We start from the raw sequence: 142,248 nt of genomic DNA, 5'->3' as shown, positions 1-142,248 counted from the left end.
GGTCATAATACTATCTTTGAATACACATATTGAAAAGCCACTTAAATATTAACCTTTGATTCTGAACTAGGATGAGCTTAACGGTGGGGATCTGCAGGGCGTGGCTGGCTGGAGCCCGGGGCTGGCAGCCATGGCTGAGGGCATGTACTTCAAAAGGGGCGTTTCTGTCCCACTAATACTGTGTAAATATGTACGCCATCCAATTTTTAATCAAATAAAATGTTCTGTCTGATGGATCCCTTCATCTGTATGACAAACAGTTTTAAGTAAAGAGGATCTCAGCTTGCAGAATAAGTAAAATTGTTTAAATTCTAGATGAATGTGTTCAGTGCTTGATGGGCTAATGCTGGCTGGATTTGTGAAGGTCGGTCATATACATGGAAATTCTTCTGCATTCACCTTAGGAGAGCGATATTTTTAGGCAAATAGAGCTTGCGATGTTTTCTTTCCATGCCACCTGCCCTCTTGGTGTCTGGCCCTGCATCCTCAGAGGACTGTGGTGGGCTGGTGTCCTTGGAGAGGAGGCCTCTCCAGGACCACCAAGAGGGGGCTGTGGCCTAGGGTGAGCTCTTCTAGTGGCATGAGGGCCACCCTTTATTCATGTAAGCATTGTGAGGTGGGAAGGGAGGCCAGGCAGGGGAAGGGTAGAAGAACGCCTGTTGCTTGGGTTGGACACTCGATGAACTTTCACCGCTGGACATAGTGTGAACATCGGAGAGGCACGTTCAGCTATCACGTTCCACTCTCCCATTCCCCGGATCTCGAATTCAAGCCTGTGTAAGCAAAGGTTCTGTGCTGCCAGGCTGGGCCTTTGCCCAGGGAAGGCACAAGAGAGTGAACGCAGGGCCAGCCGCTGGGCCTGGTGACTGGGCTGCTCAGCAGTGCCCACAGGGCGTTCCTTGGGGTGTGGCCTGGGCTGGGGCAGTAGGCTCCCTTGGACAGGGCTGTGTCTGGCTCACAAGAAGCTGCCCTCATGGAACGGAGTGCAGTGGGGTGTTTGTGGTCCTGTTGCTGTTGGCTGGGCGCAGCCATCCCTGCCAGCTCCCCCGACCTGTGCCCTGGGCCCTGCTGCACCTGGATGGGTGGGGCTCTGGGGCTGGCGGGGGAGTGAGGCCACCAGTCTCCTCTGCTGTGGCTGGTGTGGGGGCCAGTGGGGTGCAGAGCTGCTCACCCGGCTGACTCCCCCTTGTGCCCTGCTGGCCTCTAAGCCGCTTCTCTGGGGCCTCTGTGAGCGCCGTGGCCATGAGGACCAAGTCTCTGCCCAGCCGGGGGGCGCCCCTGCCCCTGCCCTGCTGCAGCCTGGGCCACCAGGAATCCTAACGGATGCGGGGATGCAGCCACTGACACCCAAACACCGGGGCGTTTCACTCAAGTGTAAAAGTCTACACTTCCGGGCTTCTCAAACAAAAGAAAACAAAGGAAAACTTCAGATGCCCTGTCGATGGGCGTGTGTGGCCGCGCTGAGCTGCTCTTCAAAGCCGGCAGCATCTGTCTGGCCTGTGCTCTGCCCGCTGCCCACAGGTCCTGTCCTCTAGCTTGCCCTGTCCTCCCTGGCCGGCTGCGCTGGTGTCTGTGACGCTCGGTCCTCTCTGTGGAAGTGCAGGGCAGCACCTTAAAGGCTGAGCGCATCCCACACGGTGGGGCTGGAGCTCGGCACCTGCGGTTCACCCCAAACACCGCCCTCCCGGTGTGCACAGCCGCTGCTGCCCCTGCTGCACCCCGACACGTGGGGAGCTGGTCTGAGCCTGCCGCACCTGCTCCCCTGTGATCTCCCTCTGCCACCCCCATCTCGGGCTCCATGCCCCTTCCTCAGTCCTCCCTGCCCGGGGCTGCTCTCCCGAACTCAGCAGAGCAAGGCTGGCCAGGAGTAAGGACAGGGGCGACCACAGGTCCCAGAAATCCTGAATCCAGGAAACCCCTCAGTCCGGGCAGACTGGAATGGCCGACCACCCTGCCTAGGGGAGGGCCCTCCAAAGTCTTTGACCCTGAGCTAAGCTCTCTGCTTCTCTGAGTCTCTTTCTGTCTCTCTCCCCTCTCTCTGTCTGAATATCTGCCTGCCTCTCCCACACACACCTGAGACACAGGTCTCACAGAACAGCCCTTGGCCCTCTCTGCCAGGAGGGTGGTTCTCGGAGGTTCCTGTCCTCTGTGGGGATGCTGACAACTGTGGGTCATGGCTGGTGCCACGGTTCTCACTCTTGGCTGCACAGAGCAGCTATGGGCTGCAGGTCAGGCCCTGCCTAGCTCCGCATGGCCCTGGTTCACTTAAGTGACAGGCTGGGGTGAGGGGAGGAGAAGGCCAGGGTGTGACCATCGGTTTCATTTCTGCTTTCCCCCAGCTCCCTGAGTCAGGCACTGGCAGAGTGGCAGCTGGTTTGTAGGACACCCATCTGTCGGTAGGGCATGAGTATCCTCGGCTCTGTCCTGCTGGGAATCATGGGTCCTGGCCGTGGCACCGGGGCCGGCTGTTTGTGACCTGGTGCATCCTCAGGAGAAGGAGAGCAGGCGAGGCACCAGGGAACGTAGGATTTGCTAATGAATTGTGTTTCAAAAAAGGTGGTTTTTTTTCTGTTGTCAGACACCAGGAAACAGGTAGAGGCTGTGACCTTTGAGCCAGTCAAATGAATCTACAGAGATTAAAGGAGGATTGTGGAGTGAAAACCAAAACAAGCCAAACATAGAGGAATCCGTTTACCCTTTCAGCCGCCTATTTCACTGTTGCCGAACCTTTATTAAAATGCTTCTCTCAAAGGAAACATTGTATAGTTTTTTCCGGCTTTAAAAACCCAGGCCGTGTGTCTAAAGGTCACTTGACGAAGAGCACAAATCCGATGGTAAAGTGCAGGGTGTGGAGGGTGGGCCTCCCGTCCAGCACCAAAGCGGGCTCTGGCGGGCTCATCCCTCCCGGGGAACTTGGGTTCCGCATGGACTTAGTGTGAGAAGAAAAGACTTCTTCAGACATTTTGAAGTTAACATATTTCATTTGTACTAAAGAGCTCAACCCTCCTTGGAGAACAAGTGCTAAATGCGGCATTCACACAGCCAGCCCTGTAGGGGAATTTGAGATTGGACCAGAATGGTAGATTTGTACATGTCATCCAGGACCTTCCACCCATCCATCTGCAAATCTATCTATCCCTCCACCCACCCATCCACTCATCCATTCCTCCATCCATCATCCATCCGTCTGTCCATCCATGCATCCATCCATCCATCCATCCACACCTCCATCTATCCATCCACCCAAGCATCCATCTATCCATCCATCCATCCGTCCATCCATCCACACCTCCATCTATCCATCCACCCAAGCATCCATCTATCCATCCGCTCATCCATTCATCTATCTATCCATCCATCCATCCATCCATAACCTACCCACACATCCATTCACCCATCTACCCATCCATCCATCCATCCATCCATCCATCCATCCATCCATCCATCCATGCATCCATCTATCCATCCACCCATGCATCCATGCATCCATCCATCCACACCTCCATCTATCCATCCATCCCTCCATCCATCCATAACCTGCCCACACATCCATTCACCCATCTACCCATCCATCCATCCAACCATCCATCCATCCACAAATCCACTGGTCCATCCATCCATTCATCCATCTATCCATCCATCCATAACCTACTCACCCCCCGCATCAACCCATCCACCCACACACCACCTATTCATTCATCCATCCATCACATACCCACCCACCCATCTGTCTATCCATCCGTCCATCATCAACCCATCCGCTCATCCATCCATTCACCTACCCATTCATCTGTCCACCCCTCCATCCATCTATTCATCTAGCCATCATCTGCCTGCCCATCCATCCAACTATCCATTTATCCATCCACCCAACTGTAATCAACCATCCATCCACCCAGCCATCTACTCCCTCCCTTTCTCCCTTTCTTCTTTCTTTTGTCCATCCATACATCCAAGTGCCCCTCCCTCACCTGCTCCCTCAGCATCCATACATCCATTAATTTACCCATCCATCCATCCAACTATCGACTCATCCATTTATTCATCCAACCATCCACCACTCATCCATTAACCCACCTGTGCATTCATCAATCTGCTTATCCCTTTCTCTCTCCCACCCTTTTCTCTCTCTCCTTTCATCCATCCAGCCTTCCATCTATCCATTCATCCCTTATCTATCCACCCGTCTATCCATCCACCTGCCCCTTCACCCACCCATTCATTCATCCATCTGTAAACATATATTAAATGCCACTGTCTTCCATGGACCGGGCCTGTTCAAAACACTGGCTGAAGTGAGTGAGACTAACACAGTTCCTGCTGGGAAAAGAGACAATGAGTCATCTGCCTTCAATATGACACCTGCTGGAGAAGACCTGGGGAGAATGGGGGTTTCAAGGAACACTGGCCAAGGGCCAGAACCCGGAAGCTGGAGTGGGAGCAGACTTCCAGTGGTGATGTCTAGGGGAAGCTGACATGGCATAGGAGCTAGTGGGTTAAGGTTGGAAAGTTCATGGTGAGAACAAAAAGAAGGTAGTTCCAGATGAGGGAACAAGAGGAAGTACAGGATAGGAAGGAGAGTGAAGCCTGGGAAGGCGTCCTAAGGGCTGGTAGTGTCTCAGATACCCAAACGCCCAGGCAGGATGGACGTGCTTTCTCTAGTGCCCTGGGAACGTCCACCACAAACTGGGTGCTTGAAACAGCAGAAGTTTGTCATCTCACAGCTCTGGAGGCCAGAAGTTTGAAATCACGGTGTTGGCAGTGTTGGTTCCTGTTGAGGCTCTGGGGCAGCATCTGTTCTGTGTGTGTGTCTTCAGCCCCTGGTGACGGCTGGCAGCCCTCAGTGAGCCTTGGTTTGCAGGCGCATCTCTTGATGTCTGCCTCCGTTGTCACACGGCGGTCCTGTCCTGGTCTCTGTTTCACTGTCTGTCCTCCCCTTCCAAGGATACCAGTTGTGTTGGATTTAGGGTCTCAGTGTCTCTCCTCTCCTCTTATAGGGTCCCTGTCATATTGGATTTAGGGCCCACCCTACTCAGATATGACCTCGTCTTGTCTAATTGCATCTGCAACGACCTTATTTTCACATAAGAAGTCAGGACTTCAGCCTTCTCAGGGGATACAATTCAGCTTTTCCCACCACCCCACTAGCCAGTGCTGCAGCTCACGGACCCTTCCTGCCATGAGCGCCCACTCAGTGCTGGCCCTTCCTGTTGTTCCTAGTCTCGGCTTTTATGGCCACTGCACATGCCTCTCCATGTGTCTCTGTCAGGCATGCAGAGAGAACTGTGGGGCTTGTGATTGTCTCCCTTAGGTTGGAATCCTGCAGACTCTTGAGTGGAGATTGTTGTACTCCTGACTCACTGGGACTCGCAGGAGAAAACCAGAAGGAGAGAGCGGGAAACAGGCCAAGGGAAGGGAGAGGCCGGAGCAGACGTGGTTTCAGTTGGGGTCCAGTGGTCCTGACGGGGACTCTGGACATACATCAGACTGCAGGTCTGGATGGGGGCTTTGACCTCAAGGTGGTCAGGGTCTGGCCCTGGGCCACCCTGGCACAGGCTTCAATTCCAGGAGCCCCTGAACGAGGGCCCAGCTGCCCAAGGCAGGCCCTGGGGGCTCCAGGTGTGAGCTGTTGGCATGGCACCTGCAGCAGGGGGGCGTGGCCACCCCCGAGGGTAAGGGGCACCCTATGTGACAACAGGGAGGGTGGGGAGCAGCAGTAAGACTGCAGGCAGGTTCAGCCCTCGTGGTTCTCCTGCCACGGAGTTCACTCACCCATCTGAAAGGTGCGAGTGTCCTTCCTGTCCACACGCAGCCACACGGGGGCTCAGACTTCCCAAAGCCTGGCTGCTGTGATTGTGCTGCCGCGTCATGTGGCGGCTGACTGCATTTCCAGGACAACCAGTGAGGTTGGGCCTCTTTTCATAGGTTTGTTGGCCACGTGGGCATTTTCCCTTGCTGGCAGTCATTCAAGGTTTCTGTCCACTTTTCTGATGGAGTGTCTGCCTCTTCCTTATGGACTTGTGGAGTTCTTTCTACATTCAGGGTGTAAGTGCCCCTCCCTCACCTGCTCCCTCAGCCACTCCCTGAGTAAATCACTCAGCGCGAGGACCCCGTGTGCACCTGCAGTATGTTATTCTGGTTGCCTGCAGAGCCTGCAAGCTTGCCAGCAGCCAGCGGGCATGGGGCTGGCACCGGATGCCATCCACAGCTCACACGCCAGAGAGGCAGGATCCCACATGCGGGTCCTCACTCCTCCCTGCTCGGGGACTGCTGTGCCTTTGTTTTGGGACTGGGGGAGGTCCTCAGCTGGTTCTTCCCCTGGTGCCCTGATCCTGGGTCCACCTGTGACCAGTCCCTGCAGACCCCACACCTCTGAGAAAGGCTTCAGTGGCATGGGCCTAGGCTGGACCATGACCCACTCAGCAAAGCCCAGCTGTCTCTGTGACCAATGGCCATCTGGGCCGGCCCCTGCTGCTGAGCTGCTGGGACCACAGGCAGAGGAGACCCACCCAGCCCCGGAGCCCACCTCTCCAATTGCTGGGGCTTAATACAGTTGCCCATGATGCTGTCACAGTCCTTCAAGTCTCAGCCCACGTAGTGACTTATGGCCACCCACATAGTATCTACCTGGACCCCAGACCTGAGTGGTCAGCAGGGATCACACCTCGGGGCTCCGGGTGTGAGCTGTTAGGGCGGCACCTGCAGCAGGGGGGTGTAGCCGCCCCGACGGTAAGGGGCATCATATGTGACAACGGGGAGGGTGGGGAGCACCAGTAAGGCTGCAGGCAGGTTCAGCCCTCGTAGGCAGCACAGCACTTGTCCTGCCACAGAGTTCACACACCCACCTGAAAGGCGCGAGCGTCCTTCCTGTCCACATGCAGCCACGTGCGTGTGGCACCTGCTACAATGCAGCAGTAGCAGTGCCCCACGTGCTGCCGGGCACAGAGCCCTCGGTGTGGGGTGTGCCTTCAGGCAGCTCGGGGCAGGGCTGCAGGTGGGGCTGGCAGGAGTGGCACGTCTTATCACAGGTCACTGCCTGGAGGGGGTGGCTGCCATCCTATCACAGGTCATGCTGAGGGCACTGGCATTTACTCCAAGCACCAGGATAACTCTGGGGTTTCCTTGGGATGTGGCCTGATCTGTTGGTATCTAGAAGAATCCTTTAGGCCACAGAGCAAGGAAAGACACTTGGACTGAGGGCCAGGAGCCACTAAGATCTGGGACGGGGCTTGGAAGGGGCTCTTGGGGTGGGCAGCGGCAGTGGCCAGGCAGTATGGTTGGAGTCTGGACACGTGGGGAGCCCACAAGAATGTTGACAGGCAGGTGAGGGGCTGGGGGAGAGTGGTGCAGGATGGCACGGAGGTCCAGCCTGAGCAAGTGGGCACAACATAAAGCAGGTGCCACGACCTGCCACAGGGGACCCTGCAGGAATGCGGACCTGGGTGAGGTTCACCACTGCACCCAACACTGTATGGGAGCCCAGGGAAGGGGAAACAGGTCACACCCAGCACACCTGCATGGGAGCCCGGGGAGGGGGGCAGATCACACCCAGCACACCTGTGTGGGAGCCTGGGGCGGGGGGCAGGTCACAGCCAGCACACCTGCGTGGGAGCGTAGTGGACGTGTTACCTCTAACATCTAGGCTTTAGGGGAGGCCAGAAGGAGAGATGGGCAAGAGGCATCAGGTGAGGAAGGGCTTGCTTGGGTGGGCTGGGGTGGGGCGGAAGCTGACCTCAGGGTGTGAGCAGGTGAGCTCGGCCCGTGTAAATGGATGGCGCCCAGAGGAAACGAGGCAAGGAGGCTGAGGCAGTTTTTCCATTGTGGACGTCTTTTATTGTGCTTAGGGACCCACACGATGCTGACTAGAGAGAGGTCGACAGACACGGACAACACCTGGGTCGCTACACGGAGCCCCTCCCCAGGAGGCGATGGGGAAGCCGCCGTCTGTGTCCCTCCCCAGAAGGCGATGGGGAAGCCGCCGTCTGTGCTAAATGCAGCCGCCTGGCACTTCACAGGCTGACGGCTCCCACTGAGCATCACACTCCAGCCCCTGGAGCCCACGTCCACTTGCAGAGAACAGCCATGACTGGCCCTGCACGGACCCTGCCCTTGGGCAACACGCAGGCAGGCCCACCGACTCGAGGCACGAATTCAAACTATGGCATCCACCTTCCTGTCAGTGGCAGAGGGCAGCGTGCCGTGGAAAGCAGCTTTTGGCCAACATCCTTCACTCAGTATTGCTAATTATTCTTGTAAACAAAAACTGCAGTATCAGCAGGCAGGTTTGCAGATACTGCATTCTTGAATTTGTTTTGATTCACAGGTAAATATGATTTTAAAAAGCCATTCCCAAACATAGAAACTGTTGTTACTGATGTGACATGCACCTGAGAGAAATAAAATTCCAGTGGGGTCTCTTCCTGGAGGTCATGGCTCAAGGCCAGGCAGAGTGTGGTCTGCAGGCTGCCTGCATGGGGGCTCTGCATGCATCCTGGGGTAGTATACGCTCCTGTGGGGCCCTGCATGCGTCCGGGGATAGGACACTCTTCTGTGGGGTCCTGCATGCGTCCTGGGGTAGTACACGCTCCTGTGGGGCCCTGCATGCGTCCGGGGATAGGACACTCTCCTGTGGGGTCCTGCATGCGTCCGGGAATAGGACACACTCCTGTGGGGCCCTGCATGCATCTGGGGATAGGACACACAGCTGTGGGGCCCTGCATGCATCTGGGGGTAGGACATGCTCCTGTGGGGTCCTGCATGTGTCCGGGAATAGGACACGCTCCTGTGGGGCCCTGCATGCATCCGGGAATAGGACACACAGCTGTGGGGCCCTGCATGCATCCGGGGGTAGTACACGCTCCTGCGGGGGCCCCGCATGCATCTGGGAATAGGACACACTCCTGTGGGGTCCTGCATGCGTCCGGGAATAGGACATGCTCCTGCCAGGGCTTTCCCTACACCGAAAGGACCCACAGGCTGCCCGAGTGGCAGTAGCCTGAGCTGGTTTCAAGGAGTTTTATTTCTCTCTGCTACAAGAACATAAACAGAATTTCCTGGTGAGACGTACCAGGACCCCTGTCCTCCAATGCCTCTGAACAGACTGCGACGTATCAACTGAACGCTCAGTTTCCAGCCTCTGCTGGGAGCCACGCGCCAGGAAAGGACTTGGTGTGAATCCGTGGTTTCCTCCATTTCACCTTCTGCACAGCTAAACCAAGCGGAACACTTGGCTTTTTAATATGGGCAAAGTAAATGGTCTAGGAAGCTACTGTGAGCACAGGGATTCTCGGATTCTCAGCACAGGTGCGTCTACAAGGATCGTGATCCCCGCCTGAGAACACAGTGCCCCTGGGGCAGCCTCGGAGCCGGGAGCCGGGAGCAGAGAGGGAGGGAGGGAGCCAGCCTCACACAGACGGCATGAAGTTAGACATTTTTCTGCCCTGCAGGGACAGGAATGGGGTGGACCTCACTGCACGGATCTACGTCTTTATTACAGCAACACAAGACACGGCGAGGTGCTCCCGGCGCGGAAAGGTGTAAACAGTCAGAAGCGTCTTCTGCTTGGTTGTGTGTTTTCAGTAGAGGTTGAAGAGTAGAAGTTGCCCTCCTTTCTCTTGAAGCTCAGATTTCCTTGGTTTGTTCGTGTCTCTCCCACTGCGGGATGACTTCCCGGGTCTTCGCCTCTGCTCCCTCTACACCTTGAGCCAGTGGCGGAGCTGGAAAGAAAACAGGTTTATTCCGAAATGGAGAGTGTGGCTGCTGGGAGAAGGGCAGCCCTGGGGCGATGCCCCGTCTTGTGGCTAAGAGCAGCTGAAGGCAGTGAGCAGCATGCAGCCTCCCGGCCACGTGCCCTGGGAGACGGGGAGGCTCGTCGGGGGCCTGGACCAACACGCCCCTGACGGGTGCCAGGGACCCGATGCCTCACTCAAACTTCTATAAATCAATTAGTACTCGATTTTTTAAAAAGCTGTGAGACTGTGGTTGCCATGGTGGCCATGGTGGCCTCTGGGGCATATTGATCAGCTGCTGAGCCTGAGAGATGCCGGGCACCCTCAATCCGAGGCTAGTTCCAGATTGTACCCCAGTGACTTGGGTGTGACGTGGTGATGTCACCTCTCCCCCAGGTCGCCCCACCTTCCTGGGGGCCTCAGATGCTCCGTCCAAGTGACACGCTACCTCTGCAGCTCCGTCTTGCTCTCTGCGACCCAGGCGGGCGCAGGAGCAGGGTGTCCTGACTGCTGAGGGACTGATGACATAGACAAGAGCAGTTATTCAGACCGCCAGCAAATGTCACTGCCTGCTATTATGCAGCCGTTAGTTCAGCCTGTTTGTGATCACAAGCCCCTCGATAGCACTCAATGGCAAGAAGTGTGCTTCATAAACATTTCCAAACAGGGGCACGCAGGGCTGCTTCTGACAAAACTTTGCCAGCCATGGAAAGCCACTGAAGCTACCACTGGCCACATCACAGGTTCCTCCGGCCCCTCCACCGAAAGCCTGCAGGGACCTCCTCAGCCTGGGTGGGATCACACTGCAGGCCAGGGGTCTACCAGGGGACTGGAGCAGCCACAGTTGACGCCAGCACAGGCAGCATCCAGGTGCAGCTCGGGGCTCAGTGAAGAAAGCTGGGGCAGGGAGCCCGGCCGGGACCCACAGCCAGGGGTGGCCCAGCGGCCGGAGCCCTAGAGCAGAGGTTCTGGGTGGCAGCCCCACTTCAGGCCAGCGATGAAGGAGCCATGCTTGGGACTCCGGCTGTGAGCCCCGTAGCCCTGGGGTGAAGCAGTTCTCTGTCCTGCCCTCTGACAGAAGCAGAAGGTCCCCCTCTGGAGGGAGGTGTGCTTGGGGGCTCCCAGATTCCCACAGATTAAGATCAAGCCATAAATGTAAAATAAAGACTAGAAACAGAAGACAGCAGCCCACTCTACGTGAGTCCCCAGAAACCAGACCTCAGTTTGATCCCAAAGGACCGGAGCTGTTGCAACAGATTACAGGACGGCCACACAGGGGACCCTCGAAAAAGTGACACACGCACATCACAGTGATGAGAATTTCACAAGAAACAGCAGAGCACACGCGGCTTCCAGAGATGAAGTAGGAAAGAGAATGGCCCGGATGCTGAACCGGGCAGGGCAGTGGGAAGCGGAGCATCCATAGCTGAGCTACGGTTTGTTTACATGACGGACGGTCAGAGACCAGTCACAGCAGGCGAAGCGTAGCTATGGACACAGACATTTCTGACCTAGACAGAATAACAGGGACCGAACAACCCCCAAATAAACAAAACACATACACCAATGGCCTTCCAGACTGTGGACACCAGACCATAAGGGTCAGTGGTCCCTGAGGGACATCAACAAGGAGCCCCCACTGCCAGCCTGCTCGCTGCCTCGAGGGAGTTTCCAGATTGCAGCACAGCGAGGGTGCAGCATGGTGCACTTCCTGGGTTGAGAGGCTGGAAAGGAGAGCGAGGGAAATGGAGGTGGCTGCAGTTTGCAGGCCAGAGCACCAGAGAGGAGGTGGCCACACAGAGAGAAGAGCCGGGACGATGGCCCAGGACCCTCACTGAGGGTTCAGTTGAGCACACCCGCTGTGTATGAGGAGGCTGGGGAAAGAATTGCGGACAGGACCAGAGGGAACCACCTCTGATGCCCACACAGGGCTGGGCACAGTGCCTGCTCCCCCAGCCAGGAACAATCACGATTCTCGGGGATTTGCATGGCGTGTACACAGGGTCTTGCTTCAGTAGGGCCTGGTTAGGGCTACACCAAATGCTGAAGCCAAATAATACACTTTTTAGGAACCTAGGAATATCTAGAGATGTAACAAATGAAATTGTAAGAATGGCAAGGGAAAGATCAAGCTAGACTCAGAGAAAGATGGGTGCAGGGCAGGCCGTTTCCACAGTGTCTACTTTTCCTGCTGTGGGCTCACAAGTGTCTGTTTGTTATGTAGACAAATTGATAATTTAAAAATGGCCACACGTGGATTAATGATAAGAGTGTGCTACTCAACTGTGCACCTAAGATTCGAATGAAAACAAAATCTAAGTGAGGTAAGAGACCTGGAGGACCCAGGGCAAAGTGGATACACCAGAGCCTCATAACGGAAAACACAGAAAGGCAGAAGGCAATCTTTCAACGTGTGGCTGCAAAATTAACAGAATGACAAGATTTGTGAATCTGCAGATCTGGCTACACAACATATCCAGAGAGGATAAATAAAAAGAAACCCAGGTCCCAACACTCCACAGTGAACCCACAACACGGAAATTACAGGAAACTTGGCCGTGTGCAGGGGTGAGGACAGAGCCCACCACAGGGCAGGCTCACAGGTCCACACATCTCAGCACAGCCATGGAACACTGCTGCCGCCAAAACGCAGAGAGAGTCACCGTCAGCCTGGACCCCTGAGCCCACGCCAGTGCTTTCGTGAATGAGAGCAGCATAAAGATGTTCCCAGACACCAATAGCGAGGGAGGTTAGCAAGAGACCTCCTCAAAGGAATGTCCGAAGGATGCTTTTTGAAAAGCAAGAAAATGGTCCTAGAAGAAAAGAAGTCTATAACAAAAGTATGGAAACCAATAAACACCAAGCATGCACATTAGTCCAAGGAACAGGATGAGTCCATACAAAATAATAACAGCAACGAGAACAGTAACGGTGTCTAATAACAGTGGGTTAAAAAGACAGAAATAGATCTCAGCAATCATGGCATATTCATCAGTAGGAGGAAGATTTAAGTCCTCGTAATGGGATGGGGTTAAAATACGGTTTAACTGTAGAGTTTAAGTGAAATATGTATGGTACAACCTCAAGAGTAGCTATTAAAAGAATAGAATAAGGCCAGGCACAGTGGCTCACGGCTATAAACCCAGCATTCTGGGAGGCAGAGGTGGGCAGATCACTTGAGGTCAGGAGTTCGAGACCAGTCTGGCCAACATGGTCAAACCCTGTCTCTACTAAAAACACAAAAATTATCCAGGTATGGTGGTGGGCGCCTGTAATCCCAGCCATTGAGAGGCCGAGGCAGGAAAATCACTTGAACCCGGGAGGTGGAGGTTGCAGTGAGCAGAGATCACACCACTGCACTCCAGCCTGGGTGACTCCATCTCAAAAAAAAAAAAAAAAAAAAAGGATAAAGTATATAAGTTCTAAGCAAGTAGAGAGAAATAAATGGAATAATAAAAATGAGTGAACCAAGAAAGAAAAATCAATCTATAAAAAGGCAATAAGGGAGAAAAATAAACACTAAAAATGGGACAAATAGACTAGAAAGATAGTAGAATCAAGTTCAAATATATCAATAATCACAACAAATGTAAATGGATTAACCTGCCCAATTGTGAGAGTAGAAGATTCTAGGTGTATGCTGGGTTTGCAAAAGACACTTAAATCTTAAGATCACTGCAAAGGTGAAAGTTAACAGATTGCAAAAGATATCTCAGACAAACTCAAAAGACACCTGGTGCAACTGTATTCATCCCAGACAATCAGACTTTAAGACCAAAAGCATCATTAGGGGGTGAAGATGCCTTCATGTCAGCAGGAAGAGATGGTCATTCCAGACACGGATCAACCTCAGAAAACAGCCTCAGACTACAGAGAGCAAAACCGGATAGAACTGAGGGGAACAGCAGACAAATATACTATCGAGGAAGAATATGCCACAGGCATCTCTCAATTACTCACGGTCAAGCACCCCTAAAATTGAGAAAGTGTAGACAACGTGGGTAACACGATATACAAGCCTACTCAAATGGACAGAAGCAGAACTGTGTATTGACAATTAGAGAATAGCACATTAGTCTAAAAGATGTGCAACGTTTATCAAAGTTGATTAGGTGCAAGGCCCTAAAGAAGTCTCAATACATTTTATTTATTTATTTGTTTGTTTGTTTATTTTTTTTGAGACGGAGTCTTGCTCTGTCGCCCAGGCTGGAGTGCAGTGGCGTGATCTCAGCTCACTGCAAGCTCCACCTCCCGGGTTCCCACCATTCTCCTGCCTCAGCCTCCCAAGTAGCTGGGACTACAGGTGCTTGCCACCTCGCGGCTAGTTTTTTTTTTTTTTTTTGTATTTTTAGTAGAGACGGGGTTTCAGGGTGTCAGCCAGGATGGTCTCGATTTCCTGACCTTGTGATCCGCTCGCCTAGGCCTCCCAAAGTGCTGGAATTACAGGTGTAAACCACCATGCCCGACCAATACATCTTAAATAATAGGTATCATATGTGTTTGAGAACAATGAAATTAATTTGGAAATTAAAAACAAAAAGATGAGTAAAACATCCCCATATATTTGGCAATTTAAAAACAGACTTTTAAGCAAGTTATGAGTTGACAAAGTCACGATGGAAATTAAAATATATTTAGAACTAAAATATAAAGAAAAATGCTATGTAAAAAAAATGTGGAATGCAGCACATGGAGTATTTTGAGGGAAATTCATAGCTTTGAGTGCTTACATTAGAAAAGAACAAAGGATGAAAATTAATAATCTAAAGTCCAAATTAAAAAGTTAGCAAAACTACAACAGAGTAGATCCAAGAAAAGCAGAGGAAGAAATGACAAAAACAGTAGCTGAGATTAATGCGACAGGACGCACAGCAAGAATCCCACATGAAGTCAAATTTGGATATCTGAGAAGACTAGCAAGATCCTATACAAAGTGTAAGACCCCGAGGTGTAGGACTCTCAGCGGAGAGAGGCTCTGGTGGAGCTGGACCGGAGGCCAGTGGAGAGGGGCTGGCATCCCCTGGACGGATGGCGTGGGATGCCTGGACACTCCTCCTGTGTTTGGAGCAGGCAAGTCACTGAGAGGACAGAGGAAAGGGTGCCAAGGGAGGGAGGCAGAGCCCACACCAGAACCTGACTTGCTGGGAGGAGGAACAAGCTGGGCAGATGTGTGCCTAGAGGAGGCTTCTCCCCACTGCCTCCTGGCCTGTTCCCTGCTCAGCGTCTTGTTCTGCCTGACATCACCCCCCACCTCCCAGGCACACGGTGCCCCCTCCCTCTGCCTGCATCCTTGCTCTTGCCCCATGCTGGGCTCCTCAGGCAGGTCCATGCTGGGCTCCTCAGGCGTGAGCTCATGAGACCCCTGCTGGGAGAACTGTTTACGAGGATGAGGTGCAGAGAGGTGGCCAGAGGGAAGAGGCAGGTCCGAGGTGGGGCCGCGGTACCCTCCACACTATGACCTTCCTCCCCTTTGCTGTGCATTGGACTCTGCTGTCAGCATCAGGCTGACTTTAGTGTCTGGAATCAGGTCGGAGCTGAGGCCGCTCTGGGGAGGAGGACACTGCCACAGGCCCAGGGCACAGCCCAGGCTCCTCTCCTGCTGGCCAGCTCTGTGATCTCGGGCACATTCCGGGGCCTCTCTGGGTCTCAGGGACCCTTGTGTAGAGAGAGTGGTGGGCTGCCTCTTAGGGTTGTGGGAGTAAAAACACATCAAGTGTTTACTCTGTGCCCTGGGAATGCACCTGCTCCACGGCATGCCATGAAAGTGTGCGCACACACCTGGATGGCTCCCAGGGTGCAGGAAACACCTGGTGTGACCATCCTCTCACGTGAAGCCCACCCCAGGCTCCCAGACCTCTCCCAGCCCCTTTAGGGCTCCCTGTGGCTCCCCATGGTCAGGCCCAAGCCTCCCCTCCACTGTCCCTCGTGCCCCCATGAGGCGGGCGGGTCCCTTGCTGGTCCTTCAGCTGGCTCAGCCAGCCCCACAGGGCGCTGCTCCCATGGTCTGGGACATGCCCAGGTCTTTGCAAGAACCACGCTTTCCTCAGGTGTGCGTGCAGACGGACCTCCCAGGGCCCCCGCGTCATGCACCCCCCGTCCCAGGTGCACGTCTCCATTGTCACCTGCCACCGCTGGCGGCCTGTCCTCATAGAGTGCATGCTGGCTGAGTAAATGAATACCATCTACACCAGCCTCGTCTACACCAGCCTCAGAGCCCTCTGGGGGCTAAGTACACCGAGCTTGGGATCATTCTGAATTCCCCTGAGAGAGGCCCAGCGGGGACCGCGACCTCACCGTGAACTGGCGCACCTCCCCTCTGTCCACCAGCTCGCGGTCCTTCTCGGGCGCGATGGCGTAGGCCAGTTTCTGAAAGAGAAGGAGAGTGTGGGGGCCAGTGCAGACCAGCACCCACTGCCAGCACCCATCACTGACTCACACTGCCAGGACCCTCACCTGCCAGCACCCTCACCACCAGCCCTCCTCACCTGCCAACGCCCACCTGCCGGCGTCCACACCACCAGCGCCCACCACTGACTTAACACTGCCAGTGCCCACACCGACCGGATAGTGGTCAGGCCCAAAGCCGACATTCTGACAGTCCCCTTAAAGTCTAGTGCAGAGCAGGACATCAGCATTTGAGCCCTCGCTTGAAATAAAACATGATCCTGGAGATGGCCCTTGTCTCTAAGTCATCACATGTGCTGGGCTCTGAGTAAGAAAGTGCTCACACCCAGGTGGGCTGCCTCGGGGCCACCTGCAGCTGACATGTTCCAGGAGCACTTGCTTTTTGTCACCTGCAGCTCCTGGGGAGTGAGTGCGGAACCTGCCTTTCTTTCACAGCCTGCTGCAGCAGCTCCTGGGCCTGGATGGCGCCAAGTCCTCCCAGAGCAGGCGGCATCTTCAGGAGCTCACACTCAGAGACCTGGATGCCTGTGTCTGGATCTCTGAGGCCAGGTGACCTCTCCCAGGGACCCCTGTGTGTGGCTCCACCCCACGTCATCACCACAATTCCACTTGCACCTGGCTCAACTGCTGAGGTTTTACTTGGCTTATGTTCAGAGTTTGGCTGTGCGAGGGGTAAGGGCACTGGGTATTCAGGCCCACCGGGCTGCAGGCGTCCTCCAGCTCTGTGCTGACCTGGGCCCCGCCTCCCGAGTCCATCCAGCCTCCCAGAGGAGCTCCTCCCTGCAGGGACTGCCTGGCTGCCTGCTCTTCCCCTGCGCTGGGTCCTGGCAGGTCAGCGCGTGGGGGTCTGAGAAGGACTGTCCACAGCAGGGTGTCATCAGCTTTCCTAGGGCCATGGCAGCCCCAGAGCCCCTCCCACTCCACAGAAGGCCCCAGCCACACACTGTGCTTTGCCTGCACTGGGCCCTGGCCTGGCCGGGCTGCTGAAGAGACAGGCTCAGTGCCAGCCTGGGAGCACCTGCACATGTCTGAGCCCAGGGGACACCGTGTGGCCCTAAGGTGGATCCTTGAACACAGCAGGTGCCACTCCAGGGTTTTGCTGCCCAGGGCCAAGCCAGTTCTTTCTGAAAAAGGCTAGGATTTAAGGAAGCAGCTTCCGGGAGCTCCCAGTGGTGGGCTCTCAGGTGAGGGCAACCCTCTTCCAAGCAAGGCGTGTCTTTGTATCTTCCGGGAACCACAGAGCAGGGTGTTAAAGGAGGACCGCGTGACTGGTCCACCTGCCTTTCCTCCACACAAAGGTGGCAAAACCAAGCGAGGAAAGGAGGTGCGCATCAGGGACTCCACAGAGCTTCCTCCACTGCCTGGGGCTCCAGCTGCCCCTGTTCAGCCAAAGTGGGGCTCGGCCTTGGGGGGAACTAGGTCGCCCCTGATTCTACCGCCCTCAGATGGCTGCTGTGTCCGCCCCACCACACACCATAGTGTGTAGGCATGCATGCACTCAGTACACACAGACACTCAGATACGCATGTGAGCACAGACCCAGGCACACACACACGTGCACATGGAGACAGCACATACAGACACGGAGATACAGTGGACATACATACAGGTACATGCACACACAGACCCATACACACATAGACACACACATGTGGACACACATAAAGACACACACATGAATACACATACATATACACACCCATGGACACAGGCGTGCAGGTGGACACACACACACACTGTTGTGGTGGCCACCTCCAGTCTCCTTCTCTTGGTCACAGATGACCCAGGCAGGTGAGGACTGGGGCCACGGACAGCCACGGAGCCTTTCTAGTGGCCTCGCACTCAGGTGAAGGCGCCGCGTCCAAATACCCACCTCTCGAAAGGACCCAGGCAGGCTGCAGAACTTGTAGGCCGCATAGATGGGCACCATGGCCATGGAGGACGTGGCGATGACCCAGCCCAGCGCGTTGGCCCAGTCGGGGAAGATGTAGGCTCCGTAGTGGGGGGGCCTGAAGGTCACGATGCTGACCACGACCACGAACTGAAACCAGCAGACACAGGTCAGGCAGCTCTCAGCCGGCGGTGCCAGGACAAAGCAGGGATGGGGCAGGCACTTCATGGCAGAGGGTCTCTCAGCCCCTACAGCTGTGCACATGCAGAACCCGGCCAGGCCTGCAGACATGGCAGCAGGGCATCCCAGGCAATCCATGTCCTCCTGAGGCATGATCTAGCCTGTCCTGTCCTATCCTGTTCCCTCCCCTCCCCTCCCCTCCCCTCCTGTTTTGTCCCCTCTCCTCCCCTCCCATCCTATCGTGTTCTATCCCATCCCATCCTGTTCTATTACACCAGATCCTGTCCTACCCCGTCCCATCCCATCCCATTCCTTCCTGCTCTATCCCACCTTGTTCTATTCCTTGCTTGAAATCACAACAAACACAAAACTGGCCACCAGCCCGTCCACTGAATCTATGATCCATGGCCTGAAGACACAACTGTGACCCATGCAGGACCACCCTAGGGCCATCCGGGCTCCATATCTCTACTCTTTCTAGAAGCAAATCTGATGAAGTCACAGACCTGTCTCAGAACCACCACCACAAAGGCAACACAGAGGGTGGGATGGATGCCACTTGGAGGGGCAGCTTCCCCCTCTCCGGAGGCTTCTCCTGAGGCAGCTCGTGCATTTGTTCCTCCACTCCACAAACATGCACCACCATCTAAAAAGATCCTCCACGTGCCTCCACATGCACCTCACACCTGAATGTGTTCTGTGCACCCACGTGTGTACTGCGTGCCTACATGTGTGTTCTGTGTACCTGAGTCCTTCCCAAGGAGACAAGGGAAGTTCTGATAGATACGGTTTATGATGTAGCTCAAAATGCATTTTTTTTCCAAATTGTCCATTTTTCCTCAATTTCAGAAAAGTTAAAACATCCAAGCCTTGCACCCGAAAAGCATGTTGGATGCATGTCTCATGCCAGTCTCAGCATCTTCTTCACACGCTGCTTTGAGCCACCTGCAGGTTTGGAGCTGGGTAGCGAAGGACTGGGATGGGGGTTAGGGTTGTGTCTGTCACGTGACCAAGGCCAGGGTGGGCAGCAATTTGGCGAGCAAAGCCAGCGTCCTGGGGCATCTGGGATTGGGGGCCGGCCTCCACTGCACACAGAGCCCTGAGCATGCTTTAAAGAGCCACGCGTGCATCCCTGGACATGTCGGTCTTGCATATCTGACAGGTAGGTACGGCTGTAACGTGCTTTCTTGTACTGTTCAACTTCTTGCTAGATACTGCTTTTCTTAGAAAGAACTATGCCTCCGCAGGCCACAGTCTGCCCATGTGAGTTGCCTTTGCTCCGGCATAATTTCCATTTAGCAGTGCTGTGGCGTCATCTGCCACAGAGTCATCTGAACAAGTCTGGAGCATGTACACCCCTTACAACCAGAGGCCAGCACACGCCAGAGGGCAGGGGACGACGCCACAGCCTGAAGAAATAGATGATAATACAGACATTGTGTTTCTGCTAAAATCAAAACTTCATAGGAATTGCACTGTAATACTAAATATAAAATGACATAGAGCAATGAAATGGTCATGTTTCTCTCAAGTTGGCAAAATGAAGTCCTGTTTCGTGTAGTTTGTAGGTTTATCTAAAAGTGTACGACATGTGTTTCTGTATGAAGTTCGAAGATTTAGTCTAAGATCAGTAGAACATTTTATCTCCTAAGATCGAGGTCAGCCCTCTGGGTGTTAAGAGGAGACACCCCCTCAAGGGGAGCCGACGTTCTCATGCAAAAAGGCTGTTTCAACTAAAGGCGGGCGGGGGAGAGTGGGAGGTGGGCGGGAGGCTGACTCTCCGGGAGGGCTTCCTCACTTTCCCCTCTGAACAGCCGTGTAGTCTGTGTCCTGTTAAAAGGCTGCCCCGTGCATCCAGGAGCCTTCAATGGGAGCCTCACAAGCACAGTTAACTGGGCTTGGAACACTTACGTGCAGTCATGCCACGTGGCCTGGAGCTCAGATATGGTGGAATTTCTACAAGATGCCGGGCGGCTTCTGTCACACTATGTCGAGCTTTTCCGGGATAGGGCCTGTCTCTCCTCTCTTTCCTGTACCCTGGAACCTCTCTGCTTGCAACTACGGGGCTGTCCCACCTGCTGTGTGCTGGTGACGAGGGATCTCCACGCACGCAGGCCCTGCTGACCCCGGGACCAGCCTTGGTCCATGAGCGGGTGCGGCCTGAGTCCCCCGCCCTGTTCCAGGCCCCACCTCGTGCCTGCTGGACTCGGGAGGTGCTTCTCTCTGTGAACAGCTCACGGACGCTCTGCTTAGACCTGGGCAGTTCTTAGGTCTCCTGCCCAGACCAGGTGGCACAGCTTTGCTTTGTGAGCCTCTGGGCCTCTGTGGTTCAGCCGGGGAAGCACTGCAGGCAATCCCTAACGGGTGGGCGTGGCCACGTGCCAACAAAACTCTATTTACAAACTCCCATGGCCTTGCCCGGTGGGCCCTGACTCAGCGGCCCAGCCCAGATGATAGAAGTGCCTACTGGACGCAGTGATGCCGCTGAGTCAGAGGGAGGCAACGGGACAGGGCCGAGGCCCCTGCTGAGCCAGAGGGAGGCCTGCGTGAGCAACGGGACAGGGCCAAGGTCCCTTTTACTCTCAGGGTCTCCAGCACTCGGCATCCTCTGTCCCCGCCAGCCCGGAAGCTCTAACTTCAACCTTGATCCTCACGGGTAGAGGTGAGTGGATGGCCAGACTCACTTCCAGCTTCCCCTCCCAACACAGCGGCACAGCCCAAGCGCAGGCCTCACACGGGCTGTGGCAGGGGTCCGAGGCCACCTGGGGCCACACCTGAAGTTTTCTTGGTGGGTCTAGAGGGGAGGGCGGAAGGCACCTTCAGGAGACTAGAGATGAGTTCGGGGACCAGCCTGCCCTTTCGGGCCGAGTCCTGAGGCCCCTGACTCCAGCCACGGTGAGCTCAGTCTCAAAGCAGCCTTTAGGGGCCCACCCCGGGTCCTGCCCGCAGCCTCCTGTGCACACAGTTTGCTCAAGCAACAACCCACATGCGGGCGCTGGACCTCAGGGCAGGTGCCAGAGTGGGGGCAGTGGGCAGGGGGAGGGGCAGGCGACCGGAGGTCCCTTACCAGGAGGAAGCAGGGGCTGACCAGCTTCCAGCACAGCCTCCAGTACAGGCTGGGCCGCTGCCCGGTCATCTGCTGGATGTCATCGCTGAACTGCCCGACGCCTGAGGGGAGATGAGGCAGCGTCAGTGCCCATCAGGGCAGTGCATTCCCCGATGCTAGACACACGTGGGGTCCTCGCTGACCCCCAAGGGTCTCACCTACTGGCCCCAGGCTCCGGCTGCACCCAGCCTCCTGTGGAGGGGGCCGGGCCACACCCCAGCCCACTGGGTGCCTCGCTGACGGGTGGGAGCCCACATGTCCGCTCCACCCTGGAGACCCACCAGGAAGAGCCGCACCCCGGCAGGAGCTCCCCGCACCCCAGCAACAGCCCCTCAGCTCCTCCTCCTCATCCCACGGCTCTCCCTGCCTCCCTCTGCCACCGGTACTCCTCGTTCACTTAAAAAGATTGTGGTAAAAGACATACAACATAAAACTTCCCATTTTAGCCATTTTTATGTGTAGAGTTCATAATGTATTAATACATTCACGTACTGTGTAACCATCACCACCACCATCTTCAGAACTCCATCTTCCAAAACGAAATTCTGCCCCCATGAAACGCCAACTCCTCCCGACCCCCAACCCCCGCCAGGCCCCGGCACCATCTGCTTTTTGTCTGAATGAATGTGACTCCTGTGGGCACCTCCCATCAGTGGAGTCACGCGGCACGGGGCCTCTGCGACTGGCTTACTCCCTGGAGAGTGTCCCTGAGGCCACCCAAGCTGCAGCCACCTCAGCATTCCCTTTCGTTTTAGGGCTGAACCATATTCCGTTGTGTAAGTATACTGTTACTGTGTCTTCAGAAAAGCTATTTCGAGAAACATAATAAACATTTTTTTCTCCCCAAAAGCAAGTACCAGCAGTCTGCTTTAGAAAGGCCTATTTTTCTTTCACTGGTATCATCTAACTTCTAGGAACTGACCATAAGACCTTAAGAGTGAGCTCTCCCCCCACATCTGGCCTGGTCTGTGATTCGTGTGCCCACGGCTGATCTGCTGAGATCTGGGGCAAGTCTGGCAGTCGTCCCGTGTCCCCTCAGAAAGAAGCCTCCACACGGAATCCCCTCTGCACACCCCACCCCGGCATCCGAGCCCTGGACATGAGAGATGGACGTGGGAGGCAGCGGGGATGCAGAGAGGTGAGGCCAGAAGAAGCCAAGGGGGGCGTCTCCAAGGCCCCTCAGCCCCCAGACCCTTCCTCCCAGGCCCCTGCCGGAGCAGGAGTCATCAGCTCCAAGACCTACAGGACCGCGGCGCACTGGAAGCCCGGTGTATTCCGCAGCTTATTAGAGCACAGATTTTGTTTCATTTAGATGAGAGGGGCGTGGATTTCTCTTTGGAAAAATAACACAGATCTCAGTCTTCGGAGGCTCAGTTCACCAGGGCCAGCTTCTCCCCGACTCCCGTGGTTCCAGAGGCCATGGCGCTGGTGAATTCGAGGCACTTTCTCCCTTCCTCTGTGAAGGTCTATGTTTTGTTCAGGGAACATGACAATGAAAGCGATAGACAAAGTATTGATTCCAGGCACCCGTGAAAGTACAACGACGTTGATATTTCCCTTTTCTGTAGAGCAACACTGAAAACCAACACTGAAAACAACGTTCTCAGAATAGGAGCTATTTCTCTGATTTGTCTGAAAGCCAGGGCATTTATCTGGCTATAAATTCCATGGCTCTGAGGCATGACCCCCTTGTTTGCAGGTGAGCTGGGCGTCCTCCAAAACCAGGGCTCACGCAGCACCACAGACGTTCAGCCAGATCCCCACATTTTTTTTTTTATTTTTTGAAATGGAGCCTCACTCTGTCGCCCAGGCTGGAGTGCAGTGGCACAGTCTCGGGTCACTGTAACCTCCGCCTTCCGGGTTCAAGCTGAATCATACTCTGTCGTAAGTACACCATTGCTGTGTCTTCAGAAAAGCTGCAGCCTCCCGAGTGGCTGGGATTATAGCCGTGCGCCACCACGCCCAGATAATTTTTTTTTTTCAGTAGAGATGGGGTTTCACCATGATGGTCAGGATGGTCTCGATCTCTTGACCTCGTGATCTGCCCACCTCGGCCTCCCAAAGTGCTGGGTCACAGGTCACCGTGCCCAGCCTGCACGTTCATGGTGAGATGCCCGGGTTCAGCCTTGCCACCTCCCTGGAAGCGACCTGGCCAGGTGAGTGGAGCTGGCACTCCAGCCCGTCTTACAGAAGAGAGAACTGAGGGGAGTCGAGGTGACTTGTCCAGGTCAGCACACAGGGAAGGGGCAGCCCTGGCTCCAGGCTGGGTTTTCTGTTGCTGTTTAAACCCCTGGTGGACATCCCAGGACCCAGCTGGGGCAGACCAATGGGCCAGGAGCTGCACCCGTTGGGGCATCCGTTGGAGAGCCGCCCGCTGGCCATCACGCCCCGACTGCTCTGGGGCTCTGGTCAGCAGGCAAGGCCATGACGGCACCTTTGAAATGCAGCATGTCACATCCCTGCTGAAACCCCCAGCATGGATCTGATTGTGTGGGATGGGCTCGCCAGTGCCTCCAGCGTGGAGGAGGTGGAAGACGCCCGGCCACTGTGAACACCTCTGACCACAGTGTGCATCTTCCAGCCGCCATCCAAGCTAAGCACCTCACTGATCCCATCGAAAGGACCAGGGCCAAGCCTCTCCCCTGTGCGGAGCTGTGATGATCACAACCCAGGCTTCCGGCAGCTGAAAGGTGTGTCCTCACAGCGGCTTTGTCAGAAGGGGAGCGGCACAGCCACCAAACAAGAGGGCGTGGGTCTGGCTCCCTCTCCCCAGACTCACCGTAGAACCAGGCCACTCCGATGGCTTCGATGAGCACTCCAAAGAGGATGGACGTGCCGGCTGCAAAATGGTCCAGGAGCGTGAAGACGTAGATGCCACCCTGGAAGAGAGGGGAGCCTGTGGAGCTGCAGAAGGGCTTTCCCCAAAGGTCAACCTGGCCCGGGACTCACTGTGCACACAAATGGTTTCACTCAGTGCAAACTCTGCTTTGAGTCCCTAAAATTCTATCCACATGCAGCTACTTAGGGCCACGTCTATCACAAAAAAATAAAAATAAAAATGACCTCTCCTTTCCCTTCCCAGGGCTCTGTGTGCAATTAGAAATAGAAGCAACCAAACGTGGAACTTGGCAGTGCCTCCCTTGGAGAGCACGTGGCCTGGGCTCCCCCTCCCATGTAGATAGGCTCTGCCACCCCCTCCCACGTAGATGGGCTCTGTCACCACACCCCCAGTGTCCCCCAGTCCCCAAACCCTAGAGGGAGGCAGCTTCAGCCTCGGGCGCTTCTGGGGGAGCTGTCCCGGTGCTGAAGTGACTCTGGGACTAAGCTCCCATATGCAGTTACCCTGTGCACTGCTGTGAGTCATTCTCTGGGGTGGGTGGGGACGCAGCTTCCTGAAAGTGCTGTGGTTCTGTCTGGCCTGACAGTCCCAGCCAGGGCACCCCATGCCACATGCTAAGGAGACATGACCAGGAGAAGGCGAAGCCGGCAAATGGTACGTACATTGGTGACACAGAACAGGGAGAGAAGGAAGGTCGCCAGGACGATGAAGAGCGTGAAGAGCTCACGGTGTCTATGCAGCAGCTGGAACTCGTCGATGAGCCCGGTGATCACCGACTCCATACCGCCCATCTGCACACAGAGCACAGGGTCGGGCTGCAGGCTGGCAGCGCTCCTGTCCGCAGCCTGGGCCAAGATCTACTTGTCACCCAGGGGACGCACACCCAGAGAAGGACATGGAACAGGGGCCATGCGGCTGTCCAGGGTGCAGGACGCCTGGTAGTGAGGACAGCTATTGGTGAGGGCTTCTATGGCGGCACGACCACAGGAGAGAGGACCCAGAGGGACCACTCTATCCACGGTAGGGGGTTTGCAGTGTCTTCGATGTCTCTGGGTGGGTAAGATGTGGTATGGCTAAAACAACACCACCCCGTCCACTGCTGCTGCACAGGCTCGGCTCAGCCAGATTTTCCTGAGCAAGATGCGCCCCCCACGCAAAGCTTTTGGGTGCACCTGGCCCGGCCATTGGCTACACCTTCTCGATGGAGCCTCCCAACTCCAGGCATCCTCCTGTGAGATGCCATCCAGGCACCTGACTCCTACGTAGTGACCTTCTTCATCTTGCTCGGTCTCGGTCCAGGCCCCCCCTTCATGCTCCCATGTCAGGAACACGAGGCCTGTGGTCAACCCAAGAGCTGTGGCCGAGCTGGATAGGATATGAGTGGGGGTCAGGTGCATGACCCGTGTTTATAAGGAAAGGGATTCTGGGTACTTAGGTCCCCTGCAGCTGACAGGAAAGAAGGAGCCTGAGAAAGTCTAGCAGGCCCAGGGCTGATCGAGGGCTCCACCTGCCACCCCCAGCAGCTGGAGGTGCAGGGGCCACACACAAAGCATTCAGGGCCAGGCCTGGGGTTGGTGGGTGCCAGGAACTGCTGTTGCCCTCCTCATTCCTCGTGGGGTCGCCGAGGGTTCCAGGGAAAGCCATGAGATATGAAGGACCTGCTGTGTGCCCTCCAAGGCCCCACCACTCTGGTGTCCTGAGCCAAGTCTTTGGTGGCTGGGGCCCTGCTGCACGTGCGTGCATGTGTGTGCGCATGTGTGTGTGCATGTGTGCGCGCTCATGTGTGTGTGCGCTTGCGCGTGCGCATGTGTGTGTGCATGCGTGAGTGCATGCATCATGCATGTGCGTGTGTGCATGTGTGTGCGTGTGTGTGTGTTCGTGTGTGTGTGTTCATGTATGTGTGTGCATGCATTTGTGTATGTGTGTGTGCATGCGTTCGTGTATGTGTGTGTGCATGCATTCGTGTATGTGTGTGTACATGTATGTGCACATGTCCAGGATCTGTAGGTGGCTCAGGGCAGGGCACACGGGTACCCCAGAGTAGAGGGATAAAGGAAAAGTTAAACTCCAGTCACCACTCACCCCAGCCCCAAGAAAGGTCTCCCAAATAATCGCAGGGCTCGCCCAAGTGCACAGGTCTGGGGGCCGTCCGTGAGCCCAGGGATCTTGCCTGGCCCTGGGAGGGCGGGGCCCCCTTGGGTGGAAGGAACCCAAGTGCCGAGCACAGGGCGGGTTACTCACAGCGCTGTCGATACCCAGGGTGAGCAGCATGATGAAGAAGACCACGGCCCAGGCCGAGGACAGCGGGAGCGTGGCGATGGCCTCCGGGTAGATGATGAAAATCAGCCCCGGCCCTGAAACAGAACCCGCCCTGCTTGCCACAGAGCCCAGGCTGTGCTCTCCCACCCATCCTGCCCCACCCCGCCCCGAGAGGCCAACACGGCCTGTCACAGGCCTGTAGAGACTAGGGCTGGTGCGGCCCTGCTGAACAGCCTCCCTCCTGTGCATCCAGCAGACCCTGGCCTGGGACTCAGGAAAACGGAAACCCAGAACCGATGGGAGGGCTTTGGTTCATGCCCGCCACCCAGCAATGGAGCTCCTGCAAATTACCTGTGTCCTCGAGGGTTATGGGGGCGCGGGGAGAAGGAGGGGCAGAAACAAGGGGAGGGCAGGAGGGATTTCCAGGCTGGTCCTGCCCTTCATCCCAGGGACACCTGCTAACGTCCTTCTAGTTAGTTTTTCCTGCACATATTATGTGATACACACGCAGGCACGTGCACGCACATATTTGTGCATTCAAACTCATCCATGCAAAAACACATCCACGTGTACACACACAAATAGATGCACGCATGGGCATGCACACACACACACACAAGAACACACACATCACACACAACCACACTATTCAGTAGCCTAATTTCTAAATTTAGCAAAACATTAGGGATACGTTCCTGACCTCTGCCTTCCAGGCACACGAGGAAGCTGAGGTCCTCCCACCCTCCCATGAGGTTAGACATGGCTGCACTTGGCCAATGCGCTGTGAACCCACGATGAGTGGGTCCCTGTGAGTGAAGCTTGGTAGAGGAGTGTGTGGTTCCTTTACCACTGCCCCTGCCACGGCATCCCGGAGGCCACATCGAGACGGGCTCCTATCAGCTGGGGCCCTGAGGGCTCAGAGGAGCAGCACATCCTGACGGATACAGGGGCCCAGATGGTGGCTTCAAAGATAAGAGATAAACCTGCAACCTTGCTATCCCTGCAAGCTAGGGGCACGCCAGGGTGAGGGGTGGCATGGCCAAGGTAGAGAAGGTGTCCCCGCACAGCTCTCTGGGGAGCTGACGCGTGCTTCCTGCTACGAGCAGGCAGACCTGGATGGAGGTGGAGGGGATAAGAGCGTGGCAGGCACGCGACCAAAGTCAACGCAATTTGGTCTCCGATGACCCCAAAGTAAAAACCAGTCCCATAGGCAATTGACCATTGACCATTTCAGAAGCCTTGCGTCCTCCACTGGCTGGCACTGTCTCCAGAGCCCAATCTGCCTGCAACAGAGTCCCCTGTCCTCAGCAGGCACGTGTCTGGCCCTAGCCTGCGGGAATAGGCCTGGGCCTGACCTTTTAAATAATCAAAGGCCAGAGCCAGGGGCCGTTCCTAAAGGTCTTTCAGGGGCCTTACTGTCAGCCAAGCAGCGGGGTCAGACCTGGGCTCTCACAGCTCCCGGATACCCTGGTGGACAGGGACAGTGTCCACGTGGGGTGGGGAGGCAGGCTTGCCTGAGACGTTCCGGGGCTTGGATGGTACCAGCCAGGAGCCTGGGAAGATATTCATCAGCTCGGGGAACGTAATGTCAACACCCTTGCCTGAGTTTCTGTACCTGAGTTAACATTTCACCCTGTTTTCTTGAGAATTACGCCTGTAAATGACATTTACTTTGCTTGTTATGCAATGCACAGAACATTCAACTTTATTTTCAGGGGTTAATAGAGGTTTCTGCAAACTATGCTAATTTATCATAATAAAGGGCAAAAAGAATGGAGAAAATGCATAAATGCGGCACCGAGTAAATTTCACTGCCCTGCATTTATATGCATGATGTTCCCTTCCTCTCGCTTTGACTGAATTTTTTTTTCCTAAAGGAAAGAACACGGCTTTGGAGGCCCGCCTCTGAGCTGCGGCTCCAGCCCCGACCCAGGCTTCCTGTTGCAAGCACGGAGGCGCTTTCAGGTCTCTGAGCCTGTTCCTACCTGCGGTGCGAGGGTCCTAGTGCCCCCCTCTGTGAGACTCAGATGGGGTCAAGGCTGCCCCCGCTTGGTGCTTGTCGCTCCCTGCCCTCACTGAGCCCCAACACCCAGGCAGAGCTCAGTCAGCGACAACACCCACACCAGATGGGCTTTTCTGAGCACAATCATTCCTCGCAAATGTAGCCTCCCCACTACCCCCCACCCCCACCGCCAGAGAAGACAGTCCAGAGGAAGCAAGGATGGGGACGCAGGATGGGAGCCCACCCAACCCAGGGGCCCGTGTCTGGAGGGAAAGGGCCTCCTCCACATCCGTGTGGCAGGGCAGACCTGGAGGCAGGCGGGGTTTCTGCTGGCTGACAGAGACCGAGAAGCCTCGGGACTCCCTGGAGCCCTCGGTTGCCCCAAGTTAGGGCTGCCAACGCCACAGCTTTCCACTGCAAGCACCAGAGCCAGGCAAGTGGCCCCGAGTGCCTGGACCCGCCCTCAGCCCCTGCATCTGTGCCCGTCCTGCCGGCTTCATCCTGCCTGGCTCACTTCTTGCTGCGGCTGAGGCCTCCCCGCCCTCAGCCCCCTCGCCCTCAGCCCCTGCACCTGTGCCCGTCCTGCCGGCTTCATCCTGCCTGGCTCACTTCTTGCTGCGGCTGAGGCCTCCCTGCAACTCACCTGCGCCTGCCCAAGACCTGGACCCCTCCCCACCCTCTCGGAGACAACTCCAGGCGTGCAGGGACACTCAGCGTCATGCGTCGGCCTGGGCAGCAGGCAGGGCCACCCTGTGCTGGAGGCCTCAGGGATCTCCCGGCTGCTCTGTGGCCAAGCTGACGTTCGCGCCACCCCAGCCTGCCTCCAGGTGTTGCTGGAGCGGCTCATTTCTCCCCTTCCCTGAGCTGCACGTTCCCACACCACGTGGCAAGCAAACGTCTAGAGGGCCTCAGTGACAACATCCACGCCAGACCCTGGTGGCTCAGCCCCATGTGGCATCCGCAGGGAGCAGCCGAGGGACCAAGGCACCAACCGTGCTGCTCAGTTGCATTTGGGCTTGAGGCTCCGCAGCCCAGGGTGGAGGGCCCGCGAGGGGCAGGGCAGGGAAGGTGCTGGGTTGGGGGCAGGTCCGTACTGGGTTGTGCCTCCTTCAAGAGTGAGGCAGCAACTCTCACTGACGTCGCTCAGGGCCCGTGCGTCTCCTTCCTCTTTCACAAGGAAAAAGGCTTTGCTCAGAGCTCAGCACTGGGGGCTACGTGGAGCAGGCCCAGGCATGGCAGGAGGGGCTCACCGTCCTTGGCCACGTCCCCGATGGGCACGCTGTGCTTCTGCGCCATGTACCCCAGGAAGGAGAAGACGACGAAGCCGGAGGAGAAGCTCGTCAGGGAGTTGATGGAGGTGGTGACTATCGCGTCCCTGGAAGAACAAGACAAGCCGTCTCAGGAACCAGCTGAGCTGCAGCAGCTGCAATTTTCCAGTCATTATTCTTAATTTACTGTGTCTGGGGAAGGGGGCGGGAGGTCTTTGGAGGGGCCGCTTTTCCCAGTGAGTACGGCCTTAGCAGCCTGGCAGAGCTGTCCTTGGACCACCTTGGCCCCCCGGCTGAGCTGCTCAAGGCTCAGCCATCAAGGCTCAGGGTGGGCAGAACAGACGACTGCCTCTGTGCCCCGTGAGTCCTGCTGTGGGCGCCTCACCCAGGGCAGAGCTTCCAGAACCTCCAGGAGCACACACCTCCTGGGGACCTTGCTAAGATGCAGATCCTGACTGGGGGGGTCTCATGGGGTCTCAGGGCCTGCGTTTCCCGTAAACTCCCAAGGGTGCTGGTGCTGCGGGCCTGGGGGCCCCACTCTGAGGGCTGAGAAACCAGAGGGCTGGAGGCAAGCAAGGGAGGAACAGGGAGGGTCCTGGGGTCGGACAGAGCACCAGCGTCCTCCTCCTGGGTTCCTGTGTGGCCTGTCGCCGGGGTGGAAGGGCCCCACACACTTCATCTGCAGAGCACCTGGACCCAGGTGGACGCAGGTGGGCTGCAGGCAGGGGCTGCCTCGGGACCTGCCCTCCAGCGCCCACTCTCGGTGGAGCCTGTCTGTGGTCTCTCTGACCATTCTGCTGCACACACTGTCCTTGTATTTTTACTGCGTTTCTATCCTCATGATGTGGAAGAAAGTAAGCACATGTCCATAAAGGTCAAAGAAAGCAGGTCCCAGATAAAATTCTGTTTCTGTTTTTAGGAGGATTTGGGGCCCAGCACAGGGCTTCAGGTGCCTGCTGGTAACACAGGGTGCACATGGGATGGGGGGACACACTCAGGGAGTTGTGAAGCTGGACCCTGAGCGAGGGAGGACAGAAACCCCGCTGGGGCTGGTGCGAGGGAGGAGGGTGTGTCCTTGTGCCGGGAGGGGCTGGCCTTGCTGCTCGGGGTCCTCAGTGGGGAATCTGGCCGCAGGTCAAACCTTGGCAGGTCCCTCCCAGGAGGCGACACACCCACGTGCTTCAGTGCCTTCTTTAAAGCTGAAATCAAAATCGTGTTGGGGGCTCCCTCGCTGGCGCTTCTGTCTGAAAGGCCACGCACCTCCCACGCTTGCGGGTTCCGTTGATCCGCCCTGTCCTCACCCAGGAACGCGCTATTTCTGGAGGTCAGCAACCCCTCCCCAGTATCGACGAGGCCCCTGCCTGGCCCTGCTAGGGGCTCACCTGTAGCAGTTGTTGGTGAACTTGTTGTAGCTGGAGAAGGCGATCAGGACCCCAAACCCCACGCCCAGGGAGAAGCACACCTGGGTGGCCGCGTCGATCCAAACCTGCAGAGCCAGAGGGCAGTGAGAGGCTGTCCCAGGAGAACGCAGGACCCGAGCACCCTCCCCATCCCAGCCCCACGCTAAGGCCTCTAAACTCAACACCATCCTTAAGAGGCAAATGGCAGCAGCGCGACTGGTGGAAAACACAGCCTCAGGAAGTGAACCCTCCCGGGTCAGCAGCCTGGAAGAGCCTGAGAAGCAGGGCGCTGTCCGTGTTCACTGGTCTGGGATTCCCCATGGAGTGTCAGGGCAGCGATTCCACAGAACCAGAGATGCCCTGCTCCATAGCCCTCAGAACAGCATGGACCCATCCACACAGGACAACCGCAGCGTCCTAAAACCCTCAGAACAGCACGGACCCATCCACACAGGACAACCGCAGTGTCCTAAAAACCCTCAGAACAGCACGGACCCATCCACACAGGACATGATTGTGGAGCCATGGTATCCCTCAGACCAGCACGGACCCATCCACATGCTGCATAATGACGGCACCCTGATAGCTCTCGGAAAGTCATGAACTTATCCACACACGACATGCTGACGGCGTCCTGATAGCCCTCAGAACAGCATGGACTCATCCACACTCACACCAGCCCTAGCGGGGTCTCCATCCTCCCTTGATCAGGGTCGGGCTTCACAACCCCCTGAGTGTGTCCCCCTGTCCCATGTGTGCCCTGCTGCACGATGGCAGTGCTCCGAAACCCCCAGAACAGCATAAACTCATCCACACGCTGCATGACGGCGGCTTCCTGACAACCCTCAGAAAGGCATGGACTCATCCACATCCATATCCACGCTACATGATGATGGTGTCCTGATTGGACGCACACCAGCAATACCTGCTTTGTATTTTTCCCGAAACACGAGCAGTATAGGTGCACAGTAGCACCCGGGCATGGCCAGGAGCCCACCTGCAGCTTAGACGCTGGTGCTGTGCCTGCCCAACTTGGTGGATGGCACCCACGACTCTGGATGTGAAAGGAAAGGTGGGTGGGTCCATGTTTGGACCATTGTGTATTTTAAAAAGTCAGCCACAACCTGCTAAGGTGAGGGCACTGTGGAGACCATTCAGTGACTCACATGCCCACCTTGCCCCTGCCTGGGCCTCGGATGGGGGAGAAGGAGCAGCCAAACCCCCTTGGAGGCATTTGAGGGACTAGTCAGCCAGGGCTGTTCCTGCAAGTCCATGAAGCCCATGGTACAGGCCTGTGGGCCAGGATGCTGAGACAGAGGCACCAGATGCTCCTGCTGGGGGGGTCAGGTGGGTCTCAGGGCATCCCAGGTCCCAGGTCAAGCTTGCCTGAGCTTGACTGAACGGGGGAACTGGGTGCTGCAGAGGGGGCGGGGCCCTCTGTCCATCGGGCAGCATGTCATAGCCTCAAGGCCACCCCAGGTCCTGGAACAGTGGGTTTGGGGGCAGATGGCCAGGCCCTGCAGTCAGGGCTGTGCAGATGGCCAGTGTCTCACCATGAGGGGAGGAGCCAAGCCAAGAGTGGCTGGGTGGGCAGTGGGTGGAGAGGTTCATACCCTAATGTGGCTCCCATGCTAGTCATCAGTCACCTGCCTGGCCAAGTGACTGCAGGCTGGATCAGGTGTCACAGGGGAGCACCTGCCTCCTCCTCACCCTGAGCTGTGTGTGCAGCTCAGGCCTCTGCCCAGTGCCACCCCAGAGCCAGTGCCCACGGCTGCCTCCCTGGGCCTCACCTCATGCACTTACACTCCAGGACCTGGAATTGTCTTTTCCTTCCATTTCTTTCCTGATTTCTCTTCACTATACATCAATCCATCATCTAGTATCTATCAATCACTCATCCATCTGTCATCTATCACCGTCATCTATCAATCCATCACCAGTCTATCATCTATCTGTCATCTCTATAATCTATCAACCATATATCATCTATGAATATATGAAGTACATGTGTGTGTACATATCTATCGCCATCCATCCTGTTGTATATCCATCCTATCTACCTACCTACCTATCATCCATCCATCCACCCATCCATCATCCATCCATCCACCCATCCATCATCCATCCATGCTGTCCAGCTACCTACCTATCATTCATCCATCCACCCATCCATCCATCATCCAGCAATCCACCCATCATCCATCCACCCATCCATCATCCATCCATCCATCCTATCCAGCTACCCACCTATCATTCATCCACCCATTCCCCCATTCATCCATCCACCCATCCATCCATCATCCAGCAATCCACCCATCATCCATCCACCCATCCATCATCCATCCACCCATCCATCATCCATCCATCCATCCTATCCAGCTACCCACCTATCATTCATCCATACACCCATCCATCCATCATCCACCAATCCACCCATCATCCATCCATCCATTCATCCACCCATCCATCATCCATCCATTATCCATCCGTCCATCCTATCCAGCTACCTACCTACCATTCATCCACTTATTCACCCATCCATCATCCATTCATCATCCATCCATCCATCCATTCTATCCACCTACTTACCTATCAGTCATCCATTCGTCCATCCTATCTATCCATTTTATCCACCTACTTAACTGTCATCCATACATCCATCCTATCCACCTACCTACCTACTCATCCATCCATCCATCCATCCATCCATCCATCTGTCCATCTGTCCATCCACCCGTCCATCCATGCATCCATCCACTCTGTCCACCTACCTGCCTATCATCCAGCCAGCCAGCCAGCCAGCCAGCCAGCCTTCCATCCACCCATCCATCCATCCAATCTATTCACTCTCTCCACCTAATTTTTGACATCTCATCTGTGTAATTTGTTCTCCAATGGACATCTTTTCACATGCACTGGTGTTTGTTTTGCCTTCTCATGGGGCTGCTTATTTTTCCTGGCTGGAGCATTGTATTTGTGACATTTTTGTTTGATTCTATAACACGTCCTGCTCCTGCAAATGCACCCCTTGACTTCACTTTGGCCTTTCTGGGGTCCTGACACACTGCTGGCTTCACGGTTTGTCCGGCTCCAGCTCTGCACTTGTGGGTCCCTGGCCACGACTGATTTTGCTGCCCTGGTTGTGCTCCTCTCTCTTCTGTGGCTCCCATGGACCACATGCCTGCTGCACCCATGGCTCCTGTCTCCACAGGGGCTTCCCCTTCAGTGCTGCAGACACACTTCCACCCCCACCCCCACCCAGCTGCTTTGCAGGCTCATAGGTGCCATGTCCAGGTGCCTTCTCCCACTGCACCTGTCAGCTGCTACCTCCCTGGGGCTTCCTGGGAGGCTTGCAGCCATGCCTGCCTATCCTGTCTCCCTTCCTTCCCACTTCTGCCTTGGGTTTACACTTGCCTCATGACCCCAGACCTGGCACCACTGGCCCACCCACATAGGGCAGCACCTCTCAACTGCCTCCTGCCTCACACTCCAGCTGAGATGGCCCCACACCTCTTGCTGCATCGTCCTCTCACAGCAACATGGACGCCCCTGGGTGGCTTTGGGGCCTGCCACCTCCTCCACCTAGTCCACCTGATTTCCAACAATGCCCCAAGTGAGCTGCCATTTTTGTCATGCCAGCCTTCCTCCAACGGCTGCTTCTGTTTCTGGGCCTGTTTGTCAGAAATGGTGCAGCCCCTTCTCTTCCCTTTCTTGACAAGGGGCCCATCCCCCATGGCCCAGCCAAGTCTCTCTCCAGGAGGCCTTCTCCAAACATTTTAACCCCGAATTATTTCTTCTTTTGCTGACCCAATCTGCAGCCTGACTCTAGATGGAGTTTTCGATGTAATCTGATTTAGATGACTCATACTGTATCATGGGTATTTGAGATTTGGCTTCCTGAGGAAAGAACCCTGGTTTCCACAACTCTGATACATCTCAGCCCTGGCAGGCAATGAATATGGAAACCCGGGAACGTCAGAGCCCCTGTGGACTGTGAAGCAGTGAGCGGGTTGTACTCACAGACGCCTCGCAGAGCCGGTAGAAGTCGACGCTCAGGTACGCTCTGATGCCGTCTATAGCCCCAGGGAGGGTGACCCCACGCAGGAGCAGGGCAGTGAGGACCACGTATGGCATGGTGGCTGTGATCCACACCACCTGCAGGAGAGGACAGTGTCACCAGGCTGCACAGGTAGGGCCCTCGGTGGGAGCAGACACCAGCACATGGGCACTAGGTTGCCCTGACAGCTTGTCCTCTGACTGGGAGGCCCAGTTCCCAAACATCTCCCGGGACGCCAGCTCAGCAAATGCTCATTGGAGTGAGAAGGTCAAACGCTTTCCGTCCCGCACACCCTCCCCAGGGATGGAATGGGAAGAACAGCTTGGCAGGGAAAGCACATTCCTTTTCTGCATTCGGTCCGCCAGAGTAGCTGGGAGTGGCTGATGGGGGTTTTCTGATGCGTGGGATGAGTGGATTGACACTGGTGAATGGCACTGTGGGACGATGAAAGGTAGCCCTGGGCTGTGTCCCTGCAGGAGGCTCCCTGCAGGAGGCTGGTGCCACACTACACACACTATTCCAAGGGAGGGGCATACCTTGGTCAAAACTGGTTTTAAAAAAAGTATTTATTTTATTTATTTATTTTTTTGAGATGGAGTTTCGCTCTTTTTGCCCAGGCTGGAGTGCAATGGCATGATCTCAGCTCACTGCAACCTCCGCCTCCTGGGTTCAAGCAATTCTCCTGCCTCAGCTTCCCATGTAGCTGGGATTACAGGCATATGCTACCACGCCCGGCTAATTTTGTACTTTTAGTAGAGACAGGGTTTCATCATGTTGGCCAGGCTGGTCTTGAACTCCTGACCTCAGGTGATCTGCCCGCCTCAGCCTCCCAAAGTATTTTTATCAACAAAAAAAACCACGTTGTGTGTGCCTTCCTGCCAGAAACACTGCCGTGGGTGCTTCTCTCCTGAGGCCCTTCCCCAAACACGGCCACATATGGACCCAAAACCCGACGGTGCCCTGTGTCCACCCAGCCCAGCCACGGCCACGTGTCCACCTTCCCCCCACCCAGCCATGGCCATGTGTCTACCCAAGCCAACCCAGCACAGCCACAGATGTACCCCCAACCATGGCCACGTGTACACTCCCAAGCTGATCATGGCCATATGTGTCCCCCAAACTCAACCATGGCCATGTGTCCACCCCAACCTGGCCATGGCCACATTTGTAGCACAAAACCCAACTGAGGCCACATGTGCACCTCCTGCCCAGCCACGGCCACATGTCCACTTGGTGGCCCCATGTCTACAGGCCCAGTTGGTGACCCTGAGCCTCACCTTCCCCGAGGTCTTCACACCCTTCCAGAGGCTGAAGTAGAGCAGCACGATGACCAGCACCAGGCAGGCTGTGAGCTGCCACCGTGGAGGCCCCAGGTCGTCGATGCCATGGCTCTGGTGGAGGTGCAGCACGCCACGCCTGCAGAGGGGAGTCAGCGGGGGCCTCTGTGGGTGGCTGTTAACCCCCCTGGCACTGGACGGCTGAGCTTGCCCAGGGACCGGCCCTCCCCATCTCAGCAGGGCAGAAAGCATCCAGTCTGATGGACAAGAGATGCCCTCCAGGGAGGTCTGGCCCACAGGCCCTGGCAGAGGTGTCAGGGCTGCCCTTGAAACCCGCGGAGCACATGGGAGGCCCAGGAAGCCCCACCTCACCCTCTGCCCTTGGCACCTCTGCTCATTGGAGCTGGGGAGAGAAAGGGCACCTTGCGTCTTTGAAGAAAAGGAGCCACAGAAACCAAAAGAAAGTTGCTGAGCAATGCTGGGTACCCACTGCTGCCCACAGGATGGCCCCAGGGTCCCTCTCCAGGGATGAGGCTGGGCAAACTCTAGCAGTAATACCAGGCACACAGGCTCCAGCCAGCACTGTTTTCTGAGGGGACGGCTCACGACACCTGCTCACAGCCCTTGCTGCTATGAGGATTCCATGAGGAACAGGTTTAGTGGATGACTCTGCTCCAGCAGGAATCACTCGCAGTTCCACTGTTTTTTGCAGGATCCCTCACAAAGGGCAGAGCAGAGGGTGAGGGATGGAGCTGACCATCGGCCGTGCTCCTTGCTCCAGGCACAGACCCTGGGCCCCCTTTCTGTGGGAACTCATTCCATCCCGGTGACACTCTCTGCGGGAGAACATGCACCAGGCTACGTGCAGCGGGCTGTGTCACCATTGCAGACGGTGGCTTGAGGCCAAGGCGACTGTAACAGCCGTGCCGCTGCCACCGTCGAGTCAGGAGCCGCGACACCCAGGAGCCGCGACACCCAGGAGCCACGTTATGAGAGGAGCTCCCACTGCCCAGGTTTGCTTCTGTTGTGGGTCCACTGAGGTCCCCGGGAGATAACACAGGACACCCATGAGGGAGCCCGGCCGACTGCAGCCTCCGGAGCTTTCCACCAGCTGTGAGGCATTCCAGGGCCATGTCCCAGGAATTCGGCTCTTCAAACTCCAGAATCATACCAGACACCCTGGCTGCTGCCAACAGGAAAGGCCCCATGAGCCCTGAAAGGGATGGACAGTGCTTCCATCCTATCCTGGAGGGCGCCCAGGAACAGGCCCCAGGTTGGCCGGGTAGACAGATGGCTGCACCACTGAAACCATCACCACCATTCTCTGCTCTTCTCCGAGGGCAAGTCGCTCAGTCAGGAGGCTGTCTGTCACCCACACTGTGCAGGGGAAGTCGCCTGAGCCGGTGGAGGTCACACCTGCCCTTCCTGGGGCAGTGGAGACTCCCAGGGCCTTCTTCTCACTCCGGCCACACACCAGGCTCTGCCCCTGCTGGCCGAGTCCCCATCGCTCTGCTCCCCCAGCAAGGCCTTACCACGGACAGCCTCTGAGGCCTCACAGCAACTTCATGCAGCCCGGACCACTCCTCACTCACTGCCCATGGTATCACTGACCCCAGCATGCCACCCGCCCATGCCTTGGCAGCCTCGGTGCCTCGCACACACACGTGCATGGATTACACACTCAGACCAAACAGCACACCCTCTCCCCTTTCCCATGTGCCTGGAGAAAAGGCAAACTCAGCCAATGCCCCTACGTGGCACAGGCCCTCCTGAACCTGAGGCGGAGGCCCAGGGAAAGTGCGCTGCCACTCTCGGGGCCTTCTCACAAGGTTGCGTCCACAGCACACACAGCTGGCTCAGCATCAAACATGAAAGCAACTTCAGAAGCAGCACCTCAACACACTGGGTCGAGCCCCTTCTCGAGATTAGAAAGTCACTGTGCTTTGAGGTTATTTGAAATCCCACAGACAATTTAGAGAACTGGACACTCCTGAGTGCTGTCAACCTGAGAAGAGGGGTCCCCACAGCTGACCACAGCATGGGAACCAGCCATGCCAGGAGCCGGGGAAAGCTGTGTGGCTCCCAGCATGTCCATGCTTCTGAGGGCAGGGTGGGCGAGACAATCAAAGGACGTCCGGGAAGGGGCATGGGGCTCACGTGCAGGCGTTTCATAAGCCATAAATAGTTGGGAGGACCAGAAAAGCGTTGGCCCAAGGATGTTCACTGGGAGTGGAAAAGGCACAGCACCTCCCAATTTCTGCTGGGCTCTTTTTCCTGGTGAATTCGTGGCCATGATTCTTCAATTGGGTGACAGTGGAGCCACTGGTGGTGATCCAGGCATGCTCGGGCCTCCCACGCATCATTGTGATGACCTCACAGCAGCCCTCTCACCCCGTTTTACCAAGAGGGAGCCAAGGCAGTGAGGGGGTGAAACAAGCTTCCAAAGGATAAAATTGTGCCAAAGCACATTAACTTCCCATTAGAACAAATCTAACACTCTCTAAACAAGCACAACAACCACCAAGTACCCATTAGTATAAAACTCACCAAGTCTAGCATCTAATAAATTACTAGACATGACAAGAAGCAAGAAATGTGATCTACAACCAGAGGAAAATCAGTCAACAGCCACTTCACATGATATACAAAAATTAAACCAAAATGGATCAAAGAGCCAAATATAAGGGCTAAAACCATAAAACTCTTGGAAGAGAACATAGGGTAAATTTTCATAATCTTGGACTTGGCAATGGTTTCTTAGATATGACACAAAAGATGAATTGGACTTCATCAAAATTTAAAACTTTTGTGCATTGAAGGGTGCTATCAACAGAGTGAAAAGGAAAACTACAGAATGAGAGAAAGTATTTGCAAATCATCTATTAATCTGATAAGAGAATAATATCTAAAATATGTAAAGAACTCCAAAAACTCAACAACAAAAAAAACTGACAGCCCAATTCAAAAATAGGCAAAGGACTTGAATAGATATTGCTCCAAAGAAGGTATACAAATGGCCAATAAACACATGAAGAGATGCCCAATAGTCTCTAATCATTATGGAAATAGAAATCAAAAACACAGTGAGAGGCCACTTCACACCCATTAGGATGGCTATTATCAAAATAAACAAGCAGGAAGTTCTAAGTGTTGTCAAGGATGTGGGGAAATTGGAACCCTTGTTCTGATTTGCATCCACAGTGGGAAACAGTGTGGTGGTTCCTCAAAAAATTAAACACAGAATCATCACATGGCTCCAGCAATTCAACTTCTGGGTATCCACTCAAAAGCAGTGAAAGCAGGTACTCAATACTGAAGTTCACAGCAGCATGTTTTCACAGTAGCCAAAAGGTGGAAACAACCCAAATGTCCATCAAGAGACAAATAGATCTGGCCAGGTGTGGTGTTCACATTTGTAATCGCAGTGCTCTGGGAGGCTGAGGCGGGAGGATTACTTGAGCCCAGGAGTTTAAGACAGGCCTGGGCAACATGGCAAGACCCCACTTTATACAAAATTTTAAAAAATTAGCTGGATGTGGTGTCACATACCTGTAGTCCCAGCTACATGGGAATCTGAGGCAGGAGGATTGCTTGAGCCCAGAAGGTCAAGGCTGCAGTGAGCAGTGATCATACCACTGCACACTCCAGCCTGGACAACAGAGTGAGATCCTGTCTCTAAAAAGGAAAAAGATAAGGCCGGGCGCGGTTGCTCAAGCCTGTAATCCCAGCACTTTGGGAGGCCGAGACGGGCGGATCACAAGGTCAGGAGATCGAGACCATCCTGGCTAACACGGTGAAACCCCGTCTCTACTAAAAATACAAAAAAAAAAAAAAACTAGCCGGGCGAGGTGGCGGGCGCCTGTAGTCCCAGCTACTCAGGAGGCTGAGGCAGGAGAATGGCGTAAACCTGGGAGGTGGAGCTTGCAGTGAGCTGAGATCCGGCCACTGCACTCCAACCTGGGCGACAAAGCGAGACTCCGTCTCAAAAAAAAAAAAAAAAAAAAGGAAAAAGATAAATGGATAAATAAAACATTATATATCCATACGATGGAATTGGAATATTATTTGGCCTTAAAAAGGAATGAAATTCTTGTTCTGAAATTCTTCAATAAACCTTGAAGACATATACTAAGTAAAATAAGCCAGTCACAAAAAAATAAGTGATTCTACTCAGAGGAGGGACCTAGAGTAGACAAATTCACAGAGATGGAAAGTAGAATGGTAGCTGCCAGGGGCTGTGGTGAGGGAGGATAGGGACTTAGTGTTTAATGGGGACAAAATTTCAGCTTTGGAGAAGGGGAAAGTTCCAATGGATGATGGTCATGGTTGCACAACATGTGAATGTACCTAATGCCACTGAACTGTGCACTTAAAAATGGCTAAGATGGTAAGCAATGCTATGTATAGTTTATCACAATAACCCCTCAAGAAGGCAAAATATTTTTGTGTAAAGTCCAAGCTGAATCATGGCCAGCAAGTCTACACTACAAGAAATGTTAAAGGAAATGCTTTAGATGGAAGGAAGATGGTCTTAAATGGAAACCCTGATCTACATACAGGATCGGACAGCACTAAAGATTGTGACTATGCAGGTAAATATAAAAATATATATAAAAAAAACCTTCTTTTCTGTGTTAGATTTGTTTAAAATGTAAATGCTTAAAGCAGAAGTAGCAGCAAGGTGTCATGGAGTTGATACATACTGTAGAAATAAAATCTATGGCGACAATTGCACAAAGGACGTGAGGGAAACAGAAGTCTACTGTTGTAGGCCCTTCTGTTCTGTGAAACAGTATCACGTCACTTGAAGACAGACTGTGATAAGTTAAACGTCAATGTTGTAAATCCTATAAAATCCACGAAAAAAGGAAAACAGAAAGCTATAGTTTATTAGCTAATAATGTTGATAAAATGAAAGCCTAAAAAATTAATTCAAAACAGGGAATAAACAGAGGAAACAAGAAACAAAGAAGAGATGGGGCAAAAAATTAGCACAATGAAAGACTTAAAGCCAGCCATGCTGACAATTATTGAATGGAAATTCTAATTTAAAAACAGAGATTGCCATATTGGATAAAAAGCACAACCAACTCGATGGTGTCTACAATAAATCCATTTTATATATAATGCCCATATAGTTTAAAAATAAAAGGCTGGAAAAGATAATACCAGACAAACAGCAATCATAAGAAAGTTGGGGTGGCCATATTACTGTCAGACAAAGTAGACTTCAGAATGAGAAATCTAACCTGCAAGGATAGTTCAAATGGTAAAGTGGTCAATTCAAAGACTAATAATAATAAACATGTATGCACTTCATAGCAGAGTTTCAAAATACATGAATGAAGCAAATACTGATAGAAGTGAAAAAAATAGACAAATCTACAATTATAGTTGAGATTTCAGTACCCCTTTCTCAGTAACTGATAGAGTAAGTAGACAGAAAACCAGTAAGGATGTAGAAAACCTGAATAATACAATGACCTAACATGACCTCTCTGACATTTATGCAACTCTCCAACCAGACAGCATAATACATATTCTTCTAGGCGCACGTGGAACATTCACCAATGTAAACCATCTAGTAGGTCATAAACAAGTCTCAATATATTTTAAAATATTAAAGATGTATAAGCACATCATCTTGCCAAAACAGAATTAAATTAGAAATCAATAACAAAAATATCTAGCAAACCTCCATACATTTCAAATTAAAAAACAAACTTCTAAAAATGCCCCATTAGTCAAATAGAAATCAAAAGAAGGATTAGGGAATACTTTGAACTGAATGAAATGAAAACACAGCATATCAAACTTTGTAGGATGCAGCTAATGCAGTCCCTTTGAGACAAATTAATAGCTTTAATTTATAACTTTATAATTTATATCAGGCAGTGTTGATAAGTATTTATAGAAGTAGGGAAACTGTAAACTGGTCAGAGTTATGTGGTCCTGTGTTGGGGTTTTGAAATGAAAACACAGCATATCAAATTTGTGGGATGCAGCTAATCAGTAATCTCCAGGTTCCTACAGGGAAGGGTTCCTTTCACTTCTCTGCAGGAACCATTTCTGCCACCTCCCTCTGGTGGGTGGGCTGCTGCCCAAGAAGGAAGTGGCAATGCAGGAAGGCTGGCTGGGACCCCTGGGGGCCAGGGGGCCAGCAACTCCCAAGGATACATTTCATTTGCCAACCCTGAGGAACACTGGGTGCAGGAGCCAGCACCGCACATGGCATTCGTGGCATGTGGAGGAAGTGCTGTCATTGGGGTAGCTCAGCAGCCTTTTCTGACTTAGGGCCCAGAAGACATGGCCAGCATCTCACCCAGGCCTCACGGTTACTTCCTGAGGACCTGTAGTAAAAACGCACGATAAAGCCCTTTCAGATCTACTCCTGCTAACATCTTAGTTGTCAAATTTATGATACGGCATGTTTGGTACATTGTGTAGGAAACTCAGTCCCTTTTGTGGTTACCGACAAAGTCAGGCATACCCATTATCTAGGACAAAGAGCCGCACCACCATGCATCACAACCACTCTGGCCTTTGTGGCCTTTCATGGTGGAACATCCACTCCCCGACTACATGCGCCAGCAGGAACCTGACATCCTTTGTCCAGTTATCTGCTTTATAAAGTGGGTTCGAAATCCAGAAAACCCCCAGCAGACCTGAGCATGTTACGACTGTCCCCCTTGCTTCCTAAGAGTCACTGGGGCCTGTTTCAGGGGAACCTGAGTCCCACTGTTGGGAAAATCACCTTCGGAAGGCGTGGGAGGAGCGCCAAGCGCCTCAGTGCGCTGGGTCATTAATCATTTGTGAATTGATCTTAAACCTTCTCCAACTCCCCACGTCTGCTCTTGGGCTGCCGCCAGCTAGAGTATACCACGTGCCAGTGCGGACAGGGCTTCTGAGTGAAGGACTGGGCACCTTTCCGTTTCCTTCCTTCCTTCCAGACTGAGAACTTCCAAATAGACTTCACTAGTCTGATCGTTTAAAATAATAACACATGTTCTTTCCTTCTAGCATTCTTAACAACGGATCACTGGACTAATCATTACACTAAATTTTCCTCTCTGATTTTCTTACCTGAACATCACTTAGGTGAGTCAACATTTCCCACACTGCCCAAACAAAAGGAAAGCAGTCCCCATGTGGTGGTACTTGGCAGCTTTAACAGGGCATTGGGTACTGGGAACTCTCAGGCTCTCACCTCGGTGGCGCCTCTGCGGCCTCCGCCCCTGGCTCTGTGCGCCCCCCGCTCTCTCCTGCTGGCCCCTCTCTTTGATCACACGCTAACCCTGAGATCTGGCCACACAGCAAGGGCACATGCAGCCCGGGCTTGGGGTGTCTGTGGGGTGTTTAATTAGGGAAATGTAGGTGTGAACAGGCCATCCACACGCAATGGGAATTTTCTCCCTCAAGAATGTTAAAATCTACTTGGACAAATGGTGTGACTGCGTTATTTGGACGATTTCATCATTTCCTGCTTGCCTGTCACCACGAGAGTCCTGTCAGACGCTCCCACGACCTTGCCTGATGCTGTGCTTCCTATGGCGATGCTCAGGTGTCTTCAGGCAAACCAACCGGGACTCATCCCGGGTGCATCTTCTCTCCCGCCTGCCCACTTCTGAAACCAGCCCTCCTCCCACGAACGCCTTCCTGGCGCCCCGGCCTGGACTCTCTCTCCTTCTGGCGGGAAACAGTGGATGTAGTGAGAATCGCACAAACGTTCTCTCCTCCTCTCCTCCTCTCCTCCTCTCCTCCTCTCCTCCTCTCCTCCTCTCCGAAATGGCGGCTGAGTTTAAGAGTCCGCCTGTCAGAATGTGACCCAGCACAAGGCCCCAGGCCCAGCTGGAGGGGGCAGGGGAATGTGGATGGCACCTGCCAGGTTCAGATTCCGGGAGGGGTCCAGGGGAAACAGGGGACCCATGGGGGGCAGTCACAGCCCTTCTAGGCTGGACCAGGCCACGTGATGATGAGGGAGGGCCAGCAGGACCTGGCACGGGGCCCAAAAAGACTTCATTGCAGACATCGGGGTCCAGGAAAGCAGGTGCTGCAGGTGGATGGTGAGGGGCAGACCTGGCTGGGGTGGACAGTGAGGGATGGGCCTAGATGGGGTGGACTGTGTGGGTTGGGGCTGGCCGGGGTGGACGGTGAGGGGCAGGCTTGGCTGGGGAGGACTGTGCAGGTCAGGCCTGGCCGGCGCAAAGAGAGAAGGAGGCAGAGACCAAGGAGGCTGCTGGACATGGGACTCACCAGTGTGGGAGGTGGAAGGAGGCCCAGAGACAGAAGTAAAGCCATGCATATAAACAACAAAACAAAGTCTCACGAAAAGTGGACGGCTGGAGCACCCTGGAGACAGGGGCTTTCTACTGAAGCCATAGACTTCTTGCCCAGTGAAGCCAAGAAAGGTATCTTTTCTGGAGAGGGCAAGGGCCCAAGTGAGGCAGTTTGGCCCCAGGCTATGCACAGAGGAAGGGCAGGGAGGAAGGGAACCCAGACACCGGGCTGACTCACTCCAGAGACGCCGCTGCAGCTCCCAGAGACCGGAGCTTGCCAACCTTCCGCACAGGGCTGCTGTGTTCCCCACCAGCCCCCTCCCACCCCGAGCCGCTGCTGGGGGCAGGATCGCAGCCAGCGGAGCTGCTCAGTGCCCCATCCCTGCTGAGGGCTTGCCCTGTAGGAGCTTTGCTGAGTCCCTGGAGACCATCACAATGATTCAGAAATGTGCCCCTCCACAGCACTAAAGGGATGGAGTGCAGGAACAGGTTCCCCCTCCCCGCACCCTGGGAGTCAGCAAGGGCTGGTGGCCAACGAAGGAGCGACCATGGGGACCCAGCTGCACCATCTCTCCCATTCCCGAGGACCTGACTCTCACTTACTCGAAGTACTCGGCAGCAGGTGTGGTCCCAAAAGTGTCGTTGAGGCCCGGGCCGTTGCCACCGGAGTCGCCAGAGTGGGCATCCGAGCAGTTGGGGCTGTTCCAGGAGTTGTTGCAGTGAATCCAGGGGAGCTCCGTGGTGAAGGAGGAGAAGAGGTAGTGCAGTGCCCAGGCGATGATAACGTTGTAGAAGAAGCCGACATACAGCGAGATGAGGATGACCGTGAAGCCCACACCTAGCGGGAAGGGGGTGGCCGTGGAGCCCACGTGGGCAGAGCACGTAGCCACCATCAGCAACGCGTCCCTTCGCCTCCCCTCACAGGAGACATTACCCTGAGTACAGACCCTGAGGACTTTGAGGGTGTCTCGGAGGGACATCCAGGGCCAGCAAGGTCACCCAGAGCTATGGCGAGTATCCAGGGCCACCCTGATGCACCCAGAGACCCCCAGGGACACCAAGGTCATCCCCAGCCACACATGGTCATCCATCCCCACCACAACCACTCAGGATCCATCAGGGTCATCCAGGATCATTGAGGCCATCTAGGGGCTACTCTGGGTGATCCAGGGCAACCCAACCCATGGTTAACCAGGGCTGTCAGGTCCATGTGAAACCATCAGAATCATCCACAACCACCCAGAAGCACCCAGGGCTACCTAGGGAACCCATGCAAATAGGGCCATCAAAGATTGTCTAGGGTTACCCAGGAACACCCAGTGTCTCCCAGAACCATCAAGACTGCCAATAGTCACTAAGGGACACCTGGGGTCCTTGACAGACATCCGCAGCCACCCACAGCCACCAGGCTCATTCAGGACTATGGAGGGCACCCAGGACCACACATAATCAGCCAGGCTAATCCAAGGCCACTTTGAGTCACAAAGGGCCATCCACGGCCATCCATGGCCATCCACAGCCATCTCCATTCATCCACAACTATCCACGGTCATCTATAGCCATCCACAACCATTCATGGCCATCCATGACCATCCACATCCATCCACAGCCATCCACAGCCATCCACAACCATCCATCCATCCATAGCCATCCACAGTCATCCATGGCCGTCCACAACCACCCACATCCACCCCTGGCCATCCACGATAATCCACTGCCATTCACAACCATCCACAGCCATCTACAGATATCCACAACTATCCACAGTCATCCATAGCCATCCACAACCATTCATGGCCATCCATGGCCATCCACATCCATCCACAGCCATCCACAACCATCCATCCATCCACAACCATCCACAACCATCCACAGCCAACCACAACCATCCACATCCATTCGTAGCCATCCACAGTCATCCATGGCCATCCAAAACCACCCACATCCACCCCTGGCCATCCACAACAATCCACTGCCATTCACAACCATCCACAGCCATCTACAGACATCCATAGACATCCACAGCCATCTGCATTTACCCACAACTATCTATGGCCACCTATGGCCATCCACAGCCATCCATGGCCATCCAGAGCCATCCATAGCCATCTATGGCCATCGGTAGCCATCTATAGCTGCTCATGTCTCTCCCACAAGACTACTCAGAAGAGTCATCTGGGCTTATTTACAGCCATGTGGAGCCATCCAAGGTCACACTACCCATGCATGACCATCCAGGGTTTCCTAGAAACACCCAGGGCCACATAAGACCACCCAGGGCAAGTAAGATCATCCAGGGCTTTCTTGGGCTACCCAGAGTCTTGCATGACTATCAAGGACTACTCAGAGCCATGTTAGACCTTCCAAGGCCTCCCAGGGCCATGCAAGACCATCAAGGACCAGTCAGGGCCATCCATAGCCATCTAATGCCATTCAGGGTCTTTTAGAGTGTCCTTTCCAGGATCACAGACCTGGAATTTGGGATCCATACTTTATGGGGGCTCCTGGGAAACTGGAACAGAACTCAGTGGTCAGCAGTCTTTGGAGCAGTATCAGCCTGACTGGTGGGCAGATGGGCCTGGTGGTCAGACGGCTTCCTCCTTGTTCACTGCTGGATGGGCACCATCACGTTCTCGCTACTGGGGTTCACTTTACTAAGCTCCAGGAAGAATTTTTCTCATTTCCACATTTCTTCTCAGTTTGCTGGCATGATTAGTTTGGGTACAACTTTGATTTACTTTGTTAAAACCCAGTAGGCACCATGCCCTGTCTTGCCTGCTCATGGCCAGGGTAGGAGCATACCTTCAAGGTGACTTTTGCAGGGAGTGGCCTGGGTTGCTTTTTATGGTCTCAATCCTTAGGAGAAGCTGTTCTCATGCTCAGGGCACCTCAGTAAAGTTCTCTTCCTATCCTGAAAGCAAAGAGAAGGCTCAAAACTTTGTTTTAAACAGATCCAGGATCAGGAGTGCAGGTAATCCTTCTTGGAAAGCATGCTCAGTGGTGGTGATGATGAAAGTCAAGCTGTTGCTGTTGGAAGGCCTTCTCCCACGTGGATCTGGTCCACATTAAATAATTCTGTATTACAGTCGGTCACGGATTGCCTTTGGAAGGCCTTCTCCCACATGGCTCCGGTCCATATTAAATAATTCTATATTACCATCTGTCACGGAGTCCCTTAAGAGAGAGGCTGGGTTGTGATCTACAGTGAACTCACCCAGGCAGCCACGTTGGGAGCCACGCTTTGGGAAGCCACACTGTTTCCAGAGAGCACTGTGGAGGGTTTTCCATGGTGGTGACTGACAGCGGGTGCCCAATTTGAAAATTTTTCAAGGTTAAAACTTTCTGTACCAAGTCCTTAGCTTGAAACCCTGGGAAGTCTTTGATCAAACAACACCAGAGTGGATCCCAATCCAGAGTCTGAAGGAAGGGCTGACTGTGCCCTGGGTCCTTCCAGAGCCACCGCTGTTGTTTCCTGCCCTGCACCACAGATCGGCAGGGCTGCCATGGGATCATGACGTCACCATGGCCACTGTGCATGACATCACCATTGGCCACGCTGGCTGACACGGCTCCCAGAGCAAATGGGTCTGCTCTGATCCATGGGACAGTGCAGCCCCCACACCAGAGTCCCCCTTACCAAGAGGACTCCTCCTGGATGCTTCCCTGGGCACCTGGGTGAGGAAATGGCTCCCTTGAAAGGTGGTGGCCAGTGCCAGTACTGGCCAGTCATTTGGTTGCTCCAAGCCCTGCCCTTTGGGAAGGCAGAGCCCCTGACCTGGGTCACTGACGTGTAGCCCCTCACCAACTAGCCAACTTCACCATGAGCTCCTCAAGCTCACCGAAGGCCCAGACACGCGAAACCCACTACCCTGTTTGCTACAGAACCTTCTAGTGGCCTCTGCTCATGACATCACTGTGGGCTCTAGATGAAGCTTCACCTGACACATTTCTTAAACACCATTTAGTGACACGGGAGGCTGTCTCTCCAAGGAGGTGGCAGGCAAAGTCCCTGCTCGCGTTTCCAGGGAAAACGTTCATGGGAACGTGAAGCCTCCCTTCCCTCCTGTCTGACTCCCAGGAAGCTCAGCGCTAAGCGTGAATTTCAAGCATAGCTCTTAAGGTCTATTTCCTTAAATTTATTTTTGCTTTGTACCTTTTTTTTATATTAACCTTGTGTGTAGTTTGTTTTGGGTTTGAGAAATCACACTAAAATATGATTGACTATAAAACATTTTATATTCAATACAATTGAATGGTGGGGTTTCCAGGGCGTCTGTAAAACGGGGTTGCCCTTGGCAATGAAACTGAAACCTGACAAACAGAAGCCGGCTGAGGCTCCTGCCTGCAAATGGTGCTTCGCCCACCAGAGCACGGCCACCCTGCACCATCCCTGAACACCAGTACACCCCAGGGCACCCAGGAGAGCTGGCTTCAGGAGAGGGTGTTGTCAACGCATGCATGGATCCCGCTGGAGGAAGCCTCTGCTGGGGCAGCCCCGCCCCACCTCACAGGAGGCATCAGCAGGTCTTCGGAAGAAAGATGGGAGAGGGCCGGGCGCGGTGGCTCACGCCTGTAATCTTAGCACTTTGGGAGGCCAAGGCAGGCGGATCACGAAGTCAGGTGATTGAGACCATCCTGGCTAACATGATAAAATGCTGTCTCTACTAAAAGTACAAAAAATTAGCTGGGCGTGGTGGTACGCACCTGTAGCCCAAGCTACTCGGGAGGCTGAGAGGGGAGAATCCCTTGAACCCGGGACGCGGAGGTTACAGTGAGCCAAGATCACGCCATTGCACTCTAGCCTGGCAACAGAGCAAAACTCTGTCTTACCAAAAAAAAAAAAAAAAAAAAAGTCGGGAGAGGACGCCTCTCTGTGTCAGTCTGGGTGTCTTTAGTATGTGCTTGTGTGCATGTACCAGAGAGACAGAGAGAAGAAGACAGAACAAGAGAGACACAGAGAGGAAAGGAGGGAGAGAGACAGAAACAGACACAGGGAGAGGGAAAGAGAGAGCGAGGGGAAGGGAGGAGAGGGAGAGTTTTAAAGACCCACCTCTCAGGACCCTGGGGTGTACCGTGGGCCCTGAAGGCCCCAGAGGCCCCTCTGGCTGTGGTGCCCACCCCAAGCTGCCCTGGCGAGACTATGGGAGACGCAGGTGAGTCACGGCCTCTGAGCAGCTGGGCCTCACCATGAACTCCACCCTCTGGCTTTCGAGTTATGAGCAGGAAGCAGCTCGCAGGTCTGCTGGAGGGGAAGCGCCAGGGACAACCAGGCTCCCTGGAGAGCTGGGCATCGTTTTCCCATGGAATTGCCACCTGCTCAGGGCTGGATGGCCTTTCAGCTCCATAATGATTGTTTTGGGCACTTTAGCTGGTGTCTTAATTTACCATGTGGCACTTCTATTCGATGAGACATGAAAATGCATGCATTTTATTAACTAGATTTTTTAAAAGGACAAAGGAAAGAGAAGGAACAGTATCAGGGCATGGGAAGCATGGTGCACATCTAATTTCATGGGCACTGTCAATCTTCTCTAAACTGGCATCCTGCAGTTGACGGGCAGGCAGAACGAACGGGACGCTGGCACTGGGACCTGCAGCGTTACTGAGATTCAACAACTCAAGGTGTCTCATCTCTAAAAAGAAGTCCAGCTTTCTTGCACCAATTCGTCTATCCCTTTGTGGGTCGAACACTTCACTTTCTGTGATTTGCAATTTTCCTTCCTCACCAGGACTAGGTGGGTGTGAACAAGCTCTTCCCAAGATCTGCCCACGGGGCCACGAGCCTTCCTTCCTGTGGCCACGCTTTGCAGCCCACCTCTGGGACTAGTGTTCAGAACAAAGCCGGTGTGGGATGCGGGATTGTGGGCACAGGGGCTGTGACACAGAGGAGACGACTGCCCAGCTTCCCCCGGCTGCGCATTGCGGGGAACACAATGAGATGCCCGCATCCGCCGGCTGCATTTCTTCAGAACGAGGTGCCACTGCTCATGCTGATGGAAGTCAGAGGTTCTCTACTAGCCCAAGTCAAGTTGGTGCTCTGAAATTCTCAGAAATCACTTCTTGGCGTTTTATGGACTGCATCATGAAGACCCACACCAGCAGCTTTGTTGGTGAACATCCTTTCCGTGTGACAGACAGAAGGAAATAAGCTCTTATCCGCAGACCCACAGGTCCTGCCCTCCTCACCTGAATCCTGCATGTGAAGAGGTGATTTAACTTGCTCCAACACCAGGCTCACTGGCGGGAGTGGGGCACGGGGCTGTGCCACGTAAGACACTTGTGACAGGCTCCAGGATGGCTCTTGAAAATCCAGCAAAGCACAGTTTGACGTCGCTGCAGCCTGTGCCAGAGCACGATGTCATCTTTCCTCAGTTTCCCCACCCCAATGGGCCGGCACCATCTCTGACTCAGCATCCCAAGGCTCTGAGCACTCAGATGCTCTCCAACACAGACCACGCTGCAAGCTCAGCGTCGCTTACAACTGCAGGCTCAGAGGCAGCATCTCCTCCCCGAAACATGTCCATGCCGCTGGCCAGGGCCGGGAAGGACGCAGGTAACGTGTGTGTGTCTTGAACTGTTAGCCTGGGTTCACTGCACCTCCCGATTTGACACCTGTCTGTCTGTAAGGACACGCCTGGGTCTTCCATTAGCTGCTGCATTCCTCCACTGGGGACCTGACGATGGGGACGGAGGCATGTTCTGAGCAATCCTTGTTCGGTTTGACTTGGACCTGCAGATCCCGCCAAGGGGTCGTCTGGCACCGGTGCGTGCCCAAGGCATCTGTCTCTCACTCTGAAGATGTGTGTGGGGTGGGGGTGGGGAGGGGGCCCCTTTTTGTAGCTCCATTTCAGTGCAGTTCAGTGAATATGGAGCCTAGGAAGAAATGACTGAAGTCATAAGATTCACTAAGTAGCCCATTAAGAATGAAAGAGTCTCGTGTCTGGGAAGAACCATCACACCTGTGTCCAGTCTCAGCATTTCCACGGCTGCGAGAGTGACTTCTCCTCCTGGAGCCTGACCTCGGCAGCTCCCTCTCCTAAGGGAGGTCAGCGGCTCGCCTCCGAAGGCCCAGCCCTGACCCACTGGTAAAGCGTCCTGGGGCTGTGCTGGGCTCGGTTGTCTTCTAAACACACAGCTTTTCCGGAACTTCTACGAGTATCCAGAGGCTGACCTTCTAGTAGTCATTTTCTTAATGCCAATTGTCTGAGTGGTGCCTCTGAGTAAACGCCTGAATCCTCCCTGAACCACCAGCTTCTGAGAGGTGGCTCTGGCCCACTGGGCAAGCGTGACCTGTGTGCATGGACTGGGGAGTCAGAAACATCTGGGATCAAATCCCACTCTGCTCTGATGGTGACACCAGGGGGAACGACCCCAGCCCTCTGGTCCTCAGCATCTGCATCTCCAACACAGAGACATGGTGTGTGCCCCTCCCAGGGTCGCATGAGGATGGAGTCAGAAATGCCAGGAGAGGCCCTGGTGCTGGGCAGACCACCTGCACTCAACACGAGGTGCGTCTACTTCATGGTGCCAGAGCAGGACACCAGCAGCCAGAAAGGTTCAGTGACAGCTAGATGGATCAATAGCTAATAGATAGGTGGATAGGTCTATAGGTGGATGGATGGATGGATCCATACATAGATGAATGGATGGATGGATGGATGGAACAATGGATAACAGATGGATGAATGGATAGATCAATAGATAGAAGATGGATGGATGGATGGATCCATAGATAGATGAATGGATGGATGAATGGATGGATGAATGGATAGATGGATCGATAGGTAGATGGATGGATCAATAGATAATGGATGGATGGATGGATGAATGGATTGATAAGTGGATGGATCAACAGATAATAGATGGATGGATGGGTAGATGATAGACAGGTGAATAAATGATTGATAGATAATAGATAAACACAGTTGGCCGGGCGCGGTGGCTCAAGCCTGTAATCCCAGTACTTTGGGAGGCCGAGGCGGGTGGATCACGAAGTCAGGAGATCGAGACCATCCTGGCTAACATGGTGAAACCCCGTCTCTACTAAAAATACAAAAAAAAACTAGCCGGGCGTGGTGGCGGGCGCCTGTAGTCCCAGCTACTCGGAGGCTGAGGCAGGAGAATGGCGTAAACCCGGGAGGCGGAGCTTGCAGTGAGCCGAGATCGGGCCACTGCACTCCAGCCTGGGTGACACAGCGAGACTCCGTCTCAAAAAAAAAAAAAAAAAAAAAATAGATAAACACAGTTGTGGGTTGTGTCCCTCCCCCAAGTTCATCTGTTGAAGTTCTAACCCCCCAAACCTCAGAATGTGACTTTATTTAGAGACAAGGTCTTTAGAAAGGTGATCAAGTTAAAGTGAGGTCATTAGGGTGTCCTTAATCCAACAGGACTTGTGACCTCATAAAAAGGGGGAATTTGGTTACAGAGACATGCATAGAAACAAGCAGTATGAAGAGGCACAGGGAGAAGACAGTCTCTGAGCCAAGGAGAGAGGCTAGAACAGATGCTTCCTCACAGCCTCAGAAGAAATCAACCCTGCTGACACCTTGATCTTGGACTTCCAGCCTCCAGAGCTGTGAGACAATAAACGTGTGCCTTTTAAGCCTCTCAGTTTGTGTCATTTGTTACAACAGCCACAGGAAATAGATACAGATAGATGATGATAGATGGATGGATTAGGTAGATAGGTAGATAGATGGGTGAATGATTGATACAAAGATCAATAATAAAGATAGATATAGATAAATAATGGATAGATAGATAACAGATGATTGATGGGTGGATGAATGGAAGATGGATAGATGGCAGATCCACAGATAGACATGTGTTTTATCTTAACTACATTTTAACATCTTGACAAAGTAATAACACAAATGAACTGCAAGACCCTCACCTAGAGCAAGGGAATTAACTATCAAGTCCTTGTCATCACAGATCTTTAAGGTAGGACCCAAGTTCAAGTGGCGTGTGCCGTGCCTGTGTCTTAGCAAAGCGGGTCTGGATGCCCATGATGCAGCTGGCTTGCTTTGAAAGCTCCAGCATCACCAACATGGTCTGCGCTACGCCAGGGTGAAGGGAGGCACCCGCACATTACCTTTCAGTACAGGGCAGATCTTCCAGACGCCAGCGGCCCCTTCCCTGTTGAACTGGCCGAGGGCCAGCTCCATGTAGAAAAGTGGCATCCCAGCAATGACCATGAAGAGCAGGTAGGGGACCAGGAAGGCACCTATGGGGCAGAACAGCACCTCGAGTTTGGGGCCGTGGAAGGACCCATCTCTCCTCAAGGGAGCTTGGGCTGCTACCCCAGTCGACCGCCTATGTCTTGGCCTGACCCCTTCACCCCACTCTCCAACGGGAAGTCCCAGGCTGGGGTAGATGAGTCCCGAAGCCCGCCCTCCACGGCTGTGAGTGCCCGACACGTCCCTCCTGGATCCCCTTGTCATTGCACACCCTGAGCCGTGAAGTCAAACCCAAGAACAGCACAGGGAGGCCCTGCCCATGCTCGGCGGTGCTCTAGGTACTGTCCTTCCCTGTGGTGGTTCGGGGTGCCCTTCCCTGGCCTGCATCCCCCCACTTTGCCCTGATCCTCTTTGCCTCTTGAGTTGTGAATCTGTGACCCTCCAACTCTGCACCTGAGCTGAGTGGGCCCTGCCGTCCTGTCCCCAGCTTCCGGGCTTCAGGGACTGCCCCCATCGACAGTGGCCCCCAGCTTCCGGGCTCTCAGGGGACTGCCCCTATCGACAGCAGCTGAGGGTCTTTGCTGCCCCAGGTGCTGGGAGCCCCTCCAGGGTAGGGCCTAGTTCCTCTGAAACCTGCACCTCCCCCACCCCTGGCACAAAGCCCAGGGCCCCTGGTCTCAACCTCCTGAATCCCCTCTGCTCCCCTGGTCTGACTGGAGTGGGGGAGAGCTTTGCCACTCTCTCTCCTGGGGAAGGGGAGGGGGAGGCATGGGGCCCCGCAGCTCTGTCTTTGGGCAACTTCCTGTACCTGCTGAGGCCTCTGTCTTCCCCTCTTCAAGACAGGCATAAAAATGCCAACCTCCTCACAGGCATCCTGTGAGGCTTCCCCCGAAATTCTTCCCCAGGCCTCCCTTCCCAGACTAGCATAGAGGCCGATGAGGGAGGCCAGGCAGGGAGGCTGGGAGGCCAAAAGAGGCTCCTGGGAAGGCATCACCAATGTTCTTGGATGTCCCTGGTGGCTCTGCCTCAAACTTTGTTTTCTGGCTCTGTGGCTGGGTTCTGGAGGGTGCAGGGGACACAGGCACTTTCCAGGGGCCTCCTCTGCCATTCCAGGCTCTAGGACCTCCACATGCTTTGCAAAGGCTGCCAAAGTCAGTCAGAGGCTGTTCTTTGGGCCTTTGAGAACTTTCTTTCCAAAATGAAAACAGCCTCTGGAAACAGGAGGCAGAGCCAAGCTGCTCCATCCCCCACTCCCACCCCCCAGCTTCTTCGCTGGCCCCCCTTTCCTGAACTCTGAAATGCAGGCATGGGACCAGGCAGCTCTGAGCCCTGCTCTGTGGTTTTGTGACGTCCTCTGGGAAGATCTGCACTGGCCGTGAGCTCTCACAGGGAGCTCCATCCTCATGCATGGGAACAGCTTTATCTTGTTCGGGTGCACGCCTTTCCTAAAAGGCCTAGCCCCAGCTGCCCCCATGACCCCCGCCTGGCCATTGTGCTCAGAAAGGCTGACATGGGACTTACCCCCGCCGTTTTTGTAGCACAGGTAGGGGAACCGCCAGACGTTGGCCAGGTCCACAGCAAAGCCAATGACGGACAGGAGAAAGTCGATCTTCTTGCCCCAGGTCTCCCGATCCTGGGCCTCCACGGGGCTCTGCCGTGGGTTGGTGAGGGTGGAGCTGGTGAGCTGCACTCCGTTCTGCTCCTTGACAAGGATGAGCTCCACCTCCTTTGGGCCCATGGCGTTGGGTTCCTTAGCCGGGGCCACCACGGAAGACATGAGTCCCACAGAGCATTTGCTCTTACTCATGGGCACGCCGGGAATTGAGGAATTCTGTGCTTCTTCCCTCTTGGTCTTCAGCCAATATGAAAAATAAACACACAACAGGAATGCAACAATTCAGCAGCCAGGGCTAGGGACGCGCCTGGTATGGAGGGCAGAGCCCCGAGGCATTCATGGGCATTCCTCTGGGAAGGGATGGGTGCATTCCCAGGGCCTGAGATGGCACAGCTGGGGTGCAGGAGCTAGGAAGTGCCAGCCCTCACCACAGGGCTGGGACACTGGCCCATGGAGGCATCAAGACAGACACTCTGGTGTGCCCCTCCTTCCCCTGCACCCCTCCTCACTTTTATCAATGTGGAATGCTATGTGAGCTCTAGCTTGGCTTTCTAATAACAGTGCATGGATATTACCTCCACCTTCCCCCACACTGCCAGAGAGCAATTTTGCAATCTTCAAAGAGCATTCAATAATGTCTTTGTGCCTGTTCATCTGTATTCTTTTTTCTTTTTCTTTCTTTTTTTTTAAGATGAGGTCTCGCTCTGTCGCCCAGGATGGAATACAGTTGTGTGCTTACAACTCACTGCAACCTCAAACTCCTGGGTTCAAGTGCTCCTTGCACTCCAGCCTCTTGAGTAGCTGGGACTACAGGTGCGCACCACAGCACTGGCTAAGTTATTTGTGTGTGTGTGTGTGTGTGTGTGTGTGTTTTGTTTGTTTGTTTTTTGTTTTTTTTTTGTAGAGTCAGGGTCTGACTATTGTTGCCAAGGCTGGTTTTGAACTCCTGGTCTCAAGCGATCCTCCTGCCTCAGGCTCCCAAAGTGCTGAGATGACAGGCATGAGCCACCAAGCCTGGCCGTGTATTGTTTATACTCAGTAATAAAGAGCAAAATTTATATAAGCAAAGTCAGCCACTGTAAAGGAGAGTTTAGACATAACCATCACAATCGTTTCCTCAAAGAGTGTACAAGCCACATCCACCTAGGGCAGGTGGCACCACCCCACCTGAGAGAGCTGGGCAGAGGATGGACAGGGCTTCATCGCGGGAACCACCTCCTGGGCCAGCAGGGCAACCCAGGAAATCCTGTCCAAAACCCCATAAACCCCCTGCAACGCAGCGCAGGAGAGCAGGAGCGTCTACACCTCCCCAACCAGGGCGACTTCTGGCATTTGGATCCAACAGCAGCATGTTTCAGTCGCGCGCGCGCGCGCACACAGACACACAGACACACACAGACTCACAAACACACACACACACACAGGCGCGCACACACAATGACTGAAGCAGGTCACAGGTAGAGGCTCTAACAGGCAACTTTCCCTGCATCCAAGTTTGCACAAAACCTCACCCACGAGCTATCACGAGCTACGCCACGCACCGTTGCTGGGCGGCTTCTGTACCTCCCGGTGACAACCCCAACCCTCACGACCCGTCCTATGGGTAAAACGCCCGCCGAAGGGGTTCCGCGGCGCGAGCAGGAGGCCGCGTTGGGAGAGGGCGCCAGGTGCGGAGCTCGAGAGTCTCCGGGAAGCCGCCGCCGGGAAGCCGCCGCCGCCCTGGGCCATCTGACCCGGCTCCTGAACGCGGGGCCTCAGAGGCGAGTTTTGGGTCTACACAGCCAAACGTGGCCCATTAGAAAGCGCCCTTCCTCGCCGCGCCCAGAACAAGAAGCGGCCCTGCCTGGTGAGCCCTCGCCCTGCCTCCCCGCCCTGCCCAGAGCACCAGCCAGCGCGCAGCCGGCGCCCGCCACTACCCCCAAATCAAAGCCCCCGCGAGACGGAGCGGCGGTGTAGAAAACCCACTTCGATAGGATCTGGGGTGCGCCGCACCCCTAGTAGGGTTAAGTTCCACGAGAAGAAACCAGGACCCCCGAGTCACAGCCATAGATACCCATGCGTCCCCTAAGCTGGTGACGGTACCAGGTGCCCACGCGATCCTGAGCCTGGGGCGGGCCAGGGGGCAGCCCTGCACCCTCCTCGCGCCTCGGACGGCCTCAGGGTCCCTTGCGGCGCTATCAGGGGGCGCTCGGCACCTGCGACTGTTGGCGACTTTGGAGACGGCGCGGTCTGCGGGACGCGGGGGCCCCAGAGTGTGCCCGGCCCCCGTGTCCTGCCCCTGCGCCCCACTTCGGGGTCTGTGGAGGGAGCGGCGCGCCCCGATGCCGGGAGCGACCCTGGCCTCACCTGGCCGCCCGGGCCTGGGCTTTGCACGCGAGTCCTGGTGCCGAGCGCGGTTCACGAAGCCTCCCCTCCTGCTCCGCCGCGCTGGGCGGTCTCGGCCTCGGCCTCGGGCTCTTATCCAGTCGCCAGGGTCCGCCCCGCTCCGCCCTCCCGCCGTCGGGGTCGCCCGGGCGTCCTGGCTCCGCCTCCTCACCTCCCCGGGCCGCGCCCCCGCCCCCGCCCCCTGGACGCAGATAGCTTGGAGCAAGCGGCGGCCACCGCTCCGCTGTCCTGCGCGTCCCGGAGCCTCGGACACGGGATGCGGGGACCTGTGGGTCCTAGGCGTCGCGGATCTAGACGGGCGCCTTCCGCGCGAGAACTGTCTGGGCCGCCCTGCGCCCTCGCTCGCACCCCTCGGGGCTGCCCTGGGCACCCGCTATCTTCGGACGCCCAGGGCTGGAGGCTCCTAGCTGGACGGGGAGGGAGCCGAGCGGCGGCGCGAGGGGAACTGCTGGGACCCCGTTGGACCGACCCTTCCCTCCCTCCCCGTCCGGGGCCCCTGCGGTGGCCCCGCGCTCCAGGGACCACGTCCCTCCCAACCCGCCGCTCCACGCCCTGACCAGCGGGCTCGGGACCCCGCTGAGGACTCCCCACGCTTCCCGGCGTGCGGGCTGCGGAGACGCGGGTCCTTCCGTGGCTTTGGGGTCTCCACGACCTCGAGGCGACCGGCCGAGCCTAGTCCTCCCCTTGCCGGCATCTAGTGCGCCTACATCGGAACCGAGGGGCTCGCCTCGCGGTCGCATGAGAAAACCATTTCCCAGGACTGGCCTGAAAGCACTGGCGATTGGTATCTGGCTCCAGGGCCGAATGGACTCCGAGGCTTTCCCTCCGAGATGTCCGGGCGGGATTTCTTCCATTCAGCTCGCAGAGGAATGAAGCCCCCGGGCCGCCAAGGCCCAGGATGTCCAGTTCCTTAGAAGGCAGGGAGGTGAGTGGCCGCATCCAGCTCTGCGTGTCGCCCCTAGGGTCACCCAAACCCCGGCGTTCCTCCCCGTGTACCCTCCGTGCTCCCGTGAGCACCCTGCCCTGGGCGTCCAGGCGAGCCCTGGGGCTCTCCAGCCATTCCAGCCTGCAGCCCGCGCTCAGCCGTGAGGGAGGCAGGGCCCCTTGGTGCCTGACCCCGCAGTACCCGCCGGCAGCGCAGTGCCCCGCACTCCCCGCACCCCTCACCCCGGGGCTGGCACTCAGGCAGAAGGCATTCAGGGTTGTGCCTCCATGCTGAGTTGGAATCAAGTGGGAACCTGGTGATCCCCTGGGGCTGCTATGACAAACACTCCACAGCCTGGGGGCTCACACAGAAGCCTTTAGTTCTAACAGTTCTGGTGTCCCCAGGCCAAGGCCAAGGCCAAGTCCTGGCCGACAGGGCCGCTTCTGGGTTGCAGACAGTTCTCTCCCTGTATCTCCCCATAGTGGGGACTGTGGAGAGCTCTCTGGAGTCTGTTTTATGTGGGCACTGGCCCCATTCCTCAGGGTGGAGCCCTCCTGGCCTGACCACCTGAAGGCCTCCTGACACCACCTCCCATCAGGGGTGGGACTTCATCACCAGGGAGGTGAGGGGACTTCAGGAGAGGGGGATGTGCCACCTCGAAGCTGTAGTGTGGCGGTGGCCCCCACAGAAGGAATCTCTCTACCCTATAAGCTCCATGGCACAAGTTTCAATAAAAAGGAGGGAGCAGGGGCTTGGCCCCGGAGCAGCAGGGTTGAGGAAACAGTCTCCCAAGGAAAAGCCTTTGCAGGTGACTAAGGGAGGCCATTAAATAAAACACACAGAGAGAATGGATGTTCAGATATATTAAAAATACACAGGCCGGGCATGAGGGCTCATGCTTGTAATCCCAGCACTGTGGGAGGCCGAGAAAGGAGGATCTCTTGAGGCCAGGAGTTTGAGACCAGACTGGGCCACATGGCGAAACCCTGACTTTGAAAAAAATATTAGCCAGGCATGGTGGCCCACACCTGTAGTCCCAGCTACTCGGGAGGCAGAGGTGGGAGAATCGCTTGAACCTGGGAGGTGGAGGTTGTAGTGAGCCAGGATTGCACCGTGGGCCACAGGATGAGACCCTGTCTCAAAACAAAACAATACACAGAGAAACAACATTTCGGAAGGGATTGCAAGCACTGCAGGAGTGCAGAATTGTGACCCAAAGCTAACAGCATACAGGGCAGGAAGGAGCAGGGACCAGAGGTCACACAGACCCAGGCGGCCACATCCTTACTCACCTGTAGCACATAGAGAATGCACCTGCCACGCTCAGGAGGGACCACTGAGTGATCACACGCATGCAACCTGCACTCTGTCAAGACAAAAAGCATTCCTTCACCCCTGCCTCAACCCCGACCTCCAACCACATGAATTAGGATAAAGGAGCTTTGGGTGTTCTAAGAACAAACCAACTGTGGGAGTTGGGCTCGTGGATGACACAGACAAAGCGCAGCTGCCAGACCCATGGGTCTCCATCCTCCCCCAACAGGAATGCTCTTTGAACTGCACTGGTGGAAGCAGTGTGATTATGAGCTGATCAGACCTGATCAAACGGCCGACCTTTGCATGCTTGGAACTTTGCCCTAAACGCCAAATCGGCTTTATTATCGTTGCGGTCGCTGCTGTGGCTGCTGTGGGCTCAGGGCGTTGGGTGCAGGCAGGTGGAGCCCCTCTGCCTCTGCACTTCCTGCCCATGCTCTGTGCCTCTCCCCACTGGCTGAGACCACAGCTGCAGAGACCACAGGGAGCCCCCGCTGCTGACTGATGTCTCCAAAGCAGCCTTGCCCCACGGGTCTCCCCCTTCTTGGGTGCTGCCTCCTGGGAGGCCCTCAGTGCTGGACGTTGCCCCGTGTCCCCCCTGATTTGGAAGACAGCGTTGGTGCTCCCCCCATGAGTGCTCTGAGAGGGGACAAGGACAGTGGGCCAGTGCGCTCTCAGACAAATGGCAGTGAGGTGACAGTCATTTACCTGCCCACGTGTTTACTCCATCGAGGGTGTCCTGTGTGCTTTCAGAGGAAGTTCCAGGGAGCCCAGCTCAGACTTGAAAGACCCTGACCTCTCACTGGTGCTGGGAAGGCCCTGGGGGCGGGGGGCTCGGGGAGGGCAAGGGTGAGGGGCCAGTAGGCAGGAGTGGCTTTTGTCCAGGGGTGAGGGAGGTCAGATCCCAGACCTTGTATGTCCAGGTTCTGAGAATGATGGAAGGCTCTGGCCCAGGCAGGAGGCCCTGCTCACTGCTGCACCCCTGTGCCCTCCCGGGGGCCACCTCAGGAGGAAGACAGTGTCCTCTCACACAGCAGGGACAGCAGTACACTTCCAATGTCTTCTCTCAGAGCCGTATCATTTTCCAGCTCACTGCTGGTTTTAATCACAGACATCATGATGGTCTTGCTACTGCACAGTATGTCACAGTGGTCTGCCACACTGATGACATCAGGCTGGGGAGCAAAAAAATGAAAAATGCCAAGATGCTTTGGTAAGACACATGCTTGCTAAAAATTGAAAGAAAAAATAGCACATTTTCAAAGCCTGCCACCTTGGTGAAGTTTCTGTGGGTCCATTGGTCTGACTGGTCAAAATATATATCCAAAATGAAAGAAAGCATGCTGCCTCTGGCAAGCCTACCCCTAAGAAAGAAGTGTCGTACCTGGTGAGGCTCTTCGGATTTTCGAGGCGAGGTACAAGACACTCAGGGATGCTTCTCTGGCCCGTTTTGTGTGTTATTCATAAAGCGTTTGGTTTCGAGTAGGGCCCAGAGTAAGAAAGGTTCTGCTGCTGTACAGGGAGGCCACCCAATCTGGTGTTGTTCTCAGACTTTAGCTGGCATCAGAGTCACCTACATAAACCTTTCCATGCACAGGAGGCACAGATCACCTGCTCCATCCTCCGAGTCTCAGGTTCAGTAGGTCTGAGGCGGGACCTGAGGACTTGCGTTTCTAGAAAGTTCTCAGGCGATACTGATGCTGCTGGCCCAGGAACCACACTTTGAGAAACACTGATCTGCAGAACCAGTGGGGCTTGGAGGGTCCGTGGCAGACGGAGATGTTGTAGGCAGTTGAGTAAGAGCTGAACCCTTTCCTGAAAATACGTCTTCTCCTTTGGAATAAGAGTGCCCCTGAGCCACAGCAGAAACTCAGGGAGCTCTGTCACCATAGCAGCGGAGTGGCCCCACAGAAGCTATTTGTTATCGGACCCACAGAAGTTGTGTAGACAGCATCCTGCCTTCATCAGGTGGAATGTTTACGACACAAGACTTGAACAGGTCTGGAAGGCGCGGTAAGTTCCACAAACAAGCGCCCACTCTTGCTGCGTTGAGACCCCTTCCTTAACCCAGACCTCTAGCTACATGAGAGTTTCTTATGACATTGAACAGAGGAAATACATACATTGGGGCCTGGATTACATGGGTCTGTACACAACATACTGCCCCCAGCTGAAAGTGAAAGGTTGTGTCATCGTGGCCTCCTGTGAAAGGCCAGTGAAAGAAAGCTTCCCGGTGGACACATATTCAAGCCATGCGCCAGGTTCATCATTTAGCCAAGGAAGGACGGCCGGAGGATGGCCCTACATGTAGTCATAGGCGGTGGCGAATGGCTTGGCTACAGAGCAGGGGACTTCAAAGAAAATTGAAATATTGATGACAAGATTTTCTTGGTAGATTTCATGTTTGTAGGCAATCTTGAGGAATTTACAAAAAAACTACTAGAATTTATAAATGAATTTAGCAAGGCCGTGGGATCTGATAAAAATCAATTCTATTTCTATGTATTGGCAGCAAACAATTGTAAAATGAAACCTAAAATAATTTCATTTACAATAGCATCCGAAACAAAATGCTTGGGGATAAAATGTATCTGAGACTTGTGCACCAAAAACCTAGAATCCATTGCTGTGAGAAACTTAAAAACCTAGACTAGCAGAGGGGTGTCCATGTTTGACTGTAAGGCTCAATATTAATGAGATGTCAGTCCTCTATAAGTTGACATACAGATTCAATGCAATCTCAATCAAAATCGTAACTTGGTTTTTTGAAGAAATTAACCAGCTGGTTCTAAAATGTGTTTGGAGATGCAGGTGACGTAGAGTAGTCAAAAGAATCTTGAAAAAGAACAACATTGGAGGACGTAGGAGATACCTAGCACGATTCTGCCATCCTAACAAAACTAATTGGACTTTTTTCTGTAATTATATTGGCATTGGTGTCTTTTTAAAAACAGCCTTACCGAGGTGTAATGGATATGCAATATTCCAAGTAGTACGATTTGGTGAGTGACTGATGGGGTCATGGCAATGTGATCACACGCAAGATGATGGCGGTGCTCATCACTCATTGACTTCCCTCCGTCTGTGTCTCTTTACCTTGCCCCATCCCCAGGCAACCACTGATTTGCTCTTTTTTTTGAGATGGAGTCTCACTCTGTCACCTAGGCTGGAGTGCGGTGGCACAATCCCAGCTCACTGTAGCCTCTGCCTCCTCAGTTCAAGTGATTCTCCTGCCTCAGCCTCCCGAGTAGCTGGGATTACAGATGCCCGCCACCACACCCAGCTAATTTTTGTATTTTTAGTAGAGACAGGGTTTCACTATGTTGACCAGGCTGGTCTTGAACTCCTGACCTCAAGTGATAAGCCCACCGTGGCCTCCCAAAATGCCGGGATGATTTGTTTTCTATGATTATAGAACAATGTGTTTTTAATAGAATTTTATAGAAATAGGATTATACGGTAAGTACTGTTTTCTGGGTCTGTTCTCTTGCATTCATCGTATTTGAGAGGAATCCACATCATTGCATTGGCAGCTAATTCCCTTTTATTTATTTGTAGTATACAGTGTGTGGATATGGGATATGATGTACTTGGTTTTTCCATCTGCCTGTTGATGGACATCTGGCTGTTACAAATAAAGCTACTATGAACATTTGTGTGCAAGTCTTTGTCTGAACATAGGCTCTCACTACTTTGGGGTAGGTAAGAAGTACTTAGTTGTGGAATGACTGGGTTGTTTGGTAGATATATGTTTAACTATTTTTTTAAAACTGTTAAATTCTTTTGCAAAGTAGTTGTATCATTTTATATTTCCATGAACAGTGTATGAGAATTTTAGTTACTTCCTATTCTAATGAATACTTAGTATGGTCAGTCTTTTAAATTTTAGACATCCTAATATGTTTACAGTAATATCTCCTGTACTCCTCTAATGAGCACGATCTTTGAGCAATTTCTCACGTGTTAGTTGCATCAGTGCCACTTCGTGTCAAGTGTCTGTTCAAATCTTTTGCACCTTTGGGTTGTTTAATTGAACTTTGAGAGTTCTTTACTATTCTGGATACCAGTCCCTTATGAGATACGTACTTTGCAAATATTTTTCCCAGTCTTGGACTGTCTTTTCATTCTCTTAATAGATTCTTTCAAAGAGAAGAGTTGTTAATTTTGATGAAGTCTAATTTATCCATTTTTCTTTCACAAATCCTGCTTTTAGTGTTGTATTTAAGTAATCTTTACCTAATTCATGATCACAAAGATTTTCTCCTAAGTTTTCCTCTAAAATTTTTTAAATTATTGATTGCATATTTACACATAGAATGCATTTTAAACTAGCTTGGTGTAAGACACCATTTGAAGTTCACTACTTTACCTCTGAAGAGCCAGTTGTTCCAGTGGTTTGTTGAAGGCAGCCCTTTCCCCACCGAGTTGCTTTTGCACCTTTGTTGAAAAGTCAGTTGTGTGTATGTGTGTGAGTTTATTTCTGCGCTCATTGTTTTATGATCTGTTAATCCATTTTGATGCTGATACCACACTTGCTGTGGACTGAATTGTGTACTCCCAAATTCATAGGTTAAACCCTTAACCCCTGAAAGGTGACTTTATCTGGAGATAAGGTCTTTAGGAGGCGATTAGGTTACCTTAAATTGTAAGGGTGGAGTCATAACCAAGGAGGACTGGGACCTTATAAGAAGAGGAAGCTCTCTCTCTCTCACTTTCTGCCATGTGAAGATAGAGTAAGAAGGTGGCCATCTGCAAGCCAGGAAGAGAGGCCTCACCAGGAATCGAATCAGCTGGCGCCTTGATGTTGGATCTCCAGTCTCCAGAACTGTGAGAAACAAATGTCTGCTGTTAATTCCCCAAATCTGGATATTTTGTTGTGGCAGCCTGAGGAGATTAAAGTAGCACTATCTTCATTATGGTCCTTTTGTAATACATTTTTAAATCAGGTAATGTAAGTCAGACAACTCTTTTCGTTTTCAAAGTTGTTTTGTGTATTCTCGGTCCTGTGCTTTTTCATATGAATTTTGGAATCAACTTTTCAATTTCTTCCAAAGTCCCACATGGGATTTCTTTGGGTGGTGGCTGCCATCAATTTTTCATCATTATTCCTTTCTGAGGTCGGCTTCATGTCTAGATTTTCTTCTAAGTTTTGATTTAGCCAAATTCCAAAAGGTTTGATATGTCATTTTGTTTTCATTTAGTTCAAAATATTTTCTGATTTTCCTTTTGATTTCCTCTTTGACCCATTGTTATTTAGATATGTGATTAGTTTCCAAATATTAGAATATTGTCTGGATATGCTTCTTTATTTTTTGCCAAATGTATTTTTCGTTTCAGTATCAAATTTATTTGCCTCTTCATTAGAGAACATGCTTTACATTACCTGAATCCCTAAAGGGAATTTTATGGTCTGGACTGTGGTCTATCTTGGTAAGCTTTTCACATGCATTTGAAAAGAATGTGCACTCTGCTATTATTGGGTGAATTATTGGATAAATATCAAATAGGTTAAGTTAGTTCATACTGTTTTTGAAGTCTTCTGTATCCTTAAACGTTTCTGTGTATCTGTTCTATCAACTATTGGGAAAGAGGTATTGAAATCTCCAAGTATAATTGTGTGAACTGCTGTATGTCTCCTTGCAGTTCTGTCAGTTTTTGCTGAATTCATTATGAAGCTCTGTTATTAGGTACATAAACATTTGTCCTTTTGGTGAACTGATGCTATCATAAAATAACCTTGTTTAGACACAATCTTTTTTGAGGATTCCCATGGCTTGCATATCAGGTGGCTTGAAGTCCCACAGTTCTCTGATGCTTGGTTCATTTTTTTGTCTTTTTTCTTTATTTCATTTTGAACAGTTTGCACTAACATCTGTGTCTTCAAGTTCATGTATCCTTTCTTCTGAGATGTTAAATCCACCCCTCATCCCAACCAGTGCATTTTGCATCTGAGACATTGTGGTTTTCATCTCTAGAATTTGGATTTGTGTCTTTTAAAAAATATCTGTCGGCCGGGCGTGGTGGCTCAAGCCTGTAATCCCAGCACTTTGGGAGGCCGAGATGGGTGGATCACAAGGTCAGGAGATCGAGACCATCCTGGCTAACACGGTGAAACCCCGTCTCTACTAAAAATACAAAAAATTAGCCGGGCATGGTGGCGGGTGCCTGTAGTCCCAGCTACTCGGGAGGCTAAGGCAGGAGAATGGTGTGAACCTGGGAGGCGGAGCTTGCAGTGAGCTGAGATCTGGCCACTGCACTCCAGCCTGGGCGACAGAGCAAGACTCTGTCTCAAAAAAATAAAAAAATAAAAAAAATAAAAATATCTGTCATGCCTCTATTAAACATGTTCAGTCTCGCCTTTGGCTAGCTCTTGGAATGAGGTAACAGTTATGATTGTCAAGGCCTCTCTAATTCTATCATTTGAGTCATCTCTGGGTCTGTTTCTATTGACTGTAGGTCACATTTTCCCACCTTTTTGCATTGTGCTAATTTCCAGTGGATGCCCAGCATTGTGAATTTAACCCTGTTGGTTTGTGGATAACACTGTACTAATGAGAATATTCTGGGACTTTGTCTTTGGCCACTGGTAAGGTCCCTGTTGTAGTTTGGTCATTCTTTTAGGTTTCGGTTTTAAGCTTTGTCCAGGAGGACCAGAGCAGTGCTTTATTCAGGGCTGATGCTTCTTCCCTGCCGGGGCAAAGCCCATCTTAGTTTCCTGCCTGATGACCACATTTCCCAACGAAGGGTAAATCCAGTCTCTACTCTTCCATTTTGACTGGAAGCAAAAATTGTGGACCCATTAACTTTTCTTTTCTTTGAGATGGAGTCTTACTCTGTTGCCCAGGCTGGAGTGCAGTGATGTGATCTTGGCTCACTGCAACCTCTGCCTCCTGGGTTGAGGCAATTCTCTTGCCTCAGCCTCCAGAGTACCTGGGATTACAGGCATGCCCCACCACACCCAGCTAATTTTCATATTTTTAGTAGAGACAAGGTTTCGCTGTGATGGCCACACTGGTCTTGAACTCCTAACCTCAGGTGATCTGCTTGCCTCAGCCTCCCAAAGTGTTGGGATTACAGGCATGAGCCACTGTGTTGGGCCCCCATTCACTTCTCTTACATTTAAGGGAGTTAATCTGCACCTCGCCAGCCCTTGACAGTGTCACATGACAGACAGTGGCCTCCTCATCAGTATTGCTGTTTCTGCTGTCCTTCCTCAGCAAATGTTTTCCAGTTACTCTTATAGCTTCTCTGCCAAGTAGCTCAGTTCTGCCCTGGGGAATATGGGCAGAATTCATGACATTTAGCTTCATTTAGATGAAAGAACATACTCTGTGTTATTTAAACATCTTGAAATTTAACTGTGGTCAAGCATATGGTCTATTTTGTCAACTGCTTCATGTGCACTTGAAATGGCACATCATTTGGTGAATAGAGCTGTTTTTCTACACAACTACATTTTTCCCTGATGGTTATATCAGTTACCAAGAGATCTATGTTAAAATCTCCAACTATGTTTGCAGATTTATTTCTCCTTTAAATCCTGTCATTGATGCTTAATATATTTAAGCTATGTGATTAGATACATGCACTTTTAAGCACTGTGTCTTCCAATTAAATTGAACTTTTATCATCATGAAATGTCTGCCTTTAACTCTGCTAATGCTCCTAGTCTTTAAAGTACACTTAGTATGACAATCTTGCCAAATAAACTTTCTTAAGGTTCTGTTTGCATGTTATAAATATTTCCTATTATTTTACTTTCTTACCTTTTCATTTTTTAATGAAAATTAAAAAATAATTTTTTTTTTATTCTCTGTCTTGCTCTGCCGCCCAAGCTGGAGTGCAGTGGTGCTATCTCAGCTCACTGCAACCTCTGCCTTCAGGGTTCACGTGATTCTCCTGCCTTAGCCTCCCAAGTAGCTGGGACTACAGGCATGTGCATGTCCAGCTAATTTTTTTTTGCATTTTTACTAGAGATGGGGTTTCACCATGTTGGACAAGCTGGTCTTGAGCTCCTGACCTCAAATGACCCACCTGCCTTGGCCTCCCAAAGTGCTGGGATTACAGGCATGAGCCACTGTGCCCAGCCTATCCTTTTACTTTCAATCTATATTTAAACAGCATATAGTTAGGTATTTTATTTTTTTATTTAGTCCAACAAATGTCATTTAGGAGTTTTTAGTCTATATTTAATGTAACCACTAATATCATTGGATTTAAATTTACCATTTTGCTATTTGTTGTATATTTATATTCTTTGTCCTTTGTTCATTCCCTCTCACCTTCCTTCTTAGTTTGGGTAAAATTTACATTTATATTAGTCATACTTCTTTGGTCCTGTTTTCTATTGGCGGGGTGGGGGGGGGCGGTCTTACTATGCGTATTTTTTTTTTTTTTTCTTTGAGATGAAGTTTTGCTCTGTCACCTCCGGCTGGAATGCAGTGGTGCGATATCAGCTCACTGCAACCTCCACCTCCAGGGTTCAAGAGATTCTCCCATGTCAGCCTCTCGAGTAGCTGGGATTACAGGCACCCACCATCATGCCCGGCTAGTTTTCATATTTTTAATAGAGATGGGGTTTTACCATGTTTGCCACAAGGTCTCCTGACCTCAGGTGATCCACCCACTTCAGCCTCCCAAAGTGCTGGGATTACAGGCATGAGCCACCATGTGTAGCCACTAGGTGTATTTTTAACTTACCACAATCTACCTTCAAATGCCAGATTTCTGCATGGTATTCTCATATTTCTGCCTGTAGAACTCTGAACATTGTTGGTCATTATGAACTACTGGCAGTGAATTATTTCAGCTTTTGCTGATTTCAAAATGTCTTATTATGCCTTGATTTTTAAAAGATGTTTCATTTAGCACAGAATTCTAGGGTGACCACATTCGCCTTTAGTCTCTTTGAAGATGTCATCTGTCATCTGGGTTGCACAGTTTCTGCAGAGAAGTCGACCGTCATTCTTATCTCTGTTCCTTGAGAGTATGTTGTTTTCTCCAGCTGCTTTTAAGATTTTCTCCTTTTCAGTGGCTTTCAGCAGTTTGTGATGTGTGCCTCGCTGCGTTTTTGTTGTATTTTTTCTGCTGGGTGCTTACTGAGCTTCTTGAGTATCTTAGTTTATAGATTTGGAAAAAAATTCTGGCCATTATTTCATCAAATAATTTTTCTGTCCTATCCCCCTCCTTTCCTAGGGCTCCAATCACACAGGATGGGCCTTGTGGCATTATTCCACGGCCACGTGTGCCATTTCTTTCCATCTGTTTCTCCCTGTACATCACTGGGATCACACATAGCTGTATTTTCAGATTCACTAATATTTTCTCTTGTTGGGTCTAATCGACTATAGTCTCCACCAGGGTATGACACAGGCAGTGGACGTCAGTCTGCCTCTTTCCCAGCCCACCCAGTGTTTACCTAGTAGAACCATTCACAGACTGGCACTGGAAACAGGGTGGAGATAAGTGTGGATCAACAACACAGCTGACCCATCAACAGCAGCCTAGGCCGAGGCAGTTATCACTGGACTCCCAGCATGTCGGAAGCAGGGTCCCGTACTTAGCCCCAGGTACCATTCCTGGGAAGGGGACTAGCAGCCCCCTGGAGACAGGCTGATCACACTGGACTCTTCCATCATTGAGGGGAATATCTCCTGGTTTGTTTCCATTATTCCAGATATGGATATGTCTTTGCTGTCAGTGTTTCTGCCAGTGCCATCTGTGGGCTTGATGAATGGCTTATTCACTATTGCCCACCTCCTATTGCATTGTTAAGGAATTTATGTTACAGCAAAAGCAGCATGGGAACAGGTACACACTTGGAATCCCTACGTCTCCCATCACCCAGAGGTGGCAAGTCTGAAAGCGTGAGGATGACTTCTTGACACTTCAGGTGTGCTGCCCATGGGGAGGCAGTGCCCTAGAACATTGGACTGCCATCCTGATGTAAAACACAGAGCCTCAAACTGTGGACCGAGACATGGCACAATTTCATAGCCAGAATAATGTCTGTAATGTCAAATGGGTGGAATTAAGACCGGCCCTGCTCACCACCACATCCAACACTTACTGCAGGGTGGCTGGTGCTGCTGATCAGAAGATCCTTCACCTCCTTTGAGGGGCTCGCTTGGAGGACTGTCCATCCCTGGCTGTTGAATTTAGCTGTGGCCGTGTGGCTTACTGTGGCCTATGAACCAGGAGTGGACCTGCTGTATTTTGCATCTGTGCGTAAGATTTACCATCTAGGCAGGCTCGTCACTGCTCTCTTCCCAAAGTCATCTGACTGGCCAAGTCCCAGGAGGGGCTGCTGTGCAGGGCTGGATGCAGATGGTGACGTGGAGCAGAGCTGCAGCTGACCTGCCTGGAAGAGATGGGCGAGGACCACATCTATTTAGCTTGCCCTTACATTTTATTGGCTTACATTTGTTACTGCAGCATCAATGATCCCAGGTGGGCTGATAAACCCATTCACATATTTCTGCTTTTCTCGTCTGTGACGCTGGGCTCTTTTGCTTTCAAGGTCCTAGTTCCCAAGGCTGGAATGCTCTCACCTGGGACCTCAGCGATCCATCTGCTGCACTGAAAGTTCAGACAGTCATCAGCTATTTGGGCTGCTCAAACCACTTAGCTAATAGTTCAAGAAAAGCGTGCTGTCTCAGTGGGGATTGCTAACGCCAGTGAAAGGGCTATCTTGGAGCTCAGTGGATTCTCTAGGTACTTCTTAGTGTTTTCACAACTAATATTGTGACTAATAAAGGCAAGATGACAACTGCTTCAGACACACTGAAATGAAAATCTGAGTCTTCTCACTGGGTAAAGACCCTGACCATCCCAAGTACTGCTTAGGGTCAAGAAAACATGGAATGGATAGTGGAAGAAGGAAGGTGTAGCTGCTTTTCACAGCGTCACAGCTAGCCACAGCATGAGGACAGTAGCAGGCATGCAGGCTGTCCTCTTTGGTGTGTGCATGTGTGTGTGAGCACGTGTGGGAGCATATGTGTGTGTGCATTAGTGTGAGCATGTGCATACATGTGAATGTGTCTATGAACGTGTGTGCACGTGAATGTGTCTATGAACGTGTGTGCACAAGAATGTCTATGAACATGTGCATGTGAATGTGCTCGTGAGCATGCGTGTACATGTGCGAGCATCAGCATGAGTGCATGTGAGCATGTATGACTGTGTGAGCATGTGTAGATGTGAACATGTGTTGTGCATGTGTATGTGCATGTGCACGTGAGCCTAGGGGCACGCATGCCATTTGTTAATTGATTACTCCTTTTTCCACTTCTCAGTATCCCCACTATTTTACACAGGGAATATTAGTGGTGGCAGATGGTGAACTTTGAAACTTAGATTTTCATGTCAGAGAATATCCAGACGGGTTTGTGGCTGTACCAGAGAACCTGCGTCCCCCAGAGATGTCGAGGAAGACTCTTGGGTCTTTACTGTTTCTGGGGAAGGTAAAAGCACCTGTGTTGGGTGGTGTGAGTACAGCACTGTGTCGGGACCTGTCCGAGTGTGTGGCTTACCTGTGGACACAGAACAGCTGTGTGTGGGCAGTGCTGGTCCTTCACTACCTCGTTTGCCCTCAGCCCCACTTCCCACATCCCAAGCTCTGCTTCATGGCCTAGGAGGCCTCTCCTCCCAGCCAGCTTCTGGTTAGGATCAGCACACGGCAGCAGCAGCGGCTGGCCGGGAAGACGAGCCCATTCTCTCTGCCCTGGTTCTGATGGAGTCTCCGGCACAGCAGGTGCAGCTGTGTCAACTCTTGCGTGAACACCAGGGGTGGGTTCGCTTTTCCTAAGGGCCCCACCTTCATTTCTCCTGGCTCCAATGCTGGGTGGAGAACTGAACACACAGAAGCAGAGCATGTCCGATGACAAACACGTGTGTCCCAAATCACACCAGTTACCCTGCTGTGCACCTCCCCGTGTGCACATGCCAGGCACGGCCACCCTGCCCACAGCCTGCGCCTGGAGCCAGACACTCCTCCTCCTCGGTCTCACGCCAGCTGCATCTTAGCAGTGGCTGCCCCGTCCGGCACTGAAGTGAGACGTGCAGAGCTAGTCTTTGTTTTAACCCTTGCTCTACTTAAAAACTTGGACATATTTAATCAATTTCAAAGGCAGTATTCATTTATTAAAAATGGCAAATGCATACAAGCATGAAGAAGTAAAAATTGCTGTTGCTTGAAATAATGTCATTTTGGTGCATATTCTCTGAGTGAGGTCAGACTGCACAGCTCACTAGTAGCCCACGTCTGAGACTTACCTTCCTGAACAACAGAACGATTCCTTTTTCACCCTGTCAGTATCCCCCATAATTGTTTTTTTTTTTTTTTTTTTTTGAGACGGAGTCTCGCTCTGTCGCCCAGGCTGGAGTACAGTGGCCGGATCTCAGCTCGCTGCAAGCTCCGCCTCCCGGGTTTACGCCATTCTCCTGCCTCAGCCTCCGGAATAGCTGGGACTACAGGCGCCCGCCACCTCGCCCGGCTAGTTTTTTGTATTTTTTTTAGTAGAGAAGGGGTTTCAGAGTGTTAGCCAGGATGGTCTCGATCTCCTGACCTCGTGATCCACCCGTCTCGGCCTCCCAAAGTGCTGGGATTACAGGCTTGAGCCACCGCGCCCGGCCAATCCCCCATAATTGTACACAGGGAAATGAGTGGTGGTGGATGGTGAACTTTGAAACTTAGTTTTTCAAAGTATTAAAAAGGAGAAAGGCCTGCAGATTGGCCGTTTGCAGGCTTTGCTCCTTAAGTTTTCTTCCATACTTGATGCTGGTAGAGACACAATCTTGATTCTTCACATGCAGTTTTGGGGAGTGTAACAGGTGAACTCCGTCTTTTACCTCTAGTTCCAAACCTTTTACTGATTCAGTAGGACTAAATGCCAGATCCATTTTCCTCTTTGCCTGACAAAACATGCTTAAGGTGCACGTGCTTACAACTGAGAAATTACGTAAGTCAACCCACCAGGCAGGCTGACTCTGTAAAATGTCTGCTACCGTCCACAAAATACCAAAACACTCCAGAGCATCCCTTTGCCACCAAGACAGCGTTTTCCATAGAATTTCAATTCTTGTGTTTTCCAAACATGCTAGAACCACACTAAGAAAATCTCATCTGGATTGGCTGTCCTCTCACAAAGGCTGTTGTTGTCTTTCTAATAAAAAACCACACAAAACAACATCACTCCCAAGTATAGAATACTTTGTTTTATTTATTCCATTGAAAATCCCAAGTTCCTTCGTGGTGACCCTCCCTCTGCCCTCACACCTCAGCCCATGCCCCACCTGCCCGTGGGTCTGGCTCCCAGGCCAGCAGGGGGCCCACTGCGTCCCGTCGCACACACGAGGGATTTAACTCAATGCTATGTACATTCACAGTTCTGAATACCCGCCAACTCTAAGTCACCACAAAGAGAAGAGAGAATCAGGAGGAACAAACATCCATTCAAAGTCTGTTTATCAGAGATTTTTTTCTGAAAATGCACAGTGGCATTTCATTCAAAAAAAAACCCTTCATCTGCAGACCTGCGGAAGGGAGACGGCCTGGGTCCCTTCCCTCGGAATATCTTAGTTTATTTACCTCCTTCATTGGCCATTTGCAGGCTCTTCTCCTTGAAACATGAATCTTTACGCATTCTCCAATTATAAAATCAATGACTGTTAGCTACCAAAGGCTGCACTAGAATTTCTTCTGTATCCAACACGCCGAGAGCCCTGAAATTGACTTCGGTTTACTCCGTCCCTGTCTGTCCTGCTGGCAGTGTCCATGCTAGAAACAAGTCGAGGTGATTGATTGAAACGGAGCTGAAGGTTGTTTGTTTTTAAATGTCTGTCAGTGGAGAAACGCGTATCACGAATCTCTGAGGAAGTTAGTAAACGTTTTTCCTGTACTTACTGGCCTTGGTGGTCACTTTCTATAGAGATGCCCCAAATATAAAAATCAATTCATTTCAGAAATCAAAAAAAAATTTCAAATACACCCGGAGCCTTTGCTTTAGGAAGCGAACTAAAGTCTGTGATGATGATTGTGCTTGAAGGATGGGTTTCTAATTATGTCATAAAAAATGATGAAACAAGGTGACGTCATGGGGACTTCAGGTGACACCAAAATACCCCCTTCCCAGGGCCTGGAAGTCCCTCTGCCTTTGACTCTAAGATGGGGCAGGACCCCTGCTCTCAGTGGGATATGCCCGCGACCCTGGCGCCGGGAGGCAGTGCTGCAAAGAGGAGTGGCGTCCACGCAGCTGTCACCAGACATCCTCGTCACCCTCTGCACCGCATGGCCCAGCGTCTCCTTCCACAAGCAAAAGACTGCAGCTCCCCTCTCTGCAGGAAGGTCAGCCACACTCAGGCGGCTGTGTCATGCCAGTCACCATGGAAACCAGGGCTGAGAGGAAGATGCAGCCGCTTCCAGCAGGTACCCGGCCTGAGAGCAAGGGAGGAGCGGCACGGTGGCGGCTGCCTTGAGCTTCCAGCTTGGGCCCTGCTCATTTGAACAATATTCAACTTCGGATTGGAGTTTAGGCTACAGTGAAGTGGATTACGTTATGCCGAAACAAAAACACCAAACTGCCAACGTTTATAAAAAAAGAGAGGACTGGAAAAGGATTAAGAAAAGCAGAAAAAGTGTTTTGGGGCTAGATCCTTGAGTTCACACCTCCCCAGGGGACCCAACGGAAGGAGAGGGATTACCTGCTGGAGAGAGGCCTGATGGAAATTTAAGTCAAAGCCCAAACAGCCTCAGATTCTATATTAAAAAAAAAAAAAAGGCCTATAAATAAATATCCTTTGACCCTAAAAGGAAAAATGAAGTAGAAAAACAATTTTCATTTTTAAAAAAATGCTGCATGTTTCCTGAAGTACCTAAATGGAGTTTATAAAATACTCATGAGCTCCAGCACACAGGTAGAAACACTGAAAACTCAGGCGACGGCTCTGCCAGGCTGTGGAACCAGAGAGGCAGACAGAGGTTTCGTGCCAGAGCGACACGCAGGCGCACGCTCCGTGTGGTAGGCGTGTGCTGTGTGCACGGAGGCCCGCCCGGTGCACGCTGCCGCTGCAAGAGGCTGTGACAGAGACTCGAAATCAGGACCCCGTGGGAGAACACGGGGCGGCACCGGTGCCCCCCGCCCAGCAGGGAACCTGACCCCATGGGGTCCAAGCCAGGCGAGGGATCCGCGTGCGCGCCCTCTGATTCTCGCACAGTACGCGCCGGTTCTGCAACAGAGACTCTTCACAAAGGAACAAGACACAAACAGCCCCCGAAGCCCTTGGAACTCGGGCTGAAGACAGTGCCTGGACAGCAGGAGTGAGGAGCGGAGCCCAGAGGTCACTCGCAAAGAGGCTCATGGCGGTGATGGCCACGTGGGAGGGGCCGCGTCTCTCCGCAACCCTCGGTCCTAATCCAGCTTCTTGCGAACGGGCTTCCGCCCAGCGTCCGAGTTTTCCGGGCTGAAATCGGCACAGAAGCCGTTTGGGATCAGCGCAGGCGGGGTCTCTGCACAGCTTTCGAAATGTGTCTGATCCGGGTACAGGTATTCCTCCGCAAAGTCAGGGTACATTTCTGCAAACCTGTGGAAGTCAGCTGGAAAGACAAAGGCACCTGTGGTTATGGAATGGGGAGCCACAAATGTCTAGGATGTGGAGGCTCTTTTCCCAGGGCCCTGGTGGGTGTCCCGCTCACGCCCTTTGGGGAGCGTTAGAATCGTCTGTGAAATGGATGCTTTCAGGGTGGAGACAGGAACTTGCGCTTACTTTCTTTGCAGTGCACGAAGTCACCCTGACAACGGGAGCAGGCTGAGTGTCCTCCTAGCTACTCCTGCTTTGGGAAAACCTATAGAAAGCTTCTGGTTTTGGATTCGACAGATATATCCTGGGGACTTAGCACTTCTGAGGCACTGTAACCAGAGGAGCTGGCTCAGGGACATGACCAAGTGTCTGGGTAGTGATCTGGCACTCTGAGGGGGTGCCCTCGCCCACACCGGAGGAACCGGCAGGCAGGGGGCCGTCCTCACAGAGCCTCGGACTGCACTTCCTGGCCACTCTGTGCCTGGTTCTCGGGTGAGCACCCTCGGCTCCTACCGATGGCCCCATGGAGGCTTCTGGCGGGGCTGGAAAGATGGTGCAGGGGGCTGGTCATGCTAGGCAGCTCCAGAAACACTCAGAACCCTGGCCACCCGGCGAGGAATCCAAGGATGGCTGTTACCAGAAATTGTCTGCAGTTGGTCGGTGCCCGCTACAAACATCAAAGAGCCCAAACACACAAAGGGGCGTTGTGTGCTTTCAAAACTGAAACAAGCGCGCGCATGTGCACATGCAAACACACGGTAACTAAACACACATGCGTGCACACACACAAAACAAGCGCACGCACACAAACTAAACACACGTGCGCTTTCAAAATGGAAACAAACGCACACATGAGCACACACACACAGAAAAGCATGCACATGTGCACACACACACAGTAACTAAACACACGTGCGCTTTCCATACTGAAACAAGCACGCGAGCACACACGGTAACTAAACACACATGCACCCCTACACACACAAAACAAGCACACATACGGTAACTAAACACACGTGTGCACACACACACAAAACAGGTGCATGCACCCACAGGGTAACTAAACACACATGCGCACACACAAAAGCACATGCACACACACAGTAACTAAATACACGTGCGCACACACCGACACAAAAGTGCACGCACACACACAGTAACTAAACACAGGTACACACACACAAGCACACGCACACACGGTAACTAAACACACATGCATGCACACACACACAAAAAACAAGTGCATGCACACACACAGTAACTAAACACACATGCGCACACACAAGCACACACAGACACAGTAACTAAACACATGCACGCACACACACAAGCACACGCACAGACACGGTAACTGAACACACATGTGCGCACACACAAAACAAGCACACGCACACACGGTAACTAAACACACGCACACACAAAACAAGCGCACGTGCACACACGGTAACTAAACACACATGCATGCACACACACAAAACAAGCACATGCACACACACAGTAACTAAACATACAAGGATGCACACACACAAAAGTGCACACACGGTAACTAAATACACATGCATGCGCACATACAGAAAACAAGTGCACGCACACACGCACAGTAAACACACATGCACACACACACAAAAGCACAAGCACACAGACACGGTAACTAAACACACATGCATGCTTTCAAAATGGAAACATGCACACACATGCACGCACACACAAAAACTAAACATGCACACTTTCAATACTGAAACAAGCGTGCACATGCACACACACACACGTGTGCACACATGGTAACTAAACACACATGCACACTTTCAATACTAAAAGCATGCACACGTGTGCACACACACGGTAACTAAACACACATACGCGCTTTCAATACTGAAACAAGTGCGCACATCTGCACTTCCGCCTCCGGACCCCACGCAGACACTGTGCACGCAGCGCGCTCGCGTGTCTTCTCATTTGCTCTGAGGCCACACTTCAAGGTGGGGATTGCGGCATCCACCGTGAGGAACGAGGCCAGAGCCTGCAGCCCTCGGAGCCCTGGGTGGATGCAGCGTGGCTCATTCACACTGCAGGAGAGGGAGGCGCCCCGGGCTCCGGTTTGCAGATTTTGCACAGCAATTTAAAAATATCAACCGCCATTTCCCAGACACCGACAGCTCGTGCTCTGGAAACAGCGGTGTTACCAGTCACTTCATCAGACATCCAGACAGGTGAGTTTTCTCGGGAGGAAGTCGCCCTGGGCGGCACGGTGGTCTGCAGTGCCCCTCCTCGTCTCTCCTGACAGACCCCTCCCCGGCCGGCAGTGACAAAGGCCACAGCCAGTGGCCTCGAAGGCTGGTGCGGGTATCCTCCACCTCCAGGCACCTGGATCCCAGCCTGAGGCCATGGAAGGCTCAGAGCTTCGGAACTGGGCTTGCAGTTTGGTTGTATAAATCACCAAAACAGATTGGAAAGCTCCCTACGAACTTTGCCGGGTCTCCAGAACCTTCCTTCTCAGGGGTTTCTGTGATACACAGGGCAGCCTGGTGAATGGAGGCATGGCAAGGACTCCACTCCCGTCCTGGACTCCCACGGAGACTCGCCCCACACTGCCTGGCCCCTGCCCAGGGGCTGCGAGCACGACCCCACTCCTGCCGGCTCACCGAATGTGATCTTCCCCTTCTCCTCTTGGTCAATGGCTCGGAACAGGTCGGTCACGGTGAGCTCCGCCACCCCCAGGGCCGTCTTGAGGATGCAGGACAGGTCACCTTCGCCGACGCTGCCATCCTCCTGCGCTCCATACATCTGCAAGGCAAGCTGGGTGTCACCTTGCGGCCTCCTCCCCTGCCCACCAGGCCCCGCTGTCCAGGGACACCCCAGAGGCCCTGCCCCGCTTTCTCAGAACTGCTGGGCACCTGCAGGGTTGGCGGCTGGACACGGGGGACTTGAGCTTCCGTGTGGAGCCACGCGGCAGGGCCCTGTGCCTTGGATCTGGCCCCTCCAGGTGCCTTGTGGACACACAGCAGATGCTTCTCGGGCAAGGACTCAGACGCTGCCCACCCCACCCGTGATAGCTCAGCAAAGCAACCCGCACCTGTGGCTGTCATTGGGAGGCCGCAGAAGGGACCTGCCTGGGCCATGGGCGAGCGCGGCGCAAGCCTGGGCTCCAGAGTCTCCCCACGGTCCTCTACCTGCGTAAGTGCAGGCTACAGCGGAGGTGTTCACAAGCATCAGTAATAACATTTAAAAAGCCCCGATGGTTAGAAATCGACAGGGCAGATCAAGAGCAGAAATGAGAATGACCTGGGAGGGCCCCGGGCGGAGCGGAAACCAGGACTGGGCTCTCTCCTGAGCCTCACATGTGAGGCCTTCTCTCTTCCTCCTGCTCCAGCTGTGGAGGCGGAGGCTCCGGCCCTCTCTGTGCAGGGACCAGGGGCGAGGCACCTGCCGCCCGCACCCCCCAGCTCCACGGTGCTCCCCTCCTGGCTTCATACGGACCCTGTGACCTGGGGATCCCCCACACCCCTTGTTCAGGGCCTGCCCGTCCCTCTGTCTCCTCGGAAACACTTCAGCTCCCTGTGGGGTGCAGGGTCCTGCCCCAGCCCTTGAGGCTCGAGCCTGGTCCACGGGCTCTGCGGCAGCACCTTCGTCTCAGACGCCGCCGTGTCCTTCCGCTCCAACCCCTGGGCTCCCTCGGACCCCTCCCTGCCCCCTCAGATGGGCCAGCTCTTCTACCTGGTTCCTGCCCCCAGTCCTCTACCTGGGGATGCACTATCCTCCGCCGCCCTCTCTGCCTGGGGCCTGCGGTTCCCGGGACTCCTGACAGGGCCGTCGCCCTGACTCCGAGCCCCTCCTCCCCTTCTCCTGCTCCAGTGCGCTATTATCTTGTGAGCATTCACTCCACCCTCGGAGAAGCGGGCTGCACGTTCACCTCACCCGGCTCCTCCTCGTGGTGCTCAGGGAAGAAACGCTGACGCCTCCAGCCCGCTGGCCTGGCAAGCTGTCCCAGGGATCACACCCTCTTCCCGAGGCTCTGCCTCTACTCCCGCAGCCTACTGCCGCAGGCTCTGGGGGCCCCATCCTCACCCTCCACCCTCCTCCCCTGGGCCTCATCCCACAGCGCTGGTGCACGCGGCCACCCTGTCTTCTGTGGACTACGTTTCTCTCCTGCTTTTAGATTTCCTGAATCAAACATCTGCAGACAAAATCCAGGCTGGTGCTGCTAGAGCCTCAGCACAGGCCCGGTCAAACCCTCAGGGCCATGGCCTCCAGCTCCTCGATCAACCCGGATCCCACTCAGCCCCCAGGGAGCAGTGCCTCCTGCCCCCCAGTGGCTGCAAGGCTGCTTCAGAGGGGACGACCTGACATCGGTGTCCGTTTGGACATGAGAACTGCAGGTGCGGACTTTCATCCTTCAGCCTGGTGTAGATGCTGCATGGGAAATGCAGAGGTAGGACCGAGGCTACTACAGGCGACAGACTTCAGGTTCTCACTGTCCATTCTCTGAGCCACTGCAATTTTTACCAGGATATCTTAAGGGTTTACACAGTAATAATAATGAAAAAGAACAAAAACAAGGGGCCCCAAGGCGTATGAAGCACGTCTGTGCGTTGCACATCTGGAAAGTTGAGCACTGGCATGTGCCTCTGGGGTCCTAGGTGCTAGGAGTTCTGTGGCCACAGTCAGCCTGGGAGGCAGCGTCCTGCATCTGTATGTCCCACGGGCAGCACGCTGGTGCAGCTGCCATGCTCTCTCACACGAGACTGCTTCGTGGAAGCCCTTCCGGCTACACGCAGCCCCCCTAGAATGTGCCAGGGTCCCAGGGCAGCAGAAAAGCAGTGACCATGACATCAGGAAATGACGCCATGTAAGGTGTAGGCTGCAGAAAGGGGACACCGGGAGGCAGCCTGCAAGAAGGTGGGAGGAAGGCAGGTAAGCTGAAGAATGCCAGGGCATCTCCTGTCAGGGCAGAGCTGCTGAGGGTGGAGGTGAGGCGGGACCCAGGCATCGTCGCCGGGATGCAGACGCAGCCACATCAGCCGGCCTGGTAGCCTGTGAGACGGGATCACCCATCCTGCCCCTAGGGGTCACTGTAGGGCAGCCTGGGCCTCACCCATCGCCTGGTTCACCTGAGAAAGACCTCCCAGCCCACCCCAAGCAGGGACCCCGTGCACACTGTCCTCCCCGGCAGGCGTCCTCAACCCTACCACAGCCAGTTACCCTGCCCACCTGCAGGCGGGGCCTCTGCGGGGGGACGGTTGGGCTCCACAGCCCACTGTTTGAGAAACAAGGCAATGCCACCCCCACCACTGCTATCATTCAGTTCCAGATTATACTTGTAGCTTTAGAGCAGGGGCTGGTGGGGCCAGCAGAACAGGGGGCGGTGGCTCATGCCTGTAATCCCAGCACTTTGGGAGGCCAAGGTGGGCGGATCACTTGAGGCCAAGAGTTTGAGACCAGCCTGGCCAACATGGTGAAACCCTGTCTCTTCTAAAATTACAAAAATTAGCCGGGTGTCGTGGCATGAGCCTGTAATCCCAGCTTCTTGGGAGGCTGAGGCACGAGGATCGCTTGAACCTGGGAGGCAGAGGTTGGTTGCAGTGAGCCAAGACTGTACCACTGCACTCCAGCCTGGACAACAGAGTGAGACTCCGTCTCAAAAAAATTAAAAAAAAACAAAACACCAGGGCATGGTGAAAGCAGGGTCAGCGGGGGCCGTGAAGCCACAGGGCCTGGCTGAGACCAGGGGCCCTGGGACGCAGGCTGCCTAGGCCTGGAGGAGGCGTGGAGGCCGGGCTTTCTTACACAGGGCCGCCAAATGTGGAGGTCATCCAGTTCATCCTGCCTGGGGTGACCCCCACAAGCCACCTCTGCATGTGGGGACATTCCCCAGTGTTGCTATGGAGAGGGTGTGCTGGCGTCAGAAGCGAGAGAAGGGAGTTCTTGGAGCAATGAGAGACAAGCAGCTTCCTGACTCACACATCAGGCCCTCGAGAGTCTGGCTGATGTGAGTCACACCCTGTGAGAAGCCTTGGTAAAATGCCTCTGTTACAGGAAAAGCCGGCCCCGCTCTATCCCAGATGAAATCCACATTGGTGCTGCTGGAGCCTCAGCATAGGCCAGGCCAAACCCTCAGGGTTACTTAGCCTCCCGCCCTCCAGGCCTGACCCAGACCCCACTCAGCCCCCAGGGAGCAGCGACTCCCTTCCCCCACCCCCTACGGTGAGGCAGGTCCTAAGGGCTTCCCAGGAGTCTGTAGCTGGGCTGGGACCCCAGACTCCGCCAGTGGTGAATGACTGGGCTCTGACATGTAGCCCCTGGGGTTAGCCGAGGCGGGCAGCTCCTAAGCCATGCTTTCTTCACCAGTCCACAGTCCGAGGGGGAGAGAGGGCGAGGCGTGTGGCCCCTGTGTTAGGTGCCCTGCAGTGTGTGATGGGGTGTGACACCACCAGCCCCACCCAGGTGCCCCAGGACCCAGGAAGAACCTCACCCACGCCTTTCTGATGAGTGTGGATTGCTAATTCCAGCAAGAAATAAATCTGGGAGTTTTTTTGGGCATTTTACAAACAACAGCTAGCATAAAAAGCTTATGTAAAAATAGCAGTTGGGCAAATGATCAATTAACTGATATTATAAGGAACTAGAGAAATGAACAGTGGTGCTGACGTGACTGCACCAACCTACCCCCAGTCAAATCCATGTGAACTGTGCACTCACCTTGAAAGCCAGCTGGATGGTGTCCAGGGTCCGGGCCGGCCGGCAGACGACAGACAGGGCAACCACGCACTCTCGCAGGTCCACCTGGCCGCTGCCGCTCTGTGGAGAGAGACGCTCTCAGCCACAGCTCGGCCGCCGCCTTTGGCACTGGAGAAATGCCAGGGCTTCCCACGGCTCCTGGTGTTAATTAAGGGCCAGTCCCGCTCTCACTCGGGAACGCCTGCCCACGTGAAAAGGGAATCTTGGAAGGACATTCCACCAAGTGGGTTCTCCAAGGTCACTGTGCTGCGTACACTTTTTGGGGCCATTACAATGAATTCCCAGAGTTCACAAGGCTGCCACAGGAAGCACCTCAGCAAAGCACACGCAATGCAGTGCCTGCCACCTGCCGAGACTTGCATTTGAGAAAACCCCACAAGCACCAAGGCTGCTTCTGGGCTCTAGGAATTTAGTCTGTTTATGGCAACCCATCCATCCTGCAGAAAGAAGGTGAACCCGGAGCTGTGAGGTGGAGCTAAACGCGCAGCCTGGGCCAGCTGTGGAAGCCAGTCGGCCCTGCGCTGACCATTCTCAGTAACTCCTCACACCCAGCGTCTCCAGGGACATGCTGTGAGTGAGCAGGGTGGTAAGAGGCACAGGTCAGGGCTGACAGGGTCTGCACTTCTGATGATGATGGGGACGATCTGCACGTGGCTGCAGGGTGTGCCCAGGCCACAGGAAAGAACCTCCCAGGTCAGGGCTGGAGGAGGTGAGGAGCACCCTGGACAGGGGGAGGACTCTGTTCAGAGAGCAGGAGATGAAGGGCAACTAGGAGTGTAGGGAGGACTCCCTGGTCATAGAGCAGGAGGAGGTTCCAGGAGGACAGCAGGAGGAGCAGGAGGAGAATCCAGGGATAGAGGGAGGACTCTCAGGTTGGAGAAAACAAGGTGGGGAGCACCCAGGGTAGGGGGAGGACTGTGGCCAAGAGCAGGTGAGGAGCACCCAGAGGCAAAGGAAGGACTCCCTTGTTGGAGAGAGCAAGAGAAGATGAGGAGCACCAGGACAGGCGAAGGATTTTGGCCAGAGAGCAGGTGGTGAGGAGTACCCAGGACGGGGGAGGACTCTGGCCAGAGAGCAGGAGGTGAGGAGCACTCAGGAGCAGAGAGAGGACTCTAGTCAGAGAGGAGGAGGTGAGGAGCACCTGGGGCAGAGGGAGGATGCTCTGGTCAGAGAGCAGGAGGTGATGAGCACCCAGGATAGGGGGAGGACTCTGGCCAGACAGCAGGTGAGGAGCACCCAAGAGCAGAGGGAGGACTCTGGTCAGAGCAAGAGGAGGTGAGGTGAGGAGCACTCAGGGGCAGAGGGAGGACGCCCTGGTCAGAGAGCCGGGGGTGAGGAGCACCCAGGAGCAGAGGGAGGACTTTGACCAGCAGTTGCCCCTCTACGCTTGTGTCAAACACAGGCCGTAGGTGCTAGGGGTGAGGCGCACACAGGTCCCTGAGGGTCTTCTGAGGGAACTGACAGCTTTCTCTGTGCTACGCCACACCCCTTGCAAGGCATGGGCACCGGGACTGGGGCTTGGGTATCTGGCAGGTGGAAACGACGACAAGTCCCTGGCTCGGGGAAGGTCTCAGCCTGGGGGTCTGAGGTCCTGCGTATAAACGGAGAATATTCCTACCTCGTAAGATCATGCGCATTTGAAATTGCAGAAAATAAAAAATTAACCGCACAGTGTCATAAGTGACCTCGGAATGCTGCCTGTGAAACCAGCATTCACTATTTCGCATTTCAATTCCAACACCGTGGTAAAGCCCTGGGTGCAAACGCAGCCGCAGCTGCACGGACACCAGGCAGGCCTCGCATCTGAGACGCCATTTCCAGCTGCCCCGTAGCAGAGGCCCCGTGGCTGGGGCCCCGTGGTACCTGTGGGAGAACGCCCCGAGCCACACACTGTGATCCTTGGTTCACGCTCTGCACACGCGCGGGGCGGCCTCCTTCCCGTCCTGGGTGCTCCTCATCTTCTCCTGCTCTCTCCAACCAGGGAGTCCTTCCTTTGCCTCTGGGTGCTCCTCACCTCCTGCTCTCTGGCCAGAGTCCCCCTGCCCTGAGAGCTCCTCACCTGCTCTCTGGCCAGAGAGGCCTCCTGCCTGCCCGGGCTCCACCCGGGGCAGCACTACAGCTGCTCCGTATTGGTGCAAAGCACATATCGCACTGTCACATGGGGAATCCCACGACGCTGTAGCGGGACAGTCAAGGCTGAAGGAGCCCTCTACACATACCTGGCGTGTCACTGGCTCCTCTAGGACCACAGCGTAAGTGTCCATGCTGTGACACTGACACCCAGAAAAGACCAGGATTGGCCGACCTGTGGCTCGCCGTGGCAGCCTGTCCCGCCCCTGCATACCACCTTGCACCTTCCTAAAACCCCAAGGCTGCCCACATGTTCAGGCCCAGCTGTCATGACCATGGATGCCTCATCAGTTACGATGAGGACCTGGGGATGACGTGTGGAGGGCGGAGGGGAGTGGGCGGCTGTGCCAGGAGGAAGCCCTCTCACACCCACAGGCTGGCGGGGGGCCTCCAAGCCCATCATAGAGGACGGGCGCATTACTAGAAATTCTGACGCTGCACCCCCCTCTGGTGAGCAGGGGCCCTGCAGGGGGTCCCTTTGGAGACCCCAGGCTGGGCGTCACCATTTGATATTGTTAGACTCCATAATCAGACTAAAAAAACCCCCAAACCACAGGCACGTTCATCAGTAAAGGGCAATTTAAACGTCTAATGTGTACATGTATTTAAAAGCACGGGAGGAAATACCCTCACAATGACAGGGTGGGGTAGTGAGGGGTGGTTTCCCGTCTCTGCTTTCAAATTCGTGTGAAAATATATTTATATTAGAATGAGAACAATCTATACTTCAAAAAGCAGGAGGTTTTGCGGAGACCCCGCTCCTCAGGCGACAGCCCCTACCTCGTCGAACAGTGAAAACATGTCTTCCAGCAAGTCAGAAACAGGAACTTCCAGGGAAGCTGCAAACTCCGCAATACCCATCTTCTCTCCTCCCTTCTTCCTGGCACTTTCTGAGTATTTGTCCAGATCTTTTTCAAGTTTTTCCGGTTTTAGCCTAGACAAAAAGAGAGGGAAAGCTTTCTTTCTCAATAAAATGGCGCACGTTAACACTAGATTTAGTTGTCAGATGCATCAAAATATTAGAATTATTTACAGAAGTAGCAGCAAGTTCGTTTTCAAGAAAAGGCATTCTCCTAACTGGAAGGTGTGAGATGTGTTCTGTCCAAGTGTCAAGCCAGGTGCCTGTGCCCCTGAGACCCGTTCCCTTCCCCAGGGCAGGTCTCGCAGGACACAGGGTGGCCCTCCTGGGGCGCCACCCACACAGACAGCTGGTGCCAGGCACTAAGGGATTTAAAGACACTATGTAGGCTGAAGTTGATGTTTGAAAAAAGCCAAGCAAACACCAGAATAAACATCATTAATAATTACTTCCTTAGCTCCCCGCCCTGCAACCCCAGGGAGCCCCCGCCGGCCTTGGCAGCACGGGTTCTAGCTAACGCTCAGGTAAGGAGAACCAGGTACTCACCCGAGGCCCCGCACGAGCCTGGCAAATTCTAAAAGGCAAGTGTCAGCGGGAAGACGGAGCTGTCCTTCCGCCAGGGCCAGCTGGCAGTCCTCGAACGTGTAGTCCGTTACGGAGACGCCCAAGGCCCTGCAAGGAGGGCAGCACCCCCGTCAGCCCAGCCCCATGGCGGCCAGTTCCCACCGCCCCACCGGAGTAGCCGCCGATGGCTCAGGGGAGAGGAGGGCTAAGGAGAGGCACTGAGACAGGGGAATGGCCTGTTGCTGGGGCAGTCACACATGTATCGATGAGCTTTACTCTCATAGGGGTGCTCTGAAACAATGGCAACAGTCATACCAACGGTCACCGATCACAGACTGCCATCACACGAGAACCGTGAAAAAGTTTGAAACACTGTGAGAATTACCAACATGTGATGCACAGACACGACGTGAGCTCATGGTGTGAGAATTCCTGAAATGTGACCCAGAGGCGCCAAAGTGAGCTCACAGTGCTGGAAAATGGTGCTGATAAGCTCAACACAGGGTTGCCACAAACGTGAAGCAACTGTCTGTGAAGCACCGTAACATGAAGCAGAGTGAAGCGGGGGGCGCCCTCACTCCCACAGCTGCCCTGGCCGTGCCGTGTGTGCTCAAGTGATGAGAAATCGGTGCCTCTCCAGTCCTATTTGAGAGCCGCTCAAGTTCCCCTTGGCAAACCTAGGCATCACCATTTGGGAACAGGAGAGTCTCAGGCTATCCACAGGAAAGAAGGACAAGCCTAACTGAGGGGCTGCCCATGAAGCTCACAGGAGCCCTGGCTGGGAGAACCACCCACCTCTGCCAGCTGACTCCAGGTGGGCCAGGGACCAGGAGCCCTGGCTGGGAGAACCACCCACCTCCGCCAGCCACACCTGGGGCCATCCCCGGCCTCTCCTGATGGCCCGTCCTGGGTGGCACCTCTCTCCAGGCCAGCACTGCACATGTGTCATTCATCTCAGAACCCTGAATGACACGGAGGCCAGCCCCATCCCAGAGGAAAACCAAGGTCAGGGAAGGATGTGTGCGCTCTGCCACCCTGGGGTGCCGCTGTCCTCGCAGCGGGCAGGGGAGGAGAACGTGCTTCCAGCACGCCTCCTAGGACCCGCTACGGGATTGGAAAACCAGCCGGGAGGCGGCACCGCCAGGGTCCCTCTGCTCGTGACCAACTCCACGCCCTGAGTGGTGCTGCATGGGGCACCCGCCCAGGCCCAGGAGTCCGAGGCTGCTTCTCCCTCCCATGTTCCTTGGTGGGGGCTTTGCTGATGGTGGTAGACCCCTCAATGGCCCTGACGTGATGAACACAGCTCCTGGTAATTCAGAGTGGGGTTTTAAGAGAATTCTGAATTACTACAATGGAAATGGCGGCACTCTCATACCCTGAAAAAAGGTGCAGGTTCCTCAGAGTCCGTTTGAAATGGAGGGCTCTAAAATAATCAGTGAGGCCCATAGGCAATCTCTCCTTGAGTTCTGTAAAATGTGTTTTCCTCCTCCCAAGTCCCCAAAAGTAGCAGGTATTGGCAGCAGTCCGGATCACAGGTGCTGGGCTTGGAGGTGGGAATGCATTCCCCTGGCTTGGCACCTACTCAGCTTTTTGTATTGTTCAGAGCGGCCTGTGGTGCGGTTGTGTGGAGCTTTGGGGGACAGAGACTGCAGGACCCATTTTTACCCTCGGGTACATGCTCTGGGAGGGAGAGGACGGGAATGTGAGGGAAAGGGCCGCCCAGCTGAATCTGCAGGGTGTCAGCCGAGTGCAAACAAAGTGACTGGGAGGTCAGGGCCAGGTACACTCTGCTGGCCCAGCCATGGCTGTGTTCCCCTCTGGGCTCTCTGGAGAGGCAAGTTCCCAGCCATGCCCCATCTGCTGCAGCAGGAGCCTGGGGGTGGGGCCGGCGGACTGAGGTGGATGTGGCTCCCAGGTGGCTCCTGCAGCTCAGGTCTGGCAGCCGCCTGGTGGAGGGGAGGCTCCAGCTCCACTGGACAGAGCTTTGCAGGAGGAAGCACTAGGGAGGTGTCCAGGTGGGGGTAAATTCAGGTGGGAGGACCTGGTTGCAAGGACAAGTTTTAAGGGAATGGGACCCTGAGGGATGGAAGGTGTTGAGGGAGGGAGATGGGGAAGGTGTGTGAGAGAGGGAGGGGGGAGGGCGTGTGAGCTGACGGCACTAAGGGAGGAAGAGGGGAAGGGCGTGTGACCTGACGGCACTGAGAGAGGGAGAGAGGAGGGTGTGTGAGCCGACAGCACTGCTGGCCATGCAAGCAGGGGACCTGGGACCATGGGAAGCGAGGACATTCCCTCTTCCTAACTGCATGCATGAGAATTGTGTAAGTAGCACAAGTCACCTTACAAGATTAAATGTGCAGCCACCGCTCTGCCCTGCCAGATAGGGTAAGGGCACTGGTAAGTATCACACAGGCGGATGAGCAAAGGCAGGCGTGGAGGCCACCACACAGATGTGAAGCTGGCCCAGGCCAGTGCCCCGTTGGATCATTTAGGGCACAGGGAACATAGGGCCTGGGGTGACCAACAGCTGCAGGAAGGTCTGGAAAAATCAGTCATGCATCTTCCAAACATCAAAGACGGTGAAATGCCATCAGAGGGAAACAAGGGACGTGCAGCCCAAGGCCAAGCACACTTCACCAACATGCATGGAGCTGGTTCCTGTGCTTCAGCAAGAATGCCTTTTCCTGACACTGTTGGCTATTTTAAATACACAGGGAGCAGCACTCCGGGAGACGCCCCTGACTCAGCAGCGGGGCAAGGAGCTGCTCACTTACTCGGCCATGACTCGCCGCACGTTGCTGGCATACAGCGCGGGGCTCCTCTTCTCCTCCTCAGAAGGGCTGTACACAGGAAGGAACTGAGCACACAGAGAAGCTGCGTTAGTATCACAAGACGCTGACCTCAGCAACATACCATAACGACAACTGGGAGGCTGACAAAATTAAGATCTGTCAAAGCAATGCCCATTAGAACCGTCTTCAAAGTTGTCATGCGCACACGCGTGCACGCACACACTCACCCCAAGATGCATGAACTGCACACGTGTGCACCTGAACACTCACGCCCGTCAGTGCTCCTAGGAGCACCTGCTGCGTACGGCAGAACATCCAGCTCCCTGATGTACACTCACCCCATCAGTGCTCCTAGGAGCACCTGCTGCCTATGGCAGAACATCCGGCTCCCTGATCTACATTCACCCCCGTCAGTGCTCCTAGGAGCACCTGCTGCCTACGGCAGAACATCCGGCTCCCTGATCTCACAGAGGGCTTACGCCAACTTCTCACGGAATCCGTTTTGTAATGGGGATACTGCAGCACGTTATTCCGACATTTGGAACAGATTATTGGCACCTTGTGCATTTTGAAATTAAAAGAAATTGTCCAATGAACTTGTCCTTGCCTGAGTGACACTTACACAGCAGTTTAAATGAATGTGACCCACAGTGCACACGGTGCAGGAAAGGGCAGAAGACCACCCTGGACGTCCTTTTCTCTCATATGGAATATTTCAGAATACAGGAACATCCTGAAACCCCAGTTCTCGCTGTTATTTCTAGAACTTCCGTAAACTGCCATGGCTCCTCGCATCAGCATTTGCGTCTTGTATGAACAATGTAAGGACAGAGCAGTTTTGCAAAGCCATTCACTTTCTTTTCAACTCTTAAAATTAGAAACCAGGCCTGTAACACAGCCGTTCAACACCAGGGAGCCCTCAGGAGCTCAAGCTCAGTCCCTGTGTTCTGTGCTCGAGGCCTGGCCTGCACCCTCCCAGCCACTGCCCATCCAGCCACATAATCCTGCTGGGTGGGGGGACTGCCGCCCTCAGGCCTGGGCCGAGGCCCTTCAGCCCAGTCCTCTGTAATGAGAGTGGCTTATCCTCTGTGGAAGTGAACAGCTGGGCTGAAAGCCGGGCTCATCGGTATATTTCGTAATGCTCTGCAATATTTAAGGCAGCAAATTGTTTTATTAAATATTTAAGTTGCATGTGACTCATCTTTTATTTCCAGTTGCAAGAAGTGCATATTAATTCCCCTTTCAAACAAAAAAAGAACGACTCCTCATTGACTTAGATAAAATGTGCAGGCTACACAGAGGTGACTATTTAGCCCAAGGTCTTGACTCTGGAGACCTGGGTCAGGCTGAGAAGGGGATTCTTTGACTATGTATTAAACAGAGCAAGGTGCTATGACAAGCTCAGCAGTATTAAATATGTCAAGTAAAACTAAAAGCCAAGTGAGTAATTCTTTGCATGTGGGCCAGCTTCATATGCCCTTAAGCTACAATACCCATAATAACGAATGGTAGGTTTAAAAAATTCCTACACAGCTGGGTGTGGTAGCTCATGCCCGGGATCCCAGCACTTTAGGAGGCTGAGGCAGAGGACTGCTTGAGCCCAGGAGTTTGAGACCAGCCTAGGCAACAAAGCGAGACCCGTCTCTAAAAAAATTAGCTAGGCATGGTGGCGTGTGCCTGTGATCCAATTACACGGGAGGCTGAGGTAGGGCGATCGCTTGGGCCCAGGAGGTAGAGGCTGCAGTGAGCCCAACGCTATACGCCAGCCTGGGCAACAGAGCAAGACGCTGTCTCAGAAAAACAAAGAACAAAAACCCAAATCGTATCCAAGTGGTTCAGACTCATACAAGAGACACAAAGTCATTGATGTAAAGTAACCAGAGGCTCCTCTGCCAAGCCCTGAGAAATGGAAAGACGGGAAAGCAAGACAGGTGCTATGTCACATTGTACAAGGCTTATCTGGGCATCCTGGTGTAACCTTGTGTCTGCATCAGCCACTGTGAAGAGCACTGTGTAACTCCGTATCCATACGAACCTCGATTTCCACTTGGTTGTGAAACTGACACAGCGTGAGCCACAGGATTTCCAGCCTTTAAAACAGATTGCGCAATGTTGAGCAGATTTACAACACAGGTTAAGAAGTAAATTACTTCTAATTCTGGAGTGAAACCTCCAGATGCGCCCTCCAGAGGGCACTACCGGGCAGTCAATGCTCCCGCGGAGGGGGTGCTGTGCCCACCCAGCCCGAGCCCCAGTGTGACATGCAGCTGTGGGTGGAAATGCTGCTTTTCTGATTCAACACCTGCTGATGTCTTTGGTTCATCTAGCAAGACACCATCTCCTGCTTGTTCTCCAGCTCAGGAGACCTCGTACAGCCCACACCCATCCCTCCTCCCTCCACACCTGTCCCTCCTCGCCGTCCCCAGGCAGCACAGGCCCTAAGTCATGCCGCCCCTCTAGCCTGGATCCAGAGTTCCCAACCTCAGAACCAGGATCTCCATGCCTCTGCTGCAGGAGTTGACATGGGAGACATTCGGAGCTGCTCCCAGGGCCACACGCCCCCAACAGACAGCCCACCGCCCCAACCCTGTTTCTGCCCTGTCATGCCAACCCCAGCCCTAGGCCCCAGGGACCCCAGAGCGCCCATACCCCCCAGAGTCCCTTCCCAGCTCTGCTCCCAGCTGGGAGCCTCCACACGCCAGCCTGGGAAGCACGGACCCAACACCTTCACCTGAACGCACCAGCGGACCCATGTCCTCCCAAGCGCCTGGGATGCAGCTGCTCTCTCTTGGACTTCCCCGCTCCCTCTGCCCTCCCTCCCGACGTCAGCTCAGACATCAGCACCCAGGAGGCCCTGACGAGCCTGTGGCCCCGGCTTCTCCTCTGGGGCTCATTCCCGTTTCTGTGGGGTTGTTCATCATTGCATAACTGACTTTCAGTGTCTGTGCCGGGGGACAGGGACACTGACTCACAATAGGGGCTGGCCTCCCACCCAGCACTACTCAGTCCTTGTGCCTGTGCAGACGGGGTCCCCCCAGACACCCCTAAATCTCCACTTTCCTTACCAGGGGCCGCCAGGTGGACGACGGCAACTACTGAGCTGGTGAACTCAAGAGCAGAACGTGAGACTCACCGTCCCCTCCCTGCTGGTGCTGAGGACGCAGAACTTAAGACCCCAGAATCCAGGAGTGTCAGGACGGGGCCACGTCTGTGCGTTTAGTTTTCACAATGGGCTGAACCTAATGGCTGTCCCACAGCTGCTTTCACAACTGCAAAAGTAACTAGTGTGCACAGCAGACCCCAAGCAGCCCCTACGTGTTCACGGAACAACAGGACAGAGGATGACACGGCGTTCGACTTACGCTCCAGGTCCTTGCCACGTCCACGTGATGGTGTCCTGGGGAGGAAGAGGCAGGGTCAGTCAGCACAGGGCCTGAACCCGGGGCTGAACCTGAACCTGTGTGCTGGTGCCAGCCTCTCCCTGCACCTCCTACCCCACAGAGGCGCTGCAGCCAGGGGAAGGGAGGAGGGTGCTAGAGCTCCAGCTTCCCAGAGCCCCTGAGGATCCAGGACTCAGACCAGCCCCCAACCTGAGGTCCCCAGAGCCTCTAAGGACCCAGAGAACTCTGGGTCTCTCTTGGACTTCCCCGCTCCCTCTACCCTCCCTCCTGACGTCAGCTCAGACATCAGCACCCAGGAGGCCCTGATGAGCCTGTGCACCCAGAGAGCTCCTTACAGGTCCCCAGAGTTCCCCCAAGATCCCCAGAGTCCCTGAGGACTCAGAGCCCCCTCTTACAGGTTCCCAGAGCCCCTAGGATCTGGGAAAAGGGTCCTCCCTCCCTGCTTGCTCTCCTCTTTCCTCACAGGCCTGGGGACACCGATTCCAGTGTGCGCCGGGGACCCCAGCCCTCCCCCACTCCCCGCTCTCTCCAAGTGCCCTGGGTATTCCCCCAGCCACTATGCATGTGCAGGGCCCCCCCACCCCGGGTGCTCTGGAAGTCCCATCTTCAGCCTCAGCGCTGCCGGGCAGGGACCACACAGCAGGGGCCCTGATGGCAGAGGCCCGGACACTGTCACCCTGGGGTGGACCTTCTGCTCCCCTGACGGCCATGCTGGGTGCTTCTTGGTGCGTCCAGCAACAGTGTGTTGCTTTAAACACTGATGAAACCATCTTAAAAAGTGGAAAATCCAGAGTTCTGCACAGATCGGAGTCTGTTGTCCTTGGGTTGATTTTTTTGCCCATAGGAGTTGCACTGGGGCATGGTTTCTGCAGCAGAGGCAGGAAGGGGCCCTTGGCCAGGAGCCTGGCTGACAAACGCACGCCTCAGTTAGAAGGACGAGGCCTTTCAGTCGTGTGACTACCGGCCCCGACTCCATTTTATTACCTGACCATCAGCCCTCCGGGCAGCGTGAAACCCACAGGCATCGGAAGGGACAGGCCCTGAGGCGGATGGGCCAGAACCCCGGCACCCAGAGGTCACCTGTATTTCTGCCCCACTGTGTCCTGACCCGCGAGGTCTTTCTTTCAGTGCTTTCCTTTGCCATCACAAAGAGGAACTGCGATAGACGGGAAGCTCCCTGTGAGGGACAGGCCCTCCTCGGCGCTCTCCCAGGTGGGTGCTCTACCAGGAACCTGCAGTGAGCCCAGTACCAGTGGGCTGTGGGGACCTTGAGTCCGCCTGGGCCGTCTTTATGCTCCAGGAGCCCATGAAGGGGCAAGGACGTGCGGGAGTGATTGCAGTGGAAGGGGAAACACAGCTGGCACCAAATGAATGCCCTGAGCTCAGCCGCAGCCCGTGAGGCGAGGCCGCCTAAATGGGGGGCCGATGGAACCGGAAGTATTCTGAGCATCCAAGAGCTCCCAAAGGAAGGTGCAGCAGCCACCTTACAGGTGTGGAGACTGAGGCGGGACGTGGGCAGGGGCGGGGCCAGGGGGTGGGGCTGAGGCCAGGGGCATAGCCAGGGCAGAGCCAGGGGATGGAGCAGGGCCTGGGTCAGGGGTGGGGTGGGGCCGGGGCATAGCCAGGGCACAGCCAGGGCAGGCTGGGATGGGGTGGACCAGGGCAGAGCCAGAGCAGGCTGAGCCTCCTCCAGAGGCAGCAAGTCCCCATGAGGAACTGCTCTGAGGCCTCATCCAGGCTTTCTCCCCAAAGGTGGGGTCCACCACCTTCACCCCAGGAGCTCTGGACCCCAAACGCCTTCTTAATTTTGTTCTCTTAAACCAAACAAAACCTGGGCACTAAATGATAAAACCACAGAAATGACAGTCACCTCCTTTCTCTCCAGCAGCCTCTGCCTTCCAGAACTTAAACGTTCTTAATTTTTAAACTTCCTGGAGCATGAAGTTTAATTTTTAAACTTCCCCGGGTACTGAAAGCTGCCGGGGACCCTGGCCGGTGACGTGGGGTTGGGTGGTTCCCTCTCCAAAATGTCAGGTTTGGCCACACAGAGGAAAGGGCAGCTGCTTCAGGACCTATGGAAGCAGGGCTCTGGGATACTGGGGACCACTGTGGAATCACGGGGTTGATCAGGGACACGTGTGTAGAAAAGGCCGCACTCGGGAACACGGCGCACCGAGCCCAGGGCCCAGGCCTGTCCTGCCCTCTCCAGCGCTGAGGCCAGATGGACTCAGCACAGCCAAGCGTGGGCCGTGGCGCAGATAAAGGGTGTGGAGAGGTGGAGACACAGGTGCACAGAAGCAGCTCGCAGTTCCCATTCCCAGAGAATTCCCTGGAAGCCGACCCCAGGAAAACACAACTCACCAGTTTATTTGGATATCGTAAAACCACAGGCTGGACGGGTGCTCCCGGGATGAACGCACCTGCCGAGAAAGGAACAGTGGTGTGACCACGGAAGCCCACGCAGGACAGCATCTGCTGCGTTTCTCATGCTGCTCTTGGGATAAAAACGAGCTTTTCTGTCTAGGCCTTCCTGGTCAGCAAGGGCACTCCATGCCTGGACTATCTCAACATCTGTCCTGACCGTAAACACCCAGCGCCACAGCACGGATGGGCGGGAACCTCGGCCAGGGGCCCTCCCCGGCCAAGGGACACTTTCTGTTATAACATCTCGCACCAGCTGGAAGGCGTCGGTGGGAAGTGAGGGTCCTCATCACCGGCCATGCCCATCCACCTGATGGGGTCAGGGTCTGCCCCCACCAAGCACACACATCTGCCTCGGGGCCCCACCCACCACCCTCACCTGCCCTGGGGCTCAGCTCGAAGGATAGGCGGACTTGGTCACAGCTGCAGCAGGACCTGCCTGGGACCTGCCACTGTCTCTGAGCGGCTGCCACCTGATGGGCTCCCAAGGAATTAGGAGGAGCCCCAGCGAGGCCCAGCTAGAGCCACAGGCCACGGAGACTCAGGAACCTTCCCGTTCCCAGTGGAACTGTGGCCGCACCCAGCTGCCGCTCCGCCTTCTCACTGGCTGAAGCTGTGCCCTTGCAGGCTGGAGCAAGGCACCATGGACTCTGTGGATTCTGTTTCTATTTTAAATTCTATTTAAATGTCTATCGAAAGATTTTGTTTTTAACTGGAAAACTCAGGCATTAGAAGTACTCAAGTTTTAGAACAGGACAGGCGGTCTGAGAAGGGCTCCCCCGCTGCCTGACAACCTGAGGCCACACAGGTCAATCCCCAGGCAGCACGTTCCTCCCAGGCTGCCAGCGAGTGCCACTGTGGTCAAGAATCTTGGGTTGGTCCTGGCTGCAGGATTCTGCACGATTCTGGGAGAATGGAGCCCATGTTTGCCCCTGGAGCTGCCAGGAGCATCTGTCCCCAGGGCCATTTCTCCTTTCGCGGTGGCCTGAGGCCAGAGGCCCGTGTCAGGGCTGAAACTTCGAGCTGACAGCCCAACCCACTCAGCTTTCGTCTCATGCAGGACATCCGCCTGCAGCCTTGGTGTCCAGCCAGCACCCCAAGTCCCTGGCCTGTGTGCCGTAGCTCCCCCATGTCCAGTGCTGGGTTGCCCCTTTCCTGCTGTGGGCTCAGCAGCATCTGGGAATGAGCTCACGCAGTTCACCCTGCACTTCTGTGTACCCAGGTGGACGGCTGGCTGTGTCAGGGGAGGCGGAGGACGGCAGGGCTGGCACAGACCCAGGCTCAAGCCCCAGCTCCAACGCCCGGCAGCCGAGCCCCAGCCCCTCAGACATGCAGTGTGGAGAAAACAGTCCTCACTGCCCAGGACCGAGCCCAGGAGCACACATGGAGTGGCGAGAGCTGCTGCGGGTGATAATGGCTTTGCTGCTGCAGCTCAGCTGACCGTCTCAACCACATGTCAAGGGGACATCACTGAAGAAACTCAGTAAGAATCAAAGAACACCTCAACACACTGGGGACCGCCTGGGAAAGTCCCCAAGAGCGCAGAAACCCCCCCACGAGCCTGAAAGGTCAGTGACTTCATGGAAATCCCGGTGGGAAATCTGCAGGGGTCTCCGGCCTCCCTAGTCTCCCAGGGGCCCCTGAGGGTCAGCAGCACCCAGACCCCACCAGCACCAGGCACCCAGGGCAGGCTGCACAAGGGTCAGGCTGGGAGAAACCAAGACGAGGGAGTCAGAGCCCAGGGCTCCTGAACGCAGGAACAAAGCTGAGGGGAGGAGGCGCAGGCTTCTAAACTGCGCAGAAACCTCCATATTCACACATACCTTGTGCTGGGCATGGGTCTAACTTCACTAGTTGCAACAATGAGGCTGGAAGATGGCTCAGCAGAGACCCCTGAGGCCCCCAGAAGGCCATCACCCCTTACTCATAATGCCCATCCCCCACAGCCCACCCCACAGGAAGAAACAGTCCACCATGGCCCAGGGAGAGCCATGTCCACATTTGGGCACAGCCCGTGCAGGGAGGCCACCGCGGCCCAGGGAGAACCGCAGCCATGTCTGCTCACAGCCAGTGCAGGGAGGCCACTGTGGCCCAGGGAAAGCTGCGGCAGCCACATTCGGCAGGCCCAGCCTCTGCATCCTCAGGCAGTCGGTGCCATCGCTGGACCCACGCAGCATCCTAGGGCCTTCTCACTGTCTGTGTTCTGCTCTGAGAGCTCGGAGCTGGCAGGCAGGTGGGGTGTGGGCATGTGGAGGGTGTGGGCCCAGGACCTTCCAGGAGGGGGTCTCCAGGCACCCAGTCAGCCGATCCTGCTCTAGTGCCCTCTGACAAAGAGGGTGAGTGTGGACACTGGAGAGGAAGGCCCCACATGGGCCTGTTTCAGGTGCAACTCGATCCCTGCAGAGCCTCAGGGTCCCAGCCCTGCCGGAACCCACCACATCCAGCAGACCCCACGGGGCTCTGCTGAGCTCTGTCACTCCCACCTCAGAGGCGGCCAAGCCCAGGGACTCCCTGGCACCCCTGGCCTGGGTCTGCAACAGGGGGACTCAGGTGGACAGTGCAGCACAGACAGGAGACGCTCAGGAGAAAGAAGGCCCCCACGCCCAGGAGGACCCTGGCAGAGGCTCCAGGAGCCTGAGGCTGGAGGCTGGGCCCGATGCAGGAAGGTCTCCGGGGATGAAGGCGGGGAGTTGGCAGTGGTGCCCAAACAGGGGTGACCCCAGCAACGTGACCCCAACATCAGGCGATCTGATGGAAGGTGGAGGGAGGGGTCTGAGTGGGCGGGCCACCATGGAGCTGGGGCAGCTTGAGCCCAAGACACCAGTGAGGTTGTGGGTGCCTCTGGCGTCAGGCTCAAGGCAGGAGAACCCCACAGCTCTGGAGGGCTCCCCCATGAGGCGTCAGGATCACACACCACACACCCATTTCACCTCCAAACAGGAGGCTCCAAACCTCACTAAAAAGTACCCAGCTAAGACGCACGAGGGCCTGCGAGATTCCGAACACGTGACTCGAGGCAGCCGGAACCCTGTGCCTGAGGGTGACATGCGGAACTCACAGCTGGACCCACTGGAAATGGAGACGGGGATGGGATCAAGCTGCCGTGTTGTCTCCCCAGACGCTGTGGAACCCACATGCGGCACAGTGAGCGCCCTTCCTGGACTGCACGCAGTGAGCTCCCACCGGGCACCGCCGTGACACCCCTCGGTTTTGTGATATGTGCTGAGAGGTGCTCACACGCCCTCCTCACGTCTACACGAGGGCTGCCAGCTCCAAAGGGCAAGGCGATGGCCCTCCCCAGGGGCCTCCCCGCAGGCACGAGGCTCCACTCCCGAGGAACGCCTGCCCTTGAAGACAGGGCCCGGCACGGATCCCGGCCCCACACCCGCCGAGGAACAAGACCTGACGTACTTGCCAGCTGTCTTCTCCCTGGAGCCTTGGAAACACAGCCCACTTTCAGCCTTCATCAAGGTTGCCCACAGGCCATGCCCAGGCATGGGCCCAGTGTGGGGGGGGCACGTGGATTCTTGGTCACTGGGTGCCGCCTCCACCCTCTGCATCTCTGGTTCTGATCAGAATGACTCAGAACCACATGTGGTGAAGACAGTGGAACGGGAAGACCCAGTACCTCCCATGGAGCTGCACTCTGAAGGCTCTGCTAGCAACAAAACCTGCCATCTGCCTGCTGCACCAAGGAGGGTGGAGGGTGAGAGCATGCGCATCTGAGCAGGAGGAGGATGGCCACAGGCCCGGAAACCACGGCGGCACACGTAGGCAAGCGCCTGCACACTTCCTCGACCCAGCTCCCATAAAAGCCCAGACACTCAGGTTGTGCGGCCCCACAGGCAGGGCGGCCGGTGCCAGTCCGAGCGAGGTGCTGGCTTTTCCACGTGGCTCTGACCCAACCCCGGAGAACAGGTCTGCGTGCCCCAGTGTGGACACAGTTGATGACAGCCGCGACTTTCTAAAGTAGCCCAAGGGAGACGACAGGATCCGGGTGGACCCTCTGACATGCCCAAGGGTATGCAGAATTCCAAACAGACTCAGCGCAGAAAGAACAGTGGACTCTGCTGCCTGCTCACCGCCACGCTTCCCACATCACGGGTGCAGACCCCAACACTAGACCCGGGTGACCACCGCGGGAGAGACCCAGTGCCTGCTGACGGCAACAGTTCCCACGTCACGGGTGCAGACACAACACTAGACCCGGGTGACCACCGCGGGAGAGACCCAACGCCTGCTCACGGCAACACTTCCCACGTCACGGGTGCAGACACAACACTAGACCCGGGTGACCACCATGGGAGAGACCCAACGCCTGCTCACGGCAACACTTCCCACGTCATGGGTGCAGACACAACACTAGACCCAGGTGACCACCGCGGGAGAGACCCAGTGCCTGCTCACGGCAACACTTCCCACGTCATGGGTGCAGACACAACACTAGACTCAGGCAACTGCTGCGAGAGAGACCCAAGTTCACATGCATTTGAGTCCCCGCTTCCCAGGGAGAAAGAACTGTCTAACTGGGGACCTGGGGACCTGAGGCCCTGGGCATCTGAGGATGGCTCACAGGGATCTGCACCTGGGATTCCCAAGCGGGTGTTGGGGGTGAACTGCAGGCCAAGAAGGGCACCCTGAACCATTCAAAGGCAAGGAGGCCCCTTGTGGACCCAGGACTCCCCTAGCCTGGATCTCAAAACAGAGGCAAACCTCTGTCTCCACCTCACTGGAAACGACCTGAAACCATAACTTCTCCATCTTCGTGTAAACACGATAATCCGTGACTCAAATTCTCCAAGTTATTTTGTGACTTTTCTTAGGAATACTTCTAAGAACCCCAGCATACAGGATAAAAGCAGAAACTGTTCTTATGGGCACAGCACATTCTTCAGAAACATTACTTTAACATTTTCCTTTTCTCTAGAAGAACAATAAACAATTAAGAAAACTACATACCAGGTTTGAAGGTAATTAGGCAGGTCCTGTTCGTACAAGTTCCTTCTGGAAAAATCATTATCTGGAAGTGGGAGGAAGAAAAAGATCAGCATTAAACTGTACATAATTATAATTCAGAGCTTACAGACGCCAATCTTCGCAATATATTTTCTTTGCTACTGACATAAGTTAGACACTGGAATCAGATTCAGTATCTAAATTATTAAAAAGCATTCTGGAAGCACACACTGACTTCCGCTCTGCTGGTTCTGAAACTGTGGCAGCAGCGTCCACGCACAAACGGCATCTGTCTTCTTCAACTACAGCTCCTGGAAAGCCGGGTCATCGCGGCGCCCACCTCTCAGACGCTATGAGAACCAGGTGCAACTAAATAGAACCCACGGTTGGCACAACATAAACACCCCCTGGGGGCAGCACTCATTCTCCTCAGGACGAAGGCGGAGAGGAGAGCAAAGACCCACGCATGGCAGTGCCTGTCTGATGGAGCCGAAGGAGGGCTGGGACCCCAGCAATGGGCTGGATGAGCAGGGGAGCTGAGCCGCAGTCAGGCAGCACCCTCCACACTGGGGTTTCGGTTCCTCCCATTCACACCGGCCTGCAGAAGCAGAAACTGCACTCAAACTCCCAGCCCTGCAGGCTGCTTTCAGTTCCGGGCCCCGCGAGGAAGACAGACCTCAGGCGGGCCGGCATAGGTCCACCCAGACCTCAGGTAGGCTGGCATAGGTCCACCCAGACCTCAGGCGGGCCGGCGTGGGCTCACACTGGCAAGCCCAGGGCCAGGCAGGCCAACTGGGTGGGGGAGGAGGCTGCCTGTGCTTGTGGGGGCAGAGCTGGGGCACCCTGGAAGTCACAACCCTCTAAGGGGCTAGCTCCAGCCAGACCCTGCAAAGCTTCCTGAGCAATCAGATCCCAGACAGTTCTGTGAGTGTCCAGCTTCTAATGCTGGCTCAGTCGGAAGGAAAAGAGCGTCCAAGCTCATGTTAGCCGAGCTGCCCCTACAGCTGGGGTCAGGGTTTCTGAATGATGCCTGGGAACCAGCACACAGACCAGGAAGTTTACTCCGGGACTTCTGGAACCACCCAACACACAGCAGGCTGACACATCAACTCCAAAATCAGACTGCAACAGGAGGGTGGATGAGCAATGCTCTGAGTCAGAACTTAGTTCAAAAAAGATGACTCAGGAAGCTGAGATGCGTCTGAGAATTGTTTTTCCTTACTTTAACTTTAAATTTTGGGTGCCAAAACCAAATGTGCCTGGCAGCACCCTCCTGAGTTCACGTACTCACTAGGAGAAGAGATTCGGAATCCAGCCCCAGAGGAAGGGCCCCGGTTTCTTCCTCCCTACTCTCGAAGTTCGCATCTTTCAGAATAAAACCACTGAAACACAATCGGGGCTGCGTGCGTTACCTGCGGCCACTTTCCGTTTGACTGCGCCCGTCTCTTGATTTCTTCTACTGTTTTCCTGCGAGAATCTTGGTCTGACCGGGACACGAACACAGGCCGTATATACCGGATCAGAGCTGGAAGAGAGGAGGGGAGACGGATCACGTGGAATGCATGGCTCCTGCCAGGCAGGGCTGGGCAATGAGGGGGCTGCTGCACGGTGCCCAGTGGGGCAGGAGTCTCCAGATGCCCCAGGGGCTGTGCCACGGGTGGGCTGTGAGTCCCTGACTGAGGGAACGGGAACAGCACCTGGCCTTCCCACATCTGTGACAGCAGGAAGCCCTGTGTCCTCAGTGCCACAAGTAACAAACACCAAGTCCACGGCACCCACTGAGGACACGGAGCACAGAACGGAAGTCAATGAAAGACAACCGCCAGGAAGCAGAAAGTCTTTAGTCCTGGTCTTCACAGAGGACAGGGTTGAAGGTGCCGGGTCGCGTGGATTGGGCCCCGCCCACCCCGTGTGGCTTGAACTGCATCCCCTAAAAGACAAGCTGAAGTCCTCGCTCCTGGTACCGGGAATGGGACCTCATTTGGAAACAGGTGGCAGCAGATGCTTAAGGTCCCGGATGAGAGTCCCTATGGGAGGAGGAGACAAAGCAGACGATCAAGCTAAAAGTCCCAGATGAGGGTCCCTGTGGGAAGAGGAGACGAAGAAAGGGAGAGAAGGCCAGTGCAGCCACAGCCAGCATCTTCCCGCCAGGAGCCAGGAGGGCTGAGGGAGCTTTCAGAAGAGCCCAGTGCTGCCAGCACTTTGTTCTGGTGCTTCTGCTTCCAGACGCGGGAGAATACATTCCTGTTGCTCTAAGCCACCAGTTTTGTGGTGCTTTGTAGCGCAGCCCCAGTTCTAACCACGGCACCCCACGGCCTCCTGGAAGGTGCGGGGTTGGGGTACAAGGGACACCCTGCCATGAAGGCTGGTGCTCAACCAGGGCAACACGGCCACGGCACCTGTCTTTCTGCAAAAGGATTTGAACGTGGAAACGCAATTCTCAGAAGAGCAAACTCTGAAGACTTTAAAACGAAACTACCCAAGTGGAGCTTCCTTTTTGAGGATGGTGAGCAGGATCCACCCACAGCGCCCCCCAGGCCAACTGAGCGTGTCTCCGACCCCACCATGGGCTCCCAGGCTGCTGCAGGTCAGCTCCACCTCCCCACCCCAGTTCAGTTTCCAGTTCAGCTTCTTTTCTTCGTGTTTTTATTACTTGTAAGGAGTAGCATTTCATGACTTTCATTCTTTCTTGGAGGTTCTTTCCTCCAAGAACAATGAGAAAATTGAAGCCAAAAAAAGAAAATTCCTTCTGTCCTGTGGCTGCCTGTTGGGTCTGTGGGAACCTCCTGTAAAATCAAACACACACGAGGGTCTCTGTGGTCTTTCCTATGTCTTGAATCATTTTGCTTTTTCACGATTCCAGGACTATTTCATCTTTACTCATTGGTTATTCCCAACTCTGCCAAAAAGGACGAAATCAGAAGAAGGGAAGAATGACAGAGTTGTCTCACAGGATGGCGCACGCGTGAAAGAAATGGCCCAGACTGCGTGGTCTTTCGGTGCCCACTGTTTTGGCCAAAGCGTCCCATGGTCATCCCGAGGGCACACGGGGTCTGGAGATGCCACCCTGCCACCTTCGCCATCTTGTCAGCTGGTTTGTTTCATGAACAGAGTCAAGATTTCAGAAGTTGTCTATAACGGCGAAGAAAAGAACAGTGGCATGGGGGCATTTCACGCTCCTGTGGGGTCCGGGGTAAATGTGGGGGACGCAGGGTGAGGACTCTGCATCCCAGCGAAGTCTTGGGCCTGCATCTTCGGGTGGGTTGCCCGGGGTGCGTTTCACACTCGAGCACCGAGAACTGGGCGGTGAGGACAGCAAGGAGATGCAGCCCCTCCCCGGGAGCCCTGAGGAGCGAAGGGCGTCACCACGCCGTGTGCACACCACACTGGGACTGGCGCACTTTGCCAGCAAGAAGGTGACAGCGTTCTGCTGTCTTTTGGGCATTTGAGCCTCAAACTTTCCTTGACAAGGTTTGTAAATAGATGGTACAGATATGAAGGTCACTGAAAGGAAACTAACAACGTGAAAATGAAAAAAATCCACTTGGTTGATCACTCTAATTGGTATTGATACATCTAAAAATGAAAATATTGGCTGGGCGCGGTGGCTCAAGCCTGTAATCCCAGCACTTTGGGAGGCCGAGACGGGAGGATCACTAGGTCAGGAGATCGAGACCATCCTGGCTAACACGGTGAAACTCCGTCTCTACTAAAAAATACAAAAATCTAGCCGGGCGAGGTGGCGGCGCCTGTAATCCCAGCTACTCGGGAGGCTGAGCCAGGAGAATGGCGCGAACCCGGGAGGCGGAGCTTGCAGTGAGCTGAGATCCGGCCACTGCACTCCAGCCTGGGCGACAGAGCGAGACTCCGTCTCAAAAAAAAAAAAAGAAAAGAAAATACTTTGAACATTTTCAACACTCATGTCTTCAACAAAGTTGTGAGCTGTCACAGGGTCCACGAGAGGAACCAGAAGTCACCACGAGCCGGGACCGGGGAGACGTCTCTGAGCTGGGACCGGGGAGACGTCTCTGAGCTGGGACCTGGGGAGACGTCTCTGAGCTGGGACCTGGGGAGACGTCTCTGAGCTGGGACCGGGGAGACGTCTCTGAGCTGGGACCTGGGGAGACGTCTCTGAGCTGGGACCGGGGAGACGTCTCTGAGCTGGGACCTGGGGAGACGTCTCTGAGCTGGGACCTGGGGAGACGTCTCTGAGCTGGGACCTGGGGAGACGTCTCTGAGCTGGGACCTGGGGAGACGTCTCTGAGCTGGGACCTGGGGAGACGTCTCTGAGCTGGGACCTGGGGAGACGTCTCTGAGCTGGGACCGGGGAGACGTCTCTGAGCTGGGACCTGGGGAGATGGTTCTGAGCTGGAGCCTGGGGAGATGGTTCTGAGCTCCCGAATCAGAGGGTGCTCCAGGGGCCCGGTAGAGGAGTCATCAGCCACGCCCCAGGATGATGGCCCTTTCAGGTCAGGACAGCAGGGAGCAAAATGTGGTTCCTGCTAAGTTTGAATTCTAACAAAAATTTCTGACAAGCCTGTTTGTCACTGTCCTTTCCCTCACAGGTCCGGGGATTATCTCTGAAATGACGAGAAGCACACAGGGCTCCACGAGGGCCCCGCACACAGCAGCACGGCCGCGGCCATTCTTCCTGCTGCGCCGAGATGAAGGGCAGTGCTGGGCCACCTGGGTTGGTCCTGAAGAGGTGGACTCCGGGCCTCTAGAAAGATGGGACTACAACGTCCAGCATCACCGTACCAAACACTCCTTCACGCTGGTGATCTCCACAGGGAAGCACCAACGGCACGGGGAGAGCCCGGCCAACGCTCAGGTTCACTCTGGGTGGGCAGCCCCCTCCCCAAGGACCCCTGCAGCTGCGAGGGTCCCTGGGCACACAGCTCCACAATCCCCCTCCCTGAGCGGATGACGAAGGACCACGGGCCTTTCGGTGGGGGCACAAATGTGGTTTCCTGTGTGTGCCGGAACCACAGGATGCAAACGGTGCTGACTGGAGCTGGGGCTGCCCCACGGGCCAGTGGAGCTTGCAGAGCAGGGTGCATGTGAGAGCCAAGGCCATCACTCGGATGGTGCCTGCAGTCCAATCTCCCTCCACTGCCGGCCTGTCCAGCCTCCTCCAGGCTTCCCCAGCCAGCTGAGTGCAGCCAGCCCTAGAACCTCCAGTCCCACCAAGGACCATCCCTGATTTCCAGGCCTGTCCCAGGCAGACTCAGGCCACCCACAACTGCCCAGCTGCAGGCACAGTCTGGACACCCTCTGGCTGCTGCAGGCCCAATCTCCCACCGGCCGTGCCGGGGCTTCCTCACCCCACTTCCAGCCTTCCTATCCCAGCTGTGGCCGCCACCCTCAGTGGTCAGCACCACAGAATGTGTCCCCCCAGATATTCTCTAGAAAACTGTCACATGAATGCTCACGTTAGGTGCTGCGTGGAAACAGCCGGCAGGAGCGCCCAGGTGAGGGCCCCGGCCACAGACGACGCCCCTCCTCCCTGCAGCTCCTGCCCGCAGCACCGCCCACTGCCAACCCAGGACCGCTGTGCCCCAGAACCTGCTGTGCTGTGCTGATGGCACCTGTGAAGGAAGCACGAGGACAGAACAGGCCCAGCCGCCCTGAAGAGCACCGAGGACAGAGCTCTGGCTGTCAGGGCTGCACACAGCTGGGTGAGGGGCCACGCAGGGCTCCAGGGCTCCCTACAGTCCTCCCAGAGCAGTGAGTCCATGGGATGCGGCCCCCAAAGATGGGTCCACATGCTGACCCTGGAACCTGTAAATGGAACCTTATTTGGAAAAAGGTTTTTACAGAGGAAACTCGTTAAGGATCTCAAGACAAGAGCATCCGGGATCATCCAATGACTGGTCCTTATAAGAGACACATGGAGGAGAGACACTCGGAAGGAGGCAGGCTAGTCGACCACTGAGGCAGAGGCGGAGCGATGCAGCCACAGCCCAGGATCGCCTGCAGCCCTCAGAGTGGGAAGAGGCAGGAAGGGGCCCCACAGGGTCTTCAGCCCAGAGACGCCTTGATTTTGAACATCTGGTCCCCAGATGACGAGAGGGTGGGTCTCTGCTGCAGTGAGCCCCCGGCTTTGGTGAGGGGTCACGGCAGCACCAGGTGCTCAGGCCCCTGGGTTCACGGCACAGCCCGGGTGCACTGCCGCCCTGCTCCCAAAGACTTCCAGAGCTGCCATCTGATAAAGGAGAGCCACCCTCGCCAAGCAGACCTGGAGCAAGCACTGTAGCCTGTTATGATGGTGAAGGCACTCAGGTGCCAATAAAAATAACAATTACAACAATGAAAATCACACAGGAAACCACAACACAGAAAATGGGGAGAAAGGCCAACGTGCCCGGCGGTGGGGGCTCGATCACTCCCAGCAGCGTGGGGTGGTCCCTCACTCCTGGCAGGGGGGTCTCACTCATTTCCAGCAAGTGGGGTCCCTCGTTCCTCGCAGGGGAGGGATCTATCATTCCAGAAGAGGGGGGTCCCTCGCTCCCAGCAGCAGAGGGGGTCTCACTATTCCCAACAGAGGGGGGACCCTCACTCCCAGCAGGAGGGGAATCTCTTATTCTCAGTGGCAGGGGGCTCTCTCATTCCCAGTGGAGGGGGGAACGCTCATTCCCAGCAGGGGGGTCCCTCACTCCCAGCAGGGGGGGAATCTCTTATTCTCAGTGGCAGGGGGCTCTCTCATTCCCAGTGGAGGGGGGAACGCTCATTCCCAGCAGGGCGGGGTCCCTCACTCCCAGCAGGGGGGTCCCACTCACTTCCCCAGATCGGGATATCTCTGCTCTCTGCCTTCATCACGATGGAGGACATCGTCATGGTCACAGGGATGGCGTCGAAGTAGGATGAGTGAGGCGCGAGCGTGAGGATGGCCGCCTCGGTGGGCAGCGCCTGCCGCCCCTTCACGGCCACCCGGTGGAAGCCGCCGGCGAACCACATGGTGCGCATGATGGCCTTCAGCAGGAAGTCCACGACCCTGCAAAAGAGGGCGCTGCATCACGCGGGCACACGGGCATGGGTCCGCGGTCTCGGAGGCTGTGTGAGGCACGGGGGCAGTCCCATGGGAGGGCCCTCCATGGCGCAGTCCAGGTCACGGGCTTCGTGCGGTCGCCGCTCCTGGGACATCTGCGTGAGGGAAGACAAGACGCCGCGCCTTCCTGGCCTCCGCCGTGCCCTCACTGGCTGCGCTCGCTCCTGTGAGGGAGGTCGGGGCCCTGTGTGGCGGTCACGGCCACACGACAGGCAGTGCTAAAACAGCATGAGACTCCCGAACACAGACAGCACAAGCCCCAGGCCAGAAGACCTCGGACCTTCATGTTAGCAACTTATTTACCAGCATCCCATCATTTTGAAATGGGAAAAACATTAAAACCCCTAAAATGCATATCGAAATATGGAGGGGCTCAGAGCTGACAGCGGAAGCTGAGACCTGCGTGCGAATGTCCCCACCTCATCTCCACAGGAAGCCCGGGGTTCCCACAACCAGGCGTTGTGTTATTACAGTGAGCTGTTTCTGGAAGAAATTAGATGGCCAATAAATTTGGAAAATAAAGTAAAAATCAGCCTAGGTTAACTGAATTTGTGTATCCTCGATCTCTTTTTAAAATAGATACAAATTAGCCGGGCGCGGTGGCTCAAGCCTGTAATCCCAGCACTTTGGGAGGCCGAGACGGGCGGATCAAGAGATCAGAAGATCGAGACCATCCTGGCTAACATGGTGAAACCCTGTCTCTACTAAAAAATACAAAAAACTAGCCGGGCGTGGTGGCGGGCGCCTGTAGTCCCAGCTACTCGGGAGGCTGAGGCAGGAGAATGGCGTAAACCCGGGAGGCGGAGCTTGCAGTGAGCTGAGATCGCGCCACTGCACTCCAGCCTGGGCGACAGAGCGAGACTCTGTCTCAAAAAAAAAAAAATACAAATTTAGCCTTTTAAATGTGTGTATTTGCTTTCATATGAGGTTACAGATGAGGCTGTTATTCCACACGTCAGGGAATTGACAGGCAGCAGACAGCCATGGTGTGTGAGAAGCCACAGGCCACGCACACCTTAGTCCACAGAGAACATGGTTCACCCTCGTGAAAAGCCACGTCTCACTTGGCCACTGGGTTAAGTGGGGGATCACACTGGGTAAAACCACGGCACAGAGAAGCAAGAGCCTGAAGCCTTACTGGATTCACATTCCCCTGGGATGGAGGATCCTCTCAGAAGACTTCCAGGACAGGGGTCCCCATGGATCTGAGCCAAGGCGGTTGCTAGGAGAGCACAGAGCCTCTCGCGGGGCCACCCTGGAACGGCCTTTGTGTATGCAGATGATAAACAATGGTGTAGTTACGTAAGGAGACGCTGGGGACCAGCCCAGGATGCTGCTTTTCTAAAGGAGAGGGATTACACAGGCTTGCACTTCTCCACCACCTGTTCAGCTGAACATTTAAAAATGTACTTTTCTGGCCAGGCAAGGTGGCTCACGCCTGTAATCCCAGCACTTTGGAAGGCCAAGATAGGTGGATCACCTCAGGTCAGGAGTTCAAGACCAGCCTGGCCAACATGGTGAAACCCTGTCTCTACTAAAAATACAAAAATTAGCTGGGCATGGTGGTGGGCATCTGTAATCCCAGCCACTCAGGAGGCTGAGGCAGGAGAATTGCTTGAACCCAAGGGGCGGAGGTTGCAGTGAGCCGAGACTGTACCACTGCACTCCAGCCTGGGCAACAGAGTGAGACTCCATCTCAAGAAAACTAAACTAAACTAAAAAATAAAGATATACTCTTATGTACGCATGTTATTTTCCACAAAAAAAAAAAAAAAAAAAAAAAACAAGTACAAAAACAAAAGCCAACAGACAGCAATTGATGCCTAAGATGGAAGAAACAAGGCAGCGGGAGAAGGAGAAGTGAGGCTGCAGAGGAGGCTGTGGCAGGCACAGGAGCTGGTTCCGGGCAGAGTCAGGGGCAGGAGAGAGGACAGCAGAGAAAAAGGGATCCAAACCTGGGCAGCCCTTGGAGGAACACACCTGCCAGCCCCCAAATCGAATTGCAGGGTCAGACCGTGCTCAGGGGAAATGTACTGGGTGTCGGGGAAGGGAAAAAACAGCCTCTGCTTTCTCTCTAAAGATCTTGGAGGACTTTCATACCTAAACCATCCACGTGTGAAAACCCGGCCTGCTGGTGCAGATGACGGCCTTAGAGAAAAGCTCCGCTCGCTGTGGGGTGGGGGACCCAGGACCCACTGACCCCAAGGCAAAGGCAGCCAGCTCAAGCCCAAGGTGCTCAGGTGCCTGGGCAGCCCGTTCCCAGGCGAGTGTGAATCAGGAGACGGATCTATCTGCATACACAGGAGCGGGGATCTCCATCAGCACCCCCGGGAAATCCACTCGGTCCTACCGTCCTCACACAGACGACACCCAAGAATCCTGAGACGTGTGGGCAGAGCGGCTGCATGGCAGAGAAGCAGAGGCCTGACCCCAAGGAGACAGAAAGGGTGGGCATCAGAAGTGGGGTGCAAAACATCCACCATCGCCAAGAGAGTCAGGAAGAATGGGGGTTCTGAGGGGCATCAAGGAACAAGAAAACACTCTCAGAAACCAAGACTCTCACTGGGGAGACAAGCAACTCACCGGAAAGCCTGGGAAATGAGGAGGAGGAAATCTCCAGAACATGCAGGGGAAAAAGGAGAAAGGCCGCTGAGGCCTTCATCCCCTCAACCCAGCTGGCGTGTGGAGGTGGGCGGGGGAGGCCCACACAGCCAAGCGTGAGGGGCATGCCCAGGCCGCGGCTCTGCAGGTTCCAAATGTTCTGCTGCGACCGGAGGCAAGAGGCGGAGAGGGCGCTGGAGAGGACCTGTACGCAGGTACACAGCCTGACTGCTGGCTACAGTGCCGGTAGGGCAGGGCAAGGGAAGGGGCCCTGGGGCCACATCTGGCAGGGCCTCAAGGAGCCAAGTCTGGTGCTGCATGTGGACCGGCCTAGCTAGGTCAGGGACAGCCCCTGGGCAGTTGGTGGGGGAGCTGTGTTGGGCTGCAGGTGTGGAGGGGCAGTCCCAGGCTGAGACGCAGGTGGCAGGAGCTGCTGGCTTCTGGGAGACTAGATAAAGTGGATCAATGCTCAAGTTCAAGCTCCAACCTCCAGGCCGACGTACGCGGAGTACCTAGAGTCATCACGGGGATGGCATCCCCAAACTTGGGAACGGACATTCCCACACAGAGCATTCAGGAAAGGGCACCATCATCATCTGAACCGTCCAGTCAGCCAAGGGACAGCCCCTGGAGGGCCTGGCCCAGCTCAGGACTTGGCCAGCGGTCAAGGATCCAGCCCCAGATGGTCGGGTTTTGCAAAATGATGCTACGGTTTTTACAACACTGTGTGTTTTGAAAGTAACTTAAAATAGTGCCTTTCGCGAAACTGTGTCATTCTTTCACTGAAAGCCTAAGATTTTTATTTTAGGAAGGTTTGAATGACACTAACTTACATTCAGCAAAAATGCTTTAATTCAACATCAATCTATTCAAAACTGCAGAGCAGAGCATAACGTGAGCCAACTGAAGTCCCCACCGACTACGTAATTATTATTCAGCGGTACACTCTGAATCTGCTACTTCAAATCCAGCTTTCTCCTGATCCCCTGCGTCCCTAACTACGGTGCTTTTGTGACTAGGTTTCCCTTTGGGGAGTTCAGAATTCAGGGTTTGTTCTCTGTTTCCCTTCAAGCACCAAGCCAAGCCCAGGACTGTGCACCAAAGAGCTTTCATCCGTGCTGCTGAAGGAGACGCCAGGAGCTCCAGGGGTGGGATTCAATGCCAGGCAGCACGGGCAGCTTGAGTGCCCACGAGCATCCGTGCATACTCTCTGACATGCACACACGTTCACCTGCACACACACAGGCACACATTCACACACATACGCACACATCGCTCTCATATATACTCATACACACATGCACACACACTCATAGATATGTACACACATATACTCTCATACACATATGTACACACATGCATATGTGGACACCTGTACACAGGTACGCTGCACATATACACACATACACACACGTACACAGTCACAACACTCATACACACGTACATGCCATCATACACGTACATGTGCACGATACATAGACATCCATCCATACACACATATATATGCACTCACATGTACACACATGCAATACACACATGTACACAGCACACACATATACACACTCTCATACACACGCATACTTGCACCGGCTGCTCTCATACACACATGCAACCACACACCTATGCACATGTACCTACTCTCGTGCATGCACATACACACGTAAGCACACTGACATGCACATATGTACACACATACACACACGTGTGCACTCTCACATACACCCTCTCTGCACACATACACAGAATGATATACAGTGAGTCTCCACAGACCCAGATGCCCAAAGATCTCGTGAAGCAGAGGTGACAGGAATCCCAGCGTGTCACTGTCATGGTACACTGTACATGTGCATGAGATGGACACAGGAAAGCGTCTCTGAAGGACAGCTGCTAGAATAAGAGTCTGTCGTGGTCCATTTACCGCCTGATGAAGCCAAGTCAATTATTCATAGATAAGAAAAGCCACCAGGGTTAGCACGGGGAAATGGAAAATTGCCCCAAGCCGTCTATTTTTGAAAAGTGGAGCCTGTGCTTGCACTGGGCTGCTGCCTCCCGAGATAGAACAGAGGAGGCGGGGAGCTCAGCCCAACAAGGACACAGGGGTAAAGAGAAAGGGTGCCAGGAAAGCACCATGAAGCCACTGCGACCCACAGCAGCACACTCAGCCAGGTCACCTGCAGCTTAACACCACAGAACCCCCACTTTCTAGCTGTGGCTTCTCAACTCAGCAAAACTCAAAGCCTGACTTTGATATGGCCTTGATCTATTTTGCTTGGTTATATATTTGTTACCCAATTCCTATCTTATGGTTAAAACATTTCAAAAACAAACCTCAAGATAAAGCATATTCTTCAAACAGAATTTTAAAAATCTAGAAAGGCAAAATGAAGAACCAAAGCCAGTGATAATCCCATCACCCTAAAGAACCCAGGTTGCCCCAGGTTACCACCACCCAGCGAGCTGCTTAACGTCCACCCGCTCAGCAGGGCCCGGAGTGAGGGGACCCCAGTGCCCAGGCTGCCCTCAACTACGACTGCACCATGTCTGCACGCAACGGGGCGGCAAACCCGGGACCCTAAGTGGCCGTCTTTCCCCTGCACCTAACTGCGTGTCTGAGTGTGGCCCTGGGTATCGAGGAGAACCGAAGCTCAGGCAGAGGTCAGCTCCCGTCAGCCTCTTGGCCATGAACACTTTGGTGTACATACAGCTCACAGATCAGACACTTTCCAGAGAAAGGAGGGGCCTGGGCATGTCCACTACACCTGTCGGCGGCCAGGCAGTGAATGCATTAGGCTCTACGGCCACACGGCCTCTGTCCCAACCACCTGGCCCGGCTCCCCACCAATGCAGCCTGAACATCACGCAGGCGAGTGGGCGTGCCCGTGCTCTGGTAAAACTTTATTTACAGTCAGGCAGCAGCCTCCCGTTAACTACTAATAATCCTCTTTCTGAATAAAAGATTTTGGGAGCCCCTTCAGGACGATGAGAGACGTTAACAACACATGGAAGGGTTGTCAGAGCTGTGGTTATAGGACATGAGTGATAACTTCTAAGACACTGAAAATATTTATCAAAATATTTATGATATCTCAACATTTTCATTTGCTAATGGTAGATACTTTCAGGAATTTAAATGAAACAAGAAAATATTGTGATTTAGTTTAATTTTTTGTGGTCTGTTTTGGATCTTTAGTTTAGATGTACTCCTCATCGGGTAGCTGTGCTTTATTTATATTCTGTGCTTAAAAGCAGGAAGAGTTTAGGTCCACAAAGCAAGGGGAAGACGGCCCTGGAGGGGCGGTGCCAGCAGGCAGCAGGCCAGGCCAGTGTTGGCTGACATGCAGGCTCGGAGGGTGGGGAGGGCCCGGGCCTCCTGTCCAAAGGCAGGGCTGGGGCCTGGCTCTTGCCAGTTGCTGGCCCTGGGGAGCAGTTTCTGCTTTTCCAAGCCTGGCCAGAAATGGTGATTCTGATGTCAAGTCACTGAACCTTTATGATGCGGCAACCTGTTCCCACTTAGCCCACTTTTAATAAGACCAGGTTGGCAGGAGATGTCACGGCGGCCACCTGCTCCCCGAGCAGCCGTTCCCCTCATTGCTGCTGCGCTTACACCTGGAAGACGGCCCCTCCTGGGCCCACAGCAACCGTATCAGGTCCAGCTGCCTCTGCATGGGGGTCACTCCGGTGGGGACCTCCCTAGGCAGGAGGCCTATGTCACTGTGGCACCCTGTCCAGTGCAGCCCAAGAGGTCGTCCACTCACAGCCTGAGGGTCTGGGGGAGGCCACTATGGACAGGGCCAGAGCTGAGGGCCTGAGGTGGGAGGGGTAAGGGGGCTGGAGTCACAAAGCCAGGAGAGGGTGTCCAGAAGCCTGACTTCCATCAGCAACAGGGAGCCCCGGCAGGTTCCGGAGCAGAGAAGGCCACGGTGTAGGGGGATCTCTGTGCTCAAGGATTGAAACAGTGGCCACACGTCCTGCAGAGCACTGGAAAATGAAGCCTCAGAGCAGGACTGTGGCGGAGGCGTGGAAGAAGGAGGCAGCAGGGAGGTAGCCGAGTCCCCACTGGGAGGTGGCAGCCCTGGTGGATGCTGGGCTCGGAAGGGAAGGACGGATGGGCTAGGGTGGAGAGACAACCCCACTGGGAGAATGGGTTCCCACTGTTTGGCCGCGTGACCCCCCCACAAGGAGAGCACAGCACATGCTCAACTTACTTCCTCCACAGGGCCAGGGGCTGCTCGGGTTCCTTCTCCGCAGAGCCCAGGGATGCGACAAGTGCGAGGGGCCAGGCCAGCAGCATCATGGCAGCGGCAACCAGGAGGCGGACCGGGAAGAGCGTCAGTGTCATGAGGGCCACCTGCGGACAGAGGGGGGGCGTTATCCAGAGAATCTATGTGGGACACCAGGCAGCTCCCCACCCAGCGGAGGTCAGCCCAGGGGGACAGCACGCCCCGCAGAGTGGAGAACTGGGGAGGGGCTACAGCTGGCACACAGCTGACCAAGGCTGACCAGCACTGACTAAGGCTGACAAAGGCTGACCGGTGCTGACCAGTGCTGACCAAGGCTAACCAACACTGACCAGCACTGACCAAGGCTGACCGGTGCTGACCAGTGCTGACCAAGGCTAACCAACACTGACCAGCGCTGACCAAGGCTGACCAGCTGACCAAGGCTGACCGGTGCTGACCAGCGCTGACCAAGACTGACCAAGGCTGACTGGTGCTGACCAGCCCTGACCAAGGCTGACCAACAGTGACTGGCACTGACCGGCACTGACCAAGGCTGGCTGGTGCTGATGCTGACCAGCCCTCACCATGGCTGTGGACACCGACCAGTGCTGACTGACACGCTCCACGCCCACTGCCGGCTTCCTACCTCCTTACTGGAGCCGCCAAGCGAGTGGCTTGGGAACAACACAGTGGAGCTTCTCCTGCAAATTCAAGGGCCACTCTGACCCACGGGACACATTCCCAGGCAGCTCCGCCCCCCAGGACACAGCCCCCAGCCCCCCAGGCCTCACTCAGCAGTTTCCCCTGAAATCGTTTATGTGGGCATGAGAATGCACACGCCACCCTAGGCAGTGTTGGTGACGTGGGGAGGTAGCTGGTCCAAGGTTGGACCTCGGACCACAGAGAAGGCGGCAGAATGAAGCTGTGACTTTCCAGCCAATGGAAGACCCGGCGCAGGAGAGTGGACTGGCAGGAGGGCAGGGGTGCAGGTCAATATGGGGGCTCAGGAAGGCCCCCCATGCCTAGGGCAGGCCCCCACGCCAGGGCAGGCCAAGGCTGCAGGATCCCAGGCAGCCCAGGGTCTGAGGATGGAGGTCCCTCTGGGCGGCGGGCAGGACTCCATGCAGAGGGGCCGGAGGCTTTGGGTGAGGGGAAACACCAGTCCTGAGGTGCAGGTTTTGTGCACAGAGACAGAAAAGACCCAGGAGACACAGATTGCAGTCGGCTCCCAAGCAGCAGCCATCCCTAATTTCTGATGCCTGTCATGGGAGCGCTCCCACTCTGTTTCCTTGGTTTGTCCCTAGATTCTTTTGGGTTCTCAACAGAGACCCAACATAGTCCAAGAGAAACATGCCGGCCACATGCGTCATTTTAAATTTTCAAGGGGCCACATTTAAAGGGAATGACAATTTAATATATAGTTCATTTTGCCCGATATATCTGAAATATCATTTCAACACGTACTCAACATAGAAGTTGCTACTGGCTAGTTTGCATTTTCTCATGCTGTCTTGGATGTGCAGTGTGCATTTCACTCTCACGGCTTCACGCCACCCGTGTCTCCACCCTGTCAGGGTCCAGCGGTCAGGTCAGCCTGTCGGGTACGCAGATCTAGACGATGTTTGGTTTGCGAGAGGTGGCGACCTCGAATGTGCCTCTCCTTCCCCCGCTTCCGGGGGCCCCCGTTTCAGCATGGCCCTCGCTGCGCCAAGCAACCACAAACCTGTTACCCCGCCACTGGGGACGCTGTCACTGTTCCACGTCGTGTTATGTTACTGGTGTTCAGCAAACGTTCTTTACTGCCAAGAAACCTTCCCAGGCCTCGTCCTCCACGAGCTTTGTCTTGCTTTAAATCATGAGTGGGTGCTGAGCGTTATCAGAGCGACTTTCCTGCACCTGTGGGGGCAGCCACGTGCTGTTTCCCACTTTAATCCGCCACTGTGATGCCTCACGGCCACAGTCTCTCTAACACTAAAAGCCAGCTTCAGTACTGTGCCGCTACCTGTGAGGATTGTTTTTCAAAAGGAATTGCTAGGTCTGTTGGGTAACAGGTGCTTGGGACTGTCACCACCTGTTGAGTAAGACGCGCCTGTCGCTTCCTCCCGGCAGCTTCCTCATGCGGTCGCTCTACGAAACCAGCCATGCCTGCCGGCAGCTCCTGACCGCTGCTTCACTGTTTCCAACACTACTGCCTAAAAGTCCCTCTTTTTCCTTGGCTTGACCTCACTATTTTTGTCAATGAGGAAATCTCTTCCTGGAAGCTTCTGGCATATTTTCCCCTCCCACTACCAAGGTGTCCCCCCAGCTGCCTTTAAGATAATTAAGTCAAGTTGCCCACCACACTCTCCTCGGGTTTACACCAAGGCTACTCTCTGGTTTCATTTCTAACGTTATCTGTGCCTGCCAAAACTTCCAAACCCACGTCGCCAGATACTTTTCTATTTTATCAATCTGCTTACAGAACCATTTCAGATTTGTTCATTCTCTCTGTTGTGACCTAATCATAATAATTTTGGCTCTTATGAGTTCCTCTTTCTTCTGCTTTGAATTTAGTCAAATGTTCTTTTCAACTTTTTGAGGGAAAAGCCCACGTCGTTATTTTCAGAAACACCTTATTTCCTGATATTCACATTTAGATCACAGCTTCCCCTAAGGACCACCTCGATTTAATCCCACAAATCTAAGGGGCAGCCTTTTCCTTTATTTGTAAAATTTAGTTTTAAATATTTCATCCATTCCCATCTACTGGTACTGTTTCATATTTTGTTGCAGTGGAGGAGAGCACAGTGGAGGAGACCGTAGCCTCGGCCTTCAGCCCGCCTGGTCCTGGGGCTCCAGGGCCACTGGCTGGGAAGAGGCCACTCCGGGGTACACAAGCCTGGCTCTGCTGTTAAAGCCGACAGCTGGGCCGGGCATGGTGGCTCACATCTGTAATCCCACAGCCTGCTTCACTCCACCTCTGGCGTTCCTGAAACAGCACTGCCGGCCAGGCCATTCCACACGGGACCCCCACTGGAAAAGGCTCTGGGGCTGGGGGAGCAGTGCCCATCCCCAAACAACATGGGGCATGAATGAGCCCTGGGTGGGGAGGCCCTGCCTGCATCCAGGGTAGTCAAGCTGCTGGTTCCTTAGCACGTGGGGTTCGCTGGGCCACCCAGTGGGGGGACACACTGTGCGACCACGTGACCCTAGGCCCATGCACCCCTGCGCCTGCTCCTGCGCACATAGGGGAGACAGGGCGACCACCCAAGCCTCAACTTACGCATCCTTGCACCTGCTCCTTCCTGCACGGGTTAGACTGCATGACCACCTGACCCTCACCCCACACGTCCATGCATCCCTGCACCTGCTCCTCAGTGCACGGGGAAGACTGCGTGAACAAGTGACCCTCTGTGCTGGCTCCTTCCTGCATGGGAAAGAATACCTGACCAGGTGACCCTCCCCACCCGTCAGTGCACCTACTCCTGTTGGCGTCCCAGAAGACGGCGTGACCATGTGACCCTCAGCCCATGCATCCTTGCGCCTGCTCATGGTGCATCAGGGAATGCAGCCTGCGCTTCTGAGCTTAGTGGCAGCAAGGAGAGGGGCCTGTGGGCCACAATTGCAATCGCTGACCCTCGGCAAACCGGGCTGATGAGTGAAGGGTGGAGCGGGAACACGGCCAGGGAGGAGCTCCCCAGGCCTCCAGGAGATGGGGAGGGTGTGGCTCTGCTCTGCAGTGCCATGAAAACTGCTTGGAGAGGGGGCCTCTGGGAGCCCCAGGTAGGAGGAGGAGCAGTGCTCCTAGTGAAGAGCCCAGGCATCTCCACCGCTCTGTCTTCACTTCACCCAGCTCTGGGCCTGTGCGCTCTTTCTCTGCCAGGCTCGGCCCGCCCACAGGAGCCCAGAGCCCTCGCCAAGGAGAACAGGGCTTGGGAGACTGCTGTGGCTCCTTCCAGAAGCTTCTATGCCCCTGCACCTTCTGCCCACCCTCCTCCACAGGCCTCACCCCTGCATCCAGTCTCAGGCCCACCCATTGGGATCCTTCCATTCCTCATGCTCCCACGCCCTAGTGCAGATGGGTCTGGATGGACTCTGGCCCCCCCGGGAGATGCCAGAATGGCAGAGCTGAGAGAGAGAAGCTGGCTGGGGCAGCTGCGGCAGCCAAGCCCTCAGCACCGGCAGGGGTGGCCAAGGGAGGTGCTGGGTAGGCAACGAAATTCTTAGAAAATCCTGGCTAGACCTGAAACTCCCAGAACAATGGCCCTCTAAGGAAACGGGCCTGGCCGTGCGGTCTCCCAGGCAGCGTCGCTGGAGACTCAGGTCACTAAAGTGGAGGCACCGGGCACAGCCATTCCTTCCCAAGGCAGCTCTGCAGTGTCCACAGAGAGCAGGCGTGCGTTTTCAGACCTGAAGCCACAGGGACACATGGCAGAGAGGGCAGAGTTCTCCTTACCTAAGCAAGGGCCAGCACCCTGGCTCAGAGGCTCCCACAGAAGCTCCCTTGGCACCTTCACCAGAGGCAGCAGGGGCAGCGTGCGGCCCAAGACATCACTGCAAGTCACGGACAGGGATAAGCAGGCTGTCTCATGACCAAGGCAGGCAGCCGTGGGGAGCCGGAGCAGCCTCCAGGCAGTGTGGCCAGAGGCTGGATGCGGGGAGGCGGAGGGACTCAGAGAGGAGAAGATGGACCACACTCCGGGTCACCACAAGTCAGGCCTCCGCGCGGCAGCTAACTGGGGAGGACACTGTGGACGCCTGCAGATGCAGAGACCTGCAACCGGGCCCTCCTAAGACAAGCTGCTGATGGCTGTGAACCGGCTGTCACCATAGGACCCTGATTAACCTGAGAAATGCCAGTTGGAGGAAGCAATATGGTCATCCTGTGTGTGAGCCATAAATGAGGGTTTATAGCATAATCCTATGAAGAACTTTGTCTGAAGTCTGAACTATTTGAAAGTTGGCTACGATAGACCAGGGCATCCAAGCAGTGACCTGCCCACATGCATGGAGAGCTTTGGTGCAGACTGCGGCCGCTAAATACCACTTCCCAGCAGAAGGCCCGGGGGTCCTCAGCCAGGCTTACTCCAGGTCACAGGTGGGAAATGCAGAAAGGAAGATGGGACAGCACGGCGCAGCCCACATCAGGGAAGCTGGCGCGGGGGCTCACACCTGCAGTTCCAGGAGCATGGTGCAGCCCAAATCAAGGAAGCTGGCAGAGGCTCATGTCCTGAGGGCTGGCTCGAGGCCTACCCAGCTCACACACACTCACGTGGCAGGGGTGCAGCAGCAGCCAACCGAGCCTGGTGCAGGAGCAGCACAGCAGACCGGTGGGAACTGACCCTCTCTGGGTCTAGATGCAACCACCAGCTTCCAGAAAACCCCAATGAAAACAAGGAGATGCAATCAATCAGAAAATGCAGAGAACTCCACAAAACACAGGACTCCACAAAACACACAACTCCACAAAACACACAACTCCACAACACACACAACTCCACAACACACAAAACTCCACAAAACACACAACTCCACAACACACACAACTCCACAACACACAAAACTCCACAAAACACACAACTCCACAAAACACACAACTCCACAAAACACACAACTCCACAACACACACAACTCCACAACACACACAACTCCAAAACACACACAACTCCACAACACACACAACTCCACAACACACACAACTCCACAAAACACACAACTCCACAACACACACAACTCCACAACACACAAAACTCCACAAAACACAGCCCAAATCCATTGCAGCAAACAAGGAGGAGCTGGAGGACCCTCCTGATCCACACGCACCAGCGGCCCGAGGCAGCTCGCTCACCCCTCCACCTTGTGGGGACACAGAGGTGCCATCTATTGACCCGGAGGGGGCCCTTGGCAGACACCGAATCTGCCGGCATCTTGGACTTCAGCCTCCAGAAGGGTGAGAAATCCATGTCTGCTGTTTAGAAGCCACCTCGTCTGTGGTCCTTTGTGACAGCAGCCACACCAAGCAGGGCAGGCGCAGTGGGAGTGCACGTGACCACACACCGTCATTCTCCAGGCTGGGGGCAGGTCCCAGGCCCACCGTATTATCACTGCTTTGGTGTTCTGGGTTGAATTTTGGCCCCCTTCCCCAATTCCTGTTGATGTTCTGACCCCCAGGGCTCCAGAGCGTGACTGTATCTGGAGATGGGGCCTTTACAAAGGTGATGAAGGTGGATTGAGGTCATCTGGGGGCCCTGAGCCAATCTGCCTGGTGTCCTTATAAGAGGAGATGAGGACACAGACACCCACGGAGGGACGGCCCTGTGAGGACGCAGGGAGAAGGCGCCGTCTGCAAGCCCAGGAGAGGCCTCAGGAGGAACCAGCCCTGCTGTGCCTCCATCTCGGACTCCAGCCTCCAGGATGGTGAGAGAACAATATCTGTGGTTTAAGCCCCATCTGAGGCATTTATTAGGGAAGCCTGAGCTGAGAAAGACATTTGACCTATGTTTGAGATTTCCCATGACAAAAAGTATAAAAGTGATGACTCTTGGTTTAAATGTAAACAAGGCCATCCTAATGTTGGCCCGGAACTCTCTGGAAGTCTCTGAGTGAAGGCACCGGTGGTCACAATGCCCAGGCCCAGGCTCTCTGATGTCAGGCAGCTGGCAAACCCCTCCCTCGTCTCTGCCAAGGCCACCAGGGCCAAAAGCAGCCCCAGGCCCCAGCATCGCCCAGCGTTTCACAATCAGTGCTGAACCCAAAGACACGAAGGTCTCCAGAGAACATGTGGTCCCTCTCGTGTGCACTCACACCATCGTGGTGCCCGGCAGGGGAGCTGGTGAGGCGCACCAGGCGCACTCACACCATCGTGGTGCCCGGCAGGGGAGCTGGTGAGGCGCACCAGGTGCACTCACACCATCGTGGTGCCCGGCAGGGGAGCTGGTGAGGCGCACCAGGCGCAGTGATGCTGCAGCCCCTCCGAACCCGCGTGTTGGGGATGTCACACTGCAGTGCCCCAGTCAGCGAGGGGCTCCAATGCACCTGCAACAAGGCGGGGTGGAGGGGAGGCTGCACGAAGGACGGGGCCCGGAGACTCGAAGGACGCGGGGCTGCATCACCCCGCACAGGCGGCCGCGGCAGATGCTCAGTGCCAGCCACTCCCTAGCTCTACGGTTAGCGCAGTGGAGGCAGCTCACAGGAATCCTCCCTCCTGAAGGTGCATCCCGACACTGCTGCTTTAATTCTGGAGAAAAAATTATCCCGACTCCACAGGATATGTGACAGTGCACTTGCAAATCCACGAAAGTACGTTCACTCCTCCCACGGTGAGAGGGCGAGCGCCAGCACACACGGGCGCCTGCTGTCCAGGGGCTGCTGCCACAGCCACATCCTGGGCCGTCTTTGCTTCTCAGACGCTTTCGATTTGTCCATAGAAACAGAGGGAGACTGTGTTCACAGGGGGAGTGTTCAGTCTACCCCATCTCCGGAGGGCACTGAAAAGCACAGACCCAGAGACGCGGAGGAAAGACGCTCCTCTAGAGTGAAGCAGAAGGGAGGGGAGGCACGGGGATGGGGGCTGCAGGCTGCTCCTGGGAGCCCTACGGGTCAGGGCTGATGCCCTTATCCCACAGCACACGACCTGGGAGTCCAGGTGCTCCACAGCCGGGGAAGGAGGGAGGTGCTCAGTGGGAACTGGAAAGGTGGGCTCTGGGGAAGGTGAAACAAAGATTCTGGTAAAACACCTCGCTGCCAAATTAACCTGCGCTGGGCTGGACAGATGGGGAGCGCCTGCCCTTCCGGGGAGCCCTGGGAGGCACTCCTATGTCCGAGAGGGCTCTGCATCCCCCTCCTTTGAGAAATTCCATCAGCTCAAAAGAGGAGGAGAGCAGGTATGTGGAGGGCGGGCACCAGCCTCCTGTCATGACCTGTCCAGGGCACCACGCTGGTGGTGTCCGGGCTCAGCAGGAGACCGCCTCTTGGGGCGCCTCTCTCTGGTGGGTTTTCCACCGAGAGCCCAGGTACGACCTGTGCCGCTCAGAGCAAGGTGCCTCAGAGGGGCTGGAGGGGAGGGAGGCCCTCGCCGAGGCCGGCAGCAGGCATCCCAGGAGCTGAGCACACGGGCTGGGCAATCGGGAAGGCGGCCCCAGGCTGTAGATTTCATCACTAGTGGCAACAGGGCAGGATGCTACCCAGGGTGCCACGGGGGACAGGTGAGTCGGGGGTCACCTGTGCAACAAGCACCTCGAGCCAGTCGAGGGAGAAGCTCCGAGCCACACAGGGCACCAGGGATGGATCCCGAGGTGGTTGAGTTGGTCAGAAGCAGCACAGGGCTGGTGCCTTGTGCCACTGGGTCAACGTTCAATGGCAACCCAAGTATCTTCGAGGCTCCCAGTCCCAGAGGAACACGCAGAAGTGCGTGACTGGGCAGTGAAGTCACGCATTAAGCGGGGCCTGGGTGGGGAGAGGCACAGCACAGTGAGGGGCTGCCAGACCCAGTGCCCGCTGAGCCGGCCTCCAGAACTAGCAGGTGCCCTGACCTGTGGGCTCCCCCAACCCCTGAGGACACTGCAGGCCAGAGCACAATGCGGCCCAGGGCACAGAGTCATCGTTATCGTGGCCACCCTCAGATGCTGAGGGGATGCACCAGAGGCCCGGAGGCCCCAGCCTGTGCCCCAGTCCAGAAACCCAGAGCAGTGGGTGGCAGCCAGCCAGAGCTCATCATGGACAGTGCCGAACAGAAGGAAAGGCCGGTGAGACCCAAAGACGCGGTTTAAGGAACAATACAACACATTAATAGCCAGCCCCAAAACCAGTTAACTCCACACCCAGAACGGAGTGCACACGACACGCTAGAATTTGCTGAGCGAGACGTAGAGATGGGGAAGGCCAGGCCACACTTCACTTCCTGCACGTCACCCAGAAGGTCACCTCACTTGCCAAGGGAAAGGCAGAGAAAATCCTGCCAGGGGATGCGGCCGTGTGCCCCAGGAGCCTGTCCAACCCCAGAGAGCAAAAACACCCACCCACTGTGGGAGCCTTGTACAAGTGGGGAAGCTGAGGCCAGAGGGGGACAGCAGGGCAGCCTTCCCAGGTGGCCGGCAGGTCAGCACACAAGCCACAGCTGCAGGGTGGCTGGAGTCAGGGGCCGCCCTGGGGGAGGTGGGTAAGTGGCAGGGGATCCACAGGCCCGGGACCCCCTCCGCTCTGTGCACTCTCATGCCCTTGGGCGGTGGCCAATACCATCACATTGATGCCCTCAAGCTGCTACTCAGCCCCCTCCAGTGTGCAGGGCCCGCAGGCAACCTACCATCCCACCAGTCGATGTCCCAAACCCAGCCCTACCCGGGCCCACTCCAGCCTTCCCTTCTCAAGGCACCGCCATTCCTACGGCCCACTTTCTCTCTCACCAACTCCTGTTGGTACCCCCTGCAAAATGAACCCAGCACCCACTCCCTCAGACAGCTTCCTAGCCTTCTGCAACTGGGACCACTAAGGACGGCTGGCTCTCCTGCAGGGGAGAGGGGGCCCAAAGCTTCATCGACCCCTATCCGGCAGGGCAGCTGGAGAACAGTGCAGTCCCACTGGGGAGACCAGGGCTCCTCGGGAAGCGAAGGGAACGGCAGCTTCTGGGGCTGTGCAGTCCTTGAAGGCCACCCCGGGGGCCTGGCCTCAGTCATCTCCAGATCCTCCCAAGAGGCCCTGAGGACAGGGGCACAGGCTTCCCGAAGCAGATTAAAGAGGCGAGAGGCAGAAACTGGAAGACCTCGAGGCTGGTGGGGGTGGGCAGGACCCACTACTCAGGGAGCAATCTTGGTTGCTCTTGTTGTTACTTAGGAATTAATAGAAAGCAAGCTATTTGTAACCTGATTTAGATGAGACACAACGCCCAAAAACCGGGAACGAGCAAAGGACTCTGGGCAGTGTGAGGCCCCACGCAGCCTTCACAGACTTTCAGCAGACCCACCTGGGAGCACTTCAGATCCTAGGGCCACCCCCGACACGGGCAGGAGGAAAAAGGTACGTCTAATTTTACTTTGCTTTCTCCTTTTAGAGAAAGAACAACTTTTGAAAGCACAGCAGTTCTCTGAGGCCTCCCGTCGGACGGAGCTGGCACTTCCACCAGCAACCACCACCAGCCCGCCCTCGGCACCTGAGAGCTGGCGGGAGCTTCAGGAATCACCCACTCCCGTCCAGCACCCACAGACACACCCCGAGCAGGAAACGCCCTCCTCTTCTGTCTCCCCAGTCACCAAAACACCTTTATTCATGTAACGTGCCTTCTGGTCCAAACCAAACGCTGCATTCAAATACGGAATCAGCGGTCACGCCCACAATCAATTCTCATAGTTACGACGCCGAACGCAGACGCGAAACGTGAGAAACTGGCATCGCGAACCACTGCTGTGGGCTCTCTCTCCACAAACAACCGCTCTTAGCTTTGCAGGTACGGCCCACACCCCAGGCGCTGCAGACCCCAGGTGAGACCTGCAGGAGGCGGGAAGGGCTGCCAGGAGCGCAGGCCACATCACGGGGACAGTTTCATCGGGAGGAATATTTGATGTTTAGCGGGTATTCCCGTTTCTGTTTGCGTCATTTGCTCATTTGTATAAATGTATATACATCTTTTGCCAAATTTATGTTGGGTTTCTTTTCTTTTTCTCACCCCTGTGAACACCCATTGTCTCCTTGACCTTAAATTTCGGTGAGGTCGCACTCTGGAGCTTTTCACCCCCACCCCGTGCGACTACAGGAGGATCTGCGCCTCCCCGCAGGAACCCCTCTCCCCCAGAACCCATGCTGACTGCTATTTATAAAGCTGTTTCTTCTTCGCTCTCCCACTCAAATCTAAAATTAAATATAGCTTTTCTAAAACTGAACTATTTTTCCTTTCAAAGCCTCAACCAGCCACACCGCCTCCTGCCGCTGTCATCTCTACTCCACCGTCCTCACCAGAATCCTCGGCACGTCGCCTACCCGAGGCTCTCGCCTGTGAGATGACAGTGTGTTCAGTGATTCCCTCTGAATTTGCAAATCGGTCCTGCAGTCCCACAGCACAGCGGTTCCCCTAGACCACTCTATTTACCATTTTCAACCCACTCCAGTCCATGGGCGTCTTACGAGGATGCTGCAGTGTTGAATGGGATCAAAGCCAGTCTGGTCTTGGTCATGCCCTAAACCATGACACCCTGTGACTGGAGAACCCCCATCAACACCCAACCAGCTCCCCTGCGAGCCAGCTTCCGGGATACAGGGAAGGCCCCGGGACCGCTGGCACCAGCTACGTATGGCCCACGCCTTCACCTGGAATCTTCCTCCCGTCAGGGGGCTCTGCTGTCTGGACTAAGGGCTCCCTGAAGCCCTGGCACACACCCATGATGCCAGCACAGGGCACAGTGCTCACGCCCTGGTGCTGTTGGTAAGTAACTAGTAAAAAGGTGTGTGAAAGAAAACACGTTTACTCATTCTGCAGACACTTCCTGAGCACCTGCGATGTGCACTCTGGACAAACGGTGTCCAGGTACAGGGAGAACGAGACCGACAGAGACCGCAGCACCGCCTGGCTCAGACGGCACACGCAGGCGTCCAGGTGTGGGCCTGTGGGAAAAGGGCGTGGGGTGGGGGTGCAAGCTCAGCTAAGAAATCAGGAGTAGAGAGTACAGAGTCCCATGGAGGAAGGGCCCAGGCAGGGTGGTTATGTGAGCATCACAGCCGATGCCCCAGTTCCTGCTTCAAGATGACCGATGGCAGGCAGGTGCCGGAGCCGCTCCTCTGGTCCCCAGGCTGGCCTCCCGGTCCTGCCCACACGCTCTCCTGGACAGTCCTCATGCCTCCTCACCCGCAAAGCTCTGCACAAATCCCCCTTCCCTGAAGTTTTTGGGACTCCCAGCCAGAGTTCTGTCCCTCTGGTCCCTACATATGAGGTCCCCCATGTCCAACCTGCAGCCCCACACTCTAGAGGTGAGATTCCACCACAATCCAGGCTGCAGGCTGGGAGGCCCTTCCATCGCTGCCTGGTCACCCCGAGGACTCAGCTCCTGCAGGGCCTGGCTCACAGCAGCTGCTCGCAAGAAGAACACAGGAGGAAAGGGAGCAGAAACTCTGAGACGTGTAAGCTTCTGGGCTGCACACGTTCCACTGTGGGAACAGGCTAAGCTCCAAAAGCAGAAACTGGCTGCAGATTCCTATTTGGAGGCTGCAGGGACTCAGTTACACTTGACCTATTTCCACAGGCTCTCACCCGTGGGGCAGGACACCTGTGATTACATTTCCTTGGAAGGCAGCTTTCAAGGTATCAAGCTCCCACGTGCAGAAACGGGCCCTGGAGGCGGGAGCCCCAGGAGCAGTGGAGAAGCTCCAATGAGAACGGGGCCAGAAGGGCAGCCCAAGAGCAGGACCCCCACCACCAGCAGCTGGGGAGAGGCTGGAGATGCCAGGGCCCTCCTGGGAGGTACCAGCTTTGTCCTCGAGGCCAAGGGGAGGAGAAGCACAGGAGATGCTGAGGACAAGGAGCCTGGCACAGGCCAGGCACAGGGAGGGCCCAGCCTCATCTGCCCATTGAGCAATGTCCAAAAACAACAGGGTCAAAATGCCAGCACTGCAGCCACAGCAGCACGAGGGGCCATCGCAGGTGCACGGGTCTCACAGCTTCACAAAGCAGAGCCATGCCAAGCACTCGCTGTGAAAGGCAGCCTATTTCTTAAGTACTGTTCCTTCAACAGGTCATTCCTGAGCCCCAGCCTGTGTCCCAGGACACTGGGGGTCTGCTCCACACTGGGGGACTCAAAGTCCAGACGGGGCCCACAGGTGGTAAGGTGAACCAAAGGCCCACACCCTGACTCCCAAGGTGCACATTTTGCACATTTCAATTCCGAGGTTGGGAAAGGATCTTACAACACGGCCAGGCCGAGGTTTGCAGCAGCATTTCGCTCTGTTGGTATCCGAGGACCTCGGGGGCTGGGGACCATGGGGGTGCTGCAGATAGTGACACATCGTGGGGGGCTCAGGAGAAGCAGGCTCCTGGGACCATTCCAACAAAAAGGTCCACCTGCGTGCTCCGCCAGGACCCCGCCTTCCATGTCCAGCCAAAACAGGACCGTCACACATACCTCAGAACTGCACCTCCCTCAGGGGACCCTTCCCCAAGGCAGCACGCTTCCCATTCAGCCCAGGCCCTGAGACAGACCCTCAGGAGCTGTGGCCCAGGGAAACGCCAATCTCCCCGGATCTCCCGCATGGTCTGAGTAAAAAGAATCCTGAAATTCAAGATCCGAGGCATTTCTAGCTGCTCACATTTGTTTAACAAACATCTCCAGATAGCCCTGATGCTTTCTGCCTGTAATGAGGCCCTCGTGGAGAGCACCTCCCAAGCCCCCTGTGGTGGGAGCCCCACCCCCAACACATCCTGCATCAGGGGATCCTGCTGCAAGAGTCCCCAGTGTGCCTGGCCCATCGTACTCCGAACTGCCCACAGATATGGGGAGCCCCCCCAGCACATCCTGGCCCAAGCCCGCAAAAACTGCAGGAGCCCCCAGCCTGCCCTGTACACCCTGCCCCACACGACCTGCAGATACAGGGACCCCCCAGAACATCTTGGCCCAACCCCCTGGCCTGCCCTGTATACCCTGCCCTGCACTATCTACAGATACTGGGACCCTCCCCCACCTCCCAGTGCCGCCCTCCCAGAACATCCTGGCCCAAGTCCCGCCCCCTTAGCTGCAGGAGCCCCCGGCCTGCCCTGTACACCCTGCTCCACACTACAGGCAGATACAGGGGGCCCCCATGGAACATCCTGGTTTACCCCCACTTCCCCGAGTTGCAGGAGTGCCTCTGTCCCCACAATTCTGGGTCTGTGCCACCATCTCCAGGGAGCCCACCAAGCACATCCTGGCCCTGTCCCCGGCTGTGGGAGACCCTCCACCCAGGACATCCTGCTCCCCCCAGCTGCAGGGAGCCCCTGGCCCACCAGTAATGTCTGTGTGGCAAGGCTGAACCCTGGTGCTGGCCAGCGGGTAGAACGGGAGTGGGCAGGGGAGTAGGCCCTGGCAAGTATGTCCATTCCTCTGAGTGCAGGGAGGGACAGAGGTGACCAGCCTGATGTGCAGCTCTGGACAGAGCGGGAGGGCTGCTGGGGGCCGGAGGCCACTGCCCGGTGGCAGTTGTGGGAGAGGCAGAAATGACCCGGATCGCTCTAAGGTGAGGGAGAGGAGAGCCCACTCTTTACAGAGACCTCCCCACAGGCACGGGCGCCACGTGGTCCAGGGGCCACTGACTGGGCAAAGACAACCTGGCACAGGGACAGGTCGGGTCTAGTCTGGGATGTGCTGAGCTTGGTGGAGGCACGGGACCCATGAGGATGTCACAGTGATGACTCACATAGCACAGAGGTGACCATGACCCTGCCCTGATGGGGGCAATGACTTGCTGCTGCAGAAAGGTGGATCTGACCCCTGCGGGGTAGCCTAGGAGAGCAAAGGGACTCCACCCTAAGGAGCCCAGGCATGCCATGTCCGATCCACGCCTGCCCAGCCTGGTGGCATCCCCGCTGTCTGTGCTTGGACACCAGCCCTCCCCGGCTCCAGGGCCCTGGCCCTCCAGTACCTTGGCCCAGCCTTGGTTCTACCCCAAGGATTTAAAAACATTTAGAACTGGGAGACTGTATTCTTTCCTTCCTTTTTTTTTTTTTTAAAGCTTGTATGTGGCAAATACCTTCTTTTAAGAGGAAATAACTCACTCCTCTGGCTCTAAGAGGGAAGTGTGAAATTCAAGAGTAAAATCAAGGTTTGGAAAACGTTGCTGTCCCCAGGTACCAGCCCCATCCCGGCAGTGCCTCCCCACACAGGGGATGAGGGGACAGGGGACGAGGTTGGAGGGCCACCAACCAAGCAGAGGAAAGACCGCACAGAGGAAAGCTGGGAGCTGACTGTGGTATAAGCTCAAGAATAGCCCTCACCTTTTTTTTTTTTTTTTTTTTTTTTTTGAGACGGAGTCTCGCTTTGTCGCCCAGGCTGGAGTGCAGTGGCCGGATCTCAGCTCACTGCAAGCTCCGCCTCCCGGGTTCACGCCATTCTCCTGCCTCAGCCTCCCGAGTAGCTGGGACTACAGGCGCCCACCACCTCGCCCGGCTAGTTTTTTGTATTTTTAGTAGAGACGGGGTTTCACCATATTAGCCAGGATGGTCTCGATCTCCTGACCTCGTGATCCGCCCGTCTCGGCCTCCCAAAGTGCTGGGATTACAGGCTTGAGCCACCGCGCCCGGCCAGCCCTCACCTTTAACACACTAAGCTCACGCTGCTGGAACACGGCTGAGAAGCCAGGGATGCGCTGGTTTTAATACAACAAGTATCCCTCAGGGTTGCAGAAGGACGTGGGTTTCAGAGGGACAAACACTGATCACATTAGAAAATAGTGTTATTTCCAAACACAAGCCTAGCATCATGCTTTTTTCCCGGGCTCATTTTCAAAATGATTTACACCTAGACTGAAGGTTTACACTGGCAATGCTGGAAACAGTAACTGGGAATGGTAAGCATGCCCCAGCACCCACAGGAGGCCCACAGGACTCGGAGGCGATGGTGGTGGCCCCGGCCATTCTGAGAACCATGGTGCTTTTGTCATGGGCCCCAGCACCCACAGGAGGCCCACAGGACTCGGAGGCGATGGTGGTGGCCCCTGGCCATTCTGAGAACCATGGTACTTTTGTCATGGGCCGCGTGGGGATGAGGGCCCTGGAAACAGGAAGAGGAAGGTCAGAAGGGCTCCTCCTGCGGTCTCTGTGTCAGAGGCAGGGACATGGCTCAGCAAGGCGGGTGACCTCGTGGAAGCCTAGCTTGGACACGCCCAACCAATCATGCCCAAGCAGCACAGCCCAGGGCGCCTTCTTAGACAAGAGCGGTGAGAGGGAGCCACGTTCTCCACTGCCTGGGCCCTCCCAGCACTCGAGGGCGCTCTGCCCGTGCGGGCACAGGAGGCACCGGGCATGGGCCAGACACCCAGCAAGTGTGGTAGTCGAGTCCCACACCCGGTTCCTGCAGCAGGTCTCCTGAGTGGCCACTTTTTCAGGCACAAAATCCTAACATTTTTATACAAGAAACAAATAATTCAACTGCAAAAAAATACCAATGTTAGGAAGAAATGATTTAAATGAAATGGAAGCAAGTCATGATCGCAGCTTGACATTTTCTACAGACTACAGTTCATATAGGAACAGTGGGGACATGTGAAATTCAAGAGTAAAATCAAGGTTTGGAAAAGGCCGCTGTTCCCAGACAGGAGCCTCCACCCCTGCCAGTGCCTCCCCACACAGGGGACGAGGGGACGAGGGGACGAGGTTGGAGGGCTCAAGAGAGCTGCATCCGGAACACTCTGAACACAGTTGTGGGCCGCCTGCCGCCTCTTATTAAAGAAACTGGACATCAGAGAGGAAGCGTTTGCGAAGTTTGGTGACGGCTCACACAGACTAACGCACAAGTGAACCGCGGGGCTGACGGACGCCTCAGGGTTCCCACCCCACTCAGAGCACAGCCCTACAGCCTCTCTCAAGCCTACCCACTCCTGAACCTGGGTCCCACAGGGCGGGGGATGCGCTGTGGCCCCATGCATGGGATGAAGGGCTTGGGCTGGGTGACTGGCTGGACACCTTCCAGAGAAAAGGCAATGCGTGCTTTAAAGCGGGGAAAAAAAAAAACACAGCTGCAAAAAAAGAGAAAAATATAAGACAGAGCTGATGTCTTACCCCAGGTTTTTTGTCCCTGGCATAGTAAAAACTTAAAATGCACCTGCTGCGGCCAGCACCGACCACAGCTGTGAACAGCAAGCAGAGATAGGAGCAGAACCCACGTGGCCCCGTGTTCCAGTGCGAGGAAGGAGCGGGCCCCCAGCGCCGACAATGACAGGGGGCCAGCTCCAGGCAAGAGGCCAGCATCATTGTGAAATGTATAAAAACATGTGCTCCTTTAGAGTTCCGGAGCCACAACCACAGGCAGCAAAGCAGGCGCCCTGGGTGTCATCTCCTGTCTGGGAATGGGAAGGTGCCACCTCACTTGTCTGAGAAGGGAACCGTGCCTGCAGGAAGTGCGCAGAGCAGGGCACATGCGTGGGGGAAGAAAGCACCTCCCATGGCTCACGCCAGCCTCGCGTGGAAGAAAGCACCTCCCGTGGCTCACGCCAGCCTCGCGTGGAAGAAAGCACCTCCCGTGGCTCACGCCAGCCTCGCGTGGAAGAAAGCACCTCCCGTGGCTCACGCCAGCCTAGTGTGGAAGAAAGCACCTCCCGTGGCTCACGCCAGCCTCGCATGGAAGAAAGCACCTCCCGTGGCTCACGCCAGCCTCGTGTGGAAGAAAGCACCTCCCGTGGCTCACGCCAGCCTCGCGTGGAAGAAAGCACCTCCATGTCTCACGCCAGCCTCGCGTCCTGAAACAGATCCAGAAGCTGCAGAGTTTTAAAAGTTGGCACAGATGAGTGCTGACAATATAAAGATAAAGGACTCTTTCTCACGATGAAACAGGAGTGCAAAGACAGGATCCATTTAAGACGAGCTTTGGGCCACGATCATGGGCTTCCGTGTGAAACTGATGGTGCTTTGCTGTCAGCTGTAAAACGAAACTATGTGTGTGCGTTTGTGTGTATGTGGGTATGCTTATGTGGATGTCTGTGTACACTTGCATGTATATGCGTGTGTATGCACTCACATGTATGTGTGTATGCGTGTGTGTACACACATATTCTCATACACATACTCATATTAGAAATCCAAGTTTTAGGACAGAATACTATAAAAAATGAAGAGTAAAGTCTTTTCCAATTTCGAATCCCCTTTCCCATTCTGCAAAGTTAACCACAACTGTTTCATGAGTGCATCATTCAGCAAATTAGACAGGATTACAGGAACGCTCTCGATGACTTTGAGAAAAAAAGCCAGTTTCCTAAGGTCGGGCTCCTTGTGAGGTCAGGGCAGGCATCCACGCTAAGACAGCCCATGCTGCCCTCCCTGCCTGGGAGACGGCATAGCACCTGGGCTTCTGTGTCCTCACCTGTGCTTCCTGGGGCGAAGGATGACACTGACCAGAGGTGAGGATACGGGAAAATGATACATGGGCCTCTACTGGGCCAGAACAGTTGGCACCATCACACCCAGGTCATCAGAAGGCAGCTGGGGGCCATGGGCCTGGCACCGTCTCCAAGGCCTCTGAGGCATCCAGGGAGGGAACAGGCCCTGTCCAGCCCTGGCCTTCTCCACCCTCCCCAAGGGACAGGCACTCTCCTGCACATCCTCCACAGGGTGTGGCTGCCCTGTGCTCCCGCCGGGTACGCTGCCCAGGGCTCCTTGGGCCACCCCACCCCTCCACACCCACTGCCCAGCACTGGAGCTGAGCCAAGAGCTGGTCTTACTGAATCCAGGCAGGCAGCACCCGGGGACCCCATGGGCAGCAGGAGCAGCTCAGAGAAGCTTGAGGAACCTCCATCCCTGTGCATGTGTGCCTGGAGGGCACCACAGGTCAAGAACACACGACAAACACAGCCATCCACATGAGGAACCTGGCAAGGTGTGCGGGCACATGATTTCCTGCTTGGGAGTGGCCACGCTGGACTCAGGAGCGAGGATGAGAGGGCAGAGTCCTGCTCCTGAGTTTGTTTAAAAAAATCACAACTCAGGCATTTGTATAAAAATATGGAGAAAAAGATGGCCCACTTTTGGGTAAATTCCATGCAGGGCCACCAGGCAGGGAGGGGCAAAATCTGTCCCTGGACTCAACCCTCATCATAATCCTCTCTGTGGATTAGCCAGCGTGGGCAGGCGGGCACCCAGCAGCCTCCTCCACTCTGAGACAGCGACGCACGTCCAAGGGCTCTGCCACAAGGTGCACAGGAAGGCGTTATGCTTTCCAGAATGTAAGTTCTTGCCGACTCTGGTTCTGAGCAGCAGAAGACTTCAGAAATGGGGAAAATGCATCAGAACCAGGGTGGGAAATACTCATACCCACAGCCTCCAAGGAAAGTACCGAGAAAACCCTGGGTGATAGACAACCACTCACGACTCCAAAACAATACATGAATGTGTGACTACAAAGAACTTCAGCTGAATTCACCGAGATCCTACAATATACTATTCACTGCTCTCTGCTAAATCTATATCCTTGCTTTAGCCCAGGGATTAAAACATTGCACGCATTACAGACCCTGATGGCTTTGATACCTCTTTTCAGATCTTAATGTGCTGTTTTCTGTCCAAAGAGGTAGTTAAGCTCCTCATTAAATCTGTAGTTAAATGACAGATGGGCTGGCTGGGGAGGTGTCCCTGCATGGTGTTAATCCGAAGCACACAGCAGCCCCTCCCAGGTGGCAAATGCTCACAGGTAAATGCAGGTAGTCACTGGTTTATCTCAACTGGGAACTTAGCTGGGTTCCTGAGGGTTCTTGAGTATGTCAGCCACTACTGGACCCATTTCTTTCTTTGGGGAAGAAGGCTCTCTTGGCTTAAAAGATAGGCTATTTCACTCTGTGGAAACTTCACAAGAATATATTACATAAAAGTAAAAGCTTTGCAAAGCAATACTTGGTGAAAAGCAAAATGTTTCAAGAACATTTACAAACTATACCCTCGAGCCACACATTGCAGACATCCAGCAGAAACAACTGGATGTACAAACACACCCAGTTACTCAGATGGGGCCTCTGAAGTGACAACGAAGCAAAACCCCTTCTTCTCAGAGGCCCCAACACCTAAAGCCAGGATCTCTGCCTGGCTTCGGCTCAAGGGAGAACAGCTGCCCGAAGCCTTCAATCTTGGGACCAGGAGCCTCTCGATGACCCCCTGCCCAAGAGCCACTGGGAGCAGCTTGCACCCTGAGGTCTCGGGGAGGAAAGCAGGCCCAGGGGCTGGGCACTCTGGCTCTGTCCTGACATCTGTACCTACCCATGAGAGTCTCTGCCCTGCTTCTCGCCAGGGCAGTGGGTGCACACTTTTGGACAGAACACACCTCAACCGGGGGGCTGCAACTAGGACAGGGATGACAAAGTCGCTTCTGGGGACCTCCAGGGAGGAGGGGCTTGATGTTTCCCCCAGGGAGTCAGGAGGGAGCAGGAAAGGCAGGAAGAGAGAACATGCCTGATGCAGGCAGAGCTGGGGCAGGAGCAGGGCTGGGAAAGCCCTGGAAACCACAGCAGGGGTTCACATTTCATCGGGGCGTCAGGGCTGAGGGCTTCCGAGCAGCAGAGTGCAGGAGGAAAAAGCCTGCTGGGAGTGATCCAGGTAGAGAGCCTGGTGGCTGGGTGGGGGTGAGGACTGAAGAGGAGGAATGGTTGAGCGGCACAAAATGAGCGACCGTGTCCCAAGCCCTCCTTTGAGGGGCACAGCACACGGCAGCTGACAGCATGTGGCAGAGGGAGGGCCAGGCAGAGCGGTGGCCGAGGGGTCTGCACGGCCCCAGCCCCAGAGTCCAGCTGCGACACACACGGAGCCGGGGGAGCGGGGGGCGGGGGGGAGCGGCAAAGGGCCTGGGAGCCAAGCTGGGGATGACCTCACCCTGTGGGTCACCAGGAGGGGCGGCACCATCGGGCTCTCTTGCTCCCCGTCCCCTTCCATACCCTGAGGACCAGCCGCATCAAGGAGCTTTGACCTAAAGCAGGCGTCCTGGGAAAATAACAACCTCAAACTGGCGTCAGTAACTTTTCACTTTAGTGTTCTTTCAGATAAAGTACTTTATGCATGAACACATGTCCATCTTCCCGGAAACTGTATTCTCACAATTGGAAGTGTGCTCCCTATAAACCGGACAGCCCCATAGGCCCTGAAGCGGTGCTTGCTTGTAGGAATTATTCTGGAGTCAAAAGTAAGGTCCTCTTGAGAATGGATCTCAGGCAACTGCAAACCCAGCTGGTAGCCAGGTAGCGGGAAAAGCCAGGCTAAGCCAGCACATCTCCGGCGCAGTTTCCCGCAGCGAGCGGCCCCCTCCCCACGACGCCCCCGGGTCTCCCCTCACCACTGTCCGATCGCAAGATCTCAGCAAACCGTTCCCTCCCACGTGGCAGCCCAGGCTGCATAAAGTTGATTCTGGTCACAGACCAGCCCCGAGAAAGCATCCCTTACAACAGGAGCGAAGCATGCACCCCAGAAGGCAACGTGCGGCCGTAGAGCAGGGGGACCCGTGCGCCTACAGGGGACCCGCACCGCCTGCGCGCCCCGTCCCGGGCACCACCAGGCCCAGCACACGAGGCTCACCCAGCGCCGCGGTCCCCTCCCGCCCGCGGGCCGCGTCCAGGGAAAGCCGCTCCGGAGTCCCCGGGCTGCGCGCAGGGCCTGCCAGGGCGGGCGGGGCCCGGACCAGGGACGAGCGCGGGGACCGGCGATGCAGGTCCAGGCTCCCGCGGGGGCCGAGGTTGGGATTCTGGGAGGCAGAGAAAGGGTTGCGGGCCCGGTTCAAGGTGCGGGGGCCTGGGGGGAGGAGCAGGACGCGGGGCGGGGATCGGAAGCGGGGACCCCGAGGAAGGCGTTGAGGGACCAGGATGCGCGTGCGGGCGGCGGGAAGCCGGCGCAGGGACCGAGGCATCGGGTGCGGGCAGCGGGGACGCGGGCTGAGGGGCGGCCGCGGGGAGAGAAGGCGCCGCCGCTCGCAGGGCCGCGCCGCGCCCCAGGCCCCCTCCCCGGCCCCTCCTCCGCCGCGCCTCCCTGGTCCCCGCATCCCTGGCGTCCGCGCCGGCTCCTGGGGCCGCGCGCCCGGGGCACCCACCTGGGCCTTCTGCAGGGCGCTGAGGCGCAGCTCGTGCACGAAGGGGTTCCGCCCCGGGGGCGCCAGCAGCCGAGCATCGCCGGCCCCTGCGCTGGAGGCAGGGGCGGCCCGGGGTCTGCATCCCCGCAACCTCATGGCCTCGCCGTCCCGCCGCGAGCGCAGCCGATCTGCCTGGGGCGCCGAGCGGGGCCGCGGCTGGCTGGGCGCGGGTCTCTGGGCGCGAGCCGAGGATGCGCGGCGGCTAAAGCGGGCCGGGCGCGCAGGCGCGGGAGGTGACGTGGGCGGGGCGGGGGCGCCGGCCGGGGCGGGGCCGGGGCGGGGCGTTCCTGGAAGCCTCGCCTCCCGCCGGCCGGCAGGGGCGGCACCAGCGTGAGTTTAGCGCACGGGAGGCTCCTCTGGGGTCGGTGGGAGGCCTGGGCCGTGGGAGGCCGCGGGCGCCTCCTGCAGCCACTGGAGCACAGGGATCCCCGGCGGGGTCTGCGCCGGGAGAAAGGGAGGTCTTCGGGGCCCGCGAGGCTGCCACGTCGTCCCCTTCCGCCGCTCGGCCCGCCTGCTCGCGGGGACGGAGGAAGGGGCGGGCACGCGTCCAGCTTGCGCGCAAGGCGGGCCAGGCCCTGGGTGCCGAGCCCCGGGCTGTTCCGGCCAAGGCCCCGCCATTCTTCTTATTCGTCGTGCTCCTAGCTCGCACCGGCGACCCTGGAAGCTGCCCCGGGCTGAGGGAGGTTCTTCCAGCCGCGCCTCAGCCCTGGCGACTCCCGCCTGGGGGCCACTCGACCTTAGGACCCCTCAGAACTGAGGAACCCCCAGACCTCAGGACCCCTCAGATCTCAGGACCCCTCAGGCCTCAGGACCCCTCCGACCTCAGGACCTCCCAGGCCTCAGGCCCCGCAGGGATGGCCCAGGCAGGAGGTGCACACAGGGGCCCTGACTGTCCGTGCTGGTTCTGCGGGGACTGCGATGGGATCCCAGCCCTTTCCACCCATAGCTCCTCTGGCGCGGGCATTGCCTCTGGTGGTCGGGAGCCTTGTGAGGAGCCCCAGGGTGGGGCCCATAGTTAGCCAGGGCGAGAGTGGGATGGGCTCCTGCCTCCGGGTGAACACGCATGGATTTAAGAACCCACGCAGGCGTTCGGTCACAGTGCTCACGGCTTCCTCACCCCGGCTGGCACTGTTGGTTCCTGCACGGCCACTGGACCTCACCCAGACAGAGCCGGTTTGGGTCACCTGGCCAAACCCCAAGGGTCCTGGCTCCTGGGGATGTCACTGCTGTGCAGGCCTCAGCGGGGCCCCATCCTCAGCAGATGCCAGGGAGTGCCCCGATCCCTCCGATGACCCTGCCTGCGCCCTTGTGGACCTCATAGTGCAGTGGGCAGGCAGAGACCCTTCTGTGTCTGAGACCTGGGTGAGGGCCAGGGGTCTGTGCCATCCACGTAACATGCAGAGAGAAGGCCCTGGCAGGCCAGACCCGCTGCATGGCCTTGTTCCTGCCCCGTAAGAGTCCCAGCCTATGCCTAGCAGCAGCACCTGTCCCAAGTGCCACACCCACAGAGATGGGGTGAGCTCTGTGGCCCTGCCACCAGCGTTGCACCCACCTCCTGGGCTTTTAGTGGCCACTTGCTCTGATCCCCAAAACCAGAACCCGGCACCCAAGGCCACGCAAGGCTCCTCACAGAACTGATCATCAAGAAAGCCCAGGACACAAAGCCTGCCAGCCACAGGGCAGCACCTGCACCCCAGCGATCCAGACGGCCCCACATGCTGCCTGAGTGCTCTGGAGAGGAGGGGCCCTAGGGTGTCCCAGTCCTGGGATGAGAGCAGCCTCAGGACCAGGCTTGGAGAGCCATGAAAGTGGGGTCCTTCCAGAAGCACAGGCCAGAAAGTGGTGTGTGGTGGAGGGGAAGCCTGCTGGAGATGGTGCGGAGCCAGATTCAATGGGGAGAGCTGCCAGAGAGTCATGGCTGTGTCCCCAGAAGAAGCACAAGTCCTAACCCACAGCACCTGTGGCCTCGACCTTATTTGGAAAGAGAGTCTTTGCACATGATCAGGTTAAGAGGAAGTCATTAGGGTGGGCCCTAGTCTGAAATGGCTTGTGTCCCTATGAAGAGGGAGATTCGGACTCAGAGACAGACACAGAGAGAGCTCCACGGGAAGGCCAGGGTTCTGCTGCTACAGGCAAGCAGCTCCCAGGAGCTGGACAGCCCTGGAGCAGGTCCTCTCTAGTGTCCTTAGATGGAGCCTGGCCGTGGGGCACCATGATCGCAGGCTTCTGACCTCCAGACTGGGAGAGAATAAATTTTTTCTGCTTTAACCTGCAGAGTGCAAAGTGAGTCGGACCCCAGGGAAGGAGGTGGGGAGACTGGGGGAAGAACCTCATACTGCCCCACAATCTAAGCAGGGTCGGCAGGCTGTCCTTGAGCCAAGGTCAGTGGAAAGAGGAGTCCCTCTCCCAGCAGAGGTCTTTGGTGGAGCCGCTATGGGTAGCGTGGCCTTGGTGTAGAAGCTTAGTGGATCCTTGGGTCACTGAGGCACCATTTGGAGGAGGCCCAGAGGCCCAGCTCTGGGGTCAGTACACAAGAGGGCACAGCTGGGAGGGTGGGTGAGACAGGGCCAAGGGCAGAGCAGAGCAGGGGGCAGGACTGGGGCACACTCTTCCTCATCAAGCAGAACCCAAGGAGGCCCCAGAGAGCAGCCAAGGAGCAGAGGCCCCCAGAAGGGCTGAGTCCACAGAACTGCCCCTTCCAGGAGGACTGGCCAGGAGAGACCTGGGAAGGCCAGCCAGTGGTAGTAGCAAGCAGTGGAGACCACCACCTTGCAGGGTGCTGTGGAGTGGACAGGAGTTACAGAGCTTCTTTCCCAGCTACTCGAGAAAGGAGGAAGCATGAAGGGCAGGAGGAGGAAGGTGGAGGCTTGGCGGGAGGCTGGGATCCAGGGCAGCAGCTCAAGGAAGGGGCCCAGGACATGTTCCTGGGTGGGAGGCAACAGGCCAGCCTCACAGGAGATGTTGAAAACCCCTATGAGAGGGGGTGTGATGGGCCCATCTCAGTCAGGAAGGAGCCAGCGCTCAGGGGAAGGAAGGGCCTGGGGTCTGGAGTGGGGACTTCTTTGCTGCTGCAGCTGGAAAGGGGTGGGATGGTCCACAGGGTATGTGCCCAGGGGGTGGGGAGCTGGGGCACTCTTGTGTGCAGGAGTCAGTTTTCTCCTGGGGACTGTGAGGGGTGGAGAGGCGGGCCTGATTATGGGGAAATCAGTGCAAGCCTGGAGGAGCAGCAAGGAAATTCCTCAGCCCACACCGGTCCTTCACACTTAGGCTTTGGTTCTTCTGTGTAATGGAATGTTCTTAAGACCTGGAGGGTTCTGGAAGCTTGATTAAGAGAAGCTCGTCTTGGGCAGGGAGGTATAAGCAGTTTTCTCACTGTAGCAGGGGAAAAATGAGTTTATCGTCAGGACTTAGTTTTGGGAAAACTACCCTAAGGGTCCTTTAACTACAAAGGAGTCCCCACTGTGGTTCCCAGGAACCTCCTGGAAGCCCCCTAGAGCTCCCTGGGGCTGGTAACCACACCCTGAGGCTTCTGGCTCTGGTTTTGTTTCTGTTTTAAGAGTGTAGATTCACGGAGAGGTGTTTCCTACACTCCAAGTGCATTGAGAACATGAGGTACCTGCTTGTTCTGGTGAGGCTGGGTATTTTTGTGTTGTTGGTTTAATTTTTGAATTTTAGAGTTATCTCTAGGACAGAAAGAGATGTTCTCCTTCATTTTCTACTAACATCTTTTTTCAGTTCTGCCTTTCATGGTTGTATTTTAATCCATTTGAAGGTTTTTTTTCTCTGCATGGAGACCCGATATTCTCAACACCAGGTATCAATCACGGACTGCCTCTTGTGGGTCCACTTCCAGCATGAACAGAAGGGTTCCTGAGGCTCCTTCTGGCTGCCCCATCTCACCCACCGGTCTGTGTACTCATTTACTCCCGTGGTGGCATCTGGCTGCTTCAGTGACTACACCTTTCAACCGTGTGCAGAGGGGGTTCCTTCCTGTTGGCGCTTCTTCCCAAGAATTGTAGTAGGAATTCAGGGAATTTTATTTTTCCATCCAAATTTTGGAAGCAGTTGTCCCCATTGCTAAAAATTCCCACTGGAAGCTTCCTTTTGAATCACATTAATTGTACAGGGTACTTCAGTAAGAATGTTACTTCATTCTTAATGTTCATTCTCCCCGTTCCATAAGAAGGTTACTTCAGTAAGAGCTGGTTGGCCCTGGGAGGGGCCCTCTGAGGACCAGCAAGGCTCCAAGGTTTCAAAGCACTAGAAAATACAAAAAACGTTGTTTTAAATGGATGACGTGGCATGGACACTTTACAATTTTGAGAATTGTGTTTCACCAACATGGTTATTCCACCATTTATTTAGATCTTCTTTCATGCCCTTTGACAGCATTTAAAATTTTTCTACATAAAGATTCTATATTTTTGTTAATTCCTTGATGCTTCCTACTTCTGCAGTGGTATAATAATCATTTCAAAAATTACTCTTGGGGGCCGGGCGCGGTGGCTCAAGCCTGTAATCCCAGCACTTTGGGAGGCCGAGGCGGGTGGATCACGAGGTCAGGAGATCGAGACTATCCTGGCTAACACGGTGGAACCCCGTCTCTACTAAAAATACAAAAAAAAAAAAACTAGCCGGGCGTGGTGGCGGGCGCCTGTAGTCTCAGCTACTTGGGAGGCTGAGGTGGGAGAATGGCGTGAACCCGGGAGGCGGAGCTTGCAGTGAGCCGAGATCACGCCACTGCACTCCAGCCTGGGAGACACAGCGAGACTCCGTCTCAAAAAAAAAAAAAAAAAAAAAAAAATTACTCTTGGGCCAGGCGTGGTGGTTCATGCCTATAATCTCAGCACTTTGGAAGGTTGAGGTGGGCAGATCATCTGAGGTCAGGAGTTCGAAACCAGCCTGGCCAACACGGCAAAACCCCTTCTCTACTAAAAATATGACAATTAGCCAGGTGTGGTGGCACTCCTGTAGTCCCAGCTACTTGGGAGGCTGAGGCAGGAGGATTGCTTGAACCTGGGAGACAGAGATTGCAGTGAGCCAAGATCACGCCACTGTGCCCCAGCCTGGGCAAGAACAGAGCGAGACTCTGTCTCAAAAAAAAAATTACTCTTGACACTATGGATTATATGGAGAACCACTATTGATTGTGTTGGACTTGTAGAGGTTGTATGAAGACAGACCCCAGGGTACAAGAGGATCTGTGGATGTTCCAGCTGAGGAGTGCACAGCCCCAGAGTGAGGGACCCCATCATGTACAGTGGATGGACTTCCTAGAGAACCCAGAATCACGACAAACAGAACATTGTGGTGGTTTTCAGTCACTGAGATGAGTTTGTTAAGCAGTGATAGTGTCTTTCAAAGAGCTGATATTTTAAATTTTGATGAAGTTCAATTTATCAGTGTTTTCTTTTAGGGATCATGTTTTTGGTATCCTCTTTTATAAATATTTACCTGTATCAAGGTCATTAAGATTTTCTTATTTCAGAAGTTTTATAGTTATAGCTTTACCATGTAGTTCTGTATTCCATTTCAAGTTGACATTTGTACATGGCATAAAGTAAAGTAGAGGCAGAAGCTTTTTTAGTTTCAAATTTTTTCGTCTGAGTATTCAACTGTTTCAGCACCATTTGTTGAAGAGAATATTCTTTCTCCATTGAATTACCTTGACAACTTTGTAAAAAAATTAAGTGGCCATGTATGTATAGTTGAGTCTATTCCTGGACTCCATATTTTGTTCCATTGATCTATACATCTGCAACTGCCAACATCACACTATCCTGATTACTAAAGTTTTATATTAAGTCTTGAAATTAGACTGCACTGCCCTGGAGTGCAGTGGCCCGATCTCGGCTCACTGCAGCCTCTGCCTCCTGAGTTCAAGCGATTCTCCTGTCTCAGCCTTCCGAGTAGCTGGGACTACGGGCATGTACCACCACACCCAGCTAATTTTGTATTTTTAGCAGAGATGGGGTTTTACTATGTTGGCCAGGCTGATCTCGAACTCTTGACCTCAGGTAATCCACCCGCCTTGGCCTCCCAAAGTGCTGGGATTACAGGTGTGAGCCACCATGCCTGGCCAAAATTTTAGAATCATTTTGTCAACAAACTGAAGTATCCAGGAACAAATGAACAAAAGGTTGGTGGGATTTTTAATGAGATTGTGTTGAATCTATTGATCAATTTGGGAAAATTGCCATCTTAGCAATTTTGAGTTATCCATCCATGAGCATGGTATAGAGCTCGTTTATTTAGATTTTCTTTAATTTCCCTCAGCAATGTTTCATTATTTTCACTACATAGGTCTTACATAGGTTTTTCTAATTCTGTTCCTATTTCATGTTTTGATGCTGTTGTAAATGATACTGCTTCTTAATTTCAATTTCCAGAAGTTTGTTGCTCGTATATAGAAATACAGCTGATTTTGTATATTTACTTTGTATGCATTAACCTCGCTAAATTCATTTATTAGTTCTAGTGACTTTTTTTGTAGATTCTTTAGGATTTTCCCCATTTCACGATCATAATACCTGTGAATAAGGAGCTTTATTTCTTCCTTCACCAGCAACACGTATGCCTTTTGTTGTTTGCATTTCCTCTTGTTCCACTGACTGTGACATCCTCTACAGAATGTTGGACAGAGTGCTGAGACTGGGCATCTTGTCTTGTTAACAATCTTGGGGATTGTTAGTACCCAGTGCCCAGTCTTGAGGTGAGCTGTGGGTTTTCACAGATGCCCTGAAAAAGGATGAGGGTGTTCCTTTCTATTCCTAGTTTACTGAGTAGTTTTTATCGTTTTGGCCAAAAATCTTGCTTGTGTCTATTGAGATTGTCTTAAAATTTTCTTCTTAATCCTGTGAATATGGTGAATTAAATTGGTTCATATTCCAATTTTAAACCAACCTTGTTTTTCTGGATAGGCCTCACTTAACCATACTACACGACTGACTTATATATTACTGAATTTAAGTTGATAAATTTATGTTAAAGATGTTTGTGTCTGTGTTCATGAGAAATATTGACTGTAGTTTCCTTTTCTTCTAATGTCTTTGCCTGACTTTCTAATGAGGATAATACTGTCTTTCAAACATGAGTTAGGAAGTAT

At 54.7% G+C, this 142,248-nt stretch overlaps 2 protein-coding genes across 2 annotated transcripts; both read right to left on the bottom strand.

Moving 5' to 3' along the window:
• Positions 1-7,832: 7,832 nt before the first annotated feature.
• Positions 7,833-57,904, bottom strand: LOC105464564 (solute carrier family 6 member 3). The gene is made up of 15 exons (XM_011712558.3): positions 57,829-57,904; positions 55,389-55,719; positions 53,783-53,914; positions 45,292-45,526; positions 36,413-36,551; positions 35,099-35,233; positions 31,061-31,164; positions 29,661-29,785; positions 26,391-26,503; positions 24,812-24,940; positions 24,090-24,189; positions 21,272-21,372; positions 18,007-18,174; positions 16,023-16,094; positions 7,833-9,716 (listed from the first exon to the last, which is right to left on the bottom strand). Exons 2-15 carry the CDS (start codon positions 55,672-55,674, stop codon positions 9,693-9,695), a joined length of 1,863 nt encoding a protein of 620 aa, XP_011710860.1. The 5' UTR covers positions 55,675-55,719; positions 57,829-57,904; the 3' UTR covers positions 7,833-9,692.
• Positions 57,905-73,303: 15,399 nt separating this feature from the next.
• LOC105464562 (lysophosphatidylcholine acyltransferase 1) lies at positions 73,304-135,356 on the bottom strand. The gene is made up of 14 exons (XM_071099119.1): positions 135,105-135,356; positions 113,392-113,534; positions 106,317-106,531; positions 100,950-101,062; positions 99,541-99,601; positions 94,522-94,580; positions 92,122-92,156; positions 90,795-90,849; positions 88,742-88,824; positions 85,953-86,078; positions 85,328-85,481; positions 82,379-82,477; positions 78,325-78,466; positions 73,304-75,698 (listed from the first exon to the last, which is right to left on the bottom strand). Exons 1-14 carry the CDS (start codon positions 135,237-135,239, stop codon positions 75,514-75,516), a joined length of 1,605 nt encoding a protein of 534 aa, XP_070955220.1. The 5' UTR covers positions 135,240-135,356; the 3' UTR covers positions 73,304-75,513.
• Positions 135,357-142,248: the final 6,892 nt, after the last annotated feature.

The sequence above is a fragment of the Macaca nemestrina genome, chromosome 6 (assembly GCF_043159975.1).
Source record: "Macaca nemestrina isolate mMacNem1 chromosome 6, mMacNem.hap1, whole genome shotgun sequence".
Taxonomy (NCBI): domain Eukaryota; kingdom Metazoa; phylum Chordata; class Mammalia; order Primates; family Cercopithecidae; genus Macaca; species Macaca nemestrina.
The sequence above is the reverse complement of the archived record's forward strand: the minus strand, read 5'-3'. Positions and strand labels throughout refer to the sequence as shown.

Excerpts from the sequence above, each read along its gene's own strand:
- LOC105464564 (XM_011712558.3), bottom strand. The coding sequence starts at position 55,674 with ATGAGTAAGAGCAAATGCTCTGTGGGACTCATGTCTTCCGTGGTGGCC. Across the intron at positions 24,941-26,390 it reads CCCTGGGTATCGACAGCGCT|ATGGGCGGTATGGAGTCGGT; the intron begins GTGAGTAACCCG and ends CTCTGTGTGCAG. Across the intron at positions 18,175-21,271 it reads TCAGCCCCTGCTTCCTCCTG|TTCGTGGTCGTGGTCAGCAT; the intron begins GTAAGGGACCTC and ends TGCTGGTTTCAG.
- LOC105464562 (XM_071099119.1), bottom strand. The coding sequence starts at position 135,239 with ATGAGGTTGCGGGGATGCAGACCCCGGGCCGCCCCTGCCTCCAGCGCA. Across the intron at positions 94,581-99,540 it reads CCTAATTACCTTCAAACCTG|GTGCGTTCATCCCGGGAGCA; the intron begins GTATGTAGTTTT and ends CTTTCTCGGCAG. Across the intron at positions 92,157-94,521 it reads TACGATATCCAAATAAACTG|GACACCATCACGTGGACGTG; the intron begins GTGAGTTGTGTT and ends CTTCCTCCCCAG.